This window comes from Haliotis rubra, unplaced genomic scaffold (assembly GCF_003918875.1).
Source record: "Haliotis rubra isolate DU_JTF1 unplaced genomic scaffold, ASM391887v1 Scf195, whole genome shotgun sequence".
Classification (NCBI taxonomy): domain Eukaryota; kingdom Metazoa; phylum Mollusca; class Gastropoda; order Lepetellida; family Haliotidae; genus Haliotis; species Haliotis rubra.
In genome coordinates this window covers 130,182-274,360 of record NW_025765947.1, presented here as the reverse complement: position 1 = coordinate 274,360, position 144,179 = coordinate 130,182, and the positions used below count along the sequence as shown (strand labels likewise).

At 39.9% G+C, this 144,179-nt stretch overlaps 3 protein-coding genes across 4 annotated transcripts; 2 read left to right on the top strand and 1 right to left on the bottom strand.

Moving 5' to 3' along the window:
* Positions 1-42,955: 42,955 nt before the first annotated feature.
* LOC124274838 (biogenesis of lysosome-related organelles complex 1 subunit 3-like) lies at positions 42,956-61,607 on the bottom strand. Of its 2 annotated transcripts, none has more exons than XM_046710201.1 (6): positions 61,478-61,607; positions 58,475-58,583; positions 56,477-56,576; positions 52,713-52,732; positions 45,635-45,756; positions 42,956-44,367 (listed from the first exon to the last, which is right to left on the bottom strand). In XM_046710201.1, exons 1-6 carry the CDS (start codon positions 61,544-61,546, stop codon positions 44,251-44,253), a joined length of 537 nt encoding a protein of 178 aa, XP_046566157.1. In that variant the 5' UTR covers positions 61,547-61,607; the 3' UTR covers positions 42,956-44,250. The 2 variants fall into 2 exon arrangements, with proteins under 2 accessions (XP_046566157.1, XP_046566158.1); XM_046710202.1 differs by having other exon boundaries at positions 61,468-61,584.
* Positions 61,608-61,823: 216 nt separating this feature from the next.
* On the top strand, positions 61,824-65,078 carry LOC124274837 (smad nuclear interacting protein 1-like). The gene is given in 3 exon segments (XM_046710200.1): positions 61,824-61,988; positions 63,531-63,942; positions 63,945-65,078. Coding segments are annotated over 3 exon segments (906 nt in total). The 5' UTR covers positions 61,824-61,892; the 3' UTR covers positions 64,343-65,078.
* A 7,360-nt stretch (positions 65,079-72,438) lies between these two features.
* On the top strand, positions 72,439-139,868 carry LOC124274836 (EF-hand calcium-binding domain-containing protein 6-like). Its single transcript, XM_046710199.1, has 30 exons — positions 72,439-72,563; positions 74,556-74,693; positions 81,272-81,381; positions 82,438-82,557; positions 85,034-85,146; positions 88,101-88,167; positions 88,780-88,916; positions 92,137-92,255; positions 93,247-93,392; positions 96,774-96,922; positions 97,813-97,923; positions 98,274-98,394; positions 99,214-99,384; positions 101,166-101,240; positions 102,346-102,506; positions 103,299-103,466; positions 107,356-107,527; positions 108,786-109,040; positions 110,019-110,254; positions 111,698-111,794; positions 112,332-112,453; positions 125,954-126,184; positions 127,954-128,109; positions 128,812-129,013; positions 129,894-130,082; positions 130,600-130,830; positions 135,726-135,932; positions 136,342-136,543; positions 137,133-137,320; positions 138,958-139,868. Exons 2-30 carry the CDS (start codon positions 74,564-74,566, stop codon positions 139,231-139,233), a joined length of 4,662 nt encoding a protein of 1,553 aa, XP_046566155.1. The 5' UTR covers positions 72,439-72,563; positions 74,556-74,563; the 3' UTR covers positions 139,234-139,868.
* Positions 139,869-144,179: the final 4,311 nt, after the last annotated feature.

Here is a 144,179-nt window from a genome sequence, read left to right as displayed (position 1 = left end):
GTATAACGTAAACACAACCAAAATGCTTCTGTGCGTTTGAGCAATATTTCTTCCATGGCGAGATCGACATTGTCAGACTTCCTGAAATCATAAATGACACAGAATATGTATCCCTTTTCAAATACAACGCATGTCTTTATATCGCATGCGGAAACAGAATCAGCTGCCTCATGCTCAGTGATCAAACACAAAGCCACGTGGAATCGTGTTCACTTGAGATACTAAACTATGCATGAGAATCACGTGTTTTGTCCGCACACCTGTAATGTATAATGTCATTTAGTCGGTATTGGTTACATACACACAGGGGTGGATACGGCTTTTTGAGAAGGTGGGTGAAGGGGTGAAGGGTTGTGTGTGTGTGTGTGTGTGTGTGTGTGTGTGTGTGCGTGCGTGCGTGCGTGCGCACAGTTCATTTTCACCCGTTTTCACGAGTTTCAATGGTCATTTGATAAACTTTCAGGACAAAAGGTTCCAACTATTTACACAGCAGTATTGCAAAGCAGTATTGTGTTGGCTGGTCAGCTCGACTGAACCAGTGGTTGATATCGTGAATGGGATCACATTATCGAAGCATGACAACACGTAGGAAGCCAGGTAAAGTATCATGACAATACTGTGGTCAATGAACCACCCTTTTCTGCATCGAAATACGCTAAATAATCGCTGAGTGACTGAGTGAGTCCAGTTTTCCGCCGCTTTTAGCGATATTCCAGCAATATCACGGCGAGGAACACCGGAAATGTGCTTCACACTTTGTACCCACACCAGTGTGTGAGTGGGTGGTTGAGTGAGTGATGTCATCGGTTCGCAGATCGATGCTCATGCTCAACATGAGCATCGATCTGCGAACCGATGACATGTGTCAACCAAATCAGCGAACCTGACCACCCGATCCCGTTAGTCGCCTTTACGACAAGCATGGGTGACTGAAGATCAATTCTAACCCGGACCTTCACGGGTCTATTTGCTCAGTTTAGACGCAACTATTTACAGCTATATTTACAACGGCCGTGCGGCATGAAACAAAATTCACTCAACACGTTCCAAAGGGTCTGGTAAAGACTTCTTATTGGTTGTACGTTATCCGTAGCAACATGACGTCCTAATTTTAAAGTAAACAGCTTGTGACAGATGAATCAAAATATTGACAGTACATTAGGGTTTGACCTTCTCACAAGCCTCATCCGCGCCCCGACCTTGTCACAAACATATGTTTTTTAAAACAAAACTAGTAATTGAATGGCTTGTATGTCTATTTCGAGCTACATCGACACTCAACATCGACGCCGACAACACACACTTACGACATGACGCACGGAAACAGAATAATCAGCACCTGGAACTAACATTTAGAAGGAAAAAGAGAAATGGTAAACAAGTTACAAAAAACTCCATTTCGTGGGGTAAACATAGTCCCCGAGGGGGTAGTAAAATGCCCCAGCTCCCCCGGCGTTGTGAACCCGCTTGTCGGTCTACAGAACCATCTGGTGCCAGGTATCAGATACTGTTATTTTTGGAAGTCTACCCACAGCCAGCAGGGGTGCCAGAACTACTGCCCTACATTAGGGTGATGTGTTTGGCGGAAGGGACAGCGGTAAGGAGAACGGTTCTTGCATGTGCAGGTGTGTGCACTTGTAGATGAGATTTTTATATAATTTTCTTGATGTTGAGATCGGGTACTCTTAAAGGCGTACATATGAGAAGAAAATGTCTCCCTCAACAGTATCCAGCGAAACATCACAGCATCACATCCCATTCATTGACACTGTCCAACGCTAATCCATCCCATTGCTAAAAGTAATCAGCTATCCGAAAATAGCGGAATAAAAAACAACGGCGAAATAAATAAAAAATATATGTTAACAAATTTGTGAGTGAGTGAGTGGATAAGTAGGTGGGCAGTTGAGCAAGCGATCGCATGGGTGGACTGACTGGCTGAGCATGGTTTTACGCCGTTTATAGCAATATTCTAGCAATATCACGGCGGGGGACACCAGAAACGAACTTCACAAATTGTACCTATGTGGGGTATCGAACCCGGGCCTTCGGCATGACGAGCGAACGCTTTAACCACTATGCTACCCCCACCGCCCGCGCATGGGTGGATGGCAGCCTGGTGAGATGACTGCGTTAGTACGTTTGTCGGTGGTGGTTGGATGTATGGATGCGAGCGAGCGAGAGATGAAGCTCGTTGGTGGATGGGTGGGTTAGTGAGTGAACCACAGTATCTCACCCACACCACTGAGTCCAACATTTAGGGCTTCATACACCATACATATAGGGAGTCGAACCTCGGTCTTTGAAGTAAAGCGCAAGCGATGAACCATTTAGTTACCCATCCTCTACTGATGACGAATTTCAGATAACTTCCTAATGACTTCTTTGATTGGCATTCTAGAAGTTGAGGAGATGAAGATTGGGGACAATTGTATGGATATATACAACTCCTTTATTCTGTATAGGCGACGTTTCGACATAGATTTTAATGTCGTTGTCAAACAAGTGTTGTTTTTCATATACAACTACTTTATTCTATATAGGCCACGTTTCGACATAGATTCTAATGTCGTTGTCAAGCAAGTGGTACATGAGAAGTAATTTCGGTGATTATATACGCTTGCTTGACAATGACATTAAAATCTATATCGAAACGTCCTATACAGAATAAAGGAGTTGTATATCCATAAAATTGTCCTCAATCTTAATTTCCTACTGTTAACAGTGAGACAGTAGACACTAAACCAATACATGAAATACATGCACACACGTTGTTAGGATAAAAAGGGTTAATACCACCTGAACAACAGCTGTTACTGTAAGATATAAACAACCAAATACATATCTTTTACTGCCATCTGAACAGAACAATAATAGACGCTGTCGCATAGTCAAGTATGACACAGGAACCAGTCCTAAATTTCCATTACAAAACATAACATCGCTGTCATAAATTTACGACTACCTTGAAGCACTAAATAAAAAAAATAATACTATACGGAATCCTTTGTGAAAAAAAGATAACATTTTAACGTGGATTAGAAAAGAAAGGAATATCAAAACAATATTCCATTCATGGCGTTATCAGTCACAACAGTGCCAGTATTCGTTAACTCATTTATGACAATAATGTCTTCCTTGTTCACGCAACATGCCTTTATACTGCGCAGTCGAGACCCAGTCAGCCTCGCCCAGGTCGTTGATCAAACACAAAGCTCCACGTCATGGTATTCGCCAGTGCAAACTCTCTATACACTAAATTATGAATGACAATTGCAAATATTTTCCACATCGTTGATCAGTGACGATAGGCACTCAGTTTAATATCACTACATTTCAGAAATATTTTTAAGTGTTTATGAAATTAATCAATAGGTATTTGTTATGTATATCTTTATAGTTTGTGTAAAATAATCAAATATACTCAACTATAAAGTTACAGTTTACCGTGATCATCATTTTATATTCTTGCTGTGAGAGAGCGGTTGGATGATGATATTTCTGAAACTACCAACATGTTTTTTTGTCATCACGTTTTACACATACCAAAAACTGATAGTTTAAAGTGCTTGCTGCTAATTAGAAGAGGTTGGATTGGGACATTTTTGAAAAATAATGTTCCATCAAAAAGTCATTTGTTTTCATGTTTTACGCACACAAAATGATGGCTTAACGAGGTATACGATCTCGATGATGTGTTTTTAGTTGTTGTTTTTAAAGAAGAAGCTTTTATGTGTTACGGCAGGATCTGAGCGCATAATGTGATAGATTAGAGAGTGACTTGTGATTTAGTCGTGCAGAACATCCATCACTAACAGCTCAGCAGAAGTCGTGACGGAGGCTTGGAGGCCATGTTTGACAGACTAGCAGGGGGCGGTGGGGTGGCCTAATGGTTAAAGCGTCCGCTCGTCACGCTGAATTCAGGGTTCGATTCCCCACATGGGTACAATGTGTGAAGCCCATTTCTGGTGTTTCCCCGCCGTGATTGTGCTGGAATATTGCTAAAAGCGGCGTAAAACTATACTCACTCAGTCTAGCAGGAAACCAAGCCTTCAGAAGATACCTTGCCTGAATACACAGTCCCTGAGCCACATATCTGCCTTCCGTTTAACCCATTTCCGCAATTCTAAAGCTCAGAATGAAGCAAGTCTAGATTTCCCCAGATTCAGAGCTCACTGAGGTTCATTTTCAATTCAAATGAGGATATTTTGTTTTATCAAAATTATACAGACAAGGCATTCGTTTTGGTGTTACCACTCATATATTGCTCAGGATCGGAGTTTTGGATTCGTAATCGTGAAAATCATCTGTTTCCATAAGCTTCATCAGTGTCAAGAGTCGGACAAGAAGCCCGTGAAGAAGTGGTCTTCAGTAACCCATGCTTGTCGTCAGAGGCGACTAACGGGATCAGGTGGTCAGGCTCGCTGACTTGGTTGACACATGTCATGGTATCCAAATAGCGTAGATCGATGTTCATGCTGTTGATGACTGGATTGTTTGGTCCAGACTCGATTATTTACAGACCGCCCCCAAATAGCTGGAATATTGCTGAGTATTGCGATAAATAACCAACCAACCAAACAACCAAGTCGGATTAGAATGAAACAGTAGTGATTTTACCATATACCAGAACGTGCTAGACTAATCCAATAAATTTGCGATCACGACCAGAAAACTATGCAAATGAGACCACCTAGCGGGCATTGCTGGTCGTGAGCTCCATACATCGACGCGATGCCAATTCGTTCCATGAACTATTGCATGACGTTGCCAATAAGTTTACAATGCTTCGCGAGGTGTTTGTGGTTTTGAGACAAACGTGACTGCACATTGTTTGCCCTTTAAATTCAATGGGGCGGTTCACTTAGGTTTTGTATTCGTACATTCATTCTCCGTATTGTAGTCATTTTGTGAATGAGATCAGGTAGTTTTGTCATCTGTTGTACTGAAATTCAGGTAGTTTTGCTATTGTACTTAAAGTTAGGAAGTTTTGTCATCTGTTGTATTTAAATTCAGATAGTGTTGTCAGCTATTGTACTTGAATTTCGGCAGTGTTGTCAGCTATTGTACTTGAATTTCGGTAGTGTTGTATTGTCGGGTAGTGTTGTCAGCTATTGTAGTGTTGTCTTTGAATTTGTCGGTAGTGTTGTCAGCTATTGTACTAAGAATTCGGTAGTGTTGTCAGCTATTGTACTTGAATTTCGGTAGTGTTGTCAGCTATTGTACTTGAATTCGGTAGTGTTGTCAGCTATTGTATTGAATCGATTCCCCAGTGGGTCAGCTATTGTACTAGAATTCCCATTAGTGTTGTCCCCTATTGTACTATTCTGTAATATTGCTAAAAGCGGCGTTGTACTTGCAGTGTTGTCAGCTATTGTACTAGAATTCGGTAGTGTTGTCAGCTATTGTACTTGAATTCGGTAGTGTTGTCAGCTATTGTTCTTGAATTTCGGTAGTGTTGTCAGCTATTGTACTTGAATTTCGTTAGTGTTGTCAGCTATTGTACTAGAATTTCGTTAGTGTTGTCAGCTATTGTACTTGAATTTCGTTAGTGTTGTCAGCTATTGTACTGAAATTCAGATAGTGTTGTCAGTTATTGTACTTGAATCTCGGTAGTGTTTTCCAGCTAGTGCAATGATAGAACGATTGTGTTATCAGTTCTCGCATTGATATCATAATAGTGTTATCAGTATACCATATCAACTATATCAATAATATCACACGTGGGTTATCAACTGTATCAATAATATCACACGTGTGTTACCAAATATTGACCTAACAGTGTTAGAAACTTTACAACACACAAACAATAAACAGTTGGGTGATACCAGTTGTATCCTTATCAAACATTGAATGGTATATGCCTCTTGAAATATTCAGGCTTGATGAAACAGCCGCATATTATAATTGAAAGAGCATCCCTTAATCGTTTTTTTTTAAAAAAGACTACATTTTAATAGGATGTGTATCCAGAATTGCATTTGTTCTTTTAAAGATACGAACATATTTTAACTCCACCATGTTGTATAATGGAGAACTATTGTCAATACCCTTGGGTGCCCCTCGGGCAGACCCATTGTTCCTTAATGTGTAAAGCTACATCTGCTAAACAATACATTATCTACATTACAAACTTCTCAGCTGTGATCCACGAAGTAGGATAAGAGAGCGAGTTCAGTTTTACGACGCTTTTAGCAATATTCCAGCAATATCACGGCAGGGGACACCAGAAACGGGCTTCACACAAGATAGGGATCGGTGAAGGCACACTAGAAATATATAATTTAAAACTTGGGGCAAACTGTGTATTATTAGTATGAAGATATAGGTTTAAATTGCAGTCAACTAGCCTTTGTGTGCTGTCAAAAAGGTGCCTGACTCTGAGGGTGTGGGTTCGAATCTCGAATGGGACTCAACCCCAAAAGTACTAGAATTTGTACTTTACTAAGTGTAATCCCAAATATAGCATATGTTACAGTCAGCTAGCCTGTTTTACTTTATTACGCTTGCTAGTTTTGATAGGGCATAATGAAACACATATGTTAAAATGTGTGGAAAAAGACGATTTTACACTTCAAGAGAAAATATAACTTTGTCCTGGTCCGTTACTCGTTATGTGTTCCTTTTACAATAAGCTAGTAGGCCTCTACTGGGTAGAAAAAGATCAGTTTCGTTGAAATAAATGCTCATAAATAGAAAATAGAAAACGCTTTTACCAAGGAAATATACAAGCAAATCAGATTCGATGAAATAGATGCCCATAAATAGAAAACATTTTCACCAAGGAAAATGTACTAGAAAATCAGCTTCGTTGAAACAAATGCTCAAAACTAGGAACGCTTTCACCAAGAAAAATGCAGATCATAGACAGGAAATAGAAAACGCTTTCACCAAGGAAATACGTTCCGTATGACAAATCTCATTAAAAATCGAAGTACACGGCCCATCGCCAACAACGTGTAAGTATTGAACAGATTGAGCGTTGCCAAGACGATTTCCACTTGACTGAGTTTGATCAAAATAAATTCGTACCACAATGCTTCATTCTTATAATCCAGTGTTTGTGTACTGACATGGGACGTTCATTAATTATACGACATGAATCAAATACATGAATCCTTAGGCAAATGATTACATCACCTACCTCTATACCTCTATGTCTCGTCCTGTTGATAGGTGCAGGTTCGGGGATGGTATTGTTTTCCGAATTGTCAGATCATTACTAATCCACTAAAAGCTGTCTTCCGTATCCTTTCCCGAGTAGAATCCTTTCACATTCCACCAAAGACATGAAAACACAACAGCATCTATCCAGGAACCCAATGCCAGACTCCGGCCCCTATCTCGTACAGACGATGGCTCGATCATTGAGCCGGACGCTAGGTAAGGTTATGGGTCATTCTGAGCTATCTAATCACACTGGTCTACTAGATAAAGCGAATGCACGGCACCTGGGCTTAAAACGCATCAGAGCCAGAGAATGGGATTTTTTAGCCTCGACCCAATCACCCCTTACAGTCTGTTTGAACAGTACAGCATCGCATTGCGTACAGGTGAGAGATCAAGAGATCGTCTGCTACTTGATTGGAGCAGACGACACAAGGGACGCTTGGGATCCGGCGTTTGTCGGTCAGGGCATATCGTCAAACTGTCAACTGGTCAGTTCTGATGGCACACAAACCCGAGGACAGTTACAGACCGTGGTGGGACTGTTTGTCGACCAGTACGCTCACATGGCCAAGGTCGCTTGAAAAGTGCAAGCAGGCGATGAATGGACTTCTCGTGTGTCCTCAAGCAGATCCCGACTGCCTCCAAGCCCCGCAGTAGCATAACATTGTTTCTGATGAATGCATAATTAATGTCAGGTATAAAGCTTGACAGACAATGATGAACTATCCTGCAAGGGCTGAAGGAAGTGTTCCAGATTATCACACTGACATCGACGCCCCGAGACCAATTAGTATCCTTGATTCACGGTACCGGAAAATGTAATTAAATAGTAATATCAACTGGAACAGTTTAAATGTGAATATTTAATCTATCAATAACTTCATTAGGGCTGATTTCTTCTTTCGCGGAGCTACAATTATATTTTGTCATTACACGACCATTTAACGTAATCATGCTATATATTTGTTATAGAATATACTCTATAACATATTCTTTGAGATAGTCTAGCGGTTAAAGCGCTTACTTGTCTCACCGAAGGCCCGGGTTCGACTCCCCACATCAGTACAGCGTGTCTAGCCCATTTCTGGCGTCCCCTGTCGTGATATTGCTGGAATATTACGACGAATAGTCACTCACCCACTTACATTGCATAAACTGTCCCATTTCGAAACGTTTTGACATGGTTTGACTGTGGAACAGTAACACGATATGTGTGTGTGTGTGTCTATTATTTCATGTGTGTTCCTCTAAAACCAACCGCCTCTGTGGTCAAATGGGTAGAGCGTCAGTCCAGACCGCGGTTCGATCCCCGGCAGCGTAATACTATACATCCTGTTCCTTTAAAACCGACCGTCTCTGTGGTCAAATGGGTAGAGCGTCTGCCCGACAGCAGTTAGATCCCCGGTAGATTTACTAAAAAGACATTCAAACATGCTACTTCTTGTTACCATACCTGGCTTAATGGGAATGAAGTGTGACTGGTCTGCTCGGAGTCAGAGTATAAGGTGTCTGAGGGAGGTATCCATATGCTATACAGATGTCAAACCTTTCTCACACCACCTCACCTCGCCTCACCTCACACCACCTCACCTCGCCTCCTGTTGGTCTTGGTTGAATGCGTGTCACTGCCAGCCTAGCGTTGCTCTTAATATCAACCCTGGACAGTCTCATCCAAATTCGAACATTTACAGAACGACGTCACACAGACAGGATGTTGCTGATTATGGCATCAAACGACGCACATAATGGCCCATTAATACTGGAAAGATTTATAGAAAGCTTTCAACAGAACCCAACTTCGCACAATATGAGTCAACATGCTTGTATGCTTGTATTTTCAGTATCACCAATCGCCCAGCGGCTGCTCATGGGTTTGTCATATCTGTCGACGTCGGCCTCCCGGACTCGTCTGTTGAGTAGGTGATGGATGACGTCGTTCACATCCACTAATGAAACCAGTGTAAATACAACAAACTACACGTTACTTGACCTCCTTTGACATCTGACAATGACAGAGACTGTTGTGTATTCAGATATCGTCGGTATCACCGTCACTGGTCACCAGGCGCAATCAGTCGCCAGGTGGCGTAATCTAGAGACGTAGTTCCGGTATCACCGTCACTGGTCAACAGACATCATCAGTCGCTAGGTGGCATGATCTAAAGACGTAGTTCCGGCATCACCGTCACTGGTCGACAGACATCAGTCACTAGGTGGCGTGATCTACAGACGTAGTTCCGGTGTCACCACGTCACTGGTCGACAGACATCACCAGTCGCTAGGTGGCGTGATCTACAGACGTAGTTCCTGTGTCACCGTCACTGGTCAACAGACATCATGAGTCGCTAGGTGGCGTGATCTAGAGACGTAGTTCCGGTATCACCATCACAGATCGACAGACATCACCAGTTCTTAGGTGGTGTTATCTAGAGACGTACTTCCGGTATCACCGTCACTGGTCGACAGATATCATCAATCGCTAGGTGGCGTGATCTAAAGACGTAGTTCCGGTATCACCGTCACTAGTCGACAGACATCACCAGTTCTTAGGTGGCGTAATCTAGAGATGTACTTCCGGTATCACCGTCACTGGTCGACAGACATCATCAGTCGCTAGGTGGCATGATCTAAAGACGTAGTTCCTGTGTCACCGTCACTGGTCAACAGACATCATGAGTCGCTAGGTGGCGTGACCTACAGATGTAGTTCCGGTATCATCACCGTCACTAGTCGACAGACATCATGAGTCGCTAGGTGGCGTAATCTAAAGACGTAGTTCCGGTATCACCGTCACTAGTCGACAGACATCACCAGTTCTTAGGTGGCGTAATCTAGAGACGTAGTTCCGGTATCACCGTCACTGGTCGAAAGATATCATCAGTCGCTAGGTGGAGTAATCTAGAGACGTAGTTCAGGTATCACTGTCACTGGTCGACAGACATCACCAGTTCTAAGGTGGTGTTATCTAGAGACGTACTTCCGGTATCACCGTCACTGGTCGACAGATATCATCAGTCGCTAGGTGGCGTGATCTAAAGACGTAGTTCCGGTATCACCGTTACTAGTCGACAGACATCACCAGTTCTTAGGTGGCGTAATCTAAAGACGTAGTTCAGGTATCACCGTCACTGGTCGACAGATATCATCAGTCGCTAGGTGGCGTAATCTAGAGACGTAGTTCCGGTATCACCGTCACTGGTCGACAGACATCATCAGTCGCTAGGTGGCGTGATCTAAAGACGTAGTTCCGGTATCACCGTCACTGGTCGACAGACATCATCAGTCGTTAGGTGGCGTGATCTAGAGACGTAGTTCCGGTATCACATTCCGGTGTAACGTCAGAAATAAGCTTTAGTAATTTCGAAGGTTATTACGTATTTTTCTAAAGTATTTCCGCTGTCATAATCTTGCGTTATCACTGAACAAGTTTAAACAGATTTTCAACATTTTGTTCAGACTCCCCGCTGGTGTAAAATGAAGACCGGTATCACTACTTTCTCAAAATATAAAGTGACCTTCAAATGTTCTGAAAATAACCTTTCCCAAATACTCGTTCCGAGATTCTGGGATAGGTGACACGGGGTTCTAGAATATTTTATCTCTATACCGACGTGTTATCTTGTTATCGTCCAGGTTTATCTCGGCGTGTTAGTGCTAGCACACTGAGAAAATGGATATCCTACTCTGACTATCACCTGATGTGGTTTCATCCCCTTAGTCCTGAACGCCAGGCACGGTAACGACAAGTACTACCCATAACGTCTTTTGGTGTAAAGCGACCGGGACAACGCTCTATACACTACGACATTGGTAACATCGACACAGATCTTCAAGCCATGAGGTATCATACAGGAGTGAGTGAGTGTTGTTTTACGCCGTTTTACGCAATATTCCAGCAATATCACGACGGGGGACACCAGAAGTGGGCTTCACACATAACACATGTCTTTATAACGAGTTTGTAATATATGACACACCAACCCTGTCTTTATTTGGGAATCGAACTCCAGTCCTTACCCACTAGCCTACCATCGGGACCCTCACACTACTGACTCCACACAATAAATCCAAACGCCGGATATCGACAATACTGTATCGTGGATACATGAGTCGCCTGCAGCAGAGGGAAGGTTATCACAGAATCAACACGTAGGCTTCTATTGTAACTTGGTTTTTTTTCAAAGGTAAGTGTTTATGCGTAGAACATGTCTGTCTCGTGGCAGTAGATTGCCCTGATGTCTAACACTTCAAACATCCAACCCATAAAAACATTATCTTTTCAGCTTTTCATGCAGGTACACAGCTCACACATGCGCCAAACGAAATGAGCTGTACATAATATCATAACATACTACGTCATCCGCCACGCGTGTAAATGTTAGAAGCGTGTAAGTATCTGGGGTATTTTCATGAAGACATTTTAGTACAGCCACTTGCGTAATGCTATCATATAGTCCTATACTTTAACACAGGCTTGTGACTGATGTAATACTAATGTCTCTTTGTGAAGATTCATGAAGGTCCCTTAGATATCTTCACCTTGAATGTGTGTGTGAGTATATGGGTGGGTGAGTGAGTGAGTATGGTTTTACCCAGCTTTTAGCAAGATTCAATACGGTGGTAGAGACACCAGAAATGGGTTTTACATGTAGAGAATAGAACCCGGCCTGAGAAGTCTCCAACCATGAGACTAGCTACCAGTCCTAATTAATTGGATGTTGCACCCTTTCACAACCTTAAAACAACATGCTTGACTATGGATAGTAAAGGGTTACCAAAGGGTTAAGGTCAGGTGAAAACAAAAATACAAGAATATAACGGAGGCATCCCTTTATGATGCCTTACGGTCATGACGTCATAGTCGGAATGACGTCATTTCGTTTAGGTTCCGACAAAGCGTGAAAGCGATATCCACGCCAAAGACCGGGTTCGATTCCCCACACGGGTACAATATGTGAAGCCCATTTCTGGTGTCCCTCACCGTGATATTGTTGGAACATTGCGGCGAATAGTCACTCACGCAAACACATAATATAAATTGTCCCATTTTCAAAATATCCCACGCACACAAATACACTTCACAGTTTCGAATATTCTGCACGGAAATTCCTGTTTCTTGATACCATCCACTATTATTTTAAACAAAGCTCAAGTGCTGAAAATGACCTTACAAAATAGGCTTCATCGAAAATGGCGACATTTTTCACACAGTATGAAATCGCGATTCACAGCGTTATTTGCTGTATGTTTTGAAATGTGAAAATCAGATAATTACTGTGAGTATTGAATTTCAAAAATAACATATTTATGATCACTGATATCAGTTTTACATGATTTCGCTAATTATAATTCTGAAACGTTGCCGATGAATCTAGAATCGGTTGGGATGTTTTCGAAAATGCACTTACACGAACACCGTAGAGCGCTTTCCGCCATATTGGATAGTGTTTACAAAATCACGTTTCGCGAAGGCCGGTATTGAGACGCCTATTACATCACGTATATTTCATATTCAGCCTCGAAAAATGCATCACTGAATTCCCCATACATTTCAGAATCAATTTGAAACTGGTCTGTGTCACCAATAATAACTGTCTAGATAAAATGAGACGAAACATATTGGGTGTGAAAACGAACGCTGTGCTCGAAAGACTGCGTTTGTGTGAAATGTAAACAAAGACAAATTCCGATTTTACACTGCGCAGCATTTTCAGAAATTTTTCAACATTCATCCGTCTATTCATTGGTTGCAATGGCTCAATACCTTTAGAATATACATGGAAAGAGTATCGTAGCAAGAAATAGGAAATTATAAATAGATACAATGCAATGATTTGATAATTCATAAGAAATTGTCAAAGTTTCCGTGCAGCGTGACGCCATGACTGACGCCAAATCACGCAGAACGACAACGGTAATTATCTGCATTTCTGGCTTTTTCTCTTACGTATAGTGAAAACGATAAAAACATATAACAATACACAGATAGTCAGAATCATTCTGATTACTTACATCTCATATTTATGTACAAACGATCCCTGAATCAGTGGAAGGGTCCTCGTAAAATCCTGTGTACCCTTGTCAGCAAAGCCGCCATTTTGTAAGAAATCGGTCAGCGGTAGTGATGTCATACGTCAACATTGTTGTACATATTAGGCAATTTCTTTGAGGTGAAGGTCGGTTGAACAAGAGTAAACACAATCGCCATATCCTTCCGATTACACTGTCAGTATTATGATGTATATTTTGCGGATAGTTCGGATACTTTTTCATGAAACTGACTTCAGTATCTACATTTAGCCTTGTTCAATATCATATCATGCATGCATATAGGGTTTACGGTGTTTTATTCTTTGAAAGTTTTTGATTGTTTGAATCATATTTACATAAGAAATTGACATATTTATTGCAATACACCATATTTTAAACCTTTACACAAGTGTTAGAAGATCAAACGTAGCCATAACTGCAATTACTTTAGTTCCTATGATGTACAATATTCAATTTATTTGGACTAATATTGCAATTTCATATGAACAGGTTAATGAACGGTGATATAATTCAACCTTATATGCAAAACTGATAATATTAATGACAATGATTTATATATGGTATGAAATGTACATGCACACATATTTAAAGGAATTGTCTTGTTCATTGCATAATTTTGTGTCGTTTTATAGACAAAAGAATGATGCATATAGATCGGCAAGGTGCGCGTTTGTTGGCAACGTTTTATGATTCTCTATCATTGTTTTCGATAATATATTCAATTCATATTCGATTAAATGATATTGTGATGACAGGATATCAAACTCTAACTAATTATAGGAAAATTGTTGAAAAATATATGTACCATCTCATGTGTTAATTCGGACAAATCTTATATCCATATTCTAGTATATAGTTCCATATATCAAAACCTATCTTTATGCATCTTTCATTGCATGCGTATGAAGAGAAATAGCTTCATAATCATAAACAAACAAAATTCTTATCCAAAACAAAATATTCGGGTGTTGTGAAATATTATTTTTATTTACGTTAAATTGATGCCAAACAGGTGCGCGTGTTGGTCACAATAAGATACGCTGTCAAACTGTCTAATTGTTGATATATTCAGGACACTATTTAAATGGAAAAATCAGTCATTTTATGTTTTGTCTAAAGAGTGTTAACTTCTGACATAGAAGTCTAGACCTTTTATACAATTAATGGAAATTAAGTGAGATATATACTCATCAGAATACCAATGTCGTCGTTTTCCGACGTCGCAAAATGCATAAAACAAGCGATGACGTCAACTAAAATGTTGTATTATTTTCAGCAATTTCGTTACATTTGAAGATATGGCTAGTACTCTGGTAATAACGATGCAAAATTAGTCAAATTACATCTACACAAACAGGAGAATATGGGAATCTAAGAACTAACTTATATATCGGATAGGACCATTCAAATCGCTATTACGTGCTTTCCCATGTAATACGTTGTCATCTTTTCTTATAAATTGTGAAACTACCAAAGCGCATCCGTTCACATTGGGGAACTTTGAATTGGAATAGTGAGGTTCACCATGAATATAAAATAACGAAAATATAGCGTCCGTATCCACAACACATTTTCTCCAAGTGATCTGAGTTACATTGCCCTAGTGTTACGCATAACGGAGTTATGCCCCCCTTATCATTATACGTGTATGACCTCTCTTTCGTCGTTTGACGTCATAGAAGAAAATACATTTTTGACATTTATTGCGAGTCATTTTTAATGTTGAGCGTATAACGCTATGCACAAGCACATAAACGCAATTCATATACACTTATGTCGTTCAGATATCAGGCTGTATTTTCTTCGCTCACACTTTCCGTAAAGATGCCACATTAAAATATTCGTAGCACAGTGCTTTTATCGGTGCGCGATAAAAAGCGGATACATTTACTGTTTTTTAACGCATAACAAAAAACTTTGACAACATTTAGCAAGGTCTATTTCTCAAACCGCCAAGGTAGTTGCACTTATATTTATACCAACGGATAGGAAATTTAATATTCTACATTTCTGTGTAATTTTATAGCCTTACGTAGATCCAGGACCACGCGAGAGCAATTCTCGCACAACGTTCACTTTTCAAACTGTATGAAAATGTGCGCCTGAAAAAAAACTCGGCAGCCAGGGGTTAACCCCACCGCCCGCGAACACTCTATAATTCTGCTCACTAACATGGGCACTATACACACCAGTGCTCTTATCGCATGAGTCAGGTTTCTGATCACGAATTACACGATATATTCACTTGTTGTGTCATTGCATGACATAGATACAACTGATAGACTTATATATGTGACAAAATTCATTATCAAAAGTATCACGAAGATAAGTTTTTAGGGTGGGTGTTAATTACATTGCTGACACACAGTTAAACAGGAAGTAACTATAAAAAAAACCAAAAAAATATTGAATAATGTTATGTAGTGAAAATGTCTTTCCTCATGCACAGTGTATACACAAGGGTATGCTTTAATGGATAAATACACAACATAATATATAAAATTAAACATTTTTTCATTGTAGTTAAAAATATATTAAAGTTTCAATTTTGTTTATAAAATTGATTTTTAGTTAATTTACTCTGTTGTAACTTTAACATAACCTTGCATACCTCCGTCAGTATGTGATCTTCGAGACTCAAAAGCAGTAAATTATATGTATGTGACAGATTTAAGTTGATTATGGCGAAGACTGAGAACAAAACGACCATCAGTGGCGTGTGAGAGAAAAGAGTTAATATTGATGGAAAATTCCAAAATTCCATAATTTAAAGGGTGACCGCCCTCTGAATAATTAACAGTCACAGCACAATTATTTCAGGTTTTGCCGTTTTGGTGTGTAGCTTTTCTGTGCTAGTTCAAGATGAATCACGAATCAAGTCAGCATCAGACAATCCGGTGATCAGCATCATGATCATCGATCTACATAATTGGGATGCGATGACATGTGTCAACTAACTTATTGAGCCTGACCACTCGATCACATCAGTCACCTCTTACGACAAGCATGGATCTCAAAGGGGTTTTGTATGCACTGAGGTAGTATTTAATAGAACAATGTGTCAGTGATTCACGTGTTCAGTCTTGATGGACACAGCCTCTGGACGAGATCCCCTTTAAACATAGCTGTGCATTCTTGTGATTCCATGTCATTGACTGGCTGGTTTACATGCCCCGATACATGTCCCCGACCCCAGGTAACTCTATAGGGTGGCGACATGAACGGGGGTGCAGGTTACCTGGTGAGTCATCGCGTCGTACCGATCACCGTCAAGGGGCCAAACGGAGTGATGTCTGACTCAGTCGTTGTATACGTAGTGTCACGATATGGCTGAAATTATGCCGTCGTCACTTGCGCGTTTTACCCACTCACTCACTCATTGATATGTCGTGTTTGATTAAGTACAGTCGTAGCAAAGATCTCAACTCTAAGGTCGTAACTCGTATGGTATAGGAGAGGTATAGAACAGAGGAGCTCATAACGTAATTGATATGTCGTAAGTTGCTGACTATGCTCGTAACAAGGAGAGGTCGTAAATCAACTGATACATCGTAAGTGATTGATTACAATCGTAGAACAGAGCAGATCGTAACTCAGGTGTAACTTAGAACAGGAGAGGTCGTAACTGATATGCTAGAAGTGACTGACTATATAATCGTAACAATGGGTGCCTAAATCAACTGATTAGCTACAGTCGTACAACAGAGCAGGTCGTAACTCCACACACAGCATACTACATAGAGCTGGAGAACAGTGGAGGCCGTAACACAGTTGGCAATTTATTTTCATCGTACCGCTGAGGAGGTTGTAACTTCAGTTAAAACATCGTGAGTTATTCACTACAGCTGTAGCCTTTCAGAGACTGTAGCAGACTTTGTAAGACATATTTACTACAGTTAAGACACTTAATGCCACAGTCGACATCACTTATCCGGACTACCGCTTTTCCTCACATTTTGTCTGGATAAACGAATTTCCAAATATCTGAATCTCGTCAGTTAATCCCCTTACCAATTCTACGGGAGAAACAAAATCTCTATTGCACAATTCTTAAGATTATGCGAGTCGTAATACTGCATTAATCTGAACTCTGCCTCAACTGTGATCACCTATGAAGATCCGGGTTAGAATTGATCTTCAGCAACCCATGTTTGTTGGAAGAGGCGACTAACGGGTAGTGGTGTGACGATTCATCGATACGCATCGATGCATCGATCTATGGGTCGCAGATACAGTGAATCAATACAAAGTTTTACATTGTTGAATATCCCGATAAGTTACTTTATATGGGCCACGATACACGATGTTTAACTTTGAATATTGCCGAATCGCGATATGTCAAGATATACTGTTTTTAAAATCAGCACAAACTTCATTCTTTATGTGCCTGCAGTGACAGCATCCACCAACATGCAGATATTAAAGTATTAAAGATGTTTTTTATCTATGTTTTCTGTTTATAACAGTATTATATTTTACTTATTTCGCACATCTTTTTAAGAAAGTGCCTAATGTGACTTTTTTTCAATTTAAAATTTCTTTCATTTAAACATTGTTTTGGTTTTTATCTTAAGGTGTTTTACAGTTGGTGTTAGCATTAAAGGTTTAGTATCGTGATACGTATCGCATCGCTACCCTTATATCGGGATTCGTATCGTATCGCAGCTTTAGTGCACAATACTTCTTGCAATATATCTTCATGACTTATATTTTAGTATCGTGATGTATCGTATCGCAGGTTGTATGCCAATACCGGCACTACTAACGGGATCGGGTAGTCAGGCTCGCTGACTTGGTTGACACATGTCATCGTATCCTAACTGCGTAGATCGATGCTCATGATGTCGATCACTGGGTTGCCTAATCCAGACTCGATTATTTACAGACCGCTGCCATGTAGCTGGAATATTGCTGAGTGTGACGTTAAACAACTCACTCAACTGTGATCGTATAGTACTGCAGCGATCTCTCTTAACGTTTCTTTCTTATCTCCACACGTGTTAATACACGCGGGTGTTTTTACATTTTGTTACAGAAATAATGTGTGCAACGACCAGATAGGAATCAGCACGAGTAACCGAACGTTTTCTACAACACCGGAAACACCATCATGTTAGCAGAAAGAATACGGTGCTAAATTTGGATTGCAAAAAGCTGACTGAGCCTTGGTTGCAGTATTGTGATCGCCTGTGTCTATGCGAGCTTCTTTAACCTTGTGATTAACGCAAGTTTCTCAAGTGTGCGCGGTGTAAGCGTTTCACCAGAACCGATTATGTGGCACCAGAGTCAATTATAGACCAGCTCCAATTAGCCGGGAGATTTTCGTCGCCCGCAGCAGGAGGCGGGGAAGGTGGTGATAACCAAACTGGAACCATTAAAAAGAGATCATGTGGTTTGCTCTATAGAGACACAAACATACATACATGCATTCATGCATGCATGCATCCATACATACACACAGACACACACATACACAGATATATAGAGAGAGACACACACATACACACGCACGCGCACAGCGCACGCACGCACGCACACAAACACATACGGACGGTGGGGTAACGTCACACCAAAGACCTGTGTTCCATTCCCCACACGGGTACAGTGTGTGAAGCAAATTTCTGGGGTCCTGCGCCGTGATATGGCTGGAATATCGCTAAAGGCGGTGTAAAACTAAACTCACTCACTCATTCCGTGTTATGTGTGAGCTGGCTCTTCCTGTGATTCGGTTTTCAAGAGTCGGGGGTCGTTGCTGATTAAATCATCCACCGGTTTGTCAGGTCCAGACCCGAATGATCCGCGATTATAACTGTAAAACTGTATTCACTAACTCATTCATTTTATATAGTCTTTCGTTTTCACATGTGTGAGGGTGTATACTCAGGCAATATGACGTCACATTGTACACATAGGGGGAATCGAACTCATTATTGCTAAAACAGCATAAAACTATACTCAGTCAGTGAGCGAGTGAGTTTAGTTTTACGCCGCACTTAGCAATATTCCAGTTATTTGGGGGCGGTCTGTAAATAATCGAGTCTGGACCAGACAATCCAGTCATCAACAGCATAAGCATCCATCTACGCAATTGGGATGCGATAACACGTGTCAACCAAGTCAGCGAGCCTGACCACGCGATCCCGTTAGTCGCCTCTTACGACAAGCATGGGTTACTGAAGATCAAATTCTAACCCGGGTAGCAACATAATCGAGACTTGCTGGAATTCGAACCCGTAATCATAGGTTCCTGGCTTACTCAAGGGACATAACTCAGCTAAACGTGACGCCTTACACGATTGACACCAGACCCCATCCTTTACACCCTATGCCACGTACACTTTAGACTAATATATGTAGGACGATAAGTGCACCAGATCCGATCCAAAGAAAACGTTGATATGACGAATCAAACCTTTTCATTGTCCCCGTGTCATAAAAACAGAAATAGATCCGATTACCTTTAACCAGTGGGACCTAATCGCTCTATAGCCTGTGGTCATTCATCTCGTGATTCAGCCTGAAGTAATGTCCTCTATATTTATAAGTAATGACACATATTTGTAGGGTTCCGCCATGGAGAACTAACGTTTTGTCACACGTCATACTAGAGAGCATTGAAGCGAGTTTAACTGTTTGAAGTGAAGCTGGCGAGAGACGCGGTAAATTGCCGTGAATTGTAGTATATTGGCCTGGTTAAACCACATTCCGCCCCAACCAGAGATGTCACATGCTCGTGTAATTTATTGATAAATGACCGTATAAAATCTTCTGGTTATTAGTAATATGGACTGGTATTCGGTGTGAGATGTGCCTCTGTTTAGTGAGGATGCTAAAAGTAGACGATGACAAAGCAGTTCTAAATCTGTCTTCATTTGTTAGTTTGTCTTGTTTTTTTATGTTTAGTTTAATTTGTGGTATAATGAGTTTGGCATGGTACTGTTACAGTGTTTTGGTCTTATTATGGCAGGTTCGTCCAATGTTAGAGGAGTGAATAAGCGTGTTGTGTTTGATACCACTTTGAAAAATATTTCAGTTACACCACGACCATTGTTGAAGGAAAGTTCGGAGATAATGCAGGCCTTAGACCTTTCTCGTGAAACACACAATCAAAGGGTAAGGTGCTGGCAAGACAAGAAACATAATGAAGACAAACTCGGATTTGAGAAAAAAATCATAGGTTTCTGGTGTGCCCAGGGGACGCAACTCTTCATTGCGAATGAACAACCCGTCCCCCTATTGTGGTGTGAGTGAGTATGGTTTTACGCCGCTTTTAGCAATATTTCAGGAATATCACGGCGGGTGACACCAGAAATGGGCTTCACACATTGTAGCAATGTTGGGGACTCTAACCCGGTCTTCTGGGTGGCGAGCGAAAAGAAAACATATAGTGAGGAAGTTAGACGTTTACCATCGAGGTTGGGTATCGTGCAGTCAAACCAAGAACCAAATCAGGGCAATATTTATAATTTAAAACTCACGATCATAGGATTGTGGTCACACACAGGGAGGTATTGGTGTAAATATACGTGACTACCAAATGACATACATCAAGAAACATTTGATATATTATGCATATTATATATGTGAACATTTATTAACAACAGTCACTAGTGCCTCTACTACCACTACCACGACCACGACCACGACCACGACCACGACAACGACAACGACCACGACCACGACCACGACCACGACCACGACCACGACCAAGACCACTACCACTGCCACTACCAATACCAATACCATCACCACTGCCACTGCCACTACCACTACCACTACCACGACCACTACCACGACCACGACCACTACCACGACCACGACCACGGCCACTGCCACTGCCACTGCCACTGCCACTGCCACTACCACTGCAACTGCCACTGCAACTGCCACGACCACGGCCACTGCCAATGCCAATGCCCCTACCCCTACCACGACCACGACCACGACCACGACCACGACTACGAAGTCTGTCTCTGCCTGCAGCACATGCAGGCGCTCAAAAACCCCGCATCACACAAACACGACTTATGGCTAAATACATTAATGTACCAAACACGACTTATGGCTAAATACATTAATGTACCAAACACGACTTATGGCTAAATACATTAATGTACCAAACACGACTTATGGCTAAATACATTAATGTACCAAACACGACTTATGGCTAAATACATTAATGTACCAAACACGACTTATGGCTAAATACATTAATGTACCAAACACGACTTATGGCTAAATACATTAATGTACCAAACACGACTTATGGCTAAATACATTAATGTACCAAACACGACTTATGGCTAAATACATTAATGTACCAAACACGACTTATGGCTAAATACATTAATGTACCAAACGCGTCTAAACCATTCCGATACACATAATAAATCTCCTAATCTTACCTAATGTGTTTCACTCGAACGTTCATTACTCATTCCATCTAGAAGTGCAGTAAATGGGATCGAGTGCACATTCGGGTAACCAAAACATTTTTAAATATATGTAGAACAAAAAAACTACAGTATCGAATTCAGTATTCTCGTAAACAAACGCGTATTGGATGTTTTTCATTGATAACACAAAGCCATAGCTTGGTTTGTTATTAAATGTCACGTCAATAAACGCCTGTCGGTATACGCGCAAGAGAGGTGAAATTACTTGCGTAATACCTTTGGCAGATAGAGTGTTGACAGGTCCCAATAAAACAACACACTGTACACACCGGAAGTACCCTGCTCCAGTTCCTGCACGGCATGCCAACATGTACCGCGCAGCTATATTGTTTCAGGTACAGTCGCCAGGAATGTAACAGTAAAAAGATTGTTGTTAATTTCAAAATTTATGCTGGGATGTCACGTCGTTTGTAGTTTTTCCTAAATACAGTCATGAAAAAATCCTTTGTTTGGACGAACCTCCACATACTATTGTGATGTGTGTGGGTTATTTGGGTGCTGAAATCCAACCACTGTAACGGGCTGGTCTCTTGGCGTCTTCACAAGTGCTGCGGGTATACTGCTACATCAGTAACAGCAACCATAGCACCGCTGACAACTGCATCTATAGCCAGCACTAACACATCTACCTCTCTACTTCAAATACTACCACTCTAACTCCTACCAAGCACCATACACCTACACCCTAACTCTACCCAGCCACCATACACCTACACCCTAACTCTAACCAGGCACCATACAGCTACACCCTAACTCCTACCAGCCACCATACATCTACACCCTAACTCCTACCAGCCACCATACAGCTACACCCTAACTCCTACCAGCCACCATACATCTACACCCTAACTCCTACCAGCCACCATACAGCTACACCCTAACTCCTACCAGCCACCATACATCTACACCCTAACTCCTACTTACAGCACCATACACAGCTACTAACTCCTACCAGCCACCATACAGCTACAACTCCTAACTCCTACCAGGCACCATACACCCTAACTCCTACACCCATACAGCTACACCCTAACTCCTACCAGCCACCATACAGCTACACCCTAACTCCTACCAGCCACCATACATCTACACCCTAACTCCTACCAGCCACCATACAGCTACACCCTAACTCCTACCAGCCACCATACAGCTACACCCTAACTCCTACCAGCCACCATACAGCTACACCCTAACTCCTACTACCAGCACCATACAGCTACACCAACTCCTACCAGGCACCATACAGCTACACCCTAACTCCTACCAGGCACCATACAGCTACACTCCTAACTCCTACTAGGCACCACAGCTACACACCCTAACTCCTACCAGGCACCATACAGCTACACCCTAACTCCTACCAGGCACCATACACCTACACCCTAACTCCTACCAGCCACCATACACCTACACCCTAACTCCTACCAGGCACCATACAGCTACACCCTAACTCCTACCAGCCACCATACAGCTACACCCTAACTCCTACCAGGCAAGCACCATACAGCTACACCCTAACTCCTACCAGGCACCATACATCTACACCTACACCTCCTAACTCCTACCAGGCACCATACAGCTACACCCCTAACTCCTACCAGCCACCATACAGCTACACCCTAACTCCTACCAGCCACCATATACACATACACCCTAACTACTCCAGCCACCATACCAGGCACCTACACCACCCTAACTCCTACCAGCCACCATACAGCTACACCCTAACTCCTACCAGCTACACCATACAGCTACAACACCATAACTCCTACCAGCCACCATACACCTACACCCTAACTCCTACCAGGCACCATACAGCTACACCCTAACTCCTACCAGCCACCATACACCTACACCCTAACTCCTACCAGCCACCATACAGCTACACCCTAACTCCTACCAGCCACCATACAGCTACAACCCCTAACTCTACCATACCTTACCAGCCACCCTACACTATATTCAGTCACCATACAGCTGCACCCTAGCTCTGAAACAGTCACCATATAGATGCCCCCACTTCTCCAACCTGTCACCATACATCTACACCCTAACTCTAATCAGTCACCATATGGATGCCCCCACTTCTCCAACCAGTCACCATACATCTATACCCTAACTCTAATCAGTCACCATATAGAAGCCCCCTCTTCTCCAACCAGCCACAACATTGCTATACTCCATCAACTTCCACTGTTTACCATGTCACCTATGACGCACACAAGTACCTATGAGTCGTTGTGAGATGACATTAATTGTCCCAGACAGGCAGGCTAAAACATGAGTACTTAACACCTACTTAATGTCAGTCCAAGGTGGGTGTGTCCCTCCACAGACAGGTGTGACACAATTCCCTGACGGAACACATAACCTACACCGGTAATATCATAATATCGAGTAAATATATTTGATTTCCTGACACAAGAGCCACACTGAACAATGTGATGATTAACATGCAACATAGTACAAGTTTGCGAACAATTGAATTTTATCCATTTTAAGAAAAGAAAATAAGGTATATAGATCACAATGCGTGTTAATATAATAATTAAATTAACAACTGCAAGCGTGATATTAGAGTACCATCTAGAAATGAACATATTTTACAGAAAAAAATGTTCATAAAATATAATGAAAAGGAGCCCAGAGACTTTCTTCATTTTCAGAAACTGTTGAAATTTAGACTTTCCACATATTCTAGACTTGCATAGGCTTTCTTGGCTATATTTGCTTCAGAGTCTGTATGGCTGACTACTATAATATGTAAATGGCTGTGTTTGACGCACGCTCGCACGCACGCACACGCACACGCGCACACACGATTTCTGTGTGTTTGTCGGAAGCATCGTACTCTCACATGTGTTCTTTTTCATGTGAAGCGAACAGGTGATCATAAAACACTTTTGTTAAACCGTAAGTGCCTCAGCTTCCTGAAAACCAACGTCTTGTTGAAGTGAGTATGCTGCAAATAGGAATGGCGCAAAACGAAGTTGCCAGACAATTATGTTCATCGAAACAATGTCTCTCTTGAACGTTACATACAGTAAGGAAACACTCAGCACTTGCTACGGACCGATCGTTCACGTTAGACAGCCATATTCGGTTGGTGCATCGAAGGAATCGATACCAAACTGCCACATAAACAGCTCTGATCGTACCTAGGTTGATATAAGCTGAGAGAGCACAACATCCGCGTGCATTGATACGCCCAGCTTTGCTGCTACGTCATCGCCATGCACGCCCAGTTTAGTGTAGATAGCATCTGAGGTTCAGAGTACAAGAGTCTGTCCAAATGAGGGAACCTAACGTTGCTGCAGGATAATGCATGCCTACTTCATACACGCTACAACATACTGTAACAGGCAGTACATCGTAACATCGCAGTACAGCCATGACCACCTGTAACTAAAGACCTCTACCCTAAAGAACATGTCTGGAAAGAGATGGGACGACGCCTACAACAGGACCAGAATCGACCGGGAACACAAGTTGGGGCAATCTTTGACTGACATTTGGCCGTTTTTATCATCTGGTACCTTAATGAACCGCTACCCTGCCAATACCAAGGGAAGGTGATCATGACACTGACACTGTTAACTGAGTAGTCACACCATCCGACTTTAAGGGTGTGTCTGTCTCCGGTATGGGAATGCCTTTTGCCAATGAATTTCTCAAAATATAATATTCATCAGACCTAAGATACCTTAATCACCCATATGAAGCACTGTTACTTTCATTTTGAACGTTAAAATACCTCCCACATATATTGACGCCAAGGTAAAGAAGAACGTCATATTGCTATATCTAAACATAATGCGACTCATCCTCGTCCATCACATGGTAATGTGATTTATACACTATACCAACTGTCTTCAGGGGATGGTTACATACTACAAGGTATGACAATTAAATGTTACATATCTATGCATAGCCCCAGGATCTACAAGACACTCGTCACGATCAGGGAACGAAGAGGTCGGGAGCACCTTATCCCGCAGCAGATGATCAATTAGAGTCGTTTGTTGTTTTACGTTTGTTTAAATGTTTCTAATAAAGCTTTACAGAACATCGAGATTCGTTGTTTCTTTTGTTTGAGCTCGACAGCTAGAGCAGATTTGTGTTTATCTCTTCGACTCGTGTCTTGAAAACTTGGCAACACATGGCGCCAGATTTCACAATGATGTGGAGGAGGAGGTGGGAGCAATTAGAATTATCTTAACATTTATTACCTCAAAATGCTTCTGGTGGGTCCGGGTTTTTGTGTGTCCAAGTTCTTAAAAGGATGCCGTTTGCACTTCAAGATACAGCTACCAGCATAGCAGACACCTATGGCTATTTCCAACAATACGCGCACCTGGGAGCTGGTTTGAGCTCTGCAGGAACCCAGGGCTACTTATAACATTGCATCTGTGGTGGCTTCAAGCATTGCACGCAACTAGGGGCTTGTTCGAGCATTGTCTGCACCTAGGGATCTGTTCAAGCATTGCCCGAAACTAGGTGCTTGCTCAAGCATTGCCCGCACCTAGGAGCTTGTTCAAGCATTGTCTACACCTAGGGATCTGTTCAAGCATTGCCCGAAACTAGGGGCTTGTTCAATCATTGTCTGCACCTAGGGATCTGTTCAAGCATTGCCCGCACCAAGGGGCTTGTTCAAGCAGGGTCCGCACCTGGGAAATACTTCCCACACTCCGCGCACCTCCGGACCACTTCCAGCATCAAATACTAAATTTTAAAGAGTGTCAGGCGTGCAATCATGGACGTCCGTACCATCACCAATGCACGTACCCTGGGGCTAGTTCATGCATTGCACGCACCGAGGGGCTAGTTCATGCATTGCACGCACCTAGCGGCTACTTCCAACATTGCAGGCTCTTCGGCGCAACTTCATATATTCCAGGCAACTTATAACGACATCAGTTATTGCAAACACCTGCACCTACGACCTAATTCAAACATTGCTAGCACCTATGGACTGACTCAAGCATGGCAAGCACTTGGGGACTACTTCAATTATTGCACGCATCTGAGTGTTACTTCCAACATTGCAGGCACCGATCGAGGGGTTAGTTCATGCATTGCAGTGCACGCACCTCTTGGCTAAGACAATCACTGCAGGCTCTTCGGGGCTACTCGAGCATTGCATGCACCTGCACCTAGGGTCTGGTTCTAGGCATCGCAGGCACCTCGGGGCTTCATTTTTACACGCACCTAGAGACTTCTTCCAATATTGCACGTATCTCGGGGCTACTTCTAACATTGCACGCACTCAGAGGCTACTTCCAACATTGCACGCACTCAGAGGCTACTTCTAACATTGCACGCACTCAGAGGCTACTTCTAACATTGCACGCACTCAGAGGCTACTTCCAATATTGCACGCACTCAGAGGCTACTTCCAATATTGCACGCACTCAGAGGCTACTTCCAACATTGCACGCACCCAGAGGCTACTTCCAACATTGCACGCACCCAGAGGCTACTTCCAATATTGCACGCACTCAGAGGCTACTTCCAATATTGCACGCACTCAGAGGCTACTTCCAACATTGCACGCACCTACAGACTACTTCTAACATTGCACGCACATAGAGGCTACGTCCAACATTGCACGCACTCAGAGGCTACTTCTAGCATTGCACATACCTGGAGGCTACTTCCAACATTGCACGCACATAAAGGCTAGTTCCAACATTGCACGCACCCAGAGGCTACTTCCAACACTGCACGCACTCAGAGGCTACTTCCAACATTGCACGCACTCAGAGGCTACTTCCAACATTGCACGCACCCAGAGGCTACTTCCAACATTGCACGCACCCAGAGGCTACTTCCAACATTGCAAGCATCCAGAGGCTACTTCCAACATTGCACGCACCTAGAGGCTAGTTCCAACATTGCACGCACCTAGAGGCTAGTTCCAACATTGCACGCACCCAGAGGCTACTTCCAACACTGCACGCACCCAGAGGCTACTTCCAACATTGCAAGCATCCAGAGGCTACTTCCAACATTGCACGCACCTAGAGGCTAGTTCCAATATTGCACGCACCCAGAGGCTACTTCCAACATCCTGAGGCTAGTTCATGGATGGGAATTAGCTGAAACATTTTAAACCTCCCCCTTTCACAAATATCCGATTCTAATCACGCATCTATCTGCAAAACGTTCGATGATGGTGGAGGACAAATAGCAAATACAAAATGTCCCTAAATATACACAACACCACTACTTAGTGAAACCATTTTATCAGCTGCTCATAATTTGGTATTTTAAGAGGGAGTGTCTGGCTTGCAATCATGGACGTTTGTATCACCGCCATTAAGCTGTCTCCGACGCCGGTAAAATGATACGAGAATTGCTGTGATGTTAGCGTGATTTAAAGTGTAACATAATGTCATTAAATTAAGCCAAAGCATGCACATACACCCTCTGGGTTTAGTCAAGCACTTATGTTCTTACCTCAAGAAGCACTGCTTTGAGGCGTCCCATCAGCTTATATAAGGCATTAACAGACATCTTGGCTGTGTGGCATATGGTACATTATGAGTGAGACAGAGGGAAATATCACCAAGTCAAGGCCGACAGAAATATCTCCAGATGCAACCCAATGCTGCAGAAATGAATTTACCTGTCAATATCATTACATCAAAGAGAAGGCGATTTGCCGCCGGGGGCTGGAGATGCATGACATTTGATCCGCTGTTCAGATAGATACCTGATATTGGTGGTGTTATATGTATATACTGCAGATATGTGCAATGAATTCTTTTAACATAGAAAATACACACAGACACACACGCGCGCGCGCACACACACACACATGCATGTGATATACCTAAATGTGTGTGCGTGCATGTGTGCGTGTTTGTTTTTCTAAGGTTCCCAGGACTTTATGTTAAAAAAATTTCCTTAAATATAATTTATATGTGCTTGTGCGTGTGTATATGCGTGCGTGCGAGCGCGTGTGTGTGTAGTTGACCCCTTGTTGAGCTGACTCGTTCATGCTGTGTGGACACCATTGGACTAGTTCATGCATAGGAGGCAGTGTATACTGATATGCCACACATGCCACACACACGTCACACATATATCACACACATGTCACGCGCACGTCACATACACATCACACACGTCACACACAATGTCACACAAACGTCACACACATGCCACACACAGATTTGCAGGAACCAAGGACTGTGATGTGTGAATATTATTTAATGCCACATTCAACAGTTTTTCAGGTACATGACCGTGACCTATAAAGGATCGAATCTGGTGCAGACAAACCAATGACAGGCTACATGAACAACGTCTCAGGCTATCCGGACATATCACACACACCTAAACCATTGCTCTCCCCTAAGGTGAGTGAGCGAGTTTAGTTACAGGCCGCTTTCAGAAATATTCCGGCAATATCACGGCGGGGGACACCAGAAATGGGCTTCCCACATTGTACTCATGAGGGAATCGAACTCAGGTCTTCGGCATGACGAGCGAACGCTTTAACCACAAGGCTACCCCACCGACCCCAAACATGTGGTACTTGGCAACTGCTCTGGCAATGAAGGATCCTCTACCCCACTCACATTGAGTTCAAGCCACAATGGTCAGTGAGTGGGTGTCATGACGCCTAACAACATTTCTGTCAAATAACGGCGTGTCTAATATGACAGACCTGAAAACTGTCCAGGCTAAACTGGTGTTCGAAAACTCCATAAAAGATCCCCGAGCGCCTGATGTGACGCAATTCATCATAGCGGAAAACGGCGCCATTGACAACATGACCACCTACACCCTCTACAAAATAAGATCGCGTCGTCTGCCTTCGGGTAATTAGATCTCGTGTTCATATCTGACTTGCTTGTTCGTTATGTTTGTTCACTGTGAAAAACACATATGTGAATAGTTTCCAAGAGACCAACTGGTTTGATCCGGAATACCTTCTAAAGGAACAAATGCACAGCTATATGATTCATGAAATATGACACCCGTCGTGGTGGTGAAAAGTTGCACAACGCAAATCGATTTCTATCCTTCTTATTCGCCAGACCCACCCACATTCATGCATACATGATTCATCGAGCCTTTTACAAATGATCTAAGACATTTAATCATGGGGATATTCATTGATGTTATTATTTAATCTTTTTCAGACTGACATGATAAGATGAATGTCTCGAAATCTTCAAACAGTATTACTTTTTGGAGTAGAAAAGTGATATTTCATTAGAAATGCTTCAGATGGTATATTACTCAAAGCTTACTCAGGATCACGTGTCAACGAAACCAGAAAACTGATCAAATAACCTGGTACACAATGATGGAGTAACCCCCTAGAGGGACTCATTTTCATAATGAGTGAGTGAGTATGGTTTTACGCCGCTTTTAGCAATATTCCAGCAATATCACGGTGGGGGACACCAGAAATGGGCTTCACACGTACTCGTGTAGGGAATCGAACCCGGGTCTTTGGCGTGACGAGCAAACGCTTTACCCACAGGGCTGCCCCACCGCCCCTTTGATAGATAATGATGGTGTAACCCCTAGAGGGCCTCATTTCCATAATGAACTAGCAGAGGCGTGAGTACGATGAGCACCAGGTGTTATGGTTCTATGCCGCTTTTAGCAATATTCCAGATATATCACGGCGGGGGGAAACCAGAAATAGGCTTCACCCATGTGGGACTCGAACCCGGTCTTCAGCGTGACGAGCGGACGCTTTAAACATTAGGCTACCCCAGTACCTCCTTGATAGATAGGATTGTTACAGCACTCTATGGATTATCTACACTACACATGGTGAAACATGATCAAATACCAGTTTTAGCATGCAAGATTTGCTTGAAGTTGCCCCTCCTGCGTTTGGATGTATGTGACAAAATCGTTGCACGATGAGTGAGTGAGCTCAGCAATATTCCAGCTATATGACGGCGGCATGTAAATAATTGAGTCTGGACCAGACAATCCAGTGATCAGCAGCATGAGCATCGATCTGCGCAATTGGGATACGATGACATGTGTCAACCAAGCCAGCGAGCCTCACCAGCCGATCCCGTTAGTCGCCTCTACCGACAGGCATGGAGTACTGAAGATCAGTTCTAGCCCGATTCTTCAAGGGTCAGCTACCCAGTGACATGCAGGTGGTCGACAGCGTTCCGCCACATGGACAGAGGATACGTTTCTCCTGATTGTGACAACTTGGGGTGGAGGTTTGAATATAAATCATGAAGTCCAATAAGTAAGTTGGAAATGCTCCTCAGGGAAATTTTTTCGAGGGAGAATGAATGTGTGGGGGTCCCTCTGGATCCGCCCATGAGTATGCTGCGAAAAGATTAATTGATCGGATTCTTTTTATACAATGCACAAATGAAATATATCTACGAAAGACGTAATATGGTTTCTGTATATATGCTTGTAACAAAGCGTTTCTCACCGTGCCTCGTATATACGTGTCCTTTCGAACGCCGTCTCAAGTCACGCTGAAGACCCGGGTTCGATTCCCCTCATGGGTACAATGTGTGAAGGCCATTGCTAGTGTCCCCGTCGTGATATGGCTCGAATATTGCTAAAATCATATTACTAAAAGCGGTGTAAAATAATACTCATTCACTCGAACGCCTCATCCTTGACGTACCAGGTTAGATTTGGTCTTCAGTTGCCAGTGTTTGTCGTAAGAGGCGCCTTATGGGATATGTTGGCAAGACTCGCTTAACTGATGTATGTTATCGTGTTATGTTATCGTATTATGTTATGGTGTTATCGTTTTATGTTATGGTGTTATCGTTTTATGTTATGGTGTTATCGTATTATGTTGTTATCGTATTATGTTATGGTGTTATCGTTTTATGTTATGGTGTTATCGTATTATGTTATCGTATTATGTTATGGTGTTATCGTATTATGTTATGGTGTTATCGTATTATGTTATGGTGTTATCATTTTATGTTATGTTTTATGTTATGGTGTTATCGTTTATGTTATGGTGTTGTGGTATCGTATTATGTTATCGTATTATGTTATGGTGTTATCGTTTTATGTTATCGTATTATGTTATGGTGTTATCGTATTATGTTATCGTATTATGTTATGGTGTTATGTTATCGTATTATGTTATCGTATTATGTTATGGTGTTATCGTATTATGTTATGGTATTATCGTATTATGTTATGGTGTTATCGTATTATGTTATGGTGTTATCGTATTATGTTATGGTGTTATCTTATGTATGGTGTTATCGTATTATGTTATGGTGTTATCGTATTATGTTATGGTGTTATCGTTTTATGTTATCGTATTATGTTATGGTGTTATCGTATTATGTTATCGTATTATGTTATGGTGTCATGTTATCGTATTACGTTATGGTGTTATGTTATCGTATTATGTTATCGTATTATGTTATCGTATTATGTTATCGTATTATGTTATCGTATTATGTTATCGTGTTATGTTATCGTATTATGTTATCGTATTATGTTATCGTGTTATCGATGCTCATGACGTCAACCACTGGATCCAGACTCGATTATTTCCAAATCACCTTCATACAGCTGGAACAGTGGGCGGTGGGGTAGCCAAGAGGTCTAAGTGTTCGCCCGTCACGATAAAGTCCCGGGTTCGATTCCCCACATGGGTACAATGTGTGAAGCCCATTTCTGGTGTCCCCAGTCGTGATGTTGCTGGAATATTGCTAAAAGTGGCGTAGAACCATACTCACCCATTCACTCTCAGCTGGAATACTGCAGCATTATACATAAAAGGAACCCGTTCCAACTGGTTCTGCTCCCAAGCCTCGATTGAAAAAATGTAGCTGCACGTGCGACACGTGGTCTGCTGAGGCAATAATTCTTTGGATATTTACCCCAGACTGAATAGACAGGGTGTTCTATTTTGTCTTTCTATTTTAAAAAGAAATCTCAGACGTTGTTATTGTACGGGGATTCGCCCATAGAAACTGGGAATTGCTTGGTCGCCGTGCCTACAGTTTATTTACATAGTAAACATTGCGTTTGTTGCTGGGTCAGGGTAAATGTGTCTGAGAGCCTAGAGTTTAAAGTATTCGCCAGAATCCCAAGTTTGTAGTGAGTGAGTATGGTTTTACGCCGCTTTACACATAGTATCCACTTTGGGAATCGAACCTGGATTTTTGTACGTGACGAGCTAACACTCTAACCACTAGACTACCCCGCCGCCTTATTACAATGTGTGTGCCCGTAACCGTGTGCCCTCGAGCACCTCTGAATGTATTGTTGTTCCCGACAATGAACCATCGGTTTATTTAATAAAGGCACAATTTCACACAAGCGCCGTATTAGCGCTGGAACAGTGGGCGTAAAACAATATTCGTTCACTCACTCCACACGAATTCGTAACAAGACATAAGCTATCAATGTTCCTAACCCGTGCATCTTATAAAAGCAACACATTCTGTCATCGCCCACGAGATTTGTTTCCGTTTGTTAATTGTTTATCGCCGCACTCCCGGCTATATGACAGCCGTCTGTAAATAATCTAATCTGGACCAGACAATCCAGTGATCAACAGCATGAGCATCGATCTTCGCCACTGGGATATGAAGGCATGTGCTAACCAAGTCAACGGGCCCGACCACCCGATCCCGTTAGTCGCCTTTTACGACAAGCATGGGTTGCTGAAGACCAATTAAAAACTTTCAGCCGTGGTATCATATTTCGTTGACCCATGACCCGGGGAATATCAATCCTTGTATAAGACAGGCCCTTGAACATCATGTCGTTGTGTTGACAAGTCAACAGCAAACTGTCTATTTACCTAGCTTCTGTGAACCATTTGTTGGACTGTTCGCCTCCAGCTGACAACTGAAGTTGACCAGTTCGTTTGTCAACACAACACAGAATGTCGCAAAGACGTCATATCAAGTAACCCAACTAAGAGCTAGTTGATAATTTGTCGTACATGACGCTGCGTGTTGTGCAAGGCACGACGGGGACGGGTTCCAACACGCGTGTCCACTTTTCACTGTTTAGATGACAAACCAGGCGTTAAATTCCATGTTCATATTGGATTTCCGCTTCGTTACTTCTACGTGTAGTATTGACACATATCGCCTACAACAACAACAACTACTATACAGCGTAGCGCAGCAGACTCCGGTAACCAGGCTGCAGTTACTACTACCAGACGTGAATACAGGATTAAGAAAAAGATAAGCACGAAATAGTCAGCACTTTAACGTTAACATTAACTGTATGGCAAAAGTCCACCCTACTACTACCACTTCTGCTGCTGCTGTTTTTACTTGTACTACTACTACTACTACTACTACTACTACTACGGCTGTTGCTGCTTTTACTAAGTACTACTCGTACTCATAGGCGGATCCAGAAATGTTCAAAGGGGCCATTGCAAAACTTCAATGTGGTCTTTAGTCATTTTCAAAAGGGTGTGTGTGTGTTCGAACCCAACCCAACCCAACCCCACCCCCACCACCACACACACACACACCGATACTAATGCTGCTGCTGCTGCTACGACTACGAAATTTGCTCAAAACTCCAAGATGGTCACAATTTTGATAAAAAGATTTGGTTTCAGCAACCCAAACTTTTCATAGGCAACCAGCGGGATCGAATCGTCGGACCGCTGTCCTTGACATTGAAGAGCAAGTATTCACAATTTCCTATAACGGTAATTGGATAATGTACTAAACAGACAACACGTGCCGATCTTACTAGGTTAATGTCACTATGGACCAAAAATGAGAAAGCACATTACGAACGCGAACTTAACAGACGATTTAATCATTGCCTAATTTACCGAAGTGGACGTAAAATTCCTTTGACTGCAGAGGCGGTTAACGTGGCTAATGAAAAGCAGACGACATGTTGAACCATCGTACAGTTCTATCAAAACTTATCAGCTTCATTTGGGAGCAACATCCAAAGTTATTCATTTCTCAGACATTTACCACAATGCATCCTCGATAATCTTCTGGGTATACGTTACGATATCTCTCCACTATATACCACTATGCAGGGGCGGATACAGCTTTTTGAGAAAGGGGGGGTGCACACTATTGAGAAAAGGGAAGGTGCACACTTCATTTTCACCAGAGTTTCAATGGTCATTTAACAAACTTTCAGGACAAGGGGCACCTGCACACACACACTAAAACGATCTCTGGATCCGCTTATGCTATGCTGAAATACATGAACATGGATTTTGTGCTGACATACGAAGATTCTTATGACGTGGAATTTAAACCTCAGATCAATGGTAACCTAGTCATGCATTCTGTACGTATAACCTGCAGAAACTAAAACGACTGCTCCACTTCTGTCCTCACAATATCTATAACTTGTATAGTAACACTCATATTTCGAAAAACAGTTTTGTTCTCATTTACAAATATTAAACCATCGGGCATACAATGTTCTCATAAAGTAGTTTTATATTTGTCAGATTATTTGGGTTTATATCCAAACAAATCACAAAGTGAATTCTTAGATGCTTCGGTGAAAGATCAAAGGCGCCGACAGTACTTTATGAGACGATAATGTGCACTTTTTCCATTACGTCACAATGTAAGCGACGTCACGATGCATGTCAGTTGCCATCGCCTCGTACAGCTTCCTGCAGCAAACTACTCCGTTGCATCCCGTTTCTTGGTTTGCAGTTGCTTCACGCAGCTAACGTCACTGGTGGAAACATTTTTACGTTTATGTTTTCCGACGTTTTAAATGTCTCAAATCGACTCACACGTTTTCAGCGACACGGTAACGTTCGCAATGTTTACATTCCCACAATGCAATCGTGGAATGTCGCTTGACTACTCAGCTTCATCTGAATGTACTGATCTAAACTTACGTTGGTAGTAGAAATGCGACGTTCATATTGCCCCTTATGGTTTACGTTAATCACAAATGTAATTAAAATAATTTAGAGAAGATATTTAATCCGAACGTAAACAGTCATCAAACTGTTTATCATTTGTATTTTCTGGTAACGTTCGTCTTAACGTAGGGGGCAGACACATCAATAGAACAGCGCGCCAGTTAGCCCTGTGCGAGGATTCTTAATTTAGGTCACCGACACCGTCGTTTGTTTTCTGCCTTAGATAAATCGTAATTATCTTTAGAAAGTATTAAATTTGGCATCTTAATACCAAGAGAGGCGGTAAGGTAGCCAAGTGGTTAAAGCGATCGTCACGCCGAAGACCCAGGTTCGATTCCCCACATGGGTACAATTGCCCAGATAGCATTCAGACGTTGGCCCAACGTTGGCAATGGTTTTGCCAACATTGCCAACGTTGGGCCAACGTCCGAATGCTATCTTGGTGTGTGAAGCCCATTTCTGGTGTTCCCTGCCGTAATATTGTTGGAATATTGCTAAAAGTGAATTAAAACTAACCTGGATCGTGTGGTCAGGCTAGCTGACCTGGTTGACACATGTCATCGCATCCAAGCTGCAAAGGTTGATGCATTCCTCACCATTCGTCCCTTTCCGTAACCTCCAAGAAGACGCTATTTGGCTTGTCCCGGAATAACACAAGTTGGTCACAAATGAGACTGATGCTCACTGGATTGTCTGGTCCAGACTGAATTATTTACAAACCGCCACCATATAGCTGTGGTGTGGCGTCAAACAACAAACCAACCAACCAGGAACCAGGGTAACTACAAGTACCATTATTTGACATTATACCATCACATATATGACACGGTCAGGGTTTGAACCACCAAATATTCAACTCTCGAGGCAGCCACTCTGTCCACTAGGCCATGGAGGTGGTCTAGAATGTGATCAAATTTCAAAGATTAAGAAAACATTTGCTACAGAAAATTAGCATATATAGTAATTCACACGATGACACAACATGAATTGTTCTCCTACATATTCAAAGGCATCTCCAGCTATATCTATATACTACTAGAGATGAGTGTGTCCAGAAGGTAAAGGACGTGATTCATGGCCATCCAGATCTGAACCAGCCATATCTGTATACTACTAGAGATGAGTGTGTCCAGAAGGTAAAGGACGTGATTCATGGCCATCCAGATCTGAACCAGCCATATCTGTATACTACTAGAGATGAGTGTGTCCAGAAGGTAAAGGACGTGATTCATGGCCATCCAGATCTGAACCAGCCATATCTGTATACTACTAGAGATGAGTGTGTCCAGAAGGTAAAGGACGTGTAAGCGATTCATGGCCATCCAGATCTGAACCAGCCATATCTGTATACTACTAGAGATGAGTGTGTCCAGAAGGTAAAGGACGTGATTCATGGCCATCCAGATCTGAACCAGCCATATCTGTATACTACTAGAGATGAGTGTGTCCAGAAGGTAAAGGACGTGATTCATGGCCATCCAGATCTGAACCAGCCATATCTGTATACTACTAGAGATGAGTGTGTCCAGAAGGTAAAGGACGTGTAAGCGATTCATGGCCATCCAGATCTGAACCAGCCTGATCTGTATACTACTAGAGATGAGTGTGTCCAGAAGGTAAAGGACGTAAGCGATTCATGGCCATCCAGATCTGAACCAGCCATATCTGTATACTACTAGAGATGAGTGTGTCCAGAAGGTAAAGGACGTGTAAGCGATTCATGGCCATCCAGATCTGAACCAGCCATATCTGTATACTACTAGAGATGAGTGTGTCCAGAAGGTAAAGGACGTGTAAGCGATTCATGGCCATCCAGATCTGAACCAGCCATATCTGTATACTACTAGAGATGAGTGTGTCCAGAAGGTAAAGGACGGTAAGCCGATTCATGGCCATCCAGATCTGAACCAGCCATATCTGTATACTACTAGAGATGAGTGTGTCCAGAAGGTAAAGGACGTAGTAAGTTTATTCATGGCCATCCAGATCTGAACCAGCCATATCTGTATACTACCAGAGATGAGTGTGTCCAGAAGGTAAAGGGAGGTGTGTTTATTCATGGCCATCCAGATCTGAACCAGCCATATCTGTATGCTACTAGAGATGAGTGTGTCCAGAAGGTAAAGGAGGTGTAAGCGATTCATGGCCATCCAGATCTGAACCAGCCATATCTGTATACTACTAGAGATGAGTGTGTCCAGAAGGTAAAGGACGTGTAAGTGATTCATGGCCATCCAGATCTGAACCAGCCTGATCTGTATACTACTAGAGATGAGTATGTCCAGAAGGTAAAGGACGTGAGCTTCATTCATAGCCATCCAGATCTGAACCAGCCTTATCTGTATACTACTAGAGATGAGTGTGTCCAGAAGGTAAAGGACGTGTAAGCGATTCATGGCCATCCAGATCTGAACCAGCCTTATCTGTATACTACTAGAGATGAGTGTGTCCAGAAGGTAAAGGACGTGATTCATGGCCATCCAGATCTGAACCAGCCATATCTGTATACTACTAGAGATGAGTGTGTCCAGAAGGTAAAGGACGTGTAAGCGATTCATGGCCATCCAGATCTGAACCAGCCATATCTGTATACTACTAGAGATGAGTGTGTCCAGAAGGTAAAGGACGTGTAAGCGATTCATGGCCATCCAGATCTGAACCAGCCATATCTGTATACTACTAGAGATGAGTGTGTCCAGAAGGTAAAGGACGGTGTTTATAAGCTGATTCATGGCCATCCAGATCTGAACCAGCCATATCTGTATACTACTAGAGATGAGTGTGTCCAGAAGGTAAAGGACGTGTAAGCGATTCATGGCCATCCAGATCTGAACCAGCCTGATCTGTATACTACTAGAGATGAGTGTGTCCAGAAGGTAAAGGACGTGTAAGCTGATTCATGGCCATCCAGATCTGAACCAGCCATATCTGTATACTACTAGAGATGAGTGTGTCCAGAAGGTAAAGGACGGTAAGCCGATTCATGGCCATCCAGATCTGAACCAGCCATATCTGTATACTACTAGAGATGAGTGTGTCCAGAAGGTAAAGGGGCGGTAAGATTCATGGCCATCCAGATCTGAACCAGCCTGATCTGTATACTACTAGAGATGAGTGTGTCCAGAAGGTAAAGGACGTGTAAGCGATTCATGGCCATCCAGATCTGAACCAGCCATATCTGTATACTACTAGAGATGAGTGTGTCCAGAAGGTAAAGGACGTGTAAGCGATTCATGGCCATCCAGATCTGAACCAGCCATATCTGTATACTACTAGAGATGAGTGTGTCCAGAAGGTAAAGGACGTGTAAGCGATTCATGGCCATCCAGATCTGAACCAGCCTGATCTGCATGTATGATTTAACTCCAAGCCTGAGGCTTTGCTTGGCTTGTTGACGAGCTTACAACATGAATAGTACGGTATCCTCTGAGAGAGAGTGCAGACTCTTGTTGGTTCCAGATGTGGGGGGTCTCAGGCTGTCATTAATTCCATTGGTGGAAGTGCTGTGTCCTTGACCTTTGTAACCCAGTGACATTGCCTCATTATTTAAAATGAAAATGAAGCTGTCAAAAACTGATGGGTCATTTTCAAAATTCATAAAACTCTTTTAAAGATGGAAGACACAGCTTTTACACAGACTTCATCAAGCTTGAAGGTAAAAACTATCATCATGAATCTTGAAAGTGTTATTTTGTATCTTTCATTTATTTACCACAAAATGATAGCATATTTCTAAAACATTATTATGTATATAGCTTTCAACAGGTAAAATTGTCTATAATAAACATCAGCTACTAAGTCCAGAACATCTTTTGATGACACCAGCATAAAGAGGAGTGTTTCATGTATTATCATGAATTAATTAGAGTAGTCAATTAACACGTAGTAACGGTTAGGACAATAGTTAAGAACGGTTTGGACAGGAATGGTAGCGGGCTGGACATAAGCCTTAAACAGTTTAATTCAACATAGAAACAGGTTACATGAAAGGAAAAAAATTATATCATTTACTTGAACTGCTAACCCTATTTTGGACAGACAGTGAAATGTGTAATAGAAATTGTAACTTGTAACTAATATGACATGTTTTCTTCCATGCTGTGGTAATGGTTTGGACATTTGTTATATCAATATAAAACTTGTGAATGAGTTTAGGCTTTTGAATAAAACAAACTGTAGCTTTTAAAGAATAGAAAAACATACCTGTCTAGATTGAAAATCACTTATAATCTAAAGAAGAGTGCAATTGGGGAGCGAGAATTGAATGAATAGTAACGGTTGTGACATTACTGGTAGCGGTCAGGACATCAAGCGTAACAAACAAATGTTATCCCTCTAAAATGTTGCGAAAAGATTATGTTCTGAAAGGTACTGCAAAACTATGATACTGTACACATGGTCATGCTACACAGGCCACTGAATAGATGTCATTTTTCTGTTGATATTATGGTGCAATATTAGTCTCCATGAAATATACTTCTTTCATTCACTCGGATACCTTTTTAGCTTTTTGTTGATAGTGAGATGGTAACACATATTTATCAATTACAAAGGCCAACATATTAGCACCTAACAATATTCTAAGTAAATGGTAGCCATACATATCTCACAAAGTCAAAACAGACTACACAAAACAATCTTTAAAGGTTGGAATACAATTAAGTTATTTACCGTTACTACATTTTGTCCAAACCGTTACGTTAATTCCATAAAGACTATACATCTTATAGAAAATAGAAACTTAGCGTTGATAAATTTGTTTTGGGTTTTATTATTAAAAGCAGATAGATAGGTAAAAAATAAATTTATTATCACACAATAGAACATATTCTTCAAAATTGAAATTCATTAAAGAAATGTCCCGACCCGTTACTATTATTAGTCCAAACCGTTACTAGAGACTGTGTTTTTATGCTACTACATCAAAACCCCCTTTGAACAGTACAAGTCCATGCTTAAACTATCTTAACTCTTAAAGATATTATAAATTTGTTATACTTCAAATATTAATGAATAACTTTTGAAATGCAAATCATTTTGTCCTGACCGTTACAAGGACTGTCCAAACCGTTACTTTGCAGAATGGTAGCGGTTTGGACAATAACGGATCAAAAGACAATTTAATAAGAAAAAATCTTAAATAAAAATGAATGATCCTAAATGATTTCAAATGACATGCCTTCCACCTCTTCCATTTCTGGGCACCATATCCATTGAAATTTAAAAAAAAAAAAGAGATACATATTTGACACAAAAATACATTGAGTAGCAGTCTGGACAATTAAGGTTGACACATAACATTTATACTTATTCGGCGGTGTCAATTTTCTTCAAAATGAATTGAATCTCTATATTTTCATCTGCTGTCACATCCACAGGGGGCTAGCTCAAACAGACACAGGAAGTAGTATTACAATCCAGCTCAGGGAGATATTATTGCAGGAATTATATACACTGAAAGTAGCAGTCAGGACACAGAATCACAGGACAAGCATGTTATAATTTGTAGTAAAAACTTTTTATGTTAAAAAAAAGAAATTAAATGCAGTCTGAGTATGCTTGATCAATCCTAATTGGCATAATATGAATTAATTTGTTTATTTTCATTTATATTTAGATTATTTGTGAACATTGATATTAGGACCCGTCACCTCGGACGAACAAATCTGCCAATTTTGACCCCAAAATGTGGATAAGTATAAATTTCAAAAGACAAAACTAATGATATACCACATTTACTGACTAGTAAACATCTAAATATGTTTTCTAGAACAAAAAAATCCTTTTAAACTCACAGATTTTTTTTTTTTATTCTGAGCAGGACAGAAAATCCTACCAATTTTGAAAATGACCCTGATAATCAACACTATGATGCGACTCACTCCCGACATTAAGGTGAGGAGTGATAAATATGGTTTTACACCATTGTTCCAGCAATATCACGGCAGGGGACACCAGAAATGGGCTTCACACATTGTACCCAAGTGGGGAATCAAAACTGGGTCTTAAGTGATGCATGGATGCTTTAACCACTAAGCTACCCCATGCGCCCCTTAACAACATAGGCAGTTCTCACTATACAAAATATCATTCATGGCCATCCAGATGAACCAGCCATATCTGTATACTACTAGAGATGAGTGTGTCCAGAAGGTAAAGGACGTGTGTAAGATTCATGGCCATCCAGATCTGAACCAGCCATATCTGTATACTACTAGAGATGAGTGTGTCCAGTAAAGTAAGCTCCAGAAGGTACCAGCCTGAAGGATGAGTGTGTCCAAAGGTAAAGGACGATTCATGGCCATCCAGATCTGAACCAGCCTGATCTGTATACTACTAGAGATGAGTGTGTCCAGAAGGTAAAGGACGGTAAGCCATTCATGTCCAGATCTCGAACCAGCCTGATCTCTATGGATGAGTATGTCCGGTATCCATCCAGATCTGAACCAGCCATATCTGTATACTACTAGAGATGAGAGTGTCCAGAAGGTAAAGGACGGTTGTAAGTCCAGATCTGAACCAGCCATATCTGATCTAGATATACTACTAGAGATGATTCATGGCCATCCAGATCTGAACCAGCCTGATATCTGTATACTACTAGAGATGAGTGTGTCCAGAAGGTAAAGGACGGGTAAGCGATTCATGGCCATCCAGATCTCTGAACCAGCCATATCTGTATACTACTAGAGATGAGTGTGTCCAGAAGGTAAAGGACATGTGTCCATTCATGGCCATCCAGATCTGAACCAGCCATATCTGTATACTACTAGAGATGAGTGTGTCCAGAAGGTAAAGGACGTGTAAGCGATTCATGGCCATCCAGATCTGAACCAGCCATATCTGTATACTACTAGAGATGAGTGTGTCCAGAAGGTAAAGGACGTGTAAGCGATTCATGGCCATCCAGATCTGAACCAGCCTGATCCGCATGTATGATTTAACTCCAAGCCTGAGGCATTGCTTGGCTTGTTGACGAGCTTACAACATGAATAGTACAGTATCCTCTGATGGGGGAGTGCAGACTCTTGTTGGTTCTAGATGTGGGGGGTCTCAGGCTGTCATTAATTCCATTGGTGGAAGTGCTGTGTCCTTGACCTTTGTAACCCAGTGACATTGCCTCATTATTTAAAATGAAAATGAAGCTGTCAAAAACTGATAATCAACACTCTGATACTACTTTTCAATGACATGAGTGAGTCAGTGAGTAAGTATGGTTTTACACCACTATTCCAGCAATATCACAGCAGGGGACACCAGAAATGGGCTTCACACATTGTACCCAAGTGGGGAATCAAAACTGGGTCTTCGGCGTGATGAATGGATGCTTTAACCATTAAGCTACCCCATCGCCCCTTAACAACATGAGCAGTTCTCACTATACAAATATCATTGAACACAACTCTGTTTTTGAGTGGTTTATATGACATAATTATGGTACATCAACATTGTTTGATCTATTTACACAAAGACAATATTCAGTGCTCATTCTTTAACCAATAAAACAGTTCTTAATCCACAACAGCTTTATAAACAAATCAACACCCATTTTGTTGTTGTTAACAATAAAATAAATAATATTATACCATTAAATTTACAAATCATGCATTCATATGATAATGAAAAATATGACATTTCTCAATAAATGCAAACATCATTATGTTTCATGATCAGTGTAGATCTGGTCTGTTATTTCCCTGGACAAGTTGTTTTCCAACAAGTGATGAAATAACTTCATAAATACATAATTTTCAAAGGCAATCTGTTCAAACCAAAGTATTGGCTGCAGGACATGAAATGAGCTGGCTTTGCAGGCAATCAGTCTGCAGTGGAGGATGACTCCTGTGAAAGTCACATCTGATTTTACACAGAATCATAAGTTTTATAAAGGAATGTTTTAAATAAGGTCAGTTTTACCCTACCTACATATTGCACAATTGCTTGCATGGAAGAAAGGGAAGATTCATTGACTCTTTAACATCAGTTGACCTCTCGGTAGAATAATGGTAAGGCTTTACTGATAACAGCTGATGTCAGTGAGGAAGGTTACAAGAGATGGTGTTGCTATGACAACAGTTCTATGTTGATGTCAGGCAATGGGTTACTGGAGGAGATGGTGTTGCTATGACAGCAGTCCTTGTTGATGTCAGATAGCAGGTTTCATGAGGAGATCTGTTGCTATGACAACAGTTCTGCATTGATGTCAAGCAACAGGTTACAAGAAGAAATTGTGTTGCTATGACAACAGTTCTGCATTGATGTCATTTAATGGGTTACTTGAGGAGATGGTGTTGCTATGACAACAGTTCTATGTTGATGTCAGGTAGCAGGTAACAGGAGGAGATGGTCTTGCTATGACAACAGTTCTGCGTTGATGTCAAGCAACAGGTTACAAGAAGAGATTGTGTTGCTATGACAACAGTTCTATCTTGATGCCTGGCAACAGGTTATAGGAGGAGATGGTGTTGCTATGATGACAGTTCTGCGTTGATGTCAAGCAACAGGTTACAAGAAGAGATGGTGTTGCTATGACAACAGTTCTATCTTGATGCCTGGCAACAGGTTATAGGAGGAGATGGTGTTGCTATGACAACAGTTCTGCGTTGATGTCAAGCAACAGGTTACAAGAAGAGATTGTGTTGCTATGACAACAGTTCTATCTTGATGCCTGGCAACAGGTCATAGGAGGAGATGGTGTTGCTATGACGACAGTTCTATGTTGATGTCAGGTAACAGGCTACAGGAGGAGATAATGTTGATCTTGTCCTCCAGGCGGAACAGGTCGTTGGTCATCAGCCTCATGTTGTGAGACACGTCCTACAAAGACAGACAGACAACATCATACTCACAGCTATATAGCATGACTATTAAAGACATTCTTGTATGACACCAAGTATGATCCTTTATCTATGAACCCCCTTGTGTAAAGTCCCTCATGTATGTTAAGGTGAAATGTATTCATTGTCACATTTACCATACCATGTTTTCATAATATTTGTTTTGTATACATGGAAGTCCAAACAAAAACACTTTTGAAGATGTCCTTAATTTTAGCATTATTATAAGACCTATGGTTTCAGTTTTAAGAGGGAGACACTTCATATGGTCCCTAGATTGATTTACACAGCAGGACCTGGTGCGATACCACACATTCTTCATTTTGGAGTGAGTGAGTGAGATTAGTTTTACGCCGCATTCAGCAATATTCCAGCTATAGGGTAGCAGTCTGTAAATAATCGAGTCTGGACCAGACAATCCCATGATCAACAGCATGAGCATCGATCTGCGCAATTGGGAACCGATGACATGTGTCAACCAAACCAGCAAGCCTGACCACCCGATCCCGTTAGTTGCCTCTTACGACAAGCATGGGTTACTGAAGGTTCATTCTAACCCGACCTTCACGGGTCTCATCTTGAAGAATCATATGACAGATTAGTCAGTCAATCAAGGGGTCTTGCACCATTTGATAGTAAATGCTTTTAAAGAATGTTTTGTTTATTTGGAACACAAACATTTTCCTCACAACACATTTTCATTCTAAGTTAATGCCTCACTTGATAGTTTTATTATTTCTATGGTAATAGTAAAGCTCTGGTCAAAAGAAAAAATATAGAATTGCTATTTACCTCTAATCATTGTACGACATAAAAAAAAGAAAGATGCATTTTGAATTAAAATTTAAATAAAGTTAAAAGTATTTTTTACATTTTATTACTTCCATTCCAAATAATATTTATGTGTCTCTTAACTAATGACAAGTGCTGGAGTGATTCATCAAATAATTGGTGGATCGATTGATCCCACTTGTGTCAACAATTATCAATGGGCTTGAGAGACTCTTTGGTATTCATAAAAAATAATAAACCTTATAATAGTGAGTGAGTGAGTTGGGTTTTACGCCGCTTTTAGCAATATTCGAACAATATCACGGCGGAGGACACAAGAAATGGGCTTCACATATTTTTACCCATGGTGGGAATCAACCCAGGCCTTCGGTGTGACAAGTGTAAGCTTTACCCACTAGGCTACCACTACCCCCCACCTTATAATAAAGTAAGGGAAAACAGCTCGATCCCCTCACCTGGATAGCAACATGTGACTTGAGCAGCTGCTGTGTGGTGTTGTTGATGTGCTTGGCAGCAGACATGTAGGCGTGGCTCCCCAGACTCACCAGGTGACTGTGGAACTGAAGATTTCTCTCCCCTACAAACACAATAGGACGAGGTGGGTGAGTAAGTTTGGTTTTACGCTGCTTTTAGCAATATTCCAGCAACATCACAGCGGGGGACACAAAGCATGGGCTTCACACATTGTACCGGGGCTTTGGTGTGACGAGCGAACACTTTAATCACTATGCCAGAGATGCCAAACCTGAATCCAATGAAAGCGGAGTCATGCTTGGCTGGAAGTCAGGCCCGAGCACAGAAGCTGCCAGTTTGGGGTGAGCGCGTGGTCAGCTCTGCCATTTTGTTTCACTTACATACGGGCTATGACATACATTTGGAAAAACTTCATGAAACTTCGTTGTCAATAACACCCAATATACACAATCGATATCCAAAAGATCACACACTAACCTTCTGAATGCTTTTACTGTTGTCAACTCAAATAAATCACTGGTGACTTACGAAACTGTATACTGTAAAAAAAACTTTTCAGAATTCTTTCTGAAAAAATCGGAGTTTTTTAAAGACAAATCGGACAGCGGATTTCGAATTTGAAAATCAGAGTAACTCCGCCAAAATCAGAGTGTTTGGCATCTCTGCTAGGCTACCCCATTGCCCCTGTAAGACTGAGTGAGTTGGGTGAGTATTCCAGCTATATCACAGCATATCAGCTTTATTTGGGACGAGAGTCTGAAGTGATGCAGGTCGCAGATGTTCACCTCTTTGTACAGCCATGGTACCAACAAACCAGGAATATGACTGGGGCAAGCTGGGATCTGAACCAATGACCACAGGTTTCGAGTGTGCCCAAGGGACATTACTCTGCCCAGCTACTTGCAGTGCATTTTCCAACTGGGCCATTTGTGTACTAATAAAAAGCATTGAAAAATGTAATTTTTAGAGTAAAATTGATATTTTATACTTATCCTGACTCATGCTTATTGCTTGTCTTCTTCTTCTTGCGAACATAGTGGAACACGTGTATCTCCCAATTGAAGTTCCCTTCAATTAAAAAATCACTAATTAGCACTCACCATGAGTTACCTCCCTTACATAAGCTCGGGAACGAGGCGCGGTTGCCACCTCAACCCATGTGCCTCACTCTCTCCTCATATACTGAGCCCAACACTTGAATTTCCAGGGAAATCCAAAGTGTTATGTGGGGAGGATGGGAGGGCTTACCTCATGAGTCAGGATAAGTATAAAATATCAATTTTACTCTAAAAATTACATATTTTTCCTTATCCTGACTCATGCTTATTGCTTGTAGAATCCGACGGAAAAGGAGGTGGGAATATATAATACTTTGGATTTTAATAATTAGTGATTTGAACTGTGATGATTGTAATAACCCTATGGGAACTTCATAAAGGCACTGAACTGATGAATTCCTGCTGCTAACTTATCAGCTGCCATATAAAGGTTATTACAATGTACTATTATGATAAAAGTATATATAACATTAATACAATGCTTAAGACTAATAGACTTAAGCTTGTTAATATGATAGCATAAACTCCTTAGAGTTTGTTAGCTAAAATACTTTTATGATATAAACATAGTACTGAGCTTAAGATATGATTAAACTTAAGCTAAATATATAATAGCAAAACTCCTTAGAGTTTATTAGCTAATATACTTTTATGAAGTAAACATAGTACTAAGCTTAAGATATGAATAAAACTTAAGCTATATATATAATAGCAAAACTTCAGAGAGTTTGCTAGCTAATATATTTTATGATATGAGTATAGTACTGTGCTTAAGATATAATTAACTTAAGCTACCTAAATAGCCAAAAACTCCGTAGAGTTTTTGTTAGCTAATACATTTTATAATGTAACCATAATGCTTAAGATATGATGAAACTTAAGCTAAATATATAATAGCAAAAACTCTTTAGAGTTTGTTAGCTAATATACTTATATGATATAAACATAGTACTGAGCTTAAGATATGAATAAACTTAAGCTATATATATAATATAGCAAAACTCCGTAGAGTTTGTTAGCTAATACATTTTATAATGTAACCATAATGCTTAAGATATGATGAAACTTAAGCTAATATATATAATATAAAAAAAGATATGAATAAACTCTTTATATAATAGAGTTTGTTAGCTAATATACTTATATGGTATAAACATAGTACTGAGCTTAAGATATGAATAAACTTAAGCTACATATAATGTAACCATAGTAAGCTTAAGATATGATTAACTTGAGAATTTGTTAGCTAATATATTTTTATGATAAGATAATAAAAGAACTTAAGCAAAATACTGTGCTTTTAGATATAATTAGAAATCTTAAGCTTACATATATAATATACCTGACCATATCGGATCTCCAGAATTAACCCTCCATTATGTTATTTCAATAGCACTTGTCGAGTAGAGCAAGTGTAGATGTTAACGCTCTAATATCATGAGGATTAGAAGCTCTTGGAGGGTCGAGTCCTGCAGTCTTGTAGGCACGTAGTATGACAGTTCTGATCCAAAAGGAGATAGTAGTACATGAGACTTCAGTCTGCGTAGCTTGTTGATAGAGGAAATAAATCTCTTGAATTTTTCCCTCCTGTTTGGCTCGGTGGAGATATATTTTCAGTGCTCTACTGGCCATCGTGATAGATTCATTGTATCATGAGGTCCAAGTATATCAACAAAGTGTGTTCATAAACCTCACTTGTGAGGTGTTGGAACACTATAATCAGATCCCAAGTTGGAGCGTGAAACTTCCGTTTTAATCCTCCAATCGGAAAGTTTGTAGCAAGGCAAGTAACTGGGTTTAGGTTAACTTGACGCCCGTTCTCAGTTATGACAGAGCTATTGCTGCAAGATAGGTGTCGACAAGTTGAGCCTTTTAAAATCTTAGTCTGACGTAGATAACATAAGTAGTCAGCCACTTGAGGATGAGTAGCATATCTAGCTGTAAATCCTTCCTTTGCAGCATAATTGACAAAACTTTGCCATTTGTCATCGTATAAGTTGCAAGTTGAGTTACGCAGGGCAAGCTAGACTGCTTTGCGCTCTGGCTGAATAACTTGTTATTCAGACACGCTTGATACAATCCATAATGCGAAGTTGGAATATTTCTGGCTTTCCGTATGGCGCTTGCGGATGTATTAACAGATTCAGCACTCTGTAAGATGTAGTATTGGTTGTCCAATTTCTTGAATAAGAGTTGGAAACCACATTCTCGCTGGTCAGTAGGCGCGACCAAATTCAGATGGAGGCTCTGCGTTTGACTGATTTTGAGTAAACTTGTGAGATTAACACTGGTGGCGAAAAGCGTCTTGCTGTTGAGTCCTTCCCACGATATGCTTAGTGCGCCTGTTGCCAATGCTAGTGGGTCTGGAACTGGCGTCTGAATGTTGTCAGTTGTTTGTTGAATCGAGTGGCAAATAGGTCTATTAGTGTAGTTCCTATTTCCTTGATAATTTGAGTGAATATCTCTGTATGGAGCATTCATTCTGTCGGCGATGGTATGTGTGGCCCAGAGAGAGCGTCTGCTATCACATTCTTTGCTCCTGGAATGTGATATGCTCTAACATGTATGTTGAGATTGTCGATTAAATCGAACAATTGAAAACATAGAGTCGATAGGTTCGGGGACCTGGTTGAGCTTAGTTTGTTCACATAAAACGCCACTGTCGAATTGACTGTGTGAAACATCCACTGGGTATACTGTAGTAAGTTGCTCCAGTGCATTCAGGCGTTTATTACTGCTTGCATCTCTAGCAGATTTATGTGTAATTTGCTCTCTTGATTGCTCATAGCCCTGATGCCGTCCTGTTGGCAAGCTGGGCTCCCAACCTTGTAGTGACACATCTACGAGAAAGTGTTATCGATTCCAGCTCTATTAACGAGGACGCCTATTCAAACATTCGATCTCTTGGTCCACCATAGTAGATGAGGTTTGACCTGAACCGGTAAATTGAATGGTAGAAATTCGTCTAGATGCGAATTGAAGATGACTTGTAACGGATGTAATTGTAGTCTGCCTCTGCCTGTCATGTCTTGAGCTGCCACTGTCGTAGTGGTAGCGGAGAGAGTAAGGCTTGTGGAAATGACTGTTGGATCTTGATCCATGGTTCTCCGGTACAATTATACGATTCTGCGCCGTTACAAATAAAAAAAACCTAGAATTAGCAGATCTTGCGAAGGTTCTAGGTCCAACTTAAGTAGGTTTACTAATCATCTAGTTGTGTTAGTAGCTTGATGATGAATTCAACTGTAGTCTGAGACGTTATGGATTTGGATCCACTTGTATCCCGTCGTCGAGGTAAATTCGCTGCAAAGTCCTTGACGATGTAGGTGCACAACCAAGGGTGACTGCCATCGTTGAACTTTATGTAAAAAACCGCCTGACTGCCGTGCCCTCGTCCTTACTTGACAGGGGAGGTCTCTAACCTCAAGAAGGCCGCCCAATCATGAAGGTTCAGATTAGCTGGACTGTAAGGAGGCTTGCTCGTTCACTGATACATTGTTGTCACTTGCAACCTATGTCTTGAACTGTGAACTATGATCGACCTCTGCGTAGGGCGTTGTCCATCTCGGTCCAATCAGAACAAGGCATTTTGATTCTGTAGAGTACCCGCGCTGTGATGTCACCGGTGTAGCAGGAAAAGGAACCTTGTATAATATAGTGCCGATGTTGATATTACAACAATCGTCGGTCTTCCCCGTAGCTTCCCGAAGTTACCCGAGAGACCACGTGTTTCGAGGGTTAATGGTAAACGCGTCAAACCTCCGGCGCGAAATACCTCGCTCTGTAATATTAATGCTGGGTAGGTTATTTTCCAGGCTGTCGTGAAAGTAACTTCAGTCTTGAAGATAATTCCGACTTCCTTATATAAGGTTCAATAAACTTTCAAGTTGTCAGCTTGTAGACTGTTAAAGCTGAACTTGTTGTACATATTTCTTCTCAGGAAATCGTAGACGATTATGAGTTTTACTCGCTGTAACAAGGCTGCTGTTCAATTTCGTTGTTGAATTGTCTGCAGAACTGCGTAATGGTCACGCATGTAGATAATCGTATCATAGTCCGGAATTGCATACCTAGCAATCTATACCGAAATGTTGATTACTGTGAAGGTCTACGAACGTCGTTGATGCCCTTGATGTAGGTAGTCGGCTTGAAGATCCTTAATTAGGCTCTTCATCTGTTGATAAATTAATACAGCGACGTACTGTGTTGTAAATAGCCTGTGCAATTGTCTTCGCGTAGGCTTGTAGACGGCATATGGCATACAGTTGATAGACAACTCATGTGATGTCTTGAACGGACTGACGAGTGGCTATATATGACGAGTGGCTAGTATATGGAGACCTTGGAGGAGACTTCCTCGGCGAACGCCGTGGACTTCGACGAAGATCTCGAAGTATCCCTTCTAGATCTTCTGGGTGAAGTAGACTTGGAGCCACTTAGCCTTCGCGACCTTTGCGAAAGTATCGAGTCAGAGTCCGATCAATATATGAGCGCTTGCTTCGCGAACGACCTCTGTGTTCTACAGGGTGTGGGCTCGGCGGAGCGCTCCTTCTCCGCGATGTCCCTCGCAACTGGTGAGGCTCTAGCTCCTTCGCGGAGGCGGCCTGGGACTTCCTTAGCGAAGTGTCTAGAGTCCGATCAATATATGAGCACTTGCTTCGCGAACGACCTCTGTGTTCTCCGATGGTCTTCGCTGGCGTTGAGGGTGTCCTCTCTGTGATAGTGACGGGACCCTCAGTTATAATCTCCGGCGTCAGCGTAGGCATCTCTGGTTGCATGTTGATCTGCGCTGAAGTGACGGTAGCCGATACTAGTCACTTCTTATGACGTACATCTGGAATGATAATCGGAATGTCATCATCATATAAACATAATTCTGAATATCAGAAGCAAAGTTTTTTTAGTAGCCTTCGTGGATTTCCCTTTTGACGAAGCTGTAGACCTGGGGGTTCGGAGCGTACGTTGAGACGACGTGGAAGCTCTTCTAGTCTTAGACTGTGATGAAGGAACGTCCTGGGATGCAGGTCGCTTCTAGGATATAGCGGACTGCTTCCCACGCTTATCCCCCGAAGGTAACCCAGGATATATCTGACTCCGATCTATTAGCCATGACTGAAGATTGTTTCCGAGATTTATCTGCCTTCCGTCTCAAAACGGAACATAAATATTTATCAAAGGCAGAAATTGGTAAATTAATACATAATTTACAACGAGAAACAATAGAACATGGAGTAATGCAACTAGGGCATTTTAAATGTGGATCGGTAGCGGAATAACGTAGTTTACAACTTGTGCAGATTCTCATTAACGTAAACTGCTGAACAAACACGGCGAACCGTGAATAAAACAGCAGAACACGACTAATAATCAATGCAAGTTGAATAAGGATACTAGTTACACCTCTATAAATGAATATAAGAGGTACTAAACTAAATATAAATAAAGGATATAGTGTGTCGGGAGACACAGGTGCTCTCACGTCCAGCTCACTGGGCGAAGGAGAGAGTGAGGCACATGGGTTGAGGTGGCGCCCTCGTTCCGCGGCTTATGTAAGGGAGGTAACTCGTGGTGAGTGCTAATTAGTGAACTTCAATTGGGAGATACACGTGTTCCACTATGTTCGCAAGAAGAAGAAGACAAGCAATAAGCATGAGTCAGGATAAGGAAAAATATAGAAGTCTCTATTCTCAGTCAATAATTTTTGGGTGTTACTCATGATTGTACGTGAGAGAGGTTTTATGCCACTTTAGCAATATTCCAGTAATATTGTGGCAGGGGACACCAGACATTTGCTTCACATGTTGTACCTTGTGGGGAATTGAACCTGGGTTTTCGATGTGCAGAGCGAATGCTTTAACCGCTAGGCTACCCTACAGCTCATACTCATGACAGTATTCTTATGTCAGTAGAAGCTCCCACACATTCTATATATTCAGACACAGGTGAACAACATAGTGAAAGGCTACACAAAGGATACACTACTTCCTAATGTCCAACTTACTGAGCTTTCTGTGCAGCAGCCTGAAACAACAAAATACATATGTCAAATAAATAAATATACATCTGGTCCATATTTGTAATAAAAATATTTTTGGTTTAGTTTGCTCTGCAGTGGGCAACATCCCAGCCATATCAGTTGAGTTTAGCCAGGACAAACCGTTGGCTAAAGTACTGTCGGAAATAGAAAAAAACTTTTTTCGCATTCATATGTACAATATATGTAGTTAATATGTGTAAGTGTGAAATATCTGTAAACTTAGTTCTGCCTAACTACAGCCCCAGTGGTAGGGAGATAGGAAACGTGGAAAAAAGACTTTACTGAAGAGAGATTAGTGCAGAAATGAGAAATGCGTTTTATTTCTAAGTCCAAAGCGACTTATTTGGAACAGGCCATGGCTTTATGCAAATTACTCTGCGATGATATTATATTACAAAGGACAGTTTTTAAGTGTCCATTTGGAAATTAAACTTAGCTTCATTATAAACCATAGCTGACGTAAAATATAATAGGTTTAATACTGAAACTATGAAGGATGTAGCTGCCGTGGAGTCTCATTATCACTGTAAAAAGAAACAGGTAGGAGGGGTCGTCTCAAAAGCAAATCCAGGACGGGTGTCGCAGACGGTGGTTGGGGTCGGGCTGGGGGATAGAGATATAAGCTGAGATAAGATAATCCTTTAGGGGGATTAAACTGGGAAGCAAACGACATGTCATAACAATTTACAAATAATATCCAGTCCTCTCGATCTTCGGGTGGTCATGCGTCCTATATATTTTGAGACATTTAATACGATGGCTGATTTAAGCATTTCCATGGGTATCATACCCTTTTATGTATCTCAACATAAACTTTAAGATCAATAGATGAGACATATTCAACACATATGAAAAAACATAAAATATCTTTGAGATGACCCCTTGTGCTTGTAGGCAGGACGTGCATTTCATGCCAGATGAGTCGACGGTCCATCGTCATACCTGGCTAAGCGACCTAATTGCCATCTATAGTCCGATCTATTGTTTTCAGCAGCTATTTGTATTTTTTCTAAGTTTTGCCCGATTTTATGAGTAAACATGCTTTTCTGGAGATACTATTACGCATCCCACAGAATGCCCAGTTAGGCCGATGTGGGTTATTTCGATATATGGTATTCGTAAATTTGTCAATTTTAGGGATACAGAGTAACAGCCTAAAAACAGTTTTTTTCTATTTCCGACAGTACCTTAGTAGATCAGTGTGAGTGAGTGATATGCCTCTTTTAATAACATTCCAGCAATACCACAGCGGGCGACACCAGAAATGGGCTTCACATATTGTGCCCATGTGGGGTATCGAACCTGGGTCTTCGGTGTGACGAGCGAACACTTTAACCACTAGGCTACCCCCCCCCTAATAGCAATAAATCAGTGGGACACAGAGTGTACAATGAAACATATGGAGTCAAAAGTTATGTCAAGAACCCAGTTTAATCAGCTTAAATACAAACATAAGAATGTTGACAATGGACCAGTGAATCTATAGTGCAATCTGTAAAGTAAATGTGAAATAACTAGATGTATACTTCACACTTAACTTGATAGATTCTATACTTCATTGATTCTGAATAGAACAGAACATTGGGAGGCCACACTGCAGCAACATACTGGCAAGCTTGACAGCTACAAATATGTAACCAGCAGGTAGTTACAGGGTAGACAATTTAAGCCTGGACACTCACAGTATAAAGGTATACAAGCGAGTCCTGTAATTCTGCGCGTCCGGTAATTCTGTGCAGCTGCAATAGTGTACTTCCGTATCGACGGTTAACATCATCGGCTACGACACTAACGCTTGAAATCAGGACATTTCTACAAGGGACTGGCTTTTAATCACTAAAGGTAAGTAAATAACAGTAATTGACAGATAAATTTACATTTTTATGAAAATTCGTTTTCTTCAGACTTTTAAACCTTTTTCTTCATTATTCATAATTGGATTTAATATGAAACACTCTTCCTTAAAAATAATCTGGCCCTAATATGCTTCCATACTTCGGATCTCCAGCTGGATGTTATGCGCATCAGTTGCTGCGCAGAATTACCGGACAGCAAGCGATGTCGTCTGAACGACGGTAAGGTCAACCGTATGGCATAATGCAACGTTAGAATCTTATAGTCGTCAATAAAACTTATATTTCCAGGTAAATATGATGTTTAGTCACGTAAACCACAAAAAATAAGAGATGGTAGTTGCCGTGTTGCAATCGATGTGCTTAGTAGTGGTGTTCCGATTAATTGAAATAATCGAAGATTGGTCGCAGTGACCAAACGACCAAGCAATCAATCACAATTTCTCATAATCGAACATAAAAGATTTTGGAACTACTGTTTAGTCTTTGAAAAACTTGACAATGGAACATATCTTAGAAGTTGTCAGGGCCTGAAAACGTGTTTAATTCTTAGAAAACTCACTTCACTAACTGAAAAGCCATGACTGAATGTTTCTCTAAGACTCAAGGAAGTTTATGTTCATGATATATTAGTCATCACTTTAAAGTAGCAAGTTGCATCATGTTATACATATCTCCAATAACAACCTGGATAGGAAAATCTGAAAAATGACGCTAACCAATTTTCTTCGATTATTGTTCGTTGGTAATGAAGCAATCATCAATTGTGAGATTTCAACCAATTCCCAACACTAGTGCTTAGGTGCGGTGGAATTACCGGATGGCATAGTATGTGTATCTCATCATGTCAAATATCCATATCTGTCTGTCTGTCTGAGTTACCTGACAAGGCTCACAGTTTCCTAGACACATGCCACACATGAGCGTGTGAGCAAGTTGGAGATTTTGTACCGATTTGTGCAATATTACAGATTTATCAAGGGACTAGAAACATATTTTACAGATTTTACTTGGAAATAAAACTGATGACCTTTGGCATGAACACGAGTGTGTTTAACTATGCAATGTATATTTACAAGGTCAAGACCAGAGAATCTAGTGACTGATATTACCTTTGTTAGGTTTGTTTGTTGTTTAACACCGCACTCAGCAATATTCCAGCTATATGATGGCAGTCTGTAAATAATTGAGTCTGGACCAGACAATCCACTGATCTACATGATCTCACACCATCAACGAGTTCCCTCCTTCTAACCACTCAAACCATTAATACACTGATGACTGCCGCGTTATTCCCCAATTTTAACCTGGAATCCCCACGGTACGACCGCCAACACAGGTTGCTGGGTACCGGTTCTAACCATGAATCCCAATGGTATGCCAACATATACATTGTTGGGGACAAGTTCTAACCTTGAACACCACAGGTTACTGAGAACTTGACACAAAGGAATACATAGAGGATATTATATTCGTGCCCATGTCATACTATGTTTAGGACACGAGTGCCTAAATGTTGGTATTTCCCGAGCGAGAGCGAGGGATATACCGATATTTAGGCACCAGGGTCGTAAACATAGTATGACATGGGCAAGAATATAATATTCTGTTTATTACCGAAGTCGTCAAATTGAGGAAAATAAACCCAAATCTACTTTCAAACATAGGCTGTCAACCTGCCGTCGCTGCATGTAGAACGCAACGTCACAGAAGAAACGTGACGTCATAGCATTGTTCATAACGTCACGTCACCATGACAAAGTGATATTTTGCCCTAGGGCATCGTATGAAAAATATGAACCCCGATATTTTTGCCCTCGTAGGTAATAAAAGCACTTAAGTGAGTTGCTGCTGAAGCAAGTCAATGTGTCTTACGTGTCATATTTTGGTTTGCTTGTCACCATGCGGGTTGTGGTGAGGATCGGCAGCTGTGTAGGGTCACTCCCTTGGATGTTCTCCCCTCGGTTTCTGTCAACTGACAAGTGAAATCTGTTTAATAGTCTGGCTGACAATTGTCCTGTTGGCATCTTGCAGATCTTATAACAGCACATCTGTAACCATGGCTACCAGTATCTCGCTACCCTAAAATGATACAGTTACTGAGCAAGAGTTATTTCAGTATATAATCAATATTGGACCAATGAGACAACTGTTAGTAAACAAGAACAACAATACACAAATAGCCAAGACTGACCATCTGATCCCCATTTGTGTTGAATCTTGTGACAAGCATGAGGTATTGTGGATCTCCATTCCGACCTCGATTTTGTTCAAGGCAGTTGTCATTATCATTATCATTATTTTAACTTCAGAAAGATAAATCCTGAACAGGAATACTGTATATAAAATGCAACTTGAACAATATGCCTGAATCAGGTTTAGACATACTTATAGCCAACGGGACTAGAGAGTCTGCATGCCATGCATTGCTGGCTTACATGTACAGCTTGCTTGTGTGATGATGTCACAAATGATGTACAGTACAACCAGAAATTATTGAGAATTTAAATATTGTAAATTTTAAAAAAAAATATCACTCATTACTCACGTATTAAATGTGAATATTAGCAGAACATAACTCCAGATTCAAAGACAGGTGAACAGTCAGTATTTTGTCAAGTCACCATAGGCAGCAATGCAGGCTTCAATGCGGCGGGGCATACTACTGATCAAAGAAGTTAGAAAGTCGTGGTCCATGCTGTCACAATATCGGACCACCTCTTCTTTCATTTCAGCAATATTTGTCAGATTTTTCTTATTGACACTTTCCTTCATAAGTCCCCAAACATTTTCTATTGGATTTAGGTCAGGGTTATAGCTTGGCCAATCTAATAATGTCATATTTTGGGTCCAAAACCAGGCCTGTGAATGCTTTGAACGATGTTTTGGGTTGTTGTCCTGCTGGAAAATCCAAACATTTTCATAGAACACGTGAGCAGATGGAAGTAAATGTCCATCGAGAATATCTGTGTACCGCTCACTGTTCATATTCCCTTCAAATACACAGAGGGGCGTTGCCCCTAACACAGATATGCCACCCCACACGTTAAATTTCGGACTGTACATTGGGCGCTGATACAAAGGTTTTTCAGTTTGTTTGGTCCAGAACTTCAGTGTATTAGGAAACAGCCACACAGAACTTTCATCTGAGAAAATCACATTGTCCCAGTTAAAATTTCTATGCTGTAAGCACCAGTTCAACCTTCGCTCCTTTGTTCAGGTTTCATGATCGGTGATGGAATTCCTCGACTTTTCTGCCAACCCATTGCATGCAGCTCAGTTCTAATTGTCTCCTTACAGACAGCCACAGTTCCTCTATCAATCATACCCAGCCTTAAGTTTTCTAAACTCCTTCGTTTGTTTTGAGAAACAAGAATACCAAGCCGCCTCCTGTCACTGACAGTCAATTTTCTGGGCCTACCTGCACCTCCCTGGTGCTCAATGCCATATCCATTTGCATTATTTTTCAAAACACGATAAACAGTGGACAAAGGGATGCCTGTTCTACTTGAAATCATTTTAGCTGATCTGATGTGCTTGTTATAATACTCTAAAATAAACTTCCTCTTCTCTAAATCATCCATACTGAGGATCACTGAAAATGTCGTCTGCTAGCAAGTAAACAAAGGGGGATAACTCTTCACAAACTAATGAAAAAGGATTAACGGAGTTGTCTCTCTTGAATGAAACTAAGCACTTGATAGCTGGTCAAGGTTGTTTATACTTGAAATCCAATTAAACATATTCCTAAAATTCTCAATAATTTCTGGTCATACTATAACATGTTTGCATGTAGAACAAGGGGGATAACCTTGTATTCCATCCTCAGTGAAAAGAAGCGCCATCTTTCAAGGCAGGTAACTCCACACTCACCTTTCAAGGCAGGTAACTCTTGGTCTCCCTGTAGACTGGTGTCCACCTCCTCCTCGGACTCTGATGCCTCCCCAGATATTACTGTTCCCTGAGGGATGTCATCTGGTATCTGGAAATAACCACCAGGCTCAGATTTGAAGTGAGTCACATACCATGGACAATTTCTTGAAACATCACCATGTTCTAATTATTACAAATTTCAAACCAGATATTTTAAAACTATACTGATACAATTATTACAAGATTCATTAATCTGATCAATCTGAATTTATTAATTCATTTCTGCGTGAAGATCTGACCACCCCTTCAAATGAAGTCTTATCAATCAATATACATAAACAGCCAATCTATATTTTCTGTGTGAGTAAACAAAGCATTTTGACCATGAAGACTATGTATTCTGGAATATGGTCTCTGGAAGAGCGTATTTGATTTCTGCATCCCCAAAATTAGATCCATCTAACACATTCAGTTTTAACTTATTATTATTTTTAGGAATATTTAATACAACTTTTCATTTCTGAACCCATGGTATCAACACCCAAGTAAGATTTTCTTTTAGAAAATATATGTTTCCTGAGTTGGATTTCTCCTTGGGCAAGTCCAAATTTACTAGCCAGTGTGCTGTTGTACATGATCTCAGTGTTAAGGTGATTGTAGCTCCATACCTTAACATAGACTTCCGACAGTCGCTGCTACGATTGCTTTGTTAACCCTGGCTGACAATACCTGGGTACCTGTTGTTTGTGTCATGAGTTGAGTACCACATGTCTGATTGAAGATCATTTGATCAGATACCCAGCAAAAGGTACTGAAATACATTTAATAGGATTTTATTGTGCACACACTGAAGTCGACTGAACCTTTACCTTTATTCAAACATATCACAAGTTAAATTCAAAATCAACATGTGGACTGTTGTAAAGAAATCCAAACAATACTGACTTGGAGTACTAACAGTTAAAGTACTGTCGGAAATGCTAGAAAAATGCTTTTTGACTTATATTTAAAATTCAGAGGTATTACAATTACTTAAATAACAAATATCACTTCAAGAAACATCTACCTAATGTAGACCGAGAGAATAAATTTTGAGACATGCCCTAAAATGTGTTTTTACTGATGAAAATACCCAAAACTTAGAAAAATAAGGGGTAGTGGGACGTTATTCAATACAAACATTAATTGCCTGTGTTACGTCATCAGCATCCATGGTATCGACAGGTGAAATTGACACCTGAGCACACGCTCGGGCGAGGGGTCATCTCAATAGATGTTTTCTGCAAAATGTTGAATATGTGTACATATAGTATACGTATCGGTTATGTAAGGGATCATTTGTGTATGTGAGTTTGTTTTGAAATAAACATACGAATTACTGTACATTGGAAAGAGTCCAATCACTTGTGTTATCTTATCGATTGATTGTAGAAATATGCAACGTTTTAATAAATGTTTTGAATGTCAACAGTATATTTCATTGAAAACATATGGATGTAATTCGGTCAGTTTAATCTAGTTGTGAAAATTGGCCAAAGATTTAACGAAGTCACTGGTGTAGCTTCTTTAGAATATGTATATTTTTCTTCTCATAATGTTTGTAGACCGCCCGTCTAAGCACTCCCTTGTCAAAGTTGTCAAGGATGGTTTTACATCCCGGTTTTGCATTTGAGACAGTCCCTGTCTTGTCTGATTTGTTTACAATATTGTAAACTTGTTGGTAAGACATGCCAACAGCTCTACAAGTTCTGTAATAAACCCTTTCTAAACTAATGAAAGGTTTACCTCTGTCTTTTTTAAGCAGAAAAAACCTATAAACCTTTGCAACAATCGACTGCAAATCGTTGGCCATAGTGGACGCTGTGATAAAGATGTGCATGCATGACGGGAAACTTATTTATCAAGACTTAACATTTATAATAATATTTCTTCAATAAAGAAACGATAATTAAGTAAAGTAACACAAACATTGAATATTTATTTGTTTAGGAAAAACGTTAATTCACATTTTTACACCACCTGTATTATTAGCATAAATGTAAAGACTATTTCAGATTTCTGTTGTTGAACTCTGAAAAAATATTAAGTTGTTGTTTTGGTACCAAATTCTCTCCTGTAAACTGCCCTTTAAATGCATGGGAATGTTAAATAGATTGAAATAAAAATTAGGTAGACAATAGGCGAGTTGATATATTGACAACATAGTACATTTATCACCTTTATAAAGATATTAAGGTTAAAAAGCATTTTTCTAGCATTTCCGACAGTACTTTAGTCTCTGAAATGAACATATTTTACAGAAAATAAAAGGTTTTACATTAAAATCATAAATACAATAAAAAGGAGTCTAGAGACTTTCTTCATTTTGCTTCAGGATCTGTACCACACACTAAATACTTACTCTGAAATTGTGGGTTTATGGCAAATTTTTTCACTATACAGTGATTGACTAACAATGTGTTCAGGTTGTCCAGTGAGGGACCCAGGTGCCCCTGTTCACAACTGTCTGACTGCTATGACTGTCGTAAGTCTACATGTTATGGTATGGGGGATACGATCACTGTAGCGCGCTAAGATCCTTTGTATAACAGAACCCAGGTTCTACACAGTACCCATCTGACCTGAGTACTCAAGTGACATGACAGTCACACTGAAACCAGTTTTATGAAGAAAAGAAAACGCCATATGATACATGCCAGGATATATATACAGGAAGGTAGCTTTGGCCTAAACTAAAACAGCAGGAGTTTGAAATGCACTGCTGAATAGGTTTGTTAGAAACGATGTTCGACACATTTCTGAACTGAATTTAGACATATTCATTTCCAATGAATCTGATAATAAGCGATGTCTCAATAAACATCATTATGACACAGATATTTTCACATCATGTGTTTATACTGCAGGAAGAACATCCATCAACAACCTGGCAACTTCTCGGCTATCAAGGTATCAAATGAACAGTGCTTGAATAGAGTACAATTGTTATGCACATTAAAGTACCATGTCTTCATCATCAGACTCAGATGCCTCTCCCTGAACGACTGTTTTATAATGTCCCTTCTCCATCATGTGCTCATATCTGTTCTGGTGCCCCGCCTCTTACATGGAGTTGCGTCCCTTCATTTGATTCATAATTCGTTTTAGGTATTATCAAAATAATGGGCACTTGTGGTAGTGCGCTGTATATTTTCATGCATATATTTTGTTACACAAATTCTTGTTGAAGGTATCTGTATACTTATCAATATAGACAGTGTTGGTAAAAATGTTCCACAGTGAAATTCGCATTTGTGTGAATCATATTTCGTTTGTCTTATTTTCTTTTACCGATAGATGGCGTGTTACTGTCACATCCGGTTTCAAAACAAGTGCTTCAGAAAATTGCGATATTTAAACGTTTGTGGTCCCTTTAGACATGTCTGATAGTTCATCTGAAGACGAAAGAGTTGAGTTTGAACGCAGAAAAAGAAAGAAACAAAGATCAAGATCACATAGTCCACGTAATAACCGAGTAAGGCAATCAATTATGTCTTTGCCGTTTGTTTACGAATGAAACAGTGTTGAAATTGAAAATGTCATTTGAGAACCAGTGTCTTAATGCACGGAATGAAATTGCCTAAACGTTTAATGAATATCATTTAGGGCAGGGATGAGTCCAGATATACTTCCCGGGTATCCAACATTACCCGGGGCTTGCATAGATGTTGGCTTGGATTCAAAATTTCTATTTGTGAATTGTTTTGCCGAAGACCTGGCAACAACTAACTTGAACTATTTAGACTCATGTATAAACATGATTAAAATAAATGTGTCATATATATCTTTTTCCTCATCGTTAAAAGTTAGTGGGGCGGTAGTCTTCATGAGATGGGACACTTATTTACATGACTGCTTGTCACTGGACCACAGATTTCTTCAAGGAGCACAAAACTGTTTCTGCAAATGATAAAAAGAGAAATTAAAAAGGAAAAACCATTACATATAGTTATTGATTGTTATAACAGTTATTGAATATCATCAAAAAAATGTAAAAATAATAGAGAATTGTCAAGTTTGGAGAAACATTTCAGCCAGGCTTTTTTTTCTACTCTATATATTGGTCACAAAATGTTCTTTAGTATTTGTAAATAAGTGCTAATTATTTGTGATTGCAGTCATGGTAAGGTATTTGCTTGTGGGTGGTGGGGCAGTCTAGTGGTTAATGTGTTCACTCGTCACGCCGAAGACCCGGGTTCTATTCCCCCATGTGGATACAATATGAGAAACCCATTTTTGGTGTCCCCCACCATGATATTGCTGGAATATTGCTAAAGTGGTGTGAAACTAAACTCACTCACTCACTCCTTAGCTTAGCTTGTAGAGGCAGTGCAAGTTGGAGCCTTTCCGTAGCCAAAAATTGATGTTAGAAAAACTGTATCAGATACTCCCAGTACAGCTAGTTATCATGGTTATATGTCATCTAACCATTGACAAGCAGCATTGCATGTGCTTCATCAAATAACTAACAACATGAATATTAAAGAGTCTGAGTCATGCATGCATGTGTCAGATATATTGTCAATAAGCTTATATAGATTTGGATATCTTTCAAAATGTTACGGTCCCAAAGTTTGAAATTTGACCAGCTGTACTGATCAAAACACATGTGTTGTCAAATTAGACCAGTAACCTAGAAGACTGAACAATGTGTGAACAAAAACCATGTCTTTCTTTAGAATGTGCGAAGTATGTATGAAGAGATAATGATGAGATGGATACAAACTAGTACAACATTTGTCAGAACTTACAGATCGCATGTGCGTATCGGTGTATTCATCATGATTATAGAGATTCATCCTGTACTGGTTACATTATCAAAATGACTTCATTTAATCAGTGTTTCAATTAATCAATTTTACAATCCAAAAGAAAAATTATGTTCGCCTAAATGCAAAAGGATGATTACTTGACACAAATGTTTGTCAATGATACATCCTCTTTACCTTTTCACTCAGTATCACAAGTCGAACATGTTGAATGCAGTTGTTTATGTGTAATTTTTTTTCTGTTTTAGGGGAAGCATAAAAAGCACAAAAAGCACAAGCATCGTAGTGACAGTGATGAAGATGACAGACGAGATGCAAGACATGACCGCGACCACAAAAGACACCGGCCTGATAAATACGACCCACATAAGAAAATCAAACAGGAACCAGATGATGATTTAAGAAATCAGAGAAGAGAGCGTGAACGGAATGACGATCGCAGACGGAAAGCACGGAGACAACGAGAAAGAGAAAATGATGACAGTGATCAATTTCAGTTTGGACAAGGCCGCAATCTTGGTCCAGAGCAACCTGTGAAGACAGAGCCTAAAGAAAAGGAGAAACCTAACTTCGAAGTGTCTGGAAAGTTGGCTGAAGACACAAACACATACAGAGGTGTGGTAATTAAGTATAACGAACCACCCGAGGCAAGGAAGCCTCGCAGAAATGGAGATTGTACCCATTTAAAGGAGACCAAGCCCTTCCCATGTTACATCTGCACAGACAAAGTGCTTTCCTTCTGGGCAGAGACAGACGAGTGGCAGATATACCCGTTGATCACCCCTCATGTTCTAAACAACACGCAGCTCTTCAGTTCCGGCTTGTTGAAGGTCGGCGTGACAATGGAGCCTTGTGCAGACAAGTAAAGCCATATGTGATAGATCTGGGGTCTGCCAATGGTACCTTTGTTAACAATAAACAAATAGAGGCACAAAGATATGTCGAACTATTGGAGAAAGATGTGCTTAAGTTTGGTTTCAGTACAAGGGAGTATGTTCTCCTTCATGAGAAAGCGGATACCTCTGAGTTACATGATGAGGATGAGGAAGACAGTTCGTAAAACGTGTCAACAGTGCTTGAAATTAACCGCTCAAGTCCAGGGGCCCTTGCAATCACCATCATGGTTCCTAGATTCAGATACCTTAGACATCAAGGACCCCTTGACACACCTTAATTTTAAACACTGTATCGTGATGGCAAAGTTTTCTAGCATTCTGTCATTTCATTTGTATCAAAGTGTATAGTGTATATGGTTATAATTTCTCATGGAATCAGCTATTTTGTACAAATTTATCATCATGGAGATAGTAAATTGTTGCAGTGTACATTTGCCAGGTTAAGGGAATGGTGAAATACTTGACGGTTTTGTAACAGAATACCTAATCAGCCTAAACACTATTTGTTTTGATAGAAACTACTTATGTTACCATGGTTACTCAGGGTTTTTACGTGACCCATAAATGTGTGTCCAGTACGCACAAATTTAAGGATGGATGCAGAAAACCCAAAAAGGAGAGATGCACAAAAATGCCAAGAGCGTACCTACAACGCATCAAGAGTAGTTATCTGTGTCTGTCACCCTTCTGTCAACATGATCACTGATTCATTCCAGGCTCTGAAGTCATTATCTAAAGGAACAGTACACTACACCATTTCCATACTTTACAGGACTTTCTGATTACGCAAATGAGTGACCCCTCTCAGGTAGTCACTTGTACGCGTAACGGTGGACCGTCTCGCCCACACATTACATCCTCTACTGATTACCCACACGGACCCTTAAAATTTATAACCCATGAAGATCCTGATTAGAACTGATCTTCAGTAACCCATGCTTATCATAAGAGGCGACTAATGGGATCGGGTGGTGAGGCTCGCTCACTTGATTGACACATATCATCGGTTCCCAAATGCGTAGATCGATGCCCATGATGTTGATCAATGGATTGTCTGGTCCAGACACGATTATTTACAGACCACTGCCATATAGCTTGAATATTGCTGAGTTGCGGCATAAAACTAAACTCACTCACTTAATATATATTGATAAGATCCCTGGACCGCACTTTTGTAAGTCAAGGTAAAACCCTGGTCACTGCTATTCACAAGGTTAACGGAACATGTTGACAGAACATGTTCATCTAATGTTAACAGTAGAAACTGGAATCCCAAGGACTGGTTTCAACTTTTTGGTGTGAAGTAAAATGTTGTAAACGGTCGGTGCTCAGCACTGAAAGTCCTTCAAGAGTCGTATCCCAATTTCTGTTAAAAAATGAAAACCAGTGTGGGAAAATGTTCTGGTTTTGGTACTTTTTATAAATGCGTGCTAGAAATGGGTCTGTTGTGCTGAGAAATTGTTTAGGTAACGATAGTAACAGTAACACATTGAAACTGTATAAATCATTGAATGTTCAGGATTAGACTGTAAGACTTATATCATACTGACTTGGTGCATTTTGTTAGAGAAAATATACCTCCTGAATGATTTTGTCATTCATTGTCCATGTTTCATGCATTGTGCACATCCATCAGGCATATTTTTGTCATCACTCTTGTCATCAGTTTTGTCATCAGTTTATTCATATATATGTAACTATGTGTCCTGTCCAGTGAAGATTCATTGATCCCTTTCATATAGTAACTATACAAAACAGGCAAAGATTTTGTGAATATGATGAAGGCTGGTGTATGTTTTGATAATGAAAGCGAAGAAAAAGCCAAAATATTCTCACCTGTGTTCTCACAAGAATTAGGGCGGTGGGGTAGCCTAGTGGTTAAAGCGTTGGCTCGTCACGCTGAAGACCCGGGTTCGATTTCCCTCATGGGTACAATGTGTGAAGCCCATTTCTGGTGTCCCACGCTGTGATGTTGCGGGAATATTGCTAAAAGCTGCGTAAAACCGAACTCACTCACTCTCACAAGAATTGACCTATACTGGGGGGATAACAGTCTACATGTGTTTATCATGTTTATTATCTCATGCCTTAATGCCCAGAACAACATAATATAACTTTTGTAGCTGTGTTGCCAAATATAAGAGAACAATGAATGTTTCAAAGTGTCGCAGTCTAGATAACAGCTTACTTGGAGCACTGACTCATCATAAAAAATGTTATAAAAAAGTTTTCCTCTAAGGCCAGACCTGATTTCATTTCTTGTTATACAGATTTTTATCCTCAGAAAACCTAAAGGCAGGAAGGAAAAAAATACTTAAGTATTTTATTTTTGGCAATTTATGAAGTGTATATGGGGCAAAAAACAATGTCACCAATTTTTTTGGGTAAGTTTACATTTTTGGCCAATAAAAACATGAGGATTTTACTTTTTGAGTGGGGAAAAGCAATTATTATTTTTTTTCTTATTCTTGAAAAAATACGACCGTCGAATCCGTAAAACAAAAAATATAATTGGTCTGGCCTTATCATACCTTTGTAAAGGAAATGGGAGTTTCAAGTTGACAGTCCTGGAGCTGCTCAACAAAGCGATGTTAGAAATATGTATGCTGCACATCTGTGTTGAAATACAGGAGTTACAATTGTCTTTGTGTTACGATTGCGTAAATCTGTAGAGAAATGTACTGGTAGTGGTTATGATAATGCCTCATTCATTAATCATTACAAACATGGTGTTACTCAAGAGGCAGCTGGATGAGAGATTGGATGTGAGGAGTACTTTTGGTAAAATATATGAAATGATTATAATGTAAAGCTTGCTTAGAAAATGGTAACCATGGTTTCTATATGCACCATAACTAGCACGTATTGTTTTTTTGAAAATTGACAAATAAAGGTATATGTTGAAAAGTGAGTTACATCTGTCAGTTTGAGCGATAGTGATAAAAGTTAGTTCAGATGCTAAAATGTATTTGTTAAAAGTTACTTAGGCAAAAATATACAACTACAGTACTTGCAGACAAATCTGTTATGTATAAAAACCTATCATTCAGATTTTGATCACAATAGCAGATACTTATATAGATTACTTAAGTTTGGTTTAGATGTTACCATGGTTACTGGGCACTTTTTGAAGCAGGGCGCCTGATATGGGAAATACAGTATTTGACGTAATTCTTCTTCTAATATCATGAATATAGGTGTAGACTGAAAGGTTACTTTAGTATTTCAGTAACTACTGCGTGTATTGCAACTGTTTGGTAGATACTGTTGATTAAGGATATACAACACTCAGCTTCAAGCAACTGAAGAATATTGCTTGTCTGTCATTCTGTTGGTGATGTTCATGTGATCTGTGTATGACTGGGTAATCCAGTGACAATTGGTCAGGCACATTTGGCTGGAAAATGACCCCTGCAGACAGAGGAGACTCAGTGGGTGGTCAAGATCAGTATCTGTGTATGAATTTGTATTGGTCAGTCTTCACGAGGATCACAGTAACAACGTGGTACTGTAACTGGTCAGGCACACTCGGTTAGAAATTACCCCTGCAACCTGTCAAGGGGAGACTCACAGTGTTCACGAATGGTGTTTCAAGTTTCAGATGTCTGTCTGACCCTTTGAAAATTCACAGGACCCATAGAATAAAATTAAACTCACATTTCAGATTTAACATTTCTTATAATTGGCATTGAAATTATTAACAAACATAAGATTTATAAACAGCAATAAACAGCAAACAACTGTCACATGTCACATATAACAACTTCATTCAAAGTCATTGTGAAATATACAGTTGGGACACTGGGGCCGGTGGGTTGTAGACTTCTATCGGACCGTTGGCGAATCTACCGGATTTGTCAGAGGGTCAGACGCTATTCGTGAACTCTGTCACTCAGTGGGTGGTCAAGATCAGTATCCTGCTTAACAGTGTGGATGTGCTCATGATGTCAGTCACTGGTTTGTCTGGTCCAGGTGTTCATCAGCTGGAATATTGCTGAGAGCAGCATTAAATACCAATCATGATGTGGCAGGAATGTTGTCTAATGACATGGTTACATTTAGCCATACTGGCATAGATTCACATCTGTAATGTCTGAATATAGTATTTGTGTTATTGGTATGTACGCTTCTGTCAGTGGTGATGTACATGTCCTTTAATTCCAGGTAGATGTAGATTGACTCACTCCCAGGGAAACACCAACAACAAACCTCACATGTATCTGTCATTGGCTGAACATCATTTCTAACTGACATGTGAAGATACAGGTTAGAATTGGTCTTCAGTAACCCATGCTTGTAGTAAGAGGCGACTAAATGACCTGTCATATCTCAGTTGCGTGGATTGATGCTCAAACTCGATAGTTTGCATACTGCCTAGGGGTGTCGCGATACGCGAATGTATCGATGCATCGATACATTTTTACTGACGATACGATACGCGATACATGCTTGCGTGTATCGATTCCTATTTGAAAACTTTATCGATTCAAATTTTTATGCTATATCCATCTCCTTCAAAGTCTTGATAGTAAAATTATACGAGACAGCTCCGATAAATAGATGTAGCTAGCTTTACTTAAAAAATAGGTTGGAAACTAACAGCTTTTGTGATTGGCTAGACTATTTTGATGGGCCAATCAGCGAGCGCGTATGTTGCCGGTAAGGTAATGCTATGAAAAGGTGCGAAAATTATGTATCGCGGTACGTATCGTATCGTGACCTTGAGTCGTGATACGTATCGTATGGTGAGATTGGTGAATCGTGACACCCCTAATACTGCCTACATATTGCTGGAATATTCCTGAGTGCTCTAACTACACAAGTGATAGCAACAGTCATCCTGAGACTACAGTTTGTTTGTTTGTTGTTTAACACTACATGTTTAGCAATATTGCAGCTACATGAAGGTGGTCTATAAGTAATTGAGTCTGCACCCAGTGATCAACAGCATGAGCATCGATCTAAGCAACTGGCATATGATGGCATGTGTCAACCAAGTCTGTGAACCTGACAACTCGATCGTCTTATGACAAGCATTTGTTGCTGAAGACCTATTCTAACCCAAATCTTCACGGTCCGAGACAAAAGGAAAAGAGACCCAGGACTTCACTTGTCAGAGATGAGTAGACAGGGGAAAGATGGTGATCAGATGCTGTTACTTAGTGTTATACTTCAGTGACATGGATCATTTGCTCATACTTTCTGTCACTAGTTTATCTCATCCAGATTGTTGCTATTTTCATGCTTTCATCATGGTGAGTTTTGAGGACTAACAACTTGACTTCAGACAGCATTTTGTCACTTCGCTCGTTACGCAGAAAACCTGGGTTCGATTCCCCACAGGGGTACCATGTGTGAAGCCAATATTTTGTTGTGCTCTGTATGATATTGCTGCAATATTGTTAAAGGTGGCGTAAAATCCATACTGACTTACTCACTCACTCACTCATTATGCTTCAGGTCATTATGATAAAATGTGTTGTTGAAGTTAAAGTGTATTAGGGACAGTGGGGTAGCCTAGTGGTTAAAGCATTAGTTCGCTGCACCGAAGACCCAGGTTCGATTCCCGACATGGGTACAATGTGTGAAGCCCATTTCTTGTGTCCCCCGCCGTGATATTGCTGGAATATTGCTAACAGTGGCGTAAAACAAAACTCACTCATTCACTCATTAAAGTGCATTAAGTTGATAAGGGATTTCTTTCTCAAGGATTTTTGTGTATGTAATTATGAAACTGGATATTCATTGTTATTTTCAAAAGTGTTGGGAAAGTATACATCCAATCCTCAGTGCAGCTTGGTCCAATTGGGCTACATAAGTGTATGTGATGTTCTGCTGTTGGAAATTTGTGATTTATACATGAAGTTCATTTTCAGATGACTTAATCTAAATAGTATTTATATTTGGTAAATATTGTGACAGTTGTGAGTGTGCAGCATTGTCTCTGATGAAATAAAGCAAGAAATGCTAATATTTGGTTTCTGTCTTCATCTTTGAAGGGTGTATGTGCCTGCTGTACATACAATATACTATTGAGGGAGAAACAAGTATTGCGATAGCGATAGTCTATTGCAACATACTATTGTGACATACTATTGCGATAGCGATAGTCTATTGTGACAACTATTGCCATATTGTTTCTCCTTGAATTGTCTCATTTGAAGTCATTTCCTAAATGAATGTATAGTTTATATGAAATAAAAACAAGCTGAAGTAGTTACAGTCTCTCAGTCTGACAAGAAACTTCAATCCAGATCAAGTTTGTAACAGGGCGGATAACTCTAAATCAAAGTGAACGAATCTGGTACTTCCTGCATTTTGTGTTGCGCATTTATCAACGGACAGTTACTAAACTATTGATAGTCACACGTACTATTGATGCATCAATAGTTTTTCGTTTCTACCATCAATTAATTGCTATTGGAGACTCAACCATGCAATCCATTTGATAGTTCAATGCATTGTTACAGGCCCTTGTTTAAAGAGACAGCCACCTGGGACCCATTTGTCGCAAAATGACATTAATGACACCTTTTGCAAAAAAAAGATGTAATAAAGTGATGAAAAGTGAAGATTGATCTGGTAGATAAAATATCATGTTCATGAGAGCAGTGATTATGTCTCTAGGTCTGTCAGGGGTGGTGGGGTAGCCTAATGGTTAAAGTGTCCGCTGGTTATGTTCACAGAGATGCCAACTCTCCCGAATTTATCAGAATCATCCAGAAAAATGCATGTTGATTCCGCCATTCCAACAAAGCCAAATTCATTCCGATTTTTCAAAATATAACAAAGATATAGATAGTCTTACTTACTGGAGGGCTAGGATTATCTTTGACTATAAATAATGATAATTAAATAAATACAACACTATATTTACAGAAGTTACCAAATTGATTACACATAGAAAGTAATCTGGAAGTTGAGTAGGTTGCCTGATAAATTCCACGCACTGTTTATTTTATTCACTTAACATTCACAAACACTGCTGCCGAGTACTGCAAACCGGTTTCAGTTGTATAAGTATCTCTGTGTAACTGGCATTTATACATTTTGTTCCTTGAGTGCAACAATTTGTAGGGATCCCTAATTTGTTAGGAAAATTCCTAATTGTTTCTATCTTAGGGAGCTCAGAATCCTAATTGCACCAATTTGGGTTTGGCATCTCTGCGTTGAAGAGACCCGTGAAGATCCGGGGTAGAATAGGTCTTCAGCAACCCCTGCTGCCACAGAAGGCGACTATGCTTGTCGTAAGAGGCGACTAACGGGATCGGGTGGTCAGGCTCGCTGACTTGGTTGACACATGTCATCGGTTCCCAATTGCGCAAATCGATGCTCATGCTGTTGATCACTGGATTGTCTGGTCCAGACTCGATTATTTACAGACCGCTGCCATATAGCTGGAATATTGCTGAGTGCGGCGTAAAACTAAACTCACTCACTCACTGCGTTGAAGACCCGGGTTCGATTCCCCACATGGGTACAATGTTTTTTATGATCTGCTCCACACAAAGATTTTATCTTGACCTTCACTGAATATTGGTCAGGGCACAAAAGATGACATGATGTACCTCACTCACTACCCACTCACTGTGTTGAAGACCGGGTTTGATTCCCCACATGGGTACAATGTTTTTTATGATCCCCGCTGTGATATTGCTGGAATATTTAGTAAAACCATACTCACTCACTATGTTTGTCCTCTCACCATCCCTCTGCCCACGTGGAAAATGTCGAGGTCCCATGCATCTCTTTCCTCCATCTTCAGTCAAACTTACCTGCAATATCTGATATGACACCACTGAAGAGACAGCATTATTGATCTGCTCGACACAAAGATTTTATCTTGACCTTCGCTTAATATTTGTCAGGGGCACAAAAGAAGACATGATGTACCAACACTAAAATCATGTCCTTAGTAAAAAACGTTTGTCTGACATTACTTTAAGTTTGATGATAAATAACCTGATTTTGCAACTAAACTTGTCCTATTTCTGCAGTACACAGATAGTCAGACAACTAGATGTGTTACAGTTGATGATTTATTATGATAGTTAAACAAAAGGAGAATTTTCTTTTTGTATTAAATATAAACACGTGAGAAATTAATAATTGATGCCTCCACATTTTTGGCTACCCCCTGGGCTCGATCTGAGGCCACTCTGGCACGGTTGGCAAATGAACCAGTCAATAAGTTCTACAGAGTGGCCTCCCTTACGTAAAAGGTGGCGCTCTTGCCCATTGACAACAGAGTTGGCGGCACATGGCAACGCACTGACTGCGTGCACCTTGGCTTATGATAACGGTGCTGGCAACGGTCAAAAATAATTTCATGGAACCGTGTTGGATGTACTGAAAGGAACCATAGAGCGAGCAGCGTTTGATCAGGTAACTTTCCTGCGTCATTACGCTGATAGTTTGAAGAAGTCGGTGATTAAAACCTCGAAGTTGAATCTATTTCAAACATGATGATTAACACTGACAACCTCGAAGTTGGGTCGGTTTTGAACATAACACTTACACACTTTCATTGTCAATTTACCTCAAGAACGATGTTAGGGCTGCTGTTAATTATGCCTACTTTCGGAAAATAACCCTAACATATATTTTGTCCAATGTATCACACCGTAAATATAAGTTTCCATACCACCACCACCACATCATCATCATCATCATCATCATCATCATCATCATCATCATCATCATCTTCTTCTTCTTCTCCACCACCACCACCACCACCACCGTAGCTACTTTCCATCCATTTGATGGTACACATAAATACATGTTGTCAATACATGGACACCCTAAACAAAACTCAAAGCAGGTAAATTTACAGTGTAATTGTGACCTGATGAAGTCACATCAATAATGTTCTAATTTTCTAATATCGGACTGATTGTCATTAAATCGTTTTTGATGTGAGATAACTCATGAATGATTGTGTGTCGTCATATCCTTATGTGACATGCATCCCATGACATTATCCCATATAGAACGTCTGTGTTACATATTTGGTAGCTCATAGCTGACACTGAAATCAATAAGTGACACTAAAACGCAACATGGCCAGTCACAAAGTCTGGCTAGAATGCATTATACCGGATACCTAGCAGGGTTAGGTTAGGGGTTAGGGTTAAGTTATGGTTAGGATTAGGGTTAGGGTTATTATCATCCCAGTTATATTTTTTCACCTTTCCGCGCTTGCATCACATGACCCAATTAAATATGGCAGGCAGGTATCCGGTATAATGCATGTGTACCCAAAGTCTCATTTTGAATTCCATAAATATTGAATAAATAGTCATTTATCATATCAAGTATGAGTGCTCATTTTTTGTGACGTCTGGAAAGATCAATGATATAACACTTTCAATAAGAAAGAAGATCACAAAATGGAAGTTTGGTGCAGTAGATTAAACTTTTTTTTTTTTATCAGCCTTGGTTCTAATTTCTTGAAGCATGGGTCTACATTAAAAACCAAGTGTCCTTGAGATCCTCTCTAGAAACTCTCAAATTTGTACCATTTTATATTAAGGACAAATGTTCATTCAATAATGCTGTCTATCACTTACAACATAAATTTGTTTTTGTGTGTATAAAACTAGGAATTTTCTTAACAAGATTAAAGTTCTTATATTCTAAACGGGGAGATTTTAATAATCACATTCAAATATTCCATAACATTAAGCCTCTTTGAACCTTTTATTCAGAATAGAAACTGGTGACTTGCCTCATCATTTTCGTTTGTTTACAGAGTGCATTGTCAAAGAATAAACAAACATTATGCAAAACAAATGCTCCAGGCAATATAAAATAAACAGTGCAATAGGCAAATGTGTCAAACCTAGGTTTATGAGATATGATACTCATATAAAACATATTGCCATAGAATTAACAACAACAGATCTCTCAGCTTATACATGCACTAGGCAACAACATGTTCACAACAGTCATGTTGATATCTATACCTATAACTGTTGTCAGTATTGCCACTACAGGCTTAGTGCTCTTGGCATTATTTTCATTAGAGAGTAGTGTTATTATATAAATTACTAGTAAGACCTGTGCTTAGTTGACCAAACAGAGAGTTTTACAGTGGGCTGTGGACTATATGCAGAAGTGACATATTAGATGGATACTAGTATATATTTGTTGACGGTATGTATATATTAACTGACAGTATGGTAAGTGAATTGGTTTATATTTGCTGTCAGTATGGCAAGTGAGATGGTATATACTGTTGAATATATGGCGTGGGAGTAATGGTATATATTTTTGTTGACAAATTGGCGAGTATAACGGTATATATTTTTGTTGACAGTATGGCGAGTATAATGGTATGTCAGTATGGCGAATATACTGGTATATATTTGTTGTCAGTGTCCAGTATGGCGAGTTTGATGGCGGGCCTGCTTCCGGAGACCCAGGGGGTTCAGTTCACGGCCAGACCAGTGCTGAGGACACGGGAGAGCCTAGCTGTGAGGACAACATCACGCATTGGACGCCCTACAGCAATAGGTAAGTCTTCATGCTACCCTCTGTGATAAACTGTGTATGATGAAAATATGCAAAAAGTGTCAGTACAGCCTATCACTCGATGAAACAGTTTTAACAAATTGCTAGACTAGCCAGCCTTAAAAATTAGTAGCCAGTTTCAAATTCCACTTGCTGAAATTGCAACAGTTTATTTTCAACTGGGTTCATGGGTTCCCGAGTTTGTTGAATAGCATGCACTAGTGGTGGTCCGATTAATTGAAATAATCGAAGATTGGTCGCAGTGACTAAACGACAAAGCAATCGATCACGTTTTCTCATAATCGAACACGAACAATTCTGGAACACTTTTTGCATTAACAATATTTTTCACAAGGTTGGTTTTGTAAGTTACATTTCATAACCACTACAAGCTTGTTCCAAGTCATGATTGAATTTATCTTAAAGACCCAAGGAATTTTATGTTCCTAACATACTAGTTAAGTAGTAATCCTTTCAAGATGTGAAATTTGCCACCAAAAACCCCAAAGAACTGCATGTTTTTTCATTATGTTTTTTTTTTCATTAACAAAAAACAACAACAAAAAAACAGGAAAATTTCATAAATGACGCTAACCAAATATTTTCGATGATTGATCGGTTGTAATGAAGCAATCATCAATTATGATGTTTTAACCAATTCCCAACAATAGCATGCACACAGTTGTGATTGTTTATTGTAAATTTCGACCAATCAAGTTTGTTTTGCACACTGTTACATTAACAACAATCACTCAAACGATATGAATGGGTCCAGTAACTGATCTCACAAATTTTAACAGGTGTTAATTTAAGTTTCAGTTGCCAGTTAGGCAAGGGACATTTTATTACTATGAACTATCTGGTTATTTTGCACTTTGGTTACTTTTCATTCTGTGAAACAAAATGCTCCTAGTTAAACATGGACTGGTTGATGGCAATACTCTGTTGCCATCACTGGGTAACATTAAGATGTTTCCGTAAAATTTCTTGAAATAATCTTCAATGGTGGTCAAGGGACTGTTCATATTTTGCCAGCATACCCCCACCCATATACCCATTCTGTGTGCCAGACTGCATGTTAAGTAATAACATCGACACCCATCATCCCTTAAAATACATAACCAAACCCTAAATGATGTATGTATGTATTTTTTGAAAATATAACTTTTGTCATTTTTCATGGCCCCCTGTTCCTTATAGTTATGATAAATTTTGGTGACACCCACTTAATTTAATCCAGTCCCTCAATTTCTTTCTCTTTCTTTCCCCCCATCTCTTCCTCATTCATTATTCCCCCTACCCATGCATCCACCATTTTATGTGTTCGACCACCTGACCTGAGCGTTTTAGCCAAAAATCTTTTAACAAAAAACAATGAAAAGTGGCCACATTGAAACTGCTAGCACCCCATACCCATATTATCAATCAATCAATCTGAACCAATCAATCAATCTGAACCAATCAACCAATCAATCGATCAATGTACTTATTTAGTGGAAAAGCCTTAGATCCACATGCATAATTGTTACTGTTAAACAAAATTACGAGTGGAGTTGCAACAATAAGTTACAAAAATGCTGCATATGTTTAATATTTGTAACGTAATTAGAGTAAATGTTGTGTCATTAGCCATATTCATGACATTGGAGTTTCAATTATATCAAAAGGCCGACTTGAACATTTTGGGGCCAGGTCTACACCCACTTTAATTTGGTTGCACACTAACCTCATGATTTACAGTATATGTCATGATTTAGATGATCTTTCAGATATAATCCATAATCAGCAATAGATAACACTTGAATGACCATCTCCCCGTAGAACTTGATCTTTATCAGCGCCAACTCACAAGGTGCTTGGTATGGAGCCCCTCTATTCATACCACTACCTGTATACAGGGACTTAGCATGAATGGATGTGACATTACATACAATCACTGGTCGAATGTTCAATAGGGGATTATATAGCGTGATCCAGGCTTCAATTGATGTAATCTCCTCTCACAGAGATATCACGGGGAGGCAAAGATACATTAACTGCAGGAACTAAACAGTCTTGTGTCCACGGAGAAAGACAGGCATTTCGCTGCTTAGTTACACGGGAGTTGTAATAAATCATCAAGTATCACAGTATCAATGGAGTAGATTGTAATGACTATATGATTTACTGTTCGCTTTCACTGTGTATGAATTATTCATGTCGGTTATGATTGTATATTTATGTATTTATACATGATACAGGGATTGACTGAGAGAAGGCTGCCTAAGTATCTTTTGATATCCAATTTATCAACATGAGTCGATACAAGATTAATAAAATTTCCAGGCTTGCTAAGGAGTTTAGACTTTATAAACGTGTCTTTATATGTGATGTAAAGATTTATGAGGGTAAATTTCTATTTATCATCCAAAATCATTATTCCTGTTTTTATTTGTAATAATTTAGTAATAATTTTTTGTAATAATCTTGCCCTACAAAAATTAGGGTCCAAAGGACCAAAATTAGGCTCCTGCTAATAGGACATTTGAGGTTCTTGTAGAGTAAATGAATAAGGTAATGTACTGTACTTTAACATGAAAGTATTATTTGTTTTGTCAGGAACTATATATTTCTTGTTGAAAATTTGGGCCAATTGAATATAAAGTCTCGTATGTCAATACATACTTTTTCTGCATCCACTGTGTACATTTGTACATCTTGGATGTATCCGAGGTATTTTTCTTGAAAATAATTGGTAGTACCACATTTAAACGGTAAAACCCCTGAATAACCAATATTTGGTGTACAGGGTACAACTAACCAGAGCTTCAGTGGCAGAAATGGTTTCTCCATTTTATCTCATGCCATTGTCACTTCAATACAACAATTCTGGAGTAATTTGTAATGACTGAATTGTGATTTCTTTGATTACCAATTTATGTTATTTCTTTAACTAGAAATTACATCTGATAGTTTTTGGGTAGAATAGCTGTAAGGTATAAGTGTATTGAGCACAGATACCATCTTGAAAACTGATAACCAGATATTTTTCAGTTACAAAACTGTGAGATATCTCTCTCGACGGTCATTGAAATTGCATCACATCATGTTAAGGATCAAATCTGGACCAGTGATTGATATTGTGAACAAACATCCACTGTCAGGTCATGCTGACCTCAGCCAACCAACTCAGTGCTGAGTTGTAGGACCAGAATAGTTATTATTTAACTTCTTTAAACCAGATGTTTTTTTGTTTTTTTAGTGGAAACATAACATTTATTTTGCAGTAATTATCAGTAAAAGACTGTTATGGATAATGACTCATTCTAACAGATTTCTATGGACTTGGTAAAATAACAGTGTGTGAAACAGCCTCTGGCCCACTATGCCATGGCTAGTAAAAATCCAGTTGGGCCAGTAAATCTCCACAGTCAATTTTGAGGTTATTTTGTAAATATATCACTCTCTCCGACTTGTTAAGTTAAAATACACTTTTAAATCATGCAAGATTATGGCTTGATAAAAATGTTCATCATAGTAGCAGCTTACTGATGAAACCCGTGTCATGCCGACAATATCCTATTCTTATCTATTTTTGTAATCTTTTGCTTAGGTTCTACATTCAAATTTGGGATAGTGAATTATTTTGTGGGCTAGTAACTTTCAGGCATAACTAGCCAGACTGGGTAGCAACATTTGGAAACTATTTCACACACTGAAATAACTACACATAGAGATCTTATAACATTGAATATGTTAATGTAAAATAATTATTCAAAGTTCAGTGGCCTTGAATCCTTGAAATTATCAAACAATATTCTTATTATACACCTGTAATTTTATGTGACTCTTCCATGATCATCTTATGTTGCTGGTTTGATATCCTGCCTGTTACTCACAGCGATCTTATTGCCTACTTCAGGTTCTGAACAGCAGTTGTAGTTTGAACAACGGCTGCAATAACCAGTGAGTGGTTTCACAGCAGTTGTAGGTTGTTAAGGACGCCTGTTGCACAAAACTGTTTACTCACACTCTGTGTCGTTGACATTTTTACACACCAAGAAACCATTCAGTCCTCATGTTTGATTTACTGTAGTGTTTGACCAGTTGCCTGGAAAACAGTATCTGGTATTTTGATTCTACCTTCCTGACAACATATAATCAGTGTGATCTTGAGCCTTAGGTTTATGTTGTCAGAGAGGATTAACTCTGGTGACAAATGACTGTTTCATAACAGTGTTGGTGTTTAATAAACAGCAGCTGGGAACATTGACCAATGTTTTGCTTGGTGTTGTGTCATAGTAATTAACAATAATAATCAAGTTTCACCATTTTTATAAAATGAAGTATGAATGTCAAGTGTTTTTGTTATAAAATATAAAAATTAAGTGGGGGGTAATCAATTTTGTACACATGTAATAGGGGGGTCAGCAATTTTGTACAGGAGGGTCACTTACCTTGCACATAATATTTAGGGGGTTCATTCACATTGAATATGCTTCTCCATAAAAATCGTCATCACCCCTAGCCATAAATTATGAACGGTCCCTAAGCCTGAAAATGATGTTTGACAAATAGTGTCACCAAAACACTGTCTGATAAGCCTAAAATGAGCTAGGATTAACAATTTTGCTTTAGGTGGACTGTTTGACTGTTTGCAAGAGTGTAAGGCAAGCACAAAGCATATTATTTTCCTGTTGGTATAATGATGTACATATGATGTTTACAAAGTAGAAATGCAGGGTTAATATTTTAATAATTTTTTTTATCAAATACAGTCAAGCACAGTTTTGTCAAACTCTGATAACTCGATATCTCAGTTGTCTCGATATAACAACTTGGTCCCGGCAAAATCCTTCATAATTTATCATTATTCAAGCTCTTTTAACTCGATATGGATGTCTCGATATTTCGGATATCTCAATATAATTTCATGGTCCCAAGAATCAAAATTACCCTTTTAACTCGACATTTATAAAGAAACTCGATATTAATAATAAGTCATCTTCTATCGTGCACATTTCCAAACACCAAGTGATTGCTCGCGGCACACCTACCTTTAATTGGCAAGTATCCCTCTGAACTGAGGTTGTTTCCACACGTTTACACACCGTGCGGCATGAATCAATGGGATGCGGTAATGTAAACTAAATAGGGCTAATTGAGTTGAAGGTGTCACTTGTTTGTTAATTCATTAGGATTAATTAAGAAGGAATTAATTAGAAAGTGCTCACAGTTACGACTAAACACTACTGATAACGTAATATAGTTTCGACTCAAAACATACTGAGAATCCAATGAGGGTTTTGTGTAATCATGTGACTAGCATGTGATTGTTAAGTTGTTTCTAAATTGAGGACTGAGAAATACTGATTAGGAGTCAATTTGAAAGCTATTGTGTTGTGGGGCTATAGTGATATGAGATGATATGCTCTGGTCGGACGCCTCGAAGTCCGGATAACTCTGTATTTTGTCTTGGTCCCATGAATATCAAGACAACGGTGCTAGACTGTAATGTGTATCAAATAAGTATGTTTAGATCATTTGTCCTTCACTAAATTACATTTAGAAGTGATGTATGTGGACAGTTCCTAGGTGAATAGTCAATAAATATTTTACAAGTAGAACTAAATAATTTGCTTCTATGTATTTTACGCAATCTCTTGCTTGTACTCTTTGTGAGAAAACTCTTTGTAAATGTATTGCGACTGTTAGACAACCACTTCTGAGCAAGTAGGTCCTCATTTGCTTTCTTATCAGATCTTGATGTTTTTTGTTTATTGTTTAACACCGCACTCAGCAATTTGTCAATATGGTGGCGGTCTGTAAATAATCAAGCCAGACAATCCAGTGATCAACATCATGAACATCGATCTACACAACTGGGATATGATGACATGCGTTAACCAAGTCAGCGAGCCCGACTATCCGATCCCGTTAGTCATATGATAAGCATGGGTTGATGAAGACCAGTTCTGGCCAATCTTCACAGGAGGCTGAGATTATCTGACTGGTTAATTATTATTATTATTATTGTTGGATATTTATATAGGCACATATCCACGCACTAGTGCATGTTCAAGGCGCTGGTATTTTCCCCCGATCATTTGATGTCAATCTCAACAGCACATCTTATTATCAATCTGAACTCCCTAGGGATCATACAACTCTTGCTGCCACTAGGCATGCTGTGACTTTCCCATCCTTACGAGGTACCCATTCGCAGCTGGGTGGACTGGGACACATAGTCACAGTACTTTGTCCAAGTTTACTGCATGTTGCTGTACCTGCAACTAAGGTGTTTGCACATATTCATGTGGCCACCATCTGGTCATATACCAACGGATTCGTGCACAGGGTTGTGTACTGTACACTAGGGGTTGTAACTGTACACAAAGTTGACTCCAAGGTTTTTACACCCGGTCACTGGCGGGTTCCATCCCGGCACATCATGCCCGCTGGATCACTTGCCTGGCGCCTTAGCCAGCTCGCCCACAATGCCCCCTTATAACATCCATGTGAAAAGATCTCTTATATGATAGACTATCATTTTAAAAAATGATATGCTTTTATGATATGCATGCATTCAATGTCTCTTTCAGGGGGAGATTATCCTGTCAAAGCCAAAACGGGCAATGCGGCAATGTCCAGTATTGAGATTGAGGCTCAGCTCCGGGAGAAAGTCAGACTCAAGTTCGACAGTCTCAAGCAGGTAGATACTACTGGAGATACAACTATCTCCTACATAGTTACACTATATACAATTCTGGACACTTGGATATACTGATCTTATCAGTCTTTGAGATAATGAGATGAAGTTTCTACAAAAATGATCTTATCCTGTGGGGTTTGTGTGGAGGAAAACTATTGTGAAAAACTATAGTAAGGCCAGACCAATTTTATTTCTTGTTTTATGGATTTTTGTCCTCAGAAAACCTTAAAAGGCAGGAGGGAAAAAAACCAAAAAACAATAAAATCACCAGTCAAAGTAATAATTCTTCTATTTTAATACTCAAAATATGCTACTTTTGGCAATTTATGAATTGTATATGGGGCAAAAAACAATCTAAAAACAAAATTTCTTGTATGTTTACATTTTTGGCCAATAAAAACATTTTATTTTTTGAGCGGGAATAATTATTTTTATTATTGAAAAAATGCGACAGGCGGATCTGTTAAACAAGAAATAAAAAATGTCTGGCCTAATGAATATGAATATTAAGTCATGAATACTTTATGTTCAATATCAAGAAATTAAGATAACAAACATGTCATGTGATTGCTATAGTTCAAACATTCAAATAATATTTTCTTTAAAGCAAAAAAGCAATACATTTCGAACAATAGCTAATGACAGTGCTGTAAGTGGCCTTGGCAAAATAATACTAGTTAGGCAACTGTGTGTCTTGGATACATTCCATTTTGGGTGTCGCACTTCGATAAACAACAAACAAGTTCCAAGTAAAACACTCCCAGTGGTCAAGGGGGCTGCCATTCATTAAGTAGAGTTATGTCCCTTAGCTAAGACAGAATCTGCTGGTCTTGGGTTCAGCCACATTATAATCTGTCAGGACCAAACCTATATTTCCACAGTAAGCAATGGTAACTAAGGTTCCTACCTTATTCAGCAGATACTCCATGATGCCACTGAAATGCTGTTCAGTGTGCAGTAAAATCTATTTGTCTGTTTTGGAATATGAAGCATTATATGATTATGAATCTTATTTTATATTTAAACACTGTTTACCAGATTGTTCGATTGTTACAGGCCTTCCAGACGTATGATGTGGACCAGAACTTGAGCATAACCAAGGGAGAGTTCCGGCGGGTTCTGGAGTCGTTCTGCTTCCCTCTCACATCAGAACAGTATGAAGCAGTTCTAGTCAAGGTGTGTTTTCTGAATCTCATGTGATTCATTACATTAGTTCTGGTTCCTTTGTACTGCTGGTCCCACTGGCTCCATGGTCTAAGGTGCCATAATTCTGTCTGAAGAGTTTCGGGTTGGTTGAGTAGCCCAGCATTCACTCGTCACACTGACGGCTCAGGTTTGATTCCCCACATGGATATAATGTAGGAAGCCCATTTGTGGTGTCCCCAGCCGGATATTTTGCTGGAATACACAAACTCACTGACGTCTGTGAACTTCAGTACCAGAAAGTTGCATAATCCAATCATATGGTAATGCTAACCAATATTACCTAAAGTCTCCATTTTACCTTGTTTGTGTGTACTTGTCTACCTATGCTTACGTCTATTTGAATCAAAGCTTGACATGTGAGTGAGTGAGTTTAGTTTTACACCGCACTCAGCAATATTCCAACAGCTGTCTGTAAATAATTGAGTCTGGACCAGACAATCCAGTGATCATCAGCATGAGCATTGATCTACGCATTTGGGAATCGATGACATGTGTCAACCAAGTCAGCAAGCCTGACCACCCGATCCTGTTAGTTGCCTCTTACGACAAGCATGGGTTCCTGAAGATCAATTCTAATCTGGATCTTCACGGGTAGCTTGACATGTAAACTCTTCAGCATTGAAGAACACATGAAAACAAGCTACCGGTATGTCTCTCTCAGTGATAATTACACATGTATGTCACTAATAGATAGATAATACTTATCTACCTCTCCTGTTTAACCCGGAAAACCGGCTAAGATGTCACGAGTCCCCAGACACCGTAGGCTGGTAAACCAGCCAAGCAGTAGTCGCATCAAAATGATCTATAATTTTAGGAACCTAACTAACATATGATTCTTTCATCAAATCTATCACTTTTCACAATGTCTGAAAACACTTATTAAATTTCAAATGACCATATATTATCGACAGGATGAGAATTATAAACTATTTTTCGCAATGTTATTGAAAAAAAATAATTCTCAGACACATGCTTCGGCAAGTGTCCACAGCAAAGTTGTCAAAGAGCAAAGTAACGATGTTTCGAGAAAATAATTAAACAAACTGAATAAACTGAAGAATAAAATCCACAACAGTACTCATAAAGTTGTCAAACGTACATTATAACTTACTATTTCCATCTTTTGAGCGATCGTGTATTGTAATTCAAGTGACATCTCGGCTTTCGTCACCTCGAACTTCACACTCGGACACGATGTTTAATGCTAAAATATATGCATGAAGCATTTTTGTCACAGGTCATAACCTAGCACGATACGTCCACTTAGGGGAGTACTGCAGTTTACCGGTCGCACTTTTTCCCGGGTTCCCTAACCCTAATGATCGTAAAAGGTGCCATAACCCTAACCCTAACCCTAAGGATCATAAAGGGGCCCATACCTAACCCTAAGGATCAAGGGGATAAAGGGTTGTTTGACTCTAAAGGTGCAAGTGAAGGGAGACGGCTGCACCGGTAAAGTGCATTCTAGCCCCACTTAGTTCCATAATATATGTATAGGTGGTGATTTATTGCGTAACACGTTCAGAATAGCGTGATTGTACCCAAAACTTTCGTCTGAATCATTAGTTTTCGTTTACGAGGACGGTATCCATTGCTGTAATATGATTGGCTGCCTTAGGTCACGTGTACGATTTTGACCAATCACGATGCTTATATCAGACTGTGGCGAAAAAGCGTCATTAGAAACCAATTTTTTTTTTATCCAATAAAATCACTTCTTACAACTGTGAAAATACTCTTGGCAAGGGTATAGTGATATTGTTGATGTTCAGAGCTTTCAAACAATACCTGCCATCAAACGAATCGCCTCACATGTTATTCATATGAAGCCTCGAAAACCGAGGTATTTCCCGCTGTTGTATCATGTTACTGAGCGGAAAGTCACTGATATCGGGTAATAGACGACCATACATATTATTTGAGAAATCTTTTTTAAAATAATTTTCCGATTACGTAAAAATGAAAATGTAGAAGAAAAAGGTAAGGGGATATTATGACATGTTACAAATGGAAAAGAATTGCCGCATTTTTTGCTCCCTTCGTGGTTTGTCTTGACATTATACATTTTTAAGCTTGCATTTTCATTAAAAATTAAGTTAATTGCGTTGTAGTTGGATTATTTGAATTAAATGATGAAAAATAAATTCATATTTATAAACAGTAGGATTAGACCTTTCAAATGGTGTATGATATGTAGTAGCAATAATGTTTTACAAGCTGATATTTTCCTTGATAAACATAGGCTCCATCTATGACCTCAGAGTCTCTGGGAACTCGGTGTCATGGCAATAAAAGCCTCTGGTTGACTGGTGTTGAAAGAGTTATAAATATTGTGTAAAATGGCCTCTAAGGAAGAATGACGGGAGTCCAATTTGTGACTTTATCCTCCGAGTGTATGCCACTGCTTCAAAGCTGCAACCAAATAAGGCTTTCATCGTTACAGGTGCAGCGTAACCCCAATGGAACTGTGCGCTATCAAGACTTCCTGGAGAAGTTCCACGGGAAAGACAGTGGCGGCAACGGCAGCAGGGAGAAGTGGATGAGTGGCCAGCAGCGGTATGACATCCTTACCATATTCACATTCCTGCCACATCACAGTTATCTTCGGAGCGGTGGGGTAGCCAAGTCGTTAAAGCATGCCCTCGTCATACCGAAGACCCGATGTAGTAGAATTTCTTCCCCAGGTCTAAACTTTCCCCAGGGAAGTTTTGTCCTAGGATATTTTAACCCCGGGGAAAGTTTGGGCTAGGCTAAAGTTCCCCCACCCCCCTAGGCCAAAGTTTCCCCCCTGTTTAAACTAGGATATTTTGTTCCGTGTTCTATGAAAGGGAGGGGGGGGATTCTGGCCTAGCTAGGCTACTTCTCGCCCACCCTTGTTCTTATATCAAAAGTGGGAGATTCTGGCCCTGCTCCAGTCGCCATTCCTATGAAGACACATTGCATTAGTTCTTCATCTGTCCAAATCATGTCACCATAAGATGTAAAAATTCAGTCACACATTTGATGGGTAAATAAGACGTAATATACACAGGTTGCTTGCTCTCTTATCATGCTGTTTATTATCTCATATTTGTTGTATTTATGTATAAATGTAATGAAACATTATTCACATAAGCTTGTTGTCTAATCCATAATCACGTTGGGTGAATGAAATATGTTTCAGATATCCATGTATACCCCTTACAGAGATGCCAACCCATACGATCGTATTTGTTACCAAAAATTACACAAAATACACAACTACGATAGCAGTGAAAATATAAAAATTTTGTAAAAAAAAATTTCATTATATTAGATTATAAAATAGCACGTACCATACACAATAAATTTGAACCATATTTTTATTCAGTATCAAGCTATATGTGGATACTTACTACTGATTTAGGTGAGTACAATGTTAGGGTTGGCATCTCTGCCCTTATCAAACCTTGTCTTTTGAACCTAGAATAAGGCACTATAGGGGAATGATAGATGACACAGCATTTGATATAGATATTGTGTTGATGTTTATGTCTGCTTCCAACTGTTAAGTTGATGTCGCAGACGTGGTTACCATATTTAAAGCCATGAGTGAGGGAATAAGATTTTGAATGGATATGGACATTCAAGTAAAAACTGGGTATATAGTTAAAGTTTCGAATATAGTACTGATTTTGAGATAAGCCAATTTGGAATAAGTGGGGATAAGTAAATTATTGAAATATAAAAATAAGTAAATGATAACATAAAACAATAGTAATGATATAATATATAATAAAGTAAAGATAAATTTTGTAATGTTAAATTATTTTTAATAATTTTGAATTAGGGAATTGTGTTGGGTCAGACATAATTACTTTTACCAGTGGTTGTTTATATTTTAGTACTCATGTCATAGAGATACATATTAATACAAAACTATTTTCTTTAATTTTCTGTTAAGCTAAAGGGTCTACTACATACATAACAATCAGGTTGATGTTTCACCCTTAATTGTTTAGTATTGAATTGAAAGAAATCATCCATTTTCCTCACAATTATTCCTTAAATATATTTCCGGATTTAGTGTCCCATTAATACAGTATTGGTATCTCCAGTGACAGAGAAGTATCCATTAAAGTTGATTCAAGTGTGGGGAAAGTATGGCCTAGGACAAACTTTCCCCGAGGAAGATTAAGCCTTGGGGTGGGGGAAAGAGAGTTTGTCCTAGGCCTCGGCCGAAGTTTCCCCGGCCTGTTACACCGGTTGCGATTCCCCACATGGTTACAAAGTGTGAAGCCCATTTCTGGTGTACACCGCCATGATATTGCTGGAATATTGCTAAAATTCATTCACTGTTATCTTCGATAACTGGAATAAATATAGAGCATTGTCTTTCTTGTCTTGTTGACATGTTTAACTCAGCAAGAGACATGATGCATGCAGCTGTACGTGAAAATGTCATGAGATTCAACAAACATGTTATTTCATGAGAATTTATTGTTTTTTTTACGTCTTTATGCAGTTTCTTAAATGATGTTTGTGATCTAACTCTGAAAAACATAGGTAGATGCTTGGTGAACACATGGGTGAAAACTGGGAAACTCTTGTGCCTGTAGTTGTGTGTTTTGTTTTAAAATTGTTACAGTTTGTTAAAATATTTTGTTTGTCTAAAGACAATGGGACTGGGCAGAGTTGTTGCCTTCATCTGCCAACAGTTAAACATAAGATCACATAAGAAACATATACTCACATATACCATGTTATACTTTTAACAATATTCCAGCAATATTATGAGTGAGTGAGTGAGTTTAGTTTTACACCACACTCAGCAATATTCAAGCTATATGGCTGCAGTCTGTAAATAATGGAGTCTGGACCAGACAATCCAGTGATCAACAGCATGAGTATCGATCTATGCAATTGGGATATGATGACATGTGTCATGCTACCAAGTCATCGAGCCTGACCACCCGATCCCGTTTCACACATCTGTCACCCATATAGGGAATCAAACCTGGGAATTCACCATGACGAGCAAACTCCAACACCTGTGCTGAATTAAGAGTGGCAGTGTAGAAACACAGTATTTTTTAAAGTTCAAAGGGTCAGACCATATTTTCTCCTGTGATGAAGTACACTTATGTCATAATGGGCTGGCGTTATGACCCTGTTTAAATTATGCCTCTCTTGATCTAATGAATCTTATGTAACTTTGTTCTTTTGTTACTGTCAAGTAAGAGTGAGTGAGTGAGTTTAGTTTTACACCACACTCAGCAATATTCCAGCTATATGGCAGCGGTCTGTAAATAATGGAGTCTGGACCTGACAATCCAGTGATCAACAGCATGAGCATCGATCCTGTCAAGCAAGATGCTGCATTATTTAGTGTTTTCTGTATATTTATGTTTGTATCCAATATAAGATTCAGGTTTATCTGAGTGTGTGTAACATTGTCCTTTAAGATTAGCAATAAATGAAAAATTGAATGATTAGGTAATAAAAAGAAACCAAAAGCCTTTTAGAATGTATATATTTTGTTTGTTCAACAGGTTTGTCCATCAGCCTCCCACTAAAGAGATCAACATGGATGTGGTCGAAAGGATGGTCAGAGAGAAGGTGAGAGTTATCTCCTCTTGGGAGGTTGGAGTTATTCCCCTTGTTTCCTGTTTTACAGATTGTTAGTGCAATGTGATTGGTGGTCAGTTGTTATATAAGAAAAATGTCAACATAGTATCTGATACTGACAAATTGATATGTCAGGATAAATGATCTCGTAAACATTTTCAAGTTTACTTATATTAAAATGTAAAGCAAGGCCGTAATATAGTTTAGTGTTTGTACAAACACAAGTACATGAAATCATGCATCATGTCATAGGAGAGAATAAATATGTGTTGAAAGACAACATGGAGATAATTCTGAATGTTGAAAGCAAGGAATGATGAAAGTAAAACTGTGTAGCTTAAGGAACTCTGTTGGAAGTCAATGATTTGAAAACGGAATAAAAAAAAATGAAATGCCTGAGAATATTGAACAACAAGCTTAATTCACTTGTTGTTATCTTACAGAATATTCTAGAATGAACCAGTGTTAATGTGGTAAAAATATTTTTGAAAACGTCATCAGTCTTTGTTCAATATTTGCAGTGGGTTGGTTGTGATTGGCACATATTTCCTCTGTATATTCAGTTTAATCAATTATTGAATGTTGGCTGTTTAAAATGTGCAGCTGAGTGGCAACTTGAAGGCTGTGATCAAGGCCATGCAGTTGTTTGACTACAACATGGACGGCAAGGTCCAGCGGCATGAACTACGGCGGGTGCTGGAGAACTACTGCTTCAAGTTCACAGACCAGCAATTTGACAAGTGAGACATTTTTCATTAACCAAGCAATAATCTGATACATCCTCAAAGGTCCATCCACAGATAAAAAACCACCAACACCCCACAACACCAACACCACCCACACCACCCACACACCACACCACCCACACCACACACACCACACCACACCCACCACACCACACCACACCACACACACACCCATTGCATCTACTCACGCCTGGAAATGAAGTGTAGTTGACAGAAAATGGATACATATACTATATAATTTGTTTCTCCAAAAGTCATATTTGTTGTAGCTTTACGACAAATTATATACGTTGCTGGAAATAGAGAGATCCTGGGAAACCTCATCAGTGACAGGTCAAATTGTTCCATGCATAAAAACTATCTAGCAATACTCCCAAGTGCTGTCACATAACCTTAGTTATCATTATAAATATTATACATTTATAGAGCAAAACCTGCAAATAATGACAGAATGCAAGAATATATTTCTCTTAGTAAAATAATAGTTTGAGATACTATATATTCCCGATCACTGCATCAAAATTCATCTCGTTATATTATTGGGTATATTTTAACTAAATCACTGGTAGATAGCACAGCTGATTGCTCTGTATACAAGACAAATACACACGGTAATCTTAATCCCTGTTTATAAGATAGAGCCTAGCAAAAACAAATAAATAATCTTGTATTGTGAAGTTTTATTGCAAATTTGACGTCTTCACTGACAAAGCAATTTTCTCTTGTTTGACTGAGATAGATTCACTCTGTTCAGTGTTGGTATATGGAGTCTGTTACCATGTGAGTAACTGTACATTTCACAATCACTGATATATTCCTTAGGCTTTCCTGTTCATTTGTTTTATTGATATCACAGGTTTCCTGTAACGTAAACAAATCTCCTGTTGGTTGCCGTGGTGACACGGTTGATTGACTCCATTGTGGTTCTTCAATTGTTTGTCAGTATCGCTTTCTGTGTGACCTTTACCTTCACCCCAAACTGAGAATTGCTATACACACTGTATTTATCTCCGTAACACCGATCTTGGTGATAGAGCTTTTACACTTTTGACGGGACAATGGCTTGTGTTTCTCTTTATTTAGTGTTCCCCAAGTCAATTTATGTTCTATTGTGTATTGAAAGGCTAAAGTCTCTCAGGTAGAATGTGAGTCTATTTAAATCACCATGTATAGGTTCAGATTTGGTCAAATATTTTCAGGATTGGTCAGAAATGAAAAACAGTTGTCTACTTTTATATCTTTTTCTTTCTTTGATGGGACACTAGCATGTTTCTCTCTGTATTTAGTGTTCAGCGAGTCAATTATCTGTTCTTTAGTGTATAGCAGTGTATGAAATAAGCTAAAACTCCAGCCTGACATCAGACATCAAAATGGATTTTGACAGACAACACAATTCTGGTGGTTAAGATTCTTCTTTTTAATCTTCCAATCTCACACGTGGTTTTCCACACTTCCACGGTGCACTGATCCCCGAAACAAATAAGGCTTCCTCTCGCATACTCTCGCTCACTTCTCGTGATAATCGAGATAGTCTCGAAACGATTTACAATCTCAACTATTTTTTTTTTTAAATTTGAAATTTATTAAAACTGCTTAAAACACGTTTTTTTGTTTTTTTTTTTTAAATACACATGATAAAAGTCCTCATCTTGGTATAGACATCCACAGTCACTGTTCTCATGACAACATTCTCTTCAGTGATTTATATATACTGTTATTTTACAGTCACTATATCACAACACTGTAGTCTCTTCACTTACTGTTTAGAAAACAGTTTCACAGTTTCTTCACAGCCTCTATGTCACTATATTAATATAGCCATCTTGTAGAGCTTGCAAAGCCGAACTGGTGAAGCTCCTTTCTTTGTCATGCAGTCAGCCATTTAATCTGAACCATCCCCTCATCTTAAAGTTTCTTGATGCCAGCTATCTCCACTCTTAATCTCTTCTGGGTCACAGATGTATTGGAATGAACAGCTTCCCATACTGACATACAGTCTGTCAAACACAGAATCGACAACATTTCTGATTGCTCACCTTTTCCAGGTACAACTTCAGCATACAATGTTGACATATATACTGCTGTGTCAATTGCATCTGCCATTGCTAAGGTCTCTGCTGCAAGAGTACTGCGCACAGTTTCTTTGAACTCCAGCATACTGGCAACACCTGTGCTTGTTCATTCATCAAGATGATCACATATGATCCCTGACTCCCTCCATTTTGTAGATTTCCTAAGGAGGCATCAGAGTATGTCAGCAGTTTCAGTTTTCCATCTAGCTTCCTATATCTCAAAACAACATTCTCACTTTTAATCTGTTTTATGACCTTGTTCACTTCAAGGAGATTGGCCACAACTGCAGATTTTATACAACTTGATAACCGACTTGTTTCGAACAAAATATCTGGACGAGTATGATGAGCCAACCAGAGTATTTGCCCTAACCGAGACCTCATTACCTTTCTTTCTTCTTCTGAGACTGGTTGTTGCTTGTCAGTTGCTCTAGCCTTGTCAATATTGATAAAGGCAAGTTTGTCACTGTATCCACTCTGTTGTAGCAAGACTTGATCCTCATCTGACTCAAGATGCATACCTAGATATCTGAAAGCTTTTATCTCCTCATTCCCAACATCAAGAATTGTTCTCATTTGCTGTATAATTTCAATGAATCTGCTGTTTCCACCCCATATGAAGTCATCAACATGTGATGCAAGCACACCTTCAATTCCATCACTGCACCATATGAACACTGCTGGGTCAACCTTTGACACGACTGCACCAAGTTCCTTCATCACTTCTCTCACACGGAAATACCACTGCAGTGAAGCATCATTCAATCCATATACACACTTGTTGAGTTTCCAGACCTTTCCTCTCATGTTTACTTCTTTCTGAGGTCTAACAAACACGTCCCTGTCTATGATTGCCCCCTGTAGGAAGGCAGTCTTGATATCCATAGCATGAGGTGTCCATTGCTTGTTGACCATCACAGCAAGTATCATTTTCAAGGCTTCTCCTGCACATGTTGGTGAATCTGACTGCACTACTTTTGAAGCTCCATCTTCAAAACCCCTTGCTACCAGTCTAGCTTTCAGTTTGATTCCATACAATTATAAGTTTCACTTATCAAAGTTTGACACTGTGGTGTTTATCTGTATTTTATGATTATGATGCATCCAATATGACTGACGACATCAATCCATGTGTCTTTTAGACTGTGGCAGAGGTATGACTTCCACCACACCGGGACAGTGAACTACAAGGAGTTCCTACAGAGACTGGGAGTCACACCTCAGAGGCCTAACAGTAAGCCTGGCCCGGGGGTACCAGGAGGTATGTGTAGCTGTTGCTGTTGCTGTTTCAGTGTGTGTTTTTCATTGCTGCACTCACCGACTTGGATGACACACGTCATTGTGTCCCAACTGCGTAGGTTGCTGCTCATGCTGTCGGTCACTGGATTGTCTGATCCAGACTCCAGTATTTACAGACCACCGGCATTTTGCTGGAATATTGCTGAGTGCGGCGTTAAACGACAAACAAATCACAATGCCACACTCAGTTATATTCAAACTATATGATGACAGTCTGTAAATGTGGAGTCTGGATTAGACAATCCAGTGATGGATGTTGAGAGTAACCATCCACACCATCAGGATACAAAGTCAAGCAGTCATGCAAGTCACCGTGCCTGACCACCTGATCCATCTGATTGCCTCTTTCGTTGTCACAGTCCCTGAACCACATTATTTTCCCTACTGCAAGGCCCTTCTTGGAAGTCCTACTGCAAGTCCTTGATGAAGGACTCTGAGTCTAGATTTCCCCGGGTCCTGAATCTCCCAACTTACTGGGACTCCTTCTCAGTTTAAATGAGTTTGTTTGTTACTATCAAAATTATATGTATTCAGGGACTAGCGATAGTGAGTGAGTGAGTTGTGAGTGAGGTTTAAGTTTATTCCACAATATCACCAGAAATTTCAGCAATATTCCAGCAATATCACTCAGAAATGGGCTTATTGCACATTGTTGTGGACCTATTCTATAATTCACAATAAAAAAAACAGTTATAAATTTATGAAAAATTATCATTTGTTGTGATTGAGATTGCTTATGCCCTTATACTTTCAGAATTATAAATCTTGGACATGTGGACATGTGTTAATTTCTTAGCTTCATCTAAGGCTGACATGTCATCTGACTGACAAAGTTACAGATAGCATTAAAGCAACTTAGATCACTTCCCTTGAAATCGGTGTTCTAAACAAAGTTGTGATGAGATAGCTACAGTACAATGATTGACCAACTCTGTGTATTGACTGACTTACAGCACTGACCTGGCCGGCAGTGACCAACCATGACAAGCAGCAGGCGGGAGGTCTGACCGACTTCCACATCCAGAACCAGCAGCAGCGAGACCAGCAGATGCTGAACCAGATGACCTTCACCCAGATTGAGATGGAGTTCAGGAAGAGGGTCAGTGGGACATTTATACAACATTGTTTGATCTTATAAAACAGTCATTCTAATTTTGAAACGGCAGTGAAAGAGTTGCTTTGTTGGTACTTGTTAATTTACATAACAATAATTAAATATAAAAAATTATAGTCAATAGCCCAAACCATTTTACCCTATTCTTCTGTAAATAAATTTGTCAGATTTCCCTTTGACAAAGTCTTCTATATCTTACTGGTTCCATTTTCTTCCAGCTTATTTTTTCTAGTCTCCTCCTTCTAATTCTCCTCCCACTGAGTTGAACCAATTGTCCTCAAACTGTCTTTGTCCAATTCTCCCCCCATTGAGTTGATCCAATTGTCCTCAAACTGTCTTTGTCCAATTCTCCTCCAACTGGGTTGATCCAATTGTCCTCAAACTGTCTTTGTCCAATTCTCCTCCCACTGAGTTGATTCAATTGTCCTCAAACTGTCTTTGTCCAATTCTCCTCCCACTGAGTTGATCCAATTGTCCTCAAACTGTCTTTGTCCAATTCTCCCCCAACTGGGTTGATCCAATTGTCCTCAAACTGTCTTTGTCTAATTCTCCTCTCACTGAGTTGATCTAATTGTCCTCAAACTGTCTTTGTCCAATTCTCCCCCCACTGAGTTGATCCAATTGTCCTCAAACTGTCTTTGTCCAATTCTCCTCCCACTGAGTTGATCCAATTGTCCTCAAACTGTCTTTGTCTAATTCTCCTCTCACTGAGTTGATTCAATTGTCCTCAAACTGTCTTTGTCCAATTCTCCCCCCCACTGAGGTGATTTATTTGTCCTCAAACTGTCCTTGTCCAATTCTCCTCCCACTGAGGTGATTCAATTGTCCTCAACCTGTCTTTGTCCGATTCTCCTCCCACTGAGTTGATTCAATTGTCCTCAAACTGTCTTTGTCTAATTCCCCTCCCACTGAGTTGATTCAATTGTCCTCAAGTTGTCGTTGTCCAATTCTCCTCCCACTAAGGTGATTCAATTGTCCTCAAATTGTCCTTGTCCAATTCTCCTCCAACTGAGATGATCCAATTGTCCTCAAACTGTTTTTGTCCAATTCTCCTCCACTGAGGTGATCCAATTGTCCTCAAACTGTCTTTGTCAAATTCTCCCCCCACTGAGGTGATCCAATTGTCCTCAAACTGTCTTTGTCCAATTCTCCCCCCACTGAGGTGATTCAATTGTCCTCAAACTGTCTTTGTCCAATTCTCCTCCCACTGAGGTGATTCAATTGTCCTAAAACTGTTTTTGTCCAATCCAGTTCTCCTCCCACTGAGTTGATCCAATTGTCCTCAAACTGTCTTTGTCTAATTCTCCTCTCACTGAGTTGATTCAATTGTCCTCAAACTGTCTTTGTCCAATTCTCCCCCCCACTGAGGTGATTTATTTGTCCTCAAATTGTCCTTGTCCAATTCTCTTCCCACTGAGGTGATTCAATTGTCCTCAACATGTCTTTGTCCAATTCTCTTCCCACTGAGTTGATTCAATTGTCCTCAAATTGTCCTTGTCCAATTCTCCTCCCACTGAGGTGATTCAATTGTCCTCAACCTGTCTTTGTCCGATTCTCCTCCCACTGAGTTGATTCAATTGTCCTCAAACTGTCTTTGTCTAATTCCCCTCCCACTGAGTTGATTCAATTGTCCTCAAGTTGTCGTTGTCCAATTCTCCTCCCACTAAGGTGATTCAATTGTCCTCAAATTGTCCTTGTCCAATTCTCCTCCAACTGAGATGATCCAATTGTCCTCAAACTGTTTTTGTCCAATTCTCCTCCACTGAGGTGATCCAATTGTCCTCAAACTGTCTTTGTCAAATTCTCCCCCCACTGAGGTGATCCAATTGTCCTCAAACTGTCTTTGTCCAATTCTCCCCCCACTGAGGTGATTCAATTGTCCTCAAACTGTCTTTGTCCAATTCTCCTCCCACTGAGGTGATTCAATTGTCCTAAAACTGTTTTTGTCCAATCCAGTTCTCCTCCCACTGAATTGATCCAATTGTCCTCAAACTGTCTGGGTCTAATTCTCCCCCACTGAGTTGATCCAATTGTCCTCAAACTGTCTTTGTCCAATTCTCCCCCACTGAGTTGATCCAATTGTCCTCAAACTGTCTTTGTCCAATTCTCCTCCCACTGAGTTGATCCAATTGTCCTCAAACTGTCTTTGTCCAATTCTCCTCCCACTGAGTTGATCCAATTGTCCTCAAACTGTCTTTGTCCAATTCTCTCCCACTGAGTTGATCCAATTGTCCTCAAACTGTCTTTGTCCAATTCTCCTCCCACTGAGTTGATCCAATTGTCCTCAAACTGTCTTGTGTCCAATTCTCCCACCTCCCACTGAGTTGATTCAATTGTCCTCAAACTGTCTTTGTCCAATTCTCCTCCCACTGAGTTGATCCAATTGTCCTCAAACTGTCTTTGTCCAATTCTCCTCCCACTGAGTTGATCCAATTGTCCTCAAACTGTCTTTTGTCAAATTCTCCTCCTCACTGAGTTGATCCAATTGTCCTCAAACTGTCTTTGTCCAATTCTCCTCCACTGAGTTGATCCAATTGTCCTCAAACTGTCTTTGTCTAATTCTCCTCCCACTGAGTTGATCCAATTGTCCTCAAACTGTCTTTGTCCAATTCTCCTCCCACTGAGTTGATCCAATTGTCCTCAAACTGTCTTTGTCCAATTCTCCTCCCACTGAGTTGATCCAATTGTCCTCAAACTGTCTTTGTCAATTCTCCTCCCACTGAGGTGATCCAATTGTCCCAACTGTCATCTGTCCATGTCTTCCACTGTGATGTAGCTGTAATCAGTGTCCCACTGAGTGTGTCAATCTGTATGTATGATGTAGCTGTAATCAGTGTATAGCATGTGTCTGTATGTATGATGTAGCTGTAATCAGTGTATAGCATGTGTCTATGTATGATGTAGCTGTAATCAGTGTATAGCATGTGTCTATGTATGATGTAGCTGTAATCAGTGTATAGCATGTGTGATGTAGCTATGTATGATGTATCTATGTAGATGTAATCAGTGTATAGCATGTGTCTATGTATGATGTAGCTGTAATCAGTGTATAGCATGTGTGTATGTATGATGTAGCTGTAATCAGTGTATAGCATGTGTCTGTATGTATGATGTAGCTGTAATCAGTGTATAGCATGTGTCTGTATGTATGATGTAGCTGTAATCAGTGTATAGCATGTGTCTGTATGTATGATGTAGCTGTAATCAGTGTATAGCATGTGTCTATGTATGATGTAGCTGTAATCAGTGTATAGCATGTGTCTGTATGTATGATGTAGCTGTAATCAGTGTATAGCATGTGTCTATGTATGATGTAGCTGTAATCAGTGTATATCATGTGTCTGTTATCCTCTCCTACGGCTGCAGATGAAGACCAACTACTTAAACCTGAAGAAAGCCTTCATGTCATTTGACAAGCATCTGGATGGGTTCATCTCCCTGGACGACCTGAAGGCCATTCTCACCAACTTCACCATCCCCATGTCTGACCAGCTGTTCAGTCAACTCATGGAGAGGTAGGTCGCCGCAATGCTCTGGTGATATGTCCATATTATTCCTTGTCATAGTAACCAGCTTGAACCTGGCATATTCATTAATTTCACTCTTTTAACAGTTTGATTCCTTTCCTAAGAGCTGATGAACCATGAAGGTCTTCAGCAGCCCATGCTTGTCGTAAGAGGCGACTAATGAGATCGGGTGGTGAGGCTTGCTGAGTTGGTTGTCATCGTATCCCAATTGCGTAGATCGCTGCTCATGACGTTGATCACTGGATTGTCTTGTTCAGATGCAGTTATTTACAGACCACCACAATATAGCTGGAATATTGCAGAGCCAGGGATGGAAATAACTTTAAAATTGCTAGTGTACTCCGGTACGGTGGCATATGTAAAATCACTTGCCCTGATAATTTTTCCTCTATACCGTCCGTTTTCTTGTTGATTTTTTAAATAAACAACATAATTAATATTTCCACCCCTGAGAGCGCAATGTTAAACAACAAACAAAACAAATAAAACAAACCTAAGATCAATACGAGACAAACCTGACTGCCCAACAGCATGAGGAATATAAACCAATATGGATCGTCTATTTAAATTGGTTTGACTTCATTGTCAAAATGACTGCTATGAACATCTTTTATTGGTAGTTTTACTAATGTTTGTTTGTGTAGGAAAACTCAATCCACATGTCAAAATACAGTGTTATGGTAAAGATCCAACTGAAACAACATGGTGTAGTATCATTTAAATTTATTAATTTAATGAAGTGCTAGGGTGATTATTATTCACCATTTACAACTTTCTGTTAAGTTCATTTTTGTGAGTTGTCTAAATATTTGGTGGTTCATACCTAGAATTAGAAGGCCTGACTGAATGATTTGACCTCGGATGTTGTCAATTTCAAGGTGCGGTGTAAAAGGAAGCCACAAGATATCCTGGGAAGCCTTCTTGGAAAAGTTCCAGAATCCATGGATGGTTGGAAATGGACAGACATTGCCCATCAAACCTAATCACAAGTGAGATTGATTGTACTTATACTGGACAGTGAGTTTACTTTTTTAAGATACCTTGAATGCCATTTTATCTCTGCAGTTGTGGATGACAGCTAGAGTCTTGAGTCTTGAAATTTTGTCTTCATAGAAATCAGAAACACCACGTCCTATTTCTTTTTAAACACTGACAACATATCAGCTTTTCAGTGTATCATATTTCAGGATGATTGTCTCCAGGTAGTCAGAGGGTTGACGCCATTTTCTGTTGTCCTCTGCAGTGATATTGCTGGAATATTGCTAAAAGCTTTTAGTCGGTCCCAAAACTAAAACTCACTCACTCACTCAAGGTAGTCAGACATTCATTGGGTGTTTAGGTTCTTCCCCATCATGGAGACCCAGAAGATGATGGAGGCAGACGACATCTGGTACCAGCTGTACCGCCACGTCCAGAGTAACTATTCCTCCTTCAAGAGTGCCTTCCTTGAATTTGATGTTGTAAGTTTATGATTGTATCATGTTTAAATTGAATAGAATTTGTACAACAAACAACTATTTTGCTATCTATTTACTGTATGTTTCAGTATATAGGCAAGACTACAGAGTTTTACACACTTTTAAAAATGGGAGTCATTTTCAATATTTGGGAGTCATGGAAATTTTAATATTTCTTTGTGTTAATCACTCTCAGTATGTAACTGTATATGTCACACCAACAAATGAAACTACAGCATTGTTCAATTCAAACAGCCAGGATTACTGTCTCCTCTGAGTTCTCTGGAACAAGCTGACAGCGCTGTAAAAGTCAAACTATTATCGAACAATATCATTTTTTGCTTATCAAATCAATTTTATTGAACTGAATAAAACTTGCATCACGCAATGATAATATACTCGTATGATAATATTTTGAGAGTCGTTTACAAAATTGTTGCGTCAAATATGCAGGAATCACGCGTCATGTAAAACCCTGAGGCTACACATAACCATTGATTCCATTGTTTAATGACTTACTAAAGTCACGTATACCCAAGTATTTCAGGATAGGTTGGCAGGTGTGTATTTATTAAACAAAGGGATTCAAGTTTTAAGCTGAACCCGACAAGCCTGTATTGGTCGTACAAGTTGACTTAAAGGTGGTACTTCCCTCTGGTAGGTTTCAAGGTTGTAGTAGTCTGACTATTTCTAGGTCTCCGATACAGTAGCCATTGCAAGGGGCATTCTGCATGATAGCTAAGGGAAACTGGTCCCTGACTGTATTGACATTGAAATGTGTTGAAATCTGTTTACTGTACATACAAATTTGTTCATCTACAGAATCGAAATGGGCGGATCACGCGGAAAGAGCTGCGTCGTATCATTGAGAAGTTTGCGTTCCGCTTGGATGAAGAACAGTTCAGGAAAATGATGGTGACGCTAGATCCTCACCATAGCAACAGCATATCCTACCACAAGTTCCTTGACTTCTTTGAGGAAAAGGAAACCAAGGTGACAATTTGTAGAAAAAAAATCAAAATGGCAGACGGACAGGTTTATCCGGTAATTTAGGCCCAAACCATACATACATTTGGCAAAAGTAAATAATTACTGAGTAAAACGTCATATCTGTGATTCACTAGTATATTTACTGCCCATCGTCGACAGGTTTTAATCTTCAAAATGTTTTCTCTTTATATTGTATAAATTATTTCGCACGATATGGTTGAGATATTGCCGATGCGACGTTAAATGTTAACTCACTCACTCATTGAGTAAAACGGAGTATAGTTTAGTATTAATTAATGTTACTTTTATTCATACCTTATACGGCGATCTTGTGAAAGATATCTACTCAATGATTTTACAATATGGATATTTAAGAGATAAACATACTGTGCTGGGAAATCAGATGAATGTTAACAGAATTGATAGTCTCTAAATTTCACTTGGAACCGAACGCGTCGTAGTCCAATAACAGCAGTCGGATGAAGATTTCAGTTGTCGGTGGCTGAGTCAGATGAGTTGTAAAACAGTCAGATCTTTGTTGTTTTCTAAAAATTGACCGGAAGGCGAGGTTTCCGGATATCTGGGGTCCGGGTGTCCGAGGTCTCACTGTATTTTGGACATATTAATAAAATATGGGGTTCATCTTCTGTGTAATCAAGGCCATCAGCATGACAAAAGAGGCAGAGACGTTCAATATACAGGGTGTATGTATGACGGCCACATTCCACTGAGAGTCTGAAGTTACAGCACCGAAACTGAGTTATGATTTTGCGTTGATTGGTAGCAGTTCACTGGTTAAATATGGTCAGAATGGACTGACTTGTAACCTCTGTCAATCTGTGATGTTTATTTGCAACTTTACTGGGCGGTCAGACTTGGTGATTTGGTTGAGTGAGTGAGTGAGTGTAGGTTTACGACGCACTCAGCAATAGTCCAGCTATATGGCAGCGGTGATTTGGTTGAGGGATTTTCATCACACCAAGACAAGGGTTGCTGATCATAATATCACTGGATTGTCTGGTCTGAGGTATGCTTGGCAGAAGCAGAATGTGTTTATAGGAATTTTAGTCTTATTAGGAATTTTGCCAGTCAATGGGTTCATGATATGTTTTCCACCTTCTACCCGCACCCAGGAATAAGTAGATGATATGTTTTCCACCCTTCTACCCACCAACCCCAGGAATAAGGGTTGATGATATGTTTTCCACCTTCTACCCACCAACCCCAGGAATAAGTAGATGATATGTTTTCCACCTTCTACCCACCAACCCCAGGAATAAGTAGATGATATGTTTTCCACCTTCTACCCACCAACCCCAGGAATAAGTAGATGATATGTTTTCCACCTTCTACCCACCAACCCCAGGAATAAGTAGATATATGTTTTCCACCTTCTACCCACCAACCCCAGGAAAAAGTAGATGCTCCTTAACTCTTGCCCAAGCCTCTGTGAGTCTTAAGTGGCTGGCGACTGACGGGATCAGGTGGTCAAGCTCGCTGACTTGGTTGACACATGTCATCGTATCCCAAATGCGTAGATCAATGCTCATGCCGTTGATCACTGGATTGTCTGGTCAAGAATTGATGTACAGATCATCACCATATAGCTGGAATATTGCTGAGAGCTGCATAAACAACAAACCAACCAACCAAATCTTAAGTGACTGTCCTCTAAGCCACTTAAAGTGAAAGTGTGAATGAATGTTTTTATCTGTAACATGAATATTTTGTTAATGTTTAAATTGAATATATCATACAATTCCTGAATGTATTTCTGTTTTCAGGAAGGCCACAAGTGGTTAAACTCTTGTCACAGAGTTAATGAGCAACAGCAACCAGCAATAATGGCATGGGAGACTGTAAGTGTGTTTGTATATGACTATATATAGTTTAGCAGAAAACCTTTTGTAACAGTGTTTGGTCACTTTACTCAAAAACTACAAGTACAATCATTTTCTAATTAGGCATGATGCATTATAATTGTTCTACTAAAATATTGACACAGTTCACTATTTGTTACGAGGGAGGAGTGCAGAGAGAGGTGTGCGAGAAATGCTCAGCACAGGTAAATGAATCAATAGCACACCTGGCAGTTCCTCTCTCTGCACTCCTCCCTCATAACAAATAGCGAACTGTGTCAATATTTTAATGATAATTTGTTAAACAACTTTTTTATTATTAAATCATAATTCATGAAATTAAAAAATTACAATAGAACAATTATAATGCTTCATGCCAAATTAGAAAACAATTGTACTTGTAGTTTTTGAGTAAAGTGACCAAACACTGTTACGAAAAGTTTTCTTCCAGACTATGTGTATGACTCTATCATCTGGCTGAGTGTTGTCTGGGAGTGCCACCATCACATATACGTCATATTTATCACATTCCTGTGTTTGTTGTTAAATCACATGTTTTAAAAAAAAATTCTACTGTAATGTTATTGACAGTTCATTGTCAATGTAGAATCCTTTTGGAAGCCCATCATTTTGTTATCTTGATTATATGAAATCAAATAAACCATGATTTCCTACATTAATTTTCCGCAAGATGAAAGTTAGATGTTAGGCTTCACTCAGAATGATTCGACTTACTGAGCAGTGTTAAAGATTTTCACCAAAGTAGATTAAACACAAGAAGCCCCTTCTCCACTGTGAATTTTTTTGTTACTTTTTTATCACTTTATGAAAGTAACGCTTTTAAGACAATAATCATGACAGATAATTTCGAGATATTTAGATCTATTTTTAATCAACAACAAACCAAAACCAAGTGGAAATTATATGCCTTGCAGTAATAAATTTGCATGTTATTAATTTTGAAACATGTAAGGGTTATCTGCATGAAATTGACGACTGCATGGCTTTGCATAATTTTCTGTTTCTACTGACAAAGTTCACTGCAAATTGTTTTCTTTTTAACACTTTATGTTGCATGAGCACAAACTGTGGATGTTTATTACAGATAGAAGATTTATTACGGGAAAAGATCACTGAGCACTGGAAGACTGTAGCCGAGGCAATAATATATTATGACCACAGAGCGGAGGGAGTTATCTCCCCTGTCAACTTGAAACGAGTTATAGATCATTATGTTTTACCCGTGTCTGAGGAACACTTCCAACAGTGAGTGCTTGTGATGATTTTGTGTCATGTCTTTTGTCTTGCACTTCTAATTGTAATTGATGCATGATGAATAATTGTCTTGACATTTTTAAGCCCATGTGTCTTGTGTAAGTTCCTGTTTGTATACAGGTTCCATTGCATGATGTGAAATTGTATGGTTTATGCATTATGTTTGACCATGGAATGAAAATTAAATGTTTTTAGTTAAAGATGTTTGATATTTTGAGTGTCAACACAAAACTGGTAAATATTATTCCTGTGAGGTAAAGAAAACCTAACACATAGCATGAAGACTCATACTCGTCCATTTGAGAAAATGACATCTATATTTGCAAAACTTCAGTAAAGATCCATGTCGGAATTAGGTCTTTAGCAACCCATGCTTGTCTTGAGAGGTGTCTAACAGGATGGGGTGGTCCAACTTGATGAGTTTCTTTGTGAATATCATTATGTTGCTGGAAATGTCATTCGCTGGATTGTTAGGTCCAGACTCAATTGTTCACAGTCTAGTGTTGTATAGCTGGTATAAAACAATATGCAGTTGAAACATTGGACAAAATGTAAGACAGCAATCCCTGCTTAAGTTTAACCTTGAGGATGAGATGAAGAAATTTATATGAACATATTTGTTTCTTTGAAATGTCAGAAATTGCGTGTCCACAATAAAACAGTGACTCTCCACATACAATGTTATGTAGTCAAACTGATATTTGTGCTTAGTTCTTGAATAAAAGTCGTTAAAATGGGATAAGAAAGAAGATGGAATTTGACTTTATTCACTTTGTTGGTCAGTCTGTTGAGTCGCTGTGAAAGTCGGTCAGATGGAATGGTCAGCTATGTGGAGTTCCTGCAGGGCCTGGACATCGACATCATCCCCGGCGACATCAACGGCCTCAGCACACAGATCAACGACAGCAGTGAACTCACAGAGTTTCAGCGCCAAGAAGGGCAGAGAGCAAGGTGAGCCATCTTCAGCAGCTGAACTGGGGTCGGTGGGGTAGCCTAGTGGTTAAGGCGTTCGCTCGTAACGCCGAAAACCCGGGTTCGATTCCCCACATGGGCACAATGTGTTAAGTCCATTTCTGGTGTCCCCCGCCATGATATTGCTGGAATATTGCTAAAAGCGGCGTAAAACTAAATTCACTCACTCACTCACTCAGCAGCTGAACTAAGGATGAGCTGGTGCACTAAGTCGTTCATTTACGATTTTGTGATCACAGATTTACAGACAGAATATAACAGACATACTGCACAAGTATTTCAAAGTGTTGAGGTTGGTTTGCACAAGTATTTCAAAGTGTTGAGGTTGATTTGCAATTGTAAGTTTCTGGTATAGTGAAATATGTGGTATATTTTCTAAAACAAGCAGTCACACAGGCCAAACACCTTGTTTCATTGCAGGTGTTTGATACATGACACATTTTGTTGCTGTATCTACTGTACAGGACACATTTTGTTGCTGTATCTACTGTAGGACACATTTTGTTGCTGTATCTACTGGAGGACACATTTTGTTGCTGTATCTAATCAGGACACATTTTGTTGCTGTATCTACTGTAGGACACATTTTGTTGCTTAATCTACTGGAGGACACATTTTGTTGCTGTATCTAATCAGGACACATTTTGTTGCTGTATCTAATACAGGACACATTTTGTTGCTGTATCTAATGTAGGACACATTTTGTTGCTGTATCTAATGTAGGACACATTTGTTGCTGTATCTAATGCAGGACACATTTTGTTGCTGTATCTAATGCAGGACACATTTTGTTGCTGTATCTAATGTAGGACACATTTTGTTGCTGTATCTAATGTAGGACACATTTTGTTGCTGTATCTAATGCAGGACACATTTTGTTGCTGTATCTAATGCAGGACACATTTCGTTGCTGTATCTAATGCAGGACACATTTTGTTGCTGTATCTAATGCAGGACACATTTTGTTGCTGTATCTAATGTAGGACACATTTTGTTGCTGTATCTAATGTTGGACACATTTTGTTGCTGTATCTAATGCAGGACACATTTTGTTGCTGTATCTAATGTAGGACACATTTTGTTGCTGTATCTAATGTGGGACACATTTTGTTGCTGTATCTAATGTAGGACACATTTTGTTGCTGTATCTAATGTTCAGGACACATTTTGTTGCTGTATCTAATGTAGGACACATTTTGTTGCTGTATCTAATGTGGGACACATTTTGTTGCTGTATCTAATGCAGGACACATGTTGCTGTATCTAATGCAGGACACATTTTGTTGCTGTATCTAATGTGGGACACATTTTGTTGCTGTATCTACTGTAGGACACATTTTGTTGCTGTATCTAATGTAGGACACATTTTGTTGCTGTATCTAATGGGGACACATTTTGTTGCTGTATCTAATGCAGGACACATTTCGTTGCTGTATCTACTGTAGGACACATTTTGTTGCTGTATCTAATGTAGGACACATTTTGTTGCTGTATCTAATGCAGGACACATTTTGTTGCTGTATCTAATGCAGGACACATTTTGTTGCTGTATCTAATGTAGGACACATTTTGTTGCTGTATCTAATGTAGGACACATTTTGTTGCTGTATCTAATGTAGGACACATTTTGCTGCTGTATCTAATGCAGGACACATTTTGTTGCTGTATCTAATGCAGGACACATTTTGTTGCTGTATCTAATGTAGGACACATTTTGTTGCTGTATCTAATGTAGGACACATTTTGTTGTATCTAATGTAGGACACATTTTGTTGCTGTATCTAATGTACAGGACACATTTTGTTGCTGTATCTAATCAGGACACATTTTGTTGCTGGATTTAATGCAGGACACATTTTGTTCCTGGATCTAATGCAGGACACATTTTGTTGTATCTAATGTAGGACACATTTTGTTGCTGTATCTAATGTGGGACACATTTTGTTGCTGTATCTAATGTAGGACACATTTTGTTGCTGTATCTAATGTGGGACACAGTTTGTTGCTGTATCTAATGGAGGACACATTTTGTCGCTGTATCTAATGCAGGACACATTTTGTTGCTGTATCTAATGCAGGACACATTTTGTTGCTGTATCTAATGTAGGACACATTTTGTTGCTGTATCTAATGTAGGACACATTTTGTTGCTGTATCTAATCAGGACACATTTTGTTGCTGTATCTAATACAGGACACATTTTGTTGCTGTATCTAATGTAGGACACATTTTGTTGCTGTATCTAATGTTGGACACATTTTGTTGCTGTATCTAATGCAGGACACATTTTGTTGCTGTATCTAATGTAGGACACATTTTGTTGCTGTATCTAATGTAGGACACATTTTGTTGCTGTATCTAATGTTCAGGACACATTTTGTTGCTGTATCTAATGTAGGACACATTTTGTTGCTGTATCTAATGTAGGACACATTTTGTTGCTGTATCTAATGCAGGACACATTTTGTTGCTGTATCTAATGTAGGACACATTTTGTTGCTGTATCTAATGTAGGACACATTTTGTTGCTGTATCTACTGTAGGACACATTTTGTTGCTGTATCTAATGTAGGACACATTTTGTTGCTGTATCTAATGTGGGACACATTTTGTTGCTGGATTTAATGCAGGACACATTTCGTTGCTGTATCTACTGTAGGACACATTTTGTTGCTGTATCTAATGTAGGACACATTTTGTTGCTGTATCTAATGCAGGACGCATTTTGTTGCTGTATCTAATGCAGGACACATTTTGTTGCTGTATCTAATGTAGGACACATTTTGCTGCTGTATCTAATGCAGGACACATTTTGTTGCTGTATCTAATGCAGGACACATTTTGTTGCTGTATCTAATGTAGGACACATTTTGTTGCTGTATCTAATGTAGGACACATTTTGTTGCTGTATCTAATGCAGGACACATTTTGTTGCTGTATCTAATGCAGGACACATTTTGTTGCTGTATCTAATGTGGGACACATTTTGTTGCTGTATCTAATGGAGGACACATTTTGTTGTATCTAATGTAGGACACATTTTGTTGCTGTATCTAATGTACAGGACACATTTTGTTGCTGTATCTAATGTAGGACACATTTTGTTGCTGTATCTAATGTAGTACACATTTTGTTGTATCTAATGTAGGACACATTTTGTTGCTGTATCTAATGTACAGGACACATTTTGTTGCTGTATCTAATCAGGACACATTTTGTTGCTGGATTTAATGCAGGACACATTTTGTTCCTGGATCTAATGCAGGACACATTTTGTTGTATCTAATGTAGGACACATTTTGTTGCTGTATCTAATGTGGGACACATTTTGTTGCTGTATCTAATGTAGGACACATTTTGTTGCTGTATCTAATGTGGGACACAGTTTGTTGCTGTATCTAATGGAGGACACATTTTGTTGCTGTATCTAATGCAGGACACATTTTGTTGCTGTATCTAATGCAGGACACATTTTGTTGCTGTATCTAATGTAGGACACATTTTGTTGCTGTATCTAATGTAGGACACATTTTGTTGTATCTAATGTAGGACACATTTTGTTGCTGTATCTAATGTACAGGACACATTTTGTTGCTGTATCTAATCAGGACACATTTTGTTGCTGGATTTAATGCAGGACACATTTTGTTGCTGGATCTAATGCAGGACACATTTTGTTGTATCTAATGTTGGACACATTTTGTTGCTGTATCTAATGTGGGACACATTTTGTTGCTGTATCTAATGTAGGACACATTTTCTTGCTGTATCTAATGTGGGACACAGTTTGTTGCTGTATCTAATGGAGGACACATTTTGTCAGCTGTGTGTGGTTGTTGACATCTGATGAATGATTCATGTGTTACAGACAGCAAATGGCTGAAGTTCACGCCTTTAACAGAACCGGCACCATGTCAGCAGAAGAGGTCATCACAAGACTCAAGGACAGACTGAGTCAGCACCATGCTGGTGTCAGGAAGGCCTTCCTCAACTTTGACAAGAGAGGCAGGGGAAGAATATCCAAGAAGGTTTTCCGACAGGTACACTATTCTTTTATAATATCAATAAAGACCCTTGTATGCAATGCACCTGTTCAACTGTTATCCCTAAGTACAGCTGAGAGGGTTGCCGTCAGCACGGGTAGAACAGATGTGCACTCCAGGTACGTTTCTGTAAACAGAAACGTATCCTAGCCAAAATCTGAATGCAGAAACATACCCTAGGACGAGTCCATTCTGCATTGTGCTGTTTTGTTTTGTTGTATTAGATGCATTTGATTATGATATATAAGAAACAAAGTAAGAAATATTTCATGATGCACCATACCATTCACAAGCAGGCAACAGAAACAATTACAGTTTCGGTTTGGGGTTGCGGAAATCTGGATTCGTCCGTCGTTAAGGGTACGGGGTATGTTTCTGTATCTTGACTTTGTTTAAGGTACAATTCTGTGTACAAAAACATACCTGGGGTACATACCTGTAGTACCTGTGCCGACAATGGCCCCTTCAGCCTCATTACACCACAGGTTGGATCAGTTTCTTTTATGTATTTTCCACATGACTTTGTGGGTATGTGTTGATAATAGAATGGAAACATTTCCCAAACATTGTGACATTGTGCCTTAACTCAGTACCAGCAGCTTATTTATTTTGTAATTTTTGTATTCTGGGTAGAAGTACTTACTTTCAGAATATTCAGAAAACTGAACATAGAGAAATTTAGCTTGATCATAATTTTGTAGATAAATTAAATCACGCACTGACAAAAATTCTTTCTGGTGTTAATAACCTTTGGAATAGTGGTGACTTACTTAAATTCAGGTTATTCAGGATAGTGAAAACAATTAGGAGATAAACATAAATATTTTTAGGTGATAAAAATTGGCCAACACATGTGTTTATCGACATTGTAAACACAAAAGTAAACCAAAAGATCCACACACGTTTTGTGTCTGCACTCATTGACATCGAGTATGGGTACAGCAGTGAAATGTCATCAGCCGGCCGTTTCGGCTGTCTCCCATGGTAGCATCTGGAACTGCTCATTTGTGACATCATTCGGACTTTACGTCACAATATGATTTGAATGACATCACAGCTGATGACGTAGCAATACAATGGTGTGAGCGATGTTTGTACGTATTAATACGCAGCGATTTTCCGGGAATCGAATACCATTCGATCATGTTTTTCAACCAATCAGATTAAAGAACACAGTGACTTTTGGTTTACAATGAAATTTAGCTTGTTCATAATTTAACAAATAATTAAAATCTTTCAAAATATATATTTTCAGGTGTTAATAACCTTTGGAATAGTGATGACAGATGAGCAGTTCAATGTCCTTGTGTCCAAGTTGGACTTCCACGGAGGCTTCATGAGCTACTCCGACTTCCTGGCCAGTTTTGATGACCCCCGTCCAGGCGGTGCCGGACAGGACATGATGCGGACAGACAACCACCATGTGAACCCCATCAGAGGAGATGAGTATGGCATGAGTGCTCTTGAGGTGGAGTCCAAACTCAGGGCAAAACTCAGAGAAAACTTTGCAGTAAGTAAAGCTGAGTTTAGTTTGTCTTTTGTCAGTGCCAGTATGTTTTTCTACAAGCTATTTATTTTGCAATCATTTTGATTGCTGAAGCAAAGAAAATCTATTTTTGGGCTATGAATCATCTAAAACTGGTCTATTAAAACCACATCTCTGGCTATGATTTATCATCTAAAACTGGTTCCCACTGGAAATATCTTTTTTGCCACACTGTACACAGAATGACTTACAGTTTAGTATTTTACTGTCGAGAAAGATAAGAACCACATCTCTCCTCCTCCTTATACCCGTGGATGTGAAAATGGTACTTGTTGGTCCCTGCCTGGCTTCCGGCAAACAGCAGGTAGAGTCTGAAGCGGGCTGCAGGGTATTTTAGCACTCTAAAACCAGTGAGTTTGAGCAATATTCTGGGCATATCACACATGGTTGACACCTCACCTCCTTCCCTTATATGACCGAGTTCTGCCAGTAGTGGTTAAAATGTTTTTAGGGTCTAACATTAGCATGAAAAATATGTTGATGAAAAAAGGTCATAATAAAAAATTGCCTTATTTCCATCCAAATTTAAAAAAATTAAGCATGAGATAAACGTTTTTAAACAACCCTTCATGGAAACTGTGTACATTTTGAGACTCACATAAAGCTGGAATATCATGACATAAAGAAGTAAGGGAACACAAATAGTGAGTTTCTTCATACAAACATTAAGATTCTGTGAAACAGGGTGTTTGCTTGTTTTGATGAAAATCTAATCAGTTTTTTTCAAGGCCAAATACACTGAGAGAAACAAATAAAGGGGAACACAGGGAAATTCAAGTGTTCCTTTAATATTTTCCAGTTTTCATCACCAGCTTTGAACAGTGCTGTCAGAGGGAATCTGAGAATAAATAAAGGAGCAATGCTAAGAAGTGGGGTTCCCTTATTTGTTTCACTCAGTATATATCAGTTTTAAACCTGTATCACAATGTCTGCCATGTGTAGGATTTGAGGGGAGCCTTCTACAAGTTTGATGACAACCACACTGGCAGTCTGAGGAAGAACAACTTCCGGCGCATGTTGGATGCGTTCATGTTGGTGATGACAGATGAGGAGTTTGAGAAGTTGTGTAGCAGGATGGGCATCTCAAAGGACAGTCGCATCACCTACCAGGAATTCCTGGACAGGTTTGAAGTCCGGGATACAATAGATGGACATCAGTGGCTTAACTCTGTACACATGTAAGTTCTTCCTTCAGAAACTCTGTTTAACTCTGTACACATGTAAGTCATGCTTAACTCAGTACACATATAAGTGCTTCCTTCAGAAATTCATTCTTAACTCTGTACACATGTAAGTGCTTCCTTCAGAAACTCTGTTTAACTCTGTACACATGTAAGTTCTTCCTTCAGAAACTCTGTTTAACTCTGTACACATGTAAGTCATGTTTAACTCTGTACACATGTAAGTGCTTTCTTCAGAAATTCACTCTTAACTCTGTACACATGTAAGTGCTTCCTTCAGAAACTCTGTTTAACTCTGTACACATGTAAGTCATGCTTAACTCTGTACACATATAAGTGCTTCCTTCAGAAATTCACTCTTAACTCTGTACACATGTAAGTGCTTCCTTTAGAAACTCACACTTAACTCTGTACACATGTAAGTGCTTTCTTCAGAAACTCACACTTAACTCTGTACACATGTAAGTCATATTTAACTCTGTACACATGTAAGTCATGTTTAACTCTGTACACATGTAAGTGCTTTCTTCAGAAACTCACACTTAACTCTGTACACATGTAAGTGTTTAACAGAAACTCTGTAACTAAGTCATGTTTACACATGTAAGTCATGTTTAACACTGTAAACATGTAAGTGCTTCCTTCAGAAACTCACAACTTAACTCTGTACACATGTAAGTGTAAACATGTAGGTGCTTCTTCAGAAACTCACACTTAACTCTGTACACATGTAAGTCATGTTTAACTCTGTACACATGTAAGTGCTTTCTTCAGAAACTCACACTTAACTCTGTATACATGTAAGTCATATTTAACTCTGTACACATGTAAGTCATGTTTAACTCTGTACACATGTAAGTGCTTTCTTCAGAAATTCACACTTAACTCTGTATACATGTATGTGCTTCCTTCAAAGCATCAGGGTTATCCCTGTAGACGTGTGTGTGCTTCTTTAAGAAACACACACTTTACTCTGTAGACACGGAAGTGTTTTCTTCGAAAACCTAACTCTGTAGACATAAGTGGTTCTTTCAGAAATTCACACTTAATTTTGTACTTACATCCATCCTCTGAAACTCACACTTAACTTTTTAGACATAAAAGTGCCCCTTTCATAAACTTGTGCTTAATTTAGTAAACATGTAATTGTTTCTCCCAAAAACACACACACTGTAACTGGTTCAATAACTTGTAAACAAACCAAAGATCACATAATTATAGCGTACTGTAAATCTATATACTGAAAGAAACTTCAGTACTTCGACCTCATTTTTGATTGCCTTTAAGCAATGAAATTGTGAGTGTTTGCTGTTGGAACTACGGTGTAACTGTACCATTTTATTAGTGTCAGCATTTCATGCAAACAGGCTACTGACAATAGTGCATGCCTTTTACAGTGGAGACTTTGTGAGTTTTAAGCTATCTGGTCCATGATTACAGGTACAATAATGTCCTTCCACCTAAGGCCTTCACAGCAGAGGAAGCTCACGAGATGCTGAAGGTCAAGGTCCATCGACAATGGAGTGATCTTGCTGATGTAAGCTGTGTTTCATTAACTTGTGTTCTATAATGGCCAAAGACATACAATGTCCTATGTAGAAACTAGAAATGGTTGAGTGAGTGGTTTCAGCACTGCTTTGAACAGCATTTCAGTTACATAATGGCATGTCAGTATAATGTAGGATTAAAGCCATATGTTTATAATGTATGTGTCTGGCATTTAACACTTTATTTGGATATTATGTTGCTTGAAATTGGGATATGTTACATATTAAACACACACAGCGACATATATGCTCACATACTGACTCACACACACGTACACACACACATGTGCACATGCACGCACACAGTGGTATGGAACACAATTTCACCTCACCAAAGTTGTATTGAAATTAAATTCATGATGAGATGAAAGATGTCACAGAAAATATTGTCCAAACATTGGTGGACTGGCTTCATGGTATTTTGGACAGAGCCTCTGCTGGGTGAGCAGACGGGCACATCATATCATTGTTTTTACCCTGCCTCGCACATAAAAGGGGCTAAGTATTTCTGTGTTTCTCTTCCTCAGGCATTCCTCAAAATGGACAAGAAGACAGGGAAGGGGCTGATCCGGCGCCAGCATCTCAGAGAAGTCCTCTACAAGTTTGTCATGCCCATGACCAGTGAGGAGTTCAAAAAACTCTGGGCAAGGTGGGTCAGTATGGGTTGCCAGGCAACCACATTCAGCGAGTGAATTTGCAGCTTTTGTTTGTTCCATGCCACACTCACCAATATTCCTGCTATATGACGGTGGTCTGTAAATAGTCAAGTGATTAAGCATCTATCCACACACTAAAGATACAATGGGATTCTGCAAGTCGACTGGGTCTTCACAGATAGCGAGTGAGTTTAGTTTTACACCGCTTTTAGCAATATTCCAGCAATATCACAGTGGAGGACACAAGAAAGGGCTTCACACATTGTACCCATGTGGGGAATTGAACCTGGTCTTCAACATGAAAGGTGAATGCTTTAACCACTAGGCTACCCCACCACCATCCTTGATAGATAGGACCGCCTCCGTGGTGTAGTGGTTAGAGCGTCCGTCCGGAGAGCGGAAGGTCACGGGTTCAACCCCTCACCTCGTCATACCAAAAGACGTTAAAATATGGTACTTGTTGGTCCCTGCCTGGCTCTCGGCATTAATGGGTACAACAAGGACTGGTCGGCTCGGAGTCAGTATAATGTGTCTGAGTGGGGTATTTATGCTTCACTGCCGCATGGTATCTCAGTGGGCTAGCACTATAAAACCAGCTTAAGTCTGACCTAGTACAAGCAGCCGCACATACACATACACACACATGCACGTCGTCATATGAGCGAAATATTCTCAAGCACGACGTAAAACCAAATTTCACCTCACCTCACCTTGATAGATAGGATTGTCACAGCACTATATGGGTTCTTCCCACACTGCATATAGTAAAACTTGATCAAATACTCCAAAGTTGTCAGTATAATAATTTTTCCTTATCTGACTCATGCTCTTTTGCTTGTCTTCTTCTTCTTGCGAACATAGTGGAACACTTCTGTATCTCCCTAATTGAAGCTCCCTTCAATGTAAAATCACTAATTAGTACTCAGCGCGAGAGTTACCTCCCTTCCACAAGCGCGGGAACAAAGCGCCACTCCTCCACCATGTGCCTCACTCTCCTTCTTAGCCCAGTGAGCTGGGCATTGCGGTAGAGCGCCTGTGTCTCCGACACACTATATCCTTTGATTATATTTAGTTAGGTTACCTCATTATAGACATCTATAGAGGTTTAGCTAGTATCCTTCAACAATTATATATTGATATTTAGTCGTGTTTCTACTGTTTATTCCGCGGGCCGCGTGTTTGTTGCAGTTACGTTCTACGTTGCAGTTCGCGGTACTAATTTATCCTTTTCTACCTTTAATAAATAATTACTTTATTTGGGACAACGCGCAGCAGATGGGTCGCGTATGCAGAGTCTAGCCATGACTGATACACCTGAAACCCTCGCCAGTCTACTGCTGTTGGTAGACCCCTCTCCGTCTGGTGTTCGCTAGAGTGGTGGAGCGTGGGGCGTGAGTCCGCCGCCTCAAAGAGCGTCCTGCTTCCCCAGACATCCCATCGTCGCGAGCCGAAGACTAGAGGGTTTCTACTGCATCTCAACGCGCGACCTCTGAGGGAAAATCAACGAAGTCTACTTGAACTTTCTCAGCCAGATTGTTCCCGTGCCAGATTTGGGCCTGTATGATGATCAGCCGATCATCATACCTGATAATACATCGAAGAATGACCGATGTTCGACAACAGTGATGTCAGCGCCAGATCAACATGCAGCCTGATGTACCAGCAACGCTGATATTCTATGATCTTCCTGAGGGTCCCGTCGCTACCAACACTCAGCGCGACTTCGCACCCCCAGGGCAGCGTCGACCTCTGAGGGAAATCAACGAAGTCTACTGGGACTTTCTCAACCGAGATTGTTCCAGCCGCTGAACTGGGCCTCTACTCACGATGATCAGCCGATCATCATCCCGGCGTCGCATACAAGAAGCGACCGAGAGACAGCTACAGTGACATCAGCAGAGATCGCCATGCAGCCTGAGGTCTCTACACTGGCGTCAGGCGAGCGACTTCCCTGAGGGCCCGCCGCTAACATCGCAGAGAGGGCACCGACTAATTCGTCGCAGACCATCCCAGATGAACTGTTGCGGCAAATCATGATCATGATGGAGGGCCACTACAGACTGGGAAGCAGCCAGCCCAAGGCCTGAGCCTTAGCGAAGGTTCCAGCATGAGCGACACCCAGAGGCACCCCCATCAGCGTAACAGCCCGCAGCGAAGCCACAGCCGCCGAAGGAAGTCGCAGACCACCTCCACGAAGGGACCCAGATGTACAGCCCGAAGGCGGGGGATAGATCATCACCTGCCTCGGCTTCATCCTTAGATCTGGGACTCAGACCATCAGACCTCTCGGAAGCCTGTATGGTCAAATCGCCCGTTCCCCAGGACCCGGACGCCAGAGGAAGGCCTTCGCCAGCGAAGACACCTGACTACACAAAGGCTTAGCGAAGCTATCAACATTCTCCTCACAGGTCTCGAGAAGGTCAACCCATAGGCGCCAGATCACCAACCACGATCTCGGCGCCGTTAACGGCGCCGATCTCTTAGGTACATCCTGCGTCGATCGTCTCACAGGTCACCACACAAGTCTGCACACAAGTCTACAGTCAGGTCTCCCCGGCGTCACCCGACATAGAAATACACAGTCCACCATCAGAAGAGCAGCAACATCTCATCAGCGATGCTGGGATAGAAAATGATGGAGGCATCATTTTCTCAGGCGGCTGAGATCACGATGTGGATGGTAAACAACCTAGATCTCTCTTCACCTTCCAAAGGTGGCAGCTTCGAGCAGACATACCTGATAAAGGGGAAGGCGAGGCAGGCGCCATCACCTTACCTCCGATCGACTTCGATTGCTTTGCGCGGTGCCACAGTATGTGGACACAGCCTACCATAAAGCCATAACAGTTCAAGCGCCAGAGGCGTATGTTCTTAACATTAATAGATCTAGAGCGATCAATGAGATTCTTATCACCGAGATTTCGTGACCACGACTTCGAGAGATGATAGGATGATCTACTCGGCTCTACTTATGCAGAACCAGCAAGAACCACACCCTGTATGAAGCTAAGCGGCTCATATATTGATCGAATTCTAGGCGGCTTCTAAGGAAGTCCCAGGCCACCTCAGCGAAGGGCTAGAGCCTCACCAGTTACAAAGGGGCGTCCGCGGAGGTGGTAGCTTCACCGACCCACATATTGCTGAGTCGCGGTAAAACAAAACACTCACTCACTCACTCCTGTTGAACACAGAGAGTGGATTCGCGAAACAAGCGCTCATATATTATATATATACTGATCGGGCTCTGACTCGATACCTTCGAAGGTCGCGAAGGCTAAGGTGGCTCCAAGTCTACCTCACACAGAAATCTAGAATGGATACTTCGAGGCTTGGCGAAGTCTCCGGCGATCCACCGAGGAATTCTCCTCCAAGGTCTCCATATATTAGCCACTTTCGTCATATATAGCTACTCGTCAGTCCGTTCAAGACATCGCGATAAGTTGTCTATCAACTGTATGCCATATGCGGAAGCCGTCTATAAGCCCTACGGCGAAGACAATTGCACAGGCTATTTACAACACAAAGCGTCGCTATATTAATTAATCAGCGGCGTTGCATAGATCTTCACAGAAATCAACCTTTCATTATAGATTGCTAGAATATGCAATCCCGGACTCTACGATCGATTATCTACATGCGTGACCATTACGCAGGATCTGCAGACAATTCAATGCTCGAAAATTGAACAGCAGCCTTGTTACAGAGATTATAACTCATAATTGTCAAAGTTTCTGAGAAGAAATATGTACAAGTTCAGCTTTAATTCTACAATTATGACGATACATTCATGTATACAGTCTACAAGCTGACAACTTGCAAGTTTATTGTACCTTTATATAAGGAAGTCGAGATTATATTCAAAACTGAAGTTACATTCCGACAGCCAGGAAAAATAACCTACCCAGCGTTAATATACAGAGCTGAGGTATTTGGCGGAGGTTTCAGCGTTTTACCTTAACCCTCGAAACGTGGTCACTTTCGGGGTAACCCGGAAGCTACGGTGAAGACCGGCGATTATGCTAATATCAACGGCGGCAAGATTTTATACAAGGTTTTTCCTGCTACACGGTGACATCACAGCGAATTATTCTACAGAATCAAAATGCCTTGTTCTGATTGGACCGGCGTTGGACAGCGACCTACGCATGAGAGGTCGATCTTAGTTCTCACAGTTCAAGACTTACGTTACAAGTGAAAACTATATATCAGTGAGCGAGCAAGCCTCCTTACAGTCCAGTTAATCTGAACCTTCATGATTGGGCTGCTTTCTTCAGATTAGAGACCTCCCCTGTCAAGTTAGGACGAGGGCACGGCAGTCAGGCAATTTTACATAAAGTTCAATGAGGACAGACACACGGGTTGTGCACCTACATCGTCAAGGACTTCTCAGCCCGAATAACCTAGGCGGACGGGATACAAGTGGATCTAAATCCACAAGCGTCTCAGACTACAGCTGAATTTCATAATCAAGCTACTAACACAACTAGATGGTTAGTAAACCTACTTAAACTTTCTGATTGGAGAATTAAAGCGGAGTTTCACCCTCCAACTTGAGGGATCTGAATATAGTGCTCCAACACCTCACAAGTGGGGTTTATGAACAACGCCTGGATGAAATATACTTGGACTCCATGATCTGATGATTCTATCCGCGATGGCCAGCAAGAGCACTGTAAATTTATCTCCCACGAAACAAACAGAAGGGAATAATGCAACAGATTATTTCCTCTATCATCAACTTTTCACATGAGAATGAAATCCTCATTACTATATCTCCGTTTGGATCAGAACTGTCATACTTACGTGCATACAAGGCCGGATGGACCCAATCCGACCCTCCATGAGCTTTTTAATACTCATGATATTAGAAGCTAACTTCTACAATTGATCTACACAATATTATTTGAAATAATGGAGGGGTTTAATTTCGAGATCCGATATGGTGGTTGCCAACCATTATCTGAGATATCATCACCCGAGGACGTCTCAGGTATCCACCAATTCGATCCCATGGTCCTCGCACAACAGTTGACAGTTCCTCGGAGAAGATAAGTCAATCTTACAGATTTTACTTATCTTATAACAGTACTAAATAGCTACATGCTATATAATTTGCTTAAGTTCTTTTTATCATCACACGTACTATGATTATTACATCATACAATATATAAGTTAACAACTCTACAGAGTTGCTTATTATATATTTACCTTAATTTAATTATATCTTCAGCATGAGTACTATACTCAGATTGTAAAAATATATAAGCTAACAAACTCTACAGAGTTTGGGGTTTATATCATGTCAGTATATTAGCTAACAAACTCTAAAGAGTTTTTGCTAATTGGCTTAAGATCTCATCATATCTTAAGCAATATAGTTTACATTATAACATGTATTAGCTAACAAACTCTACGGAGTTTTGCTATTATATGTAACTTAAGCTTATTCATATCTTAAAAGCGCAATACTATGTTTATATCATATAGGTATATTAGCTATCAAAACTCTAAAAGAGTTTTTGCTATTATATATTTGGCTTAAGTTTCATCATAATTTTAAGCTTTATGGTTACATTATAACTTGTATTAGCTAACAAACTCTCTACGGGTTTTGCTATTATTATATATGTAGCTTAAGTTTTCCTTCAAATCTTAAGCTCAATAATACTATGTTTATATCATATAAGTATATTAGCTAACAAACTCTGCGGAGTTTTGCTATTATATATATGTAGCCTTAAGGTTTCCTTCAAAGCTCAATACTATGTTTATATCATATAAGTATAGTAGCTAACAAACTCTCTGGTGTTTGCTATTATATATGTAACTTTAGGTTTCCTTCATAAACTCAATACTAGGTATATATCATATAAGTATTTTAGCTAACAAACTCTAAAGGGTTTTGCTATTATACAATTAGCTTAAGTTTCATCATATCTTAAGCAGTATGGTTACATTATAAAATGTATTAGCTAACAAAACTCTATGGAGTTTTGCTATTATATATATAGCTTAAGTTTAATTATATCTTAAGCTCAGTACTATGGTTATAACATAAAAGTATATTAGTTAATAAACTCTAAGGAGTTTTTGCTATATACATTTAGCTTAAGTCTAATCTTATCTTAAGCTTAGTACTATGGTTACATTATAAATCTATAAGCTAATAAACTCTACAGAGTTTGGCTATTATATATGTAGCTTAAGTTAATTATATCTTAAGCACAGTACTATACTCATATTTTAAAATATATTAGCTAACAAAGCTCTGCAGGTTTTGCTATTATAGAGGTAGCTAAAGCTTATTCATATATCAGTAAAGCTCAGCACTATGTCTATATCATATAAGTACATTAACTAACAAACTCTAAAAGAGTTTTGCTATTATATAATTAGCTTAAGTTTAATCATATCTTAAAAGCTTAGTACTATGTTTATATTTTTTAAGTAATTTAGCTAACAAACTCTAAGGAGTTTATACTAGCATATTAACAAGCTTAAGTCTATTAGTCTTAAGCATTGTATTAATGTTATAAATACTTTATCATAATAAAGTACATTGTAATAACCAACTATATGGCAGCTGATAGAAGTTAGCAGCAGGAAGTCATCAGTTCAGTACCTTTATGAAGTTCCCATAGGGTTATTACAATCATCACAGTTCAAATCACTAATTATTAAAATCCAAAGTATATATTCCCACCTCCCTTTCCGTCCTTGGATGCTACAAGCAAAAAGAGCATGAGTCAGGATAAGGGAAAATATGTAATTTTTAGAGTAAAATTGATATTTTATACTTATCCTGACTCATGAAATAAGCCCCTCCCATCCTCCCCACATAACACTTTGGATTTCCCTGTAAATTCAAATGTTGGGCTCAGTATATGAGGAGAGAGTGAGGCACATGGGTGGAGGTGGCCCTGGTTCAGCTTGTGGAAGGGAGGTAACTCGTGCTGAGTACTAATTAGTGATTTTTACATTGAAGGGAGCTTCAATTAGGGGAGATACAAGTGTTCCACTATGTTACTTAAGAAGAAGAAGACAAACAAAAAGAGCATGAGTCAGGATAAGTATAAAATATCAATTTTACTCTAAAAATTACCTTTTAGAAATTTGCACATTGCACTAACTAATCGTTTGTTTCTGAGGTACATATATATAATTTTGGATTCTGAAAGAAATTTTATATTAGCACTCAAAACTCTAAACTGTGATAACATGTTTTGAAAAAAAAAAATATCTTAAGCTGAAGATTTTGCTTTATGCTTCTGCTGGAAATGTTTAGTCTGGTAATTGTGTGTGTAGGTATGTTTAGTCTGAATTGTGTGTGTAGGTATGAGGAAGGAAATGTTTAGTCTGTGGTAATTGTGTGTGTAGGTATGATGAGGGAAGGAAATGTTTAGTCTGTAGTAATTGTGTGTGTAGGTATGATGAGGAGAAGGAAATGTTTAGTCTGTGGTAATTGTGTGTGTGTAGGTATGATGAGGAAGGAAATGTTTAGTCTGTGGTAATTGTGTGCAGGTATGATGAGGAAGGAAATGTTTAGTCTGGTAATTGTGTGTGTAGGTATGACGAGAGGAAGGAAATGTTTAGTCTAGGTAATTGTGTGTGCAGGGCATGATGAGGAAGGATATGTTTAGTCTGTGGTAATTGTGTGTGTAGGTATCATGAGGGAAGGAAAATGTTTAGTCTGGTAATTCTGTGTGTAGGTATGTACGAGAGGAAGGATATGTTTAGTCTAGTGGCATTGTGTGTGCAGGTATGATGAGGGAAGGATATGTTTAGTCTGTGGTAATTGTGTGTGTAGGTATGATGAGGAAGGATATGGCTTAGTCTGTGGTAATTGTGTGTGCAGGTATGATGAGGGAAGGATATGTTTAGTCTAGTAATTCTGTGTGTGCAGGTATGATGAGGAAGGATATGTTTTTAGTCTAGTAGTATTGTGTGTGTAGGTATGATGAGGGAAGGAAATGTTTAGTCTGTGGTAATTGTGTGTGTAGGTATGATGAGGAAGGATATGTTTAGTCTAGTAAATTGTGTGTGCAGGTATGATGAGGGAAGGAAATGTTTAGTCTGTAAGTAATTGTGTGTGTAGGTATGATGAGGAAGGAAATGTTTAGTCTAGTGGTAATTGTGTGTGTAGGTATCATGAGGGAAGGAAGGAAATGTTTAATGCTAAGTAATTCTGTGTGTAGGTATGACGAGGGAAGGATATGTTTAGTCTAGTGGTAATTGTGTGTGTGCAGGTATGATGAGGAAGGATATGTTTAGTCTGTGGTAATTGTGTGTATGCAGGTATGATGAGGAAGGATATGTTTAGTCTGTGGTAATTGTGTGTGTAGGTATCATGAGGAAGGAAATGTTTAGTCTAGTAATTCTGTGTGTAGGTATGACGAGGAAGGATATGTTTAGTCTGTGGTAATTGTGTGTGCAGGTATGATGAGGGAAGGATATGTTTAGTCTGTGGAAGTAATTGTGTGTGTAGGTATGATGAGGAAGGATATGTTTAGTCTGTGGTAATTGTGTGTGCAGGTATGATGAGGAAGGATATGTTTAGTCTGTGGTAATTGTGTGTGCAGGTATGATGAGGGAAGGATATGTTTGATCTGTGGTAATTGTGTGTAGTAGGTATGATGAGGAAGGAAATGTTTAGTCTGTAGTAATCTGTGTGTGGTGTAGGTATGATGAGGGAAGGATATGTTTAGTCTGTGTAGTGTGTGTGTAGGTATGATGAGGGAAGGAAATGTTTAGTCTGTGGTAATTGTGTGTGCAGGTATGATGAGGAAGGATATGTTTAGTCTGTGGTAATTGTGTGTGTAGGTATCATGAGGGAAGGAAATGTTTAGTCTGTGTGGTAATTCTGTGTGTAGGTATGACGAGGAAGGATATGTTTAGTCTGTAGTAATTGTGTGTGTGTAGGTATGATGAGGGAAGGATATGTTTAGTCTGTGGTAATTGTGTGTGCAGGTATGATGAGGAAAGGATATGTTTAGTCTGTGAAGTAATTGTGTATTACAGGTATGATGAGGGAAAGGATATGTTTAGTCTATGGTAATTGTGTGTATAGAGTATGATGAGGGAAGAAATGTTTAGTCTGTGGTAATTGTGTGTGTAGGGTATGATGAGGAAAGGATATGTTTAGTCTGTGGTAATTGTGTGTGCAGGTATTATGATGATTGAAGGATATCTTTAGTCATATGAAGTAATTGTGTGCAGGTATGACGAGGAAAAGGATATGTTTAGTCTGTGAGTAATTGTGTGTGTAGGTATGCCGAGGGAAGGGAAATGTTTAGTCTAGGTAATTCTGTGTGCAAGTATGATGAGGGAAGGATATGTTTAGTCTGTGGTAATTGTGTGTGCTAGGTATGATGAGGGAAGGATATGTTTAGTCTATGGTAATTGTGTGTGTGCAAGGTATGAGGCTTGAGGGAAGGATATGTTTAGTCTGTAGTAGTAGTGTGTGCAGAGTATGATGAGGAAGGATATATTTTAGTCTGTGGTAATTGTGTGTGTAGGTATGACAGAGGAAGGAAATGTTTAGTCTATGTAGTGTGTGTGTGTAGGTATGTGCCGAGGAAAGGATATGTTTAGTCTATGGTAATTGTGTGTGCAGGTATGATGAGGGAAGGATATCTTTAGTCTATGTGGTAGTGTGTGTGCAGGTATAGTGAGGAAGGATATGCTTTTAGTCTGTATTACAATTGTGTGTGTAGGAAATATATGTGAGGAAAGGAAATGTTTAGTCTAGTAATTGTGTGTGTAGGTATAAGCGAAGGAAAGGTTATGTTTAGTCTGTAGTAATTGTGTGCAGGTATGATGAGGGGAAGGATATCTTTAGTCTGTAGTAATTGTGTGTGTAGGTATGATGAGGGAAGGAAATGTTTAGTCTGAGAAGTAATTCTGTGTGTAGGTATGTGAGGGAAGGATATGTTTAGTCTGAAGTAATTCTGTGTGTAGGTATGGCCGAGGAAGGATATCTTTAGTCTATGTGGTAATTATATAGGTATGTGAGGAAAGGAAATGTTTAGTCTGTGGTAATTGTGTAGGTATAGCGTATAGAGGGAAGGGAAATGTTTAGTCTGTAGTAATTGTGCTAGGGTATGACGAGGAAAGGAAATGTTTTAGTCTGTGGTAGTAGTGTGTAGGTATGATGAGAGGAAGGAAATGTTTGAGTCTGTGGTAATTGTGTGTGCAGGTATGACGAGGAAGGAAATGTTTAGTCTGTGGTAATTGTGTGTGTAGAGTATGGCCGAGGAAGGAAATGTGTTTAGTCTATGAGGTCATTGTGTGTGTAGGTATGGCGAGGAAGGGGAAATGTTTAATCTATAGTAGTTGTGTAGAATATAGTGAGGAAGAAATGTTTAGTCTGTGCAGTGTGTGTGTAGGTATGTGAGGAAGGAAATATTTAGTCTGTAGTAATGTGTGTGTAGGTATGTGAGAAAGGAAATGTTTAGTCTGTGTAGTAATTGTGTAGAGTATATGCTTGAGGAAGAGGGAAATATTTAGTCTGTGGTGGTAGTGTGGGAGGTATGTGAAAAGAAATGTTTAGTCTGTGGTAGTGTGTGTGTAGAGTATGTGAGGAAAGGAAATGTTTAGTCTGTGGTAATTGTGTGTGTAGGTATGTGAGGAAGGAAATGTTTAGTCTGTGGTAGTGTGTGTGTGTAGGGTATTTAGGGAGGAGAAATGTTTATTCTGTGGTAATTGTGTGTGTAGGTATGACGAGGGAAGGGAAATGTTTAGTCTGTGGTAATTGTGTGTAGGTATGATGAGGGAAGGATATATTTAGTCTGTGTAGTAATTGTGTGTGTGTAGGTATTATGTGAGGAAGAGGAAAAGAAGTTTAGCCCTCTACAGTAATTGTGTGTGTAGGTATGGCTGAGGAAGGAAAATGTTTAGTCTGTGGTAATTGTGTGTGCAGGTATGATGAGGAAAGGATATGTTTTAGTCTGTGGTAATTGTGTGTGTAGGGTATGACGAGAAAGGGAAATATTTAGTCTATGAAGTAATTGTGTGTGCAGGTATGATGAGGAAGGATATGTTTTAGTCTGTGGTAATTGTGTGTGCAGGTATGATGAGGAAGGAAATGTTTAGTCTAGTAATTGTGTGTGTAGGTATGGCCGAGGAAGGATATGTTTAGTCTAGTAATTGTGTGTGCAGGGTATGATGAGGAAGGATATGTTTAGTCTGTGGTAATTGTGTGTGTAGGTATCATGAGGGAAGAAATGTTTAGTCTGGTAATTCTGTGTGTGTAGGTATGACGAGGGAAGGATATGTTTAGTCTATGGTAATTGTGTGTGCAGGTATGATGAGAGGGAAGGATATGTTTAGTCTGTGGTAATTGTGTGTGTGCTAGGTATGATGAGGGGAAGGATATGTTTAGTCTGTGTAGTAATTGTGTGTGTGCAAGGTATGATGAGGAAGGATATGTTTAGTCTGTATGGTAATTGTGTGTGCAGGTATGATGAGGAAGGATATCTTTAGTCTGTAGTAATTGTGTGTGTAGGTATGCTGAGGAAGGAAATGTTTAGTCTGTGGTAATTGTGTGTGTAGGTATGTGAGGAAGGAGAATGTTTAGTCTGTGTAATTGTGTGTGTGCAGGTATGATGAGGGAAGGATATATGTTTAGTCTGTGGTAATTGTGTGCAGGTATGGATGAGGAAGGATATGTTTTAGTCTGTGGTAATTGTGTGTGTAGGAGGATATGTGAGAGGAAGGAAATGTTTAGTCTGTAGTAATGTGTGTGTGTAGGTATGATGAGGAAGGATATGTTTAGTCTATGGTAATTCTGTGTATAGGCATGATGAGGAAGGAAATGTTTAGTCTAGTAGTAATTGTGTGTACAGGTTATGATGAGGAAGGATATATTTTAGTCTAGTAATTGTATGTGTGTAGGTATGGCCAAGGAAAGAAATGTTTAGTCTAGTAATTGTATGTGCAGGTATGATGAGGAAGGATATGTTTAGTCTGTTTTGTAATTGGTGTGTGTAGGTATCATGAGGAAGGAAAATGTTTAGTCTTGTAATTCTGTGTGTAGGCATGTGAGGAAGGATATGTTTAGTCTGTGGTAATTGTGTGTGCAGGTATGATGAGGGAAGGATATGTTTAGTCTGTGGTAATTGTGTGTGTAGGTATGATGAGGAAGGATATGTTTAGTCTGTGGTAATTGTGTGTGCAGGTATGATGAGGGAAGGATATGTTTAGTCTGTGGTAATTGTGTGTGTAGGTATGATGAGGGAAGGATATGTTTAGTCTGTGGTAATTGTGTGTGTAGGTATGATGAGGAAGGAAATGTTTAGTCTGTGGTAATTGTGTGTGTAGGTATGACTGAGGAAGGAAATGTTTAGTCTGTGGTAATTGTGTGTGCAGGTATGATGAGGAAGGATATGTTTAGTCTGTGGTAATTGTGTGTGCAGGTATGATGAGGAAGGATAATGTTTAGTCTGTGGTAATTGTGTGTAGGTAGGTATGTGAGGAAGGAAAATGTTTAGTCTGTAGTAATGTGTGTGTGTAGGTATGACGAGGAAGGAAATGTTTAGTCTGTGGTAATTGTGTGTGTGTAAGGTATGAAGAGGAAGGATATGTTTAGTCTGTGGTAATTGTGTGTGTAGGTATGACGAGGAAGGTTATGTTTAGTCTGTGGTAATTGTGTGTGCAGGTATGATGAGGAAGGAAATGTTTAGTCTGTGGTAATTGTGTGTGTAGGTATGACGAGGAAGGAAATGTTTAGTCTGTGTAATTCTGTGTGTAGGTATGACGAGGAAGGAAATGTTTAGTCTGGTAATTCTGTGTGTAGGTATGACGAGGAAGGAAATGTTTAGTCTGTGGTAATTGTGTGTAGGTATGACGAGGAAGGAAATGTTTAGTCTGTGGTAATTGTGTGTGTAGGTATGACGAGGAAGGAAATGTTTAGTCTGTGGTAATTGTGTGTGTAGGTATGACGAGGAAGGAAATGTTTAGTCTGTGGTAATTGTGTAGGTATGACAAGGAAGGAAATATTTAGTCTGTGGTAATTGTGTGTGCAGGTATGGCCGAGAGGAAGGATATCTTTAGTCTGTGAAGTAATTGTGTGTGTGTAGGTATGGCGAGGAAGGAAATGTTTAGTCTGTGGTAATTGTGTGTGTAGGTATGACAAGGAAGGAAATGTTTAATCTGTGGTAATTGTGTGTGTAGGTATGACGAGGAAGGAAATGTTTAGTCTGGTAATTCTGTGTAGGTATGACGAGGAAGGAAATGTTTAGTCTGTGTGGTAATTGTGTGTGTAGGTATGACGAGGAAGGAAATGTTTAGTCTGTGGTAATTCTGTGTGTAGGTATGACGAGGAAGGAAATGTTTAGTCTGTGGTAATTGTGTAGGTATGTATGACGAGGAAGGAAATGTTTAGTCTGTGGTAATTGTGTGTGTAGGTATGACGAGGAAGGAAATGTTTAGTCTGTGGTAATTGTGTGTAGGTATGACGAGGAAGGAAATGTTTAGTCTGTGGTAATTGTGTGTAGGTATGACGAGGAAGGAAAAGGGTACATATCACACCAGGACTTCCTCAACAAGTTGGGAGCGGAGAAGTTCGGACCGATGGACGAGGGGCTGAGCATGACAATCATTGATGAGAGCAAGCGCCACCTGGAGGAACACAACAGAGCCCAGCAGCTGAAGCATGAGGACATCACACAGAAACAAGCCAGTCTCGGCAGCGCCATGACGGCAGAGTGGGTCGAGAGACAGCTGAGGTCAGTACATACAGAACTTACATGGCTGGGCACTGGGCATTCAAGACTCATGTTTCGTCTCTGATATATATGATTTTGACAGAAACAAATAACTTTTTTTGAATTGAAGCGCTGGTTAGATGGGTGATTAAGAACCTGAACAAATCTGGACCTGCTTCATTTAGGGCTTCTGTAGTAAGGTGAAATGGAAACTAATTTGGTTCAGGGACTGTGAAATAGACAAAGGTCAGTGATGCCAAAATCATGGCATACTCTCCTTCCCCCTCCCCTCCCCAACTAACTAGATGCCCACAAGATATCAGAAATGTTCACTTAACTGACTCTTAGTATACAGTGATTGTTTTGTCTTGGTGAATTCTTTCCTTTCTAAAAAACTTTGTCACCTACACTTAATAAACTTCAGATGATTGTTGTTTCTGAAAAAGGGTGAATATCAAAATATAACTTTCAGGATATGATACTACCCCTTAGATTCTTTCAAAGCTTTGTTTTGCAAAAATGTATTATGCCACAACAACCATAAATCTCCTACTGGAACCTTTACTTACACCACTCATAATTTCAATGATGTTCAATTGACTAGCTACATCAGTGTTTGAAACCTTTTCTTGATGTCCACTGATGCAAAGATTTTATGACTTTTGCAGAATTTTCTTGATGTATTGAACTAAAGTTTATCAACTTGGTCAAGTGACATATGTTACAAATTTGGAACAAAACAAACATTGAGAGTAATTTGGTCTAGTTATTAACCTCAATACTGGCATTGTCAGATAAACTTAGGAAATACAGGTCGCTCTACCACCATGTACAGTGTAATAAAGCACACTTTCGCCCTGAACTCTGATAGTTAAAGCACGCTCTAGAACTCTATAATAGTTCAGGGAGAAAGTGTGCTTTATTACACTGTAATATGGTGGTAGAGCGAACTTTATTTCTTTTCTAAGATGCCAAATTTAATACTTATTGGCGATAAATCTTAGGCAGAAAACAAACAGAAAAATGGTGTCATGACCTAAATTAACAATCATCGTTCAGGGCTAACTGACGCACTGTTCTATTGACGCATCTGCTCCCCTACGTTAAGGCTTATGTTACCAGAAAAACAAAGATTAACAGTTTGATGACGTAAGTTTAGATCAGTACATGGAAGTGAAGCTCGGACTAGTCAAGCGACACTCCACATATGCATTACTGGAATGTAAACATTGTGAACATTGCTGTGTGTCTGTTTAATTGTGAGACATATCCATCGAAAAATGTAAACGTGATGTTTCCACCAGTGATGGGAGCCGAGTGAAGCAACTGCAAACCCCAAAACGGTGTGCTACGGAGTAGTTTACTGTAGAAGGCTGTACGAGGCGATGACACCTGACATGAATCATGTCGTCATTTACCAAGAGTATGTTCGATTACGAGGGGGCAGACTAGAATGGCGCAGTGGCGTTAATACATTGTGACGTAATGCAAAAAGCGTTAATTTTATCGTCTGATAAAGTACTGTTGGCACCTGATCTTTCACCGATGTATCTTAGAAAACCAGTTAATAGTCAAATGGTTCAGTTTGTGACAATATGCAGATTTTTAGAATTTTGTCATGCATTGCAGTCAGTGATGTATTTTCATCGAAACAATTATTTTATTTATTTTTCATTTGTTCATTTGTTTGCTTGGACATTCAGTCATTTGAAGTTGGTATCTCTTGATACGGACTAACTGACAAAACCGCTGTAGACAAACTATAAGCCTGTGGCTATGTGTCTGTGTAGGGATCGGATAAGAGACCACTACATCGACTTCTACTCTGCGTTCCGAAAGTACGACACCAAGAAGAGGGGTTGGCTGTCACCAACAGAGATACAGAAGGTGCTGGTTGACCTCAACTTCTTCATCAGTGATGACGAGTTTGACAGTCTGCTGGACAGGTAGGACTACGACATAACTGAATTATATGTCTGCCATGTTTTCTCAATAACTGACCTCATGGGGATTCCAGGTTTGTCAATGAATGTTTGTTTTTTTATAAAGGTGAAGGCCATTTTCACTTGTCCATAACTTTGTTTGGATGAAGATCACCTCAATGGTCTTCAACTAGCGGCTATTCTTGGTGAAAATAGATCCCCAGCAAGCTATGTTTGTGTTCGAACTGACTTAATGAATTGCCTTTTTAATGGAACTGAGTGCCACATTGTAAAGTGATAAATTTTGTATTTATGTTTACTACACACCCTATTTCTTTGTTAGTTGCCATGGTTACTTGCCATGGTTATACGTAAGTCATGTCGGGGGGAGTGAGTGGGTGGTGGTGGTCATGGCTAGCCTAAAAAGTCACAAAATTCCCTCTTGGCTGATAAAGTTGACCTCTACCATTCAGACTCAATGTATTTTTCCCATGTGACATGTAAGTCAGATGAGAGTAACATCCTTCACCCAGCCAGACTTCAGAGATGTAATTTGCTGTTTGTAGTGGATATTTTGTAACAATGTACATGGTTTAATAGTAGAAACCCTACTGTAAACAATTTCATTTCCAAATGTAAAATCTTCCAAGTCATGAAGGCAAACTAACCATTCTGCCTGCAGTGCAAAGATCCATCGTAGATAATTTTGACCTTTAATTGTTACAGGCTTGGGCTGCACTCTGACAGAAGCCGATTGGACTACAGCATGTTCCTCAAGGCATTCCAAGATGGCCGCAAGTCGTCTTATGGTGACCGAGAAGGTCCGCAGCAAGATGTCAGTATCGAGGAGCATCACGGTCTGCATCCGGTTGATGCAGAGACCAAGCTACACAACAAGATGAGGACACAAGCAGATGCTATAGGAAGGGTATGTACAGATAAATGCCAAGGTGGAAACACTATGATGCAAGATTTTGCATTTTGTAAATATTATTTTCTCCCTGATTAGAAGAGCGAATTTACCTGTTATTCATTTACCTACTTCCTTATGATAAGATTTCACTGTTATATATTTGTTAGCAGTGCATGTCCTAATTATGAAATACAAACGACATCATTAAGAATATACATATACTAGATATAATTATATATTTCATGCAATTTCAGCTCAAAGGAATTGTTGATAATACAATGTAGTGTTGCCATGCACTGTGACATAATGTTACAGGAAAAATGGCGTCTTATTTCAATGTACAAATTACTGCTATGACAATAAGCTGATCATAAAGAAGAAAACAGGTTCGTTTGACATTTACTAGTGAAGTGCCAGGTTAGAATTGATCTTCAGTATCCCATGCTTGTTGTAGGAGGTGACTAATGGGATCGGATGGTCAGACTCGCTGACTTGTTTGACACATGTCATTGTATCCCAATTGTGTAGATCGATACTCATGCTGTTGATCACTGGATTGTCTGGTCCAGACTCTGCCATATAGCTGAATATTGCCGAGTCGGGGGCATAAAACTAGTCACTCACTCACTCATTTAACATTTTTTGCCAACATGAAAATACCAGAATGTGAAGACTCGTCATTATCTCCCTTGTTCTTGTTATCGATATTTCATATATTTTGCAGTAACGTTACATATCATGCACAGCAATGCATTATTTGATATGTTTGAGCAGAAAGCACTCACCTACAAGTGTATTAAATCTACCTTCTTGTTTATTTTTATGTACATACAATCAGAGAGATATGAAATTATCTTATCTTAAGACCATCTATAACCTATTCATTTCCCAACAGGCGTTTGCAGCCTTTGACAAGCATGACAAGGGTAAGATCTCGGTGCAAGACTTCCGTCGTGTTCTGGATCTGTTCTGCTTCAAGATGTCCGAACCTCAGTGGAAACACCTCAAGTCCAAGCTGAGGTTGGTGGACAACATGGTGGACTACACAACATTCCTCGGCCAGTACGGCAACACAGAGCAGCAGGTACACCTGGGAAACTTGGTGGTGACTGAAAATCTTTCTCATGAGAATGAAGTTGTATATTCCAATAATTTGTAACTTGGTTGAAGTTATTTCATTGCATTCGAGTTACATGTCAGTGGTGGTATGTACAGGATCTGTAAAATACAAGTTGAACCTAGCATTTTGATTTTCTAAAGATGGCAATGATTCTTTAAAAAGTGATGATAAATATAAACAGCTCCAGCAGAGACCCCTACTGGTGCCATGGTATGATGCTAGGACAGTTTTTGGGAATGTAATGTATAACACAATTATGTTTGACATTTTTGGGTCTCTGTTGCCTTGACCATAGTGCCCTGACCTTGGGATGTCGACCTTTTGTCCTTGACCATCATGCCTTGACTTTTGTGGATTGACCTTTGTGCCTTGACCTTGGTAATTTGACATTTGCGCTTTGACTTCCATGACTTGACCTTTGACATTATCGCCTTGACCTTTGTTCCTTGACGTTTGAACATTGACCTTTGTGGTTGACCAGGACCAGGAACGTTGGTTAGGCATCCTTCAGGAGTCTATGAAAGGCCGACAAGGCACGCAGCTGATGGCCGTGGACGAAGTGCAGGAGAGGCTCCAAGAGGCAGTCACTGCTCACTACTACAACCTCGACAGAGACTTTGCCGACATTGATTATGCCAGGATTGGAGTGGTACCAAAGGATGACTTCCGGGAGGTGCTACAGAAGCATGTGTTCCGGCTCACAGATGATCAGGTGTGTTGAAGGGAGGTAGCAATATAATCGTGTGACCATGGTAACCTACAGAAACATGTGTTCCGGCTCACAGATGATCAGGTGTGTTGAAGGGAGGTAGCAATATAATCGTGTGACCATGGTAACCTACAGAAACATGTGTTCCGGCTCACAGATGATCAGGTGTGTTGAAGGGAGGTAGCAATATAATCGTGTGACCATGGTAACCTACAGAAACACGTGTTCCGGCTCACAGATGATCAGGTGTGTTGAAGGGAGGTAGCAATATAATCGTGTGACCATGGTAACCTACAGAAACATGTGTTCCGGCTCCAGCTCACAGATGATCAGGTGTGTTGAAGGAAGGGTGAGGTAGCAATATAATCGTGTGACCATGGTAACCTACAGAAACATGTGTTCCGGCTCACAGATGATCAGGTGTGTTGAAGGGAGGTAGCAATATAATCGCAGTGACCATGGTAACCTACAGAAACATGTGTTCCGCTCACAGATGATCAGGTGTGTTGAAGGGAGGTAGCAATATAATCGCAGTGACCATGGTAACCTACAGAAACATGTGTTCCGGCTCGCAGATGATCAGGTGTGTTGAAGGGAGGTAGCAATATAATCTTGTGACCATGGTAACCTACAGAAACACGTGTTCGGCTCACAGATGATCAGGTGTGTTGAAGGGAGGTAGCAATATAATCGTGTGACCATGGTAACCTACAGAAACATGTTTCCGGCTCACAGATGATCAGGTGTGTTGAAGGGAGGTAGCAATATAATCGTGTGACCATGGTAACCTACAGAAACATGTGTTCCGCTCACAGATGATCAGGTGTGTTGAAGGGAGGTAGCAATATAATCGTGTGACCATGGTAACCTACAGAAACATGTGTGTCCGCTCACAGATGATCAGGTGTGTTGAAGGGAGGTAGCAATATAATCGTGTGACCATGGTAACCTACAGAAACATGTGTTCCGGCTCACAGATGATCAGGTGTGTTGAAGGGAGGTAGCAATATAATCGTGTGACCATGGTAACCTACAGAAACATGTGTTCCGGCTCACAGATGATCAGGTGTGTTGAAGGGAGGTAGCAATATAATCGTGTGACCATGGTAACCTACAGAAACATGTGTTCCGGCTCACAGATGATCAGGTGTGTTGAAGGGAGGTAGCAATATAATCGTGTGACCATGGTAACCTACAGAAACATGTGTTCCGGCTCACAGATGATCCAGGTGTGTTGAAGGGAGGTAGCAATATAATCGCAGACCATGGTAACCTACAGAAACATGTGTTCGGCTCACAGATGATCAGGTGTGTTGAAGGGAGGTAGCAATATAATCGTTGTGACCATGGTAACCTACAGAAACATGTGTTCCGGCTCACAGATGATCAGGTGTGTTGAAGGGAGGTAGCAATATAATCGTGTGACCATGGTAACCTACAGAAACATGTGTTCGGCTCACAGATGATCAGGTGTGTTGAAGGGAGGTAGCAATATAATCGTGTGACCATGGTAACCTACAGAAACATGTGTTCCGGGTGTGTTGAAGGGAGAGGTAGCTCACAGATGATCAGGTGTGTTGAAGGGAGGTAGCAATATAATCGTTGTGACCATGGTAACCTACAGAAACATGTGTTCCGGCTCACAGATGATCAGGTGTGTTGAAGGGAGGTAGCAATATAATCGTGTGACCATGGTAACCTACAGAAACATGTGTTCCGGCTCACAGATGATCAGGTGTGTTGAAGGGAGGTAGCAATATAATCGTGTGACCATGGTAACCTACAGAAACATGTGTTCCGGCTCACAGATGATCAGGTGTGTTGAAGGGAGGTAGCAATATAATCGTGTGACCATGGTAACCTACAGAAACATGTGTTCCGGCTCACAGATGATCAGGTGTGTTGAAGGGAGGTAGCAATATAATCGTGTGACCGGTGGTGACCATGGTAACCTACAGAAACATGTGTTCCGGCTCACAGATGATCAGGTGTGTTTGAAGGGAGGTAGCAATATAATCGTGTGACCATGGTAACCTACAGAAACATGTGTTCCGGCTCACAGATGATCAGGTGTGTTGAAGGGAGGTAGCAATATAATCGTGGTGACCATGGTAACCTACAGAAACATGTGTTCCGGCTCACAGATGATCAGGTGTTGTTGAAGGGGAGGTAATATAATAATCGTGTGACCATGGTAACCTACAGAAACATGTGTTCCGGCTCACAGATGATCAGGTGTGTTGAAGGGAGGTAGCAATATAATCGATGTGACCATGGTAACCTACAGAAACATGTGTTCCGGGTCACAGATGATCAGGTGTGTTGAAGGGAGGTAGTAATATAATCGTGTGACCATGGTAACCTACAGAAACATGTGTTCCGGCTCACAGATGATCAGGTGTGTTGAAGGGAGGTAGCAATATAATCGTGTGACCATGGTAACCTACAGAAACATGTGTTCCGGCTCACAGATGATCAGGTGTGTTGAAGGGAGGTAGCAATATAATCGTGTGACCATGGTAACCTACAGAAACATGTGTTCCGGCCTCACAGATGATCAGGTGTGTTGAAGGGAGGTAGCAATATAATCGTGTGACCATGGTAACCTACAGAAACATGTGTTCCGGCTCACAGATGATCAGGTGTGTTGAAGGGAGGTAGCAATATAATCGTGTGACCATGGTAACCTACAGAAACATGTGTTCCGGCTCACAGATGATCAGGTGTGTTGAAGGGAGCAATATAATCGGTGACCAACAACCTACAGAAACATGTCCGGCTCACAGATGATCAGGTGTTGAAGGGGAGGTAGCAAATAATATAATTCCGTGGTGACCATGGTAACCTACAGAAACATGTGTTCCGGCTCACAGATGATCAGGTGTGTTGAAGGGAGGTAGCAATATAATCGATGTGACCATGGTAACCTACAGAAACATGTGTTCATGATGATCAGGTGTGTTGAAGGGAGGTAGCAATATAATCGTGTGACCATGGTAACAGAAACATGTGTTCCGGCTCACAGATGATCAGGTGTGTTGAAGGGAGGTAGCAATATAATCGTGTGACCATGGTAACCTACAGAAACATGTGTTCCGGCTCACAGATGATCAGGTGTGTGTTGAAGGGAGGTAGCAATATAATCGTGTGACCATGGTAACCTACAGAAACATGTGTTCCGGCTCACAGATGATCAGGTGTGTTGAAGGGAGGTAGCAATATAATCGTGTGACCATGGTAACCTACAGAAACATGTGTTCCGGCTCACAGATGATCAGGTGTGTTGAAGGGAGGTAGCAATATAATCGTGTGACCATGGTAACCTACAGAAACATGTGTTCCGCTCACAGATGATCAGGTGTGTTGAAGGGAGGTAGCAATATAATCGCGGTGACCATGGTAACCTACAGAAACATGTGTTCCGGTAACCTAGCTCACAGATGATGTGTTGAAGGGAGGTAGCAATATAATCGTGTGACCATGAAGGGAGAAGTAGCACAGATGATAATCGTTGAAGGGAGGTAGACCATGGACCATGGTAACCTACAGAAACATGTGTTCCGGCTCACAGATGATCAGGTGTGTTGAAGGGAGGTAGCAATATAATCGTGTGACCATGGTAACCTACAGAAACATGTGTTCCTGGCTCACAGATGATCAGGTGTGTTGAAGGGAGGTAGCAATATAATCGTGTGACCATGGTAACCTACAGAAACATGTGTTCCGGCTCACAGATGATCAGGTGTGTTGAAGGGAGGTAGCAATATAATCGTGTGACCATGGTAACCTACAGAAACATGTGTTCCGGCTCACAGATGATCAGGTGTGTTGAAGGGAGGTAGCAATATAATCGTGTGACCATGGTAACCTACAGAAACACGTGTTCCGCTCACAGATGATCAGGTGTGTTGAAGGGAGGTAGCAATATAATCGTGTGACCATGGTAACCTACAGAAACATGTGTTCCGGCTCACAGATGATCAGGTGTGTTGAAGGGAGGTAGCAATATAATCGTGTGACCATGGTAACCTACAGAAACATGTGTTCCGGCTCACAGATGATCAGGTGTGTTGAAGGGAGGTAGCAATATAATCGTGTGACCATGGTAACCTACAGAATCACATCTTGAGGCAAACAGATGAGTGAGTGAGTGTAGTATTACACTGCTTTTAGCAATATTCCAGCAATATCACGGTGTGAGACACCAGAAATGAGCTTTACACATTGTACCCACGTGGGAATTGAACCCGGGTCTTCAGCGTCATGAGTGGACGCTTTAACCACTAGGCTACCCCACTGCCCTGCTAACAGAGGAACTGAGATGGAAATAGTAATACTTTCAGTGAAACCATGGTAACCAAGAGTATGAAACATGAGATGTTTCTCTTTGTGTTGCCATTGTACATATTGCATCAAATCAGACATTAAGGTGATGTTAGGAAAATATCAGCTGAAGTGGATGGGAATATATACCAGATGATTAAAATTCATCCAGATACCATTGTTGGATATTATATGGACATATGACTACCATGGACTTCTATATGCTGTATGTTAATGGTGGATATCAATACACTTGAATAGAAGGAAACATATGTACATGTGAATCATGACAGTGTTATTGGTTACAGAACCTTTATTTAGAAAGATATACTGTACTTAAAATGTTTATCATATCTAACTTTTGTAATAACATTAAACATACATTTTTTTAGATAATGGTGTCTGAATTTTTTTTATAAAATTGAAAAACTAATGGTATAAATTTCATACTCTTAATTTTAATTAAATTTAAAATGCACACAAAATCAATTCTTCTTGTATTTATTTGAAAGATCTGTCATTAATGTTTTCAGACAGCTTCACCTACATACTATTCGACATGATTTTGCTTGTAGTTTGAGAAGCTCTGGAGTTCTCTGCCGGTCAACGACTTCGGCAATATAGATTACAAGGAATTCCTGCAGCAGTTCTCTGGCAGTGGTGATGCTCCTCCCATGTCTCAACCAGCCAATGAGATGGTACCGCCACCTGAAGCAAACCCATCACAAGCTATATTTGGAAACCGACCACAAACGTCGGCATCAACAAGGGCGCCATCTAGGGTGTGTGTTTTGAAGAACAAACTTCTTGACTGAGATCTGATACCAATGCCTTACTGACTGACACTGAGAGTGACATAGTTCTTCATACGTTTCCATGGTTACAAGATCTTTGTTCTTTTAGAATCTTTTTGGGAGAGTAGCTGGTAGCTTCTGGTGACCAGTGGTAAATGTGCTAACTTTGTTAAGTGGACAGACATATTGGAAATGAACAGGGGTAATGATTCCTTAATCTTCCCTGGATTCGGAAATAGTTGATGTTTTTTGTTGTGTCACTTTGTTTTTTAAAGTGAAAATGGACATTGTTGCAAAACTATGTTACTTTTATAAAATGCATATTTTGAAATTAGAACTGAATTTTTTAATCGATGTAAGTACTCCTAATCTGACGGATCTGTGTATTTTTCAACAGCTAGAAGAACAACGTCCCGCCACCATGCAGTCACTCGCCATGTCACGCTCCATGTCACGCATGTCCACACCACTTGTTAATGCTGACATGGCAGAACGGCGCCTCAAGGAGGTCATCTTCCGTAACTGGAAGGAGATCCAGCGCCAGTGTCGCCATTATGATCCTGCCAATACTGGCACCATTGACATCTATGACTTCAGAGGTTGGAACAAATCTTAATTACATTTCAGTTATACAAAGTTTGTGTCTTGAATAACTCTATAATGGCGGCCTGTTGATTAGACAATCCAGTGATTGATATTGTAAGGAACAAACCATGTTACCGTGGTATGATTGGCTTGACGACACAATCCACTGGCCTTTTATGACTTAATAAGATGAAACTTGTAAGGCCAGACCAGTTATATTTCTTGTTTTATGGATTTTGTCCTCAGAAAACCTAAATAAAATCACCAGTCAAAAGTACTTTATTTTTACTAAAAGCCAATTTATGAATTGAATATGGGGCAAAAACAATCAAACAATTTTTTTGTAAGTTTACATTTTTGGCCAATAAAAACATGATCATTTTATTTTTTGAGCAGGGAAAAATAATTTTTTTTTTTTTTCCTTATTCTTAAAAACTGTATGACCGGTGGATCCGTAAAACAATAAATAAAATTGGTCTGGCGTAACAGTGATATAAAGTTTAAAGGAAATCCATTTGACATAATTCTTCATCTCACATATACCAGATAACATAACCCTTGCTTGATAAGCCACTGTAATACAACTCCAACTTTTGTTTCCAGACATCATGAGTGCTTTCGGCGTACAAATGCCACCAGAAGACTTCCGCAGGATTGTCACCAAGTTTGACCTTCAGGAAAACGGCACATTCTCCTATGCAGAGTTTCTGCGACACTTCCTGTTGAATCTCAAGCAGAGAGAAAACTCCAGTCTTCTGTCACGGCAGAAGATTCACCCCCCGAAGATGACAGTATGTAGCTCTCATGGTCTTGCATATGGGCAGTTGTGTTTCTGTAGCATGTGTGTCTGTGCCCTGCAGGGTTCCTGGGTAGAGTAATGGGTATTGGGTGGTTACATTGGGTGTACTGTGGACCCCAGTACTCCATACATGTCAGAGATCACTATTGAGTATTGGGTGGTTACGTTGGGTGTACTGTGGACCCCAGTACTCCATACATGTCAGAGATCACTATTGAGTATTGGTTGGTTACATTGGGTGTACTGTGGACCCCAGTACTCCATACATGTCAGAGATCACTATTGAGTATTGGGTGGTTACTTTGGGTGTACGGTGGACCCCAGTACTCCATACATGTCAGAGATCACTATTGAGTATTGGGTGGTTACTTTGGGTGTACTGTGGACCCCAGTACCCCATGCATGTCAGAGATTACTATTGGAGGTGATGGATGTGTATTGGATGGCCACAATGTGTGAACTGTAGGTCCCCAGTACATGTAGGTAACTAATGAGGATTTTATGGTTGCAGTGTGTGAACTGTAGGTCCCAAGTAACCACTACATTTAGGAGGTGATGAATGTGTATTGGATGGCAACAAAGTGTAAACTGTAGGTCCCAAGTAACCACTACATTTAGGAGATGATGAATGTGTATTGGATGGTAACAATGTGTAAACTGTAGGTCCCAAGTAACCACTACATTTAGGAGGTGAAGAATGTGTATTGGATGGCCACAATGTGTAAACTGTAGGTCCCAAGTAACCAGTACATTTAGGAGATGATAAATGTGTATTGGATGGTAACAATGTGTAAACTGTAGGTCCCAAGTAACCACTACATTTAGGAGGTGAAGAATGTGTATTGGATGGCCACAATGTATTGGATTGCCACAATGTGTAAACTGTAAACTGGTCCCAAGTAACCACTACATTTAGGAGGTGAAGAATGTGTATTGGATGGCCACAATGTGTAAACTGTAGGTCCCAAGTAACCACTACATTTAGGAGGTGACGAATGTGTATTGAATGGCCACAATGTGTAAACTGTAGGTCCCAAGTAACCACTATATTTAGGAGGTGGCGAATGTGTATTGGATATGTAATAATAATGGATTGCATGGATAGTTGCTTACGTTAACTGTTGGTTTGTCTGGCCCAGGCACCCGTGAAGATCCGGGTTAGAATTGATCTTCAGTAACCCATGCTTGTCGTAAGAGGCGACTAACGGGATCTGGTGGTCAGGCTCGCTGACTTGGTTGACACATGTCATCGGTTCCCAATTATGCAGATCGATGCTCATGCTGTTGATCACTGGATTGTCTGGTCCAGACTCGATTATTTACAGACTGCCGCCATATAGTTTGGAATATTGCTGAGTGCCGCGATAAAACTAAACTCACTCACCCATTCACTCACTCCGGCCCAGGCTTGGCATGACACAGCTGGAATGTTGCTGACTGCTTCATGAAATAACATTCACTCATTCATCCAGCTCCCAATGTTGCATAAGATCGACAGTCATGGTAGCTTCACTGAAAGACTGCAGTTAATTTCTCTTAAAAGAAGTACCTAAAACTTAATATGTCAATATACCAGTTATTTCGAGGTGCACTCAAGCACTGAAAGAACCTTTCCACCATTTGTCACAGATCCAGCCAGGCGTTACAAGTGACAGGTTCTACGATGCAATGATGAGGCTCCGCAGTTGCGTAACAGACAACTGGAAGGAGATGAGGCGGACGTTCAGGAAGCTGGATGAGGGGGCCACAGGTGTGGTCGATGCTGTGGAATTCCGGAGGGTCCTTCGCCAGTTTAACGTTAATTTGTCGGAGGATGAGTTCTTCCATCTGATGTCCTACTATGACAAGAATGTAGGAGGTTGTATCAGCTACAATGACTTCCTGAGAGCCTATCTCAAGTCATAAGGCAACACACACACATAGCAAGCACCAGCAATACTAGATCAAAGGAATCAAAAGCAAAAGTAATGATCAAGTTCTTTAACTGAAAACACCTCTCTGTGGAGATAATATGTAGTAGCATCCAACTGACAGACTGATTCCATAATCTATCTGAAGATGTTTTCATCAATATTAAACTGATTTGAAATTTCAGATTTAAATTTAATTTTTTTGTGTTCTTTAAGGCGTATGTTAAGGCAACTGGTGTAATTATCTTCAGTCAACTGTATCATCCAAAAACACATCAAGTAGGAATACTATATCTTGACAAGTGGCTTATTGTTCACATTGGTCAATAAATATGTAAATTGTATGCAGATGAACACTTTCTATGGATAGACAACTCTTTATTGCAATAGATGTGATGTTTTGGTGTAGATGATAACACTGTTATCATAGCAAATGTTAGCATCTACACAGAAAAGTCACTTCTTAAGAAGTTGTCTATCCATAGAAAATGTTTATCTTCATCATATCAGCTTCTAAATTGTATACAGTCCAACACTGAAGTCAAAGTTGAAGGGACCTACGTAATTACTTGAGTTATGGGGCGGTGGGGTAGCCTAGTGGTTAAAGCGTCCACTCGTCACGCTGAAGACCAGCGTTTGATTCCCCACATGGGTACAATGTGTGAAGCCCATTTCTGGTGTCCCCCACCGTGATATTGCTCGAATATTGCTAAAAGCGTCGTAAAGCCCAACTCACTCACTCACTCACTATTCTGAGTTATCTGAGGTTTGATACAACCAAAAATGATGAATATAGAAAGTGTACAAGGGGACCAAGCTTTCCTTCGAGGCAACCATAAATTTGACACAACAGTTTTTGGTTGTAAATATAATCATGTTAACAGTTTTTGGTCGTAAATATAATCATGTTAACAGTTTTTGGTTGTAAATATTATCATGTTAACAGTTTTTGGTTGTAAATATAATCATGTTAACAGTTTTTGGTCGTAAATATAATCATGTTAACAGTTTTTGGTTGTAAATATAATCATGTTAAATGTTCACTTTTCTTTACACTTATCTCATCACAGTTACTTTTGCTCTTGAGTCTTTCTACATTCCTAATCCATTGTGAACGTACAAGAAACAGAATTACATTTATTGGAAGCAATATATGAAAAGGTTCTGATGTCTTTATGTATAAAATGTATACTATATATTTTCCTGATGTATACTGACTTTACAAATTCATCGTGTTTGTTACTACAGGGTTTCTGATAACACTGCTACTGTTTCATAGATGTAAATAAATAGTCGTATGTTTGTATATTTGAGCAACACAAAGGGTACTACTATTTATTGTTCTAAAATGACTTGGAAATATGAAGTTTAATAATAATTTCAGAAACTGAATTTTGTTCCTTCATTCTTCTGTTTACTGTTATTTTCAGTTTAGAGATATGATTTCAGTGATCTATTTCAGAGGAACTTTGGAAGATTTACCAAAGTCATCATTTTGTTTTCCAAAACTAGATATTGTTTTGTTATGTTAATGAATTTCACAATTACAATCAAAATCTTCATTCAGATTATATTAGGTATTTCATGTGGTTTTTTAACAGATGACAATATTTTTGATGTTTGAACCAGTTCATTTTCAGTGTGTATATAGACATTGTAACTATGTATAGTACTTTTTAATGCCTTCTACACTAACAGTATTACAGTTTTGTTCTGTTTCTACAGTATATTAAATGAAATATCTATTGTACCAATTATGAAATTGTTTTTTTCTTTATTGAAAAGTAAAATATTGCAGTCTAAACAGTTTCATGCCAGAGGTTGTTTTATGTTCTCAAATCCAATAGCGATCAACTTGAAAAAAAAGAAAGACTTCAAGTGACTGCAAACTAACTATAGGTGTAATGACACATGGACGAAGGTCAAGGTTGAATAAAGGGGCGGTGGGGGAGCCTAGTGGTTAAAGCGTTTGCTCGTCACGCCGAAGACCCAGGTTTGATTCCCCACATGGGTATAATGTGTGAAGCCCATTTGTGGTGTCCCCTACTGTGATATTGCTGGAATATTGCAACAAGTGGAATAAAACTAAACTCACTCACTCACTCAAGGTTGAATAAGGTTGAAAGATGAAATTACAAAGATGTATTGTTTTACAGTGAGATTCTTACAAGAAGACATTTTGTTGACATCTCAGAATGGCATCTGAAAACTGTTTTTGCTCAGATATATGTGTGCTACTGTGGAATGTTGTTTATCGTTGGGATATTGTTGCCTTTTATATTATGCAAACAATCTTTATATGTAGAATATGGTCCAAAACTTGTCATTATTTCTGCATACAGAGCTGGTTTGAGCCTCACTTTTAAAAGTAATCACAACATTCCTGACCATATCCAACTAAAATGTCCCATTCAAGATGTGTGCTAAGTGAATGGTGAGCTTTAGTTGATAACTATTGGAGGTTGAACTTCAGTTGACAACTATTGGAGGTCTCCTGTTCAACAGTCAAACTTCTTTAGCCTTTCCTTGTGGATGCATGTGACCGCTTTTCAGCTGACATTCATCCAACTTGAGTTGGTGGCGTTGCCTAGTGGTTAAACCGTTCGCTTGTCGAGCTGAAGACCCGGGTTTGATTCCCCACATGGGTACAATGTGTGAGGCCCATTTCTGGTGCTAATCTCACTCGCTCATCCGACTTTGTTAAAAATATCGGAACAAAGGGTGGGGCCTAACATGTTTCCTGGCACCCAGTTGTCTATTAGAGATTGCACATACCAGCTGTTCTGTGATCAGCTACTAGCTTGTACAATGCACAACTTTGATGTGATCTTTTCCTTCATGTCATGTTCAAAACAACCCTATTCTCAGTACGCTTTGACCAGTTCACATAGTCTGTCGTTTTGTTGTATACATTAAAAATGTGCCTCTTTTACTATATTGGCTGTGATTCTGTGTTTTTACAAAAGTATTTATCTAGTTTTTTAATAGATTTGTTGCCAGTGTGATTCCTATTGATGTACCCTCGGCCAAATATTGTATATGCATTTTCTTTTGATGCATGTAGAGAGCTTTCAATAAACATATTGAAAATAGCTTTGCTGTCTTGATGTGTGTCTTTATGGATTGGACAAAATGACAGGTATATCATGTAAAGTACAGCACTGTTTTATTTCTGGGCAATTGTCGGATATATACATCATACTCAAGTTACTGATCTTAGGTAATGGGTATGCATGGGTCAAGGTCAAATCATGATCACTGATGGCTTAGGTAATGTGTATGCATGGGTCAAGGTCAAATCATGATCATGGATGTCTTAGGTAATGTGTATGCATGGGTCAAGGTCAAATCATGATCATGGATGTCTTAGGTAATGTGTATGCATGGGTCAAAGTCAAATCATGATTAGTGATGGCTTAGGTAATGTGTATGCATGGGTCAAGGTCAAATCATTATCCCTGATGGCTTAGGTAATGTGTATGCATGGGTCAAGGTCAAATCATGATCATGGATGTCTTAGGTAATGTGCATGCATGGGTCAAGGTCAAATCATGATCATGGATGTCTTAGGTAATGTGTATGCATGGGTCAAAGTCAAATCATGATTATTGATGGCTTAGGTAATGTGTATGCATGGGTCAAGGTCAAATCATTATCCCTGATGGCTTAGGTAATGTGTATGCATGGGTCAAGGTCAAATCATGATCATGGATGTCTTAGGTAATGTGCATGCATGAGTCAAGGTCAAATCATGATCATGTATGTCTTAGGTAATGGGTATGCATGGGTCAAGGTCACAAAACAATTGATAGCTTTGGTTGGTATATGTATGGGTCAAGGTCAAATGATCATTGATGGCTTTGGTAATGTGTATGCATGGGTCAAGGTCAAATCCTGATTATTGATGGCTTAGGTAATGTGCATGCATGGGTCAAGGTCAAATCATGATCATGTATGTCTTGGGTAATGTGTATGCATGGGTCAAGGTCAAATCATGATCGTCTTAGGTAATGGGTATGCATGGGTCAAGGTCACATTACGATTGATGGCTTTGGTCAGGTGTATGTATGGGTCAAGGTCAAATGATCATTGATGGCTTTGGTAATGTGTATGCATGGGTCAAGGTCAAATCATGATCACTGATGGCATTCATGACCAACTCGTGTTATTCCGCGACAATCCGAATAGCGACTCGTGCCCCTCTGGAAGGATTTCATATTGGCAGAACATCAGAACTACTTTAAACAAGAACGATAACTCTATCACTGTTTGATTTCAATGTTTCTATTAAAATCACCGAAGCACTTGTACATTGTACAATGTATTGCTGTTTTTACTTATTTATTTTAAAGAATGAAACCTCTTTGATACAACTAAACGAAGAAGAAAAACATATTTGTTAAGACATATTTTAATGTAATTATTACCAGCTGTTCACCTAATATTTCTAATTATATTAATTTTCTAAATAGGGTTTAATAATCACAAATGGGAATATTTTTTATTGAATATGCAAATAAAATAATCTTTTCAGCTACATTAAATCCCCTAACAGGTACTCAAAAATGACTTTAAAATATTTCTCAAACTGAACATTCGTATAACGTTGCTGTCACACCCCCAATGAATTTTAAATGAAATCACAGAAAAACATATAAATGACCAAAAAAAAGGTCAGACTAAAATATCCCCAGTGATGTGAAATATAAGCCCAATGTTAAAGATTAAAGTTGATAAGTTACATACAGATATAATATAATATAATTGTTTTGAAACTCGTAGCGATCTATAATTACATTTCCCAAAACTGTTGGAAGCGCACGTACAATCACCACAAATAGCCCTCAAGAAATACACTCAGTTGGACCCATGAGATCCGTTATGTCAACAAACTCACGTGCTTGCATTTTAATCTCTCACCGTCAATCGCATGATTCTTAT

Bases quoted from the DNA above. Each gene is read 5' to 3' on its own strand.
- LOC124274838 (XM_046710201.1), bottom strand. From the start codon at position 61,546: ATGATGGAGAAGGGACATTATAAAACAGTCGTTCAGGGAGAGGCATCT. The intron at 58,584-61,477 runs GTACTTTAATGT...GGTTATTTCCAG, and splicing joins AGTCTGATGATGAAGACATG to ATACCAGATGACATCCCTCA. The intron at 56,577-58,474 runs GTGAGTGTGGAG...TTCACTTGTCAG, and splicing joins AGAGTTACCTGCCTTGAAAG to TTGACAGAAACCGAGGGGAG.
- LOC124274836 (XM_046710199.1), top strand. From the start codon at position 74,564: ATGGCGAGTTTGATGGCGGGCCTGCTTCCGGAGACCCAGGGGGTTCAG. The intron at 88,917-92,136 runs GTGAGACATTTT...TGTGTCTTTTAG, and splicing joins ACAGACCAGCAATTTGACAA to ACTGTGGCAGAGGTATGACT. The intron at 92,256-93,246 runs GTATGTGTAGCT...ACTGACTTACAG, and splicing joins TGGCCCGGGGGTACCAGGAG to CACTGACCTGGCCGGCAGTG.